General features: G+C 39.8%; 1 protein-coding gene across 8 annotated transcripts; it reads right to left on the minus strand.

Annotated features, from left to right (window-relative positions):
* Nucleotides 1-64,588: 64,588 nt before the first annotated feature.
* On the minus strand, nucleotides 64,589-118,089 carry ST8SIA4 (ST8 alpha-N-acetyl-neuraminide alpha-2,8-sialyltransferase 4). 8 transcript variants are annotated; one of them, XR_008447793.1, is made up of 8 exons: nucleotides 117,560-118,089; nucleotides 113,348-113,479; nucleotides 104,025-104,282; nucleotides 100,995-101,063; nucleotides 99,348-99,641; nucleotides 89,380-89,511; nucleotides 88,736-88,813; nucleotides 70,182-70,314 (listed from the first exon to the last, which is right to left on the minus strand). XR_008447793.1 is itself a non-coding variant. In XM_054054268.1 (7 exons), the coding sequence occupies exons 3-7, from the start codon at nucleotides 113,449-113,451 to the stop codon at nucleotides 70,032-70,034; spliced, it is 1,008 nt and encodes a 335-aa protein (XP_053910243.1). In that variant the 5' UTR covers nucleotides 113,452-113,479; nucleotides 113,983-114,094; nucleotides 117,560-118,086; the 3' UTR covers nucleotides 64,589-70,031. The 8 variants fall into 8 exon arrangements, 5 of the variants coding, with proteins under 5 accessions (XP_053910243.1, XP_053910242.1, XP_053910244.1 ...); XM_054054268.1 differs by lacking the exons at nucleotides 88,736-88,813; nucleotides 89,380-89,511 and adding an exon at nucleotides 113,983-114,094 and having other exon boundaries at nucleotides 64,589-70,314; nucleotides 117,560-118,086; XR_008447792.1 differs by lacking the exon at nucleotides 88,736-88,813 and having other exon boundaries at nucleotides 70,177-70,314.
* Nucleotides 118,090-144,179: the final 26,090 nt, after the last annotated feature.

The following is a 144,179-nucleotide window of genomic DNA, read 5'->3' on the forward strand; positions in this document are numbered from 1 at the left end:
AGGAGGACTAGGGAGAATATTCAGTCCCTATTGGATGCAGAAGGAATAACAGTGACAGGGGATAAGGACAAGGCTGAGATACTTAATGCCTTCTTTTCCTCAGTCTTTAATAGCAAGAAAAGTTGTTCCCTCTGTGTACAAACCCAGGAGTTAGAGGAGCAGAATGAGGCTCCCATGATCCAAGAGGAGGTGGTTAGAGACTTACTTGCCCAGCTAGATATCCACAAGTTTATGGGGCTGGATAGGATCCACCCAAGAGTATTGAAGGAGCTGGCGGATGTCCTTTCAAAACACCTTTCCATCATCTTCCAGTGTTCCTGGCTGACTGGGGAAGTTCCACTAGACTGGAGGCTGACTAATGTTGTGCCCATCTACAAGAAGGGTTGCAGGGAGGATCCAGGGAACTACAGGCCTGTCAGTCCGACCTCAGTGCCAGGGAAAGTCATGGAACAAGTAATCTTGAGTGCTATCATGAAGTACATGCAAGAGAACCAGGTGATCAGGCCAAGTCAACATGGGTTTATGAAAGGCAGATCTTGCCAAACTAACCTGATCGCCTTCAATGACAAAGTGACTCAACTACTGGATGAGGGAAAGGCTGTGGATATAGTCTTCTTGGATTTCAGTAAAGCCTTTGACACAGTTCTCACAGCATTCTGCTTCAGAAACTCTCAGCATCTGGACTGGACAGGCACACACTCTCCTGAGTTGAAAACTGGTTGGATGGCCGGACCCAGAGAGTGGTGGTAAATGGAGTTAACTCCAGCTGGAGGCCAGTTACAGGTGGGGTTCCCCAGGGCTCGGTACAGGGTCCAGCACTGTTCAATGTCTTTATCAATGACCTGGATGAAGGCATTGAGCGCCCCCTTAGCAAGTCTGCAGATGACACTAAACTGGGTGGAAGCGTGGATCTGCTGGAGGGTAGGGAGGCTCTGCAAAGGGATCTTAACAGGCTGGACTGCTGGACCGAGGCCAATGGCATGAGGTTTAACAAGGCCAAATGCCGGGTCCTGCACTTGGGGCACAACAACCCTATGCAGTGCTACAGACTAGGGGAAGAGTGGCTAGAAAGCTGCACGGAAGCGAAGGACATGGGGGTGTTTGGTTGACAGCCGCCTGAACATGAGCCATCAGTGTGCCCATGTGGCCAAGAAGGTCAATGGCATCTTGGCTTGTATCAGAAACGGTGTGACCAGCAGTTACAGGGAAATTATTCTCCTTCTGTACTCGGCACTGGTGAGACCGCACCTTGAATACTGTATTCAGTTCTGGGCCCCTCACCACAAGAAGGATGTTGAGGCTCTGGAGTGCGTCCAGAGAAGAGCAATGAAGCTGGTGAGGGGGCTGGAGAACAAGTCTTACGAGGAGCAGCTGAGAGAGCTGGGGTTGTTTAGCCTGGAGAAGAAGAGGCTGAGGGGAGACCTTATTACTCTCTACAACTACCTGAAAGGAGGTTGTGGAGAGGAGGGAGCTGGCCACTTCTCCCAAGTGACAGAGAACAGGACAAGGGGGAAAGGCCTGAATCTCCACCAGGGGAGATTCAGGCTGGATATCATAAAAAAATTTTTCATGGAAAGAGTCATTGGGCACTGGCAGAGGCTGCCCAGGGAGGTGGTTGAGTCATCTTCCCTGGAGGTGTTTAAGGAACGGGTGGATGAATTGCTTAGGGGAATAGTTTAGGGAGTGTTAGGAATGGTTGGACTCAATGATCCAGTGCGTCCTTTCCAACCTGGTGATTCTATGATTTTATGAAAGAAGGCAGGTTTAGATTAGCTATAATTCATGTCAAAAGGAAGGTTAAAGAAAGCATACCCCAACTGATGAATGAAAATGGTGACCTTTGATCAACAGACAAGAACCCTGAGGTACTTAACTTATTTTTGCCTTAACAACTTATTTTTGCCTTATTCTGAGGTACTAACAACTTCCTGACAACCACTTTCCTCACCCTGCTTGGGTCAATGGACCTAAGTATTTAGGTCAGCTTCTTCTCACAGGAGGAGGGCATGAATTTTCTACCATATGTAATTCCCTGAAAGTTCTTCCCAAAGAGAAGTCTCTCATATCTCAGGCATTTATATGCTTTTGTTTAGTTGTTATTGCCGACTGTGTGACACATCAGCAAGATTGCAAGCTGTCCATATTTTCTCAGTACTGAGAGAATTGTCTCCGGTGTGAATGTGTCATGCCAACACCACTGAAACTTCCAATGTTTAATTTATCTGTGCTATGAACAAGTCAGGATAGATGGAACAGGAAATCTGTTATTACTATTACAGGAAATCTGTTATTATTGCTATTAGAGATAGCTGAAAGTCTATGTACACTTAGTGTTATGTACACTTTCCACAGAATTTAGTGTTTGTATAGAAGGAAATGAATTAAGGTATTGGGCTATGAGCACATTTTCACAATATTCCATTCAACAAATTTCAGAAGAAAAGGGATTCACAGCTGTTGTGTTCAGTAGCTTTTAAATCAGCAACGACTTATAATTACCTAGATACTAGAATTTAACTGAATATATCCTTATGCTCCTAATGGCCCTGAGAGAGTTCTAGTAAGTTTGTACTCTCCAGTCAATTTTAAGGCACAATTCAGTAGTTATTATAGGCTGGAAAAGCATGGCTGTATTTCAAACATATATTTTACGTTTCAAAGTTTTTTGGAGGAGGGGAAAAAAAAATATTTGAAGATAAATATAAAATCATTGGAGAAACTTCTCAAAATATTTCAATATGTGGCTCACTATGGAGGATTTGAAATCAGTACCCATCTCTACATTGCAAAGTATTAATTTGAAAATGTTGGTAGGCAAAAATATAATTTTTTGAAAATAAAATGTTATATGGAAAAATGTTTATCTCAGAAAAAAATCTATTCTATTTTTAGAAATGTTTTTCAACTCTTGCTTTCTTTCCAAGCAAAAAAACCCAGTCACTCATTTTTCAATTCCTGATATAAAGCAAAATTTCCAGTCCCAAGTATGCATTTGTCTTTCCATTTTGTCTTAATTTGATTTAAAATTTTATTTCAAAGAATTAGTCAAATAGTTAAATGTTTCTTTAAATTAGTAAAATGCATATGTGCAGCTGCAAAATTCTCTGTTTCAATTTTATCCTAATTTGAGAAAACAACAATTCTTGTGCTACTGGAAATTTCCATGGAGTAAAAAAGCCATTGTATAACCTAGGCAACACTTTGTTTATTTCCCCCAACCTCAAAAGTCTGTTTCTTATTGAGTTGCTATCGTTCCAGAAATGTAGCTGTAGACTGTTATAAGTAGACTTGAAGGGATTTAGTCAAGAGCTCCAGCTGAAAAATGAATCATTTAACATGAGATACTAAAATAGAGCTGAATAAGCAATCCAAATATGTGCTTGGCAGCAGAGAGAGCTGGAATTTAAATGGGATTTTTTTTCACTTCTTTCTGTCTGCTGCATTTGTCTGTGATGGAAGATGAGATTACCACATCATTACAGCTACACACAGTCAGAGCAGGATGATATGCAGGCAAAAGCCGAGCTTCCTCCTGTGTCTACCCAAGTGCTGGCCGCACAGCAACCTCAGATGTGATCATTGGGTCAGTAATTGAGAGATGGAGGAGGGTACAGGTGCTGGAAAGCCCCTAGAACAGGAAATACAAGGGCTGGCATTTCTTCCTCTGTGTGTGTGTTTATATACAGAAATGGCTTACTTTTTCTTACAGTGATCATTTTGTCCTCTGCAGTTAACCCTATAATTAATTTTGTAGGCAATGCATCACTTTAAAACATAATTTGCATTTCCACATTTAATGACATTTCCTAGCACTTTTTGCAGCTTCTGCTTGCCTTATTTTTTTTTAATCCATTCTCTTTCACTCTCTACCTCCTTCCTTCAAAGGGCACAGCCTTTTTCCATATTATTACAACTCTTCACCTTTCTTGGACAAAGAAAATTCTAGTATTCATGAAAATATTTATTTCTGTGACAGTGTTTATTGCTTCCCAAAGACACCCTGAAAGTTTGTGTGTCATATTATGTCTGGTACACACAAAATAAACGTCAGCAACTGCAGAGAAAACTTCCTGAGGAAATGTTGAGAATGGCTGTGCTATGGCAGATTCGAGGAGGCAGGCAAAAAAGGATGCAATTTAGGGGTTGGGAAGAAACAAGAACTCCTTCCCCTCTACCCCACAAAAAGCCAGATGTATTTATCCAGCTTTCCAAAATTTTTTGTATCATTTGATTTCTCCTATTCACCTTTGTCACCCCCAGATTCTCCTGCTGAGGCTTGCCAGTACTTTTCTCACTCTTAGAATGTCACCTGAAATGAACATTTTTACCAAAGGATGTTTGCTGTATGAAAATTCAACCTGAGTGACATTGCTGAGAAAGGCTGGTTGAGCACTGGCTGCAAGTCTGATTCAGGTCCAACTGCTACTAACTAAACAATCTGAAAATGGCAGATTAGTTTTCTAGTTCATTGTGCTCATTCTTCAGACTGGCAACGTCCTGACAAACTTCCTCCTTTCACTTGTCATTTCAAGAGCTGGAGTGGTAGTACTGAATCTTATTATCTTACATTAATTGTTAGCCAGGTAGCAGAAATAAAGGTGGCAGGACACAAACTATTGGTAAATAGGCCAGAAGAAATGTCAGACTGTCGGAGTGGGAGGCAGATCGTTCTCATTTATTCATACACCTTACACTTCTTATATACTTATCCTAATAATGCACACGCTAACAAAACAAATCCTACTTGGTTATGTTCCACTGTTCACGCGCCTTGTGCTCTCACACAACTGGCCAGACGCTCTTGAGCACGCGAAAGGGGCAGATACAAAGTTCTCATCACGACTCTTCGGGACTTTCCTGCGCTGGATTCCACATTCTTGTATTCTACTCCCTTTTATCTTACCTCAAGGTCAGGCCTAGCTACAGACAGCAAACCCTGGATTGTTCACTGCTATTAAATCATGGCCTCATTCACTGAGCCATTCTTCCACAATTCCCCCTTTTTGTTTTGAACAAGCCAGGGTTCATTTGTTATTCATGATAGCATTTTTCTTAGACAAAACCTTACACAACTGAAAAAAACTATTTCTACAAGTATAACTATCAACAACATTAATCCCATTTTTAATACACTCCTAAGCCAACCAGTCAATCCTAACCAGCTGGATAATCCATCCAAACCAAAAAAAAAAACCTAGGTCAAAATTGTCACAGCCATGACCATGCGCCAATAACAGAAAAAAGAAGAAGAAATTTATTGCTGCTCTGCTCTGTGAAACAGTATGCTGCACGGTAGATATGTTGTCAGCCAGTTCAGACAAAATTTGACTTGTCATTTTGGCTTGTTTCACTACCCAACAAAATAATTGTTCTAAGTTTTTATGCGCTTTTACGACTGCAACTCTTGATAGCAAAAGAAATGCAAAAAATCTTCCCCAAAAATTCCATAATTCAGGTCTCTTTTCCACCTTGTGGGATGAGTTTGATTTGGATGATGATACGGAACGCCCAAACTGGGCTGACCAATGGTACATGGTCCACCCTCGGGTTAGAGGGCATGCCTGCCTGCGCTCAATTACCACAGATCAAAAATATCCTGGTGGTAATCGTCTTGGTAATACAGTGCCAGGAGTGAGTTTTATTTCGTATTGTAATGTTGCACCATTTCCCCTCCCAATCACTGCTGTTCCCCATGGGATTAATTATTATTGGTGCTGCTTGGTCCGCTAATCTCCTTTCCTTCTATACCTCAGACCACGATGCTAAACCTATAAAATAAAATTAAAATAAAACAAAAAAACCCCAATACGTACCATTCAATGAATCCACAAGTTCAAGTTCTTGTGGTTCAGGTCCAATTGGAAGTTTGTCATCCCAATTATCATATTTGTCGAATGCTTCGCTCTCGTTTTCCCATCGAAAGGGTAGGTTACTAGTGATGTTAAACTGTGACTTCAACTCTTGCATTGTTTGATTAAAGTTCAAAAAAAAAATTTTTTTTTTTTTTTTTTAATGGGAACTCCTATAAGACAAGTCACAAATGGTAAGCTTGGGGTCGCCAAACTGGCACAAAACTAGTAATGTTCAAGACTTGTGCAAGAGTAACCCATACATTTTGTCACAGATCAAACAATGCGAGGTGGTAGACTGCAATGACTAGTTTTAAACATACTAAACACAGCCAAAACTTCCTCATTTTCGATACCGTTTCCATTTACAAGAATGCCTACAGTTTTCTTTTACTTTCTTCCAATCTTGATCCTTAATAGTCCATATTACAGGGCCACTGATTATTATCACAGTCACCACAGTTATGCAACACCCAGGGATCACAATTCCCACAATTACAGCTTTCTTCATTCATTCCTGTGCAGGATCTTCTTGTGTAGGCCATTGATCATGCTCTGATGGCATCTCTTGATAGGGTCGAATGCTTTTCGCTGGTATCCACCTAGGACCACCTTCCGTGGAAACACACGTATATCCTCGACCATTAAATATTACAGCAACAGGTCCTTTCCATATTCCTGTTACTGGATCTCTATATAATACTCGAAAGATGGGGATAATTGTCTTTTCATTCAACCTTATACTTTGATGATGTATTATCACCAGTGGCTCTTCTCTATCACTCATTAAACACAAATAGTTTAATGTGAACAAAACCTTATTCAATCTCATTTTCACACCCATGTCAGTGTTTATTTGTCTTTGTAAATAATCTTTCAACACTTGATGAGTTCGCTCCACCAAAGCCTGCCCAGTGGCTTTGTGCGGGATTCCTGTGATACGTTGTACTCCCCACTTGGACAAAAAGACCCTCGTCTTTTGACTAGTATGGGCAGGCCCATTATACGTTTTTATGGTCTCAGGCACCCCCATTACAGCAAAGCAGTTCAACAGGTGTTTACACACATGTTGTGCTTTCTCACCAGGTAATGCGGTTGCCCATACAAATTTCGAAAAGGTATCGATTGTCACGTGAACATACTTTAGTCTTCCAAATTCCCCAATATGAGTGACATCCATTTGCCAGAGCTCTAAGGACTTTAGTCCTTTAGGGTTAACTCCGATCCCTATTCCTGGACCATGATTTCCACATCTTGGACAGGCTTGTACAATACTATGGGCTTCATTCTCTGTTAAGCCACACTGTTGTTTTAATCCTTTGGCATTCTGGTGAAATTGGTCGTGACTCTGTCTTGCTACACAAAATTTATCCTTAGGGGGCATATGCTGAGCTGGACTAACGAAGCTATCTGCTACCTGATTACCCCTTCCTAGTCCCACGTCAAGTTGATGACTTCGCACAGGAATAACACAACAAGGCTCTGTGCGCTGTTGAAGCGTGGAGCGTAATTGCACAAACAATGCTCCTAATCTTGGGTTAGTTATCTGTCTTAAAAGAGCATCCTCTAATCTTGGGATTAGTCCTGCTACATACAATGAGTCTGTTACAACATTAAGAGGGGTGGTTAGCCAATTCAACAGGGCCCAACCAACAGCAGTTAATTCTAAGGTCTGTAAAGAATCTTGGGGCTGTCCCTCCAAAATATGCTTGTGCCATTCAGCACGTTCGTGCCATACACAAACAGCATGATGCAGTCGTTTTCCGCCGTCAGTATATACAGTAAGGCCACCCACAAGTGGTTGCATACTGACTTTCGTTCTCTCCAGCCACTGATTTCGTGACAATATCTGCCACCTTTTTCCCCTTGCGGCTGCTGCGAATGTATTTGTCCTTCAAATCCTAACAGGGCTTCCTGAAGTGGTATTACATTTTGTAACCACCACTCTAGGTCTACAGCATTAACTGGAATGCTAATGTCTGCAGGTTCTTGACCGCTGATCTCAATAATTCGAGATCTGCCTTTTCGTACTAACTCTGCCACAGCTTTGGGTCTGGTTTGAATGCTTGTTTTTGGCTGCACACCCAGGAACACCCATTCCAATACCCAGAATGATTCAGCTTTATCGGTTCTCTTGCTACTGGCAATGGCAGGGTCATTCAGGTCTCTGTCCTTCCCAGATTCCCCTCTTTTGTTTTGCCATTGACAGATGACTGCATATGGGGATTCGCTATTGTTACAAACCAAAAGCGATATCGGTAAATTCAGTATCTTCCAAGATGACCAAGATACTTTGTAAGTGACAACTGATTTTTTGTAAGAGTCCTTTGATCTGCCGTAAGCTCAATTTTGCAGGCTGTGTCGGCATTGTGCAACAACACAGTCAAGGGAGCAATATCAGAGTTGGAAATGTCCACACAACAGTGGACCCATTGAATATTCCCTAACAACGTTTGAACATCTTTAACAGTACGTAAACTGGTCATCAGTTCGATTTTCTGTGGTCGGATTTGGGCATCAGAAATGCGCCAGCCCAAATACTTCCACAGAGCTGACCTTTGTACTTTTTCAGGTGCAATAACAAGTCCTTTATCTCTCAGCATATCCCTCAATGTCTGCATTGCCAGTTCATCAAACGGTTCTTATAAGGGACACTGGAATGCAGAGTGTTCTTCATAAATTGTTACTCCCCTAGAGAGAGATAAGGACTGCCAAGCTGAAACAGAACAAAAAACCCTCACATATCAGGAGTAAGGGTGGGGAGGAATTGGGGGGGGGGGGGGGGGGAACCTCACACACAGCCACAGGGATGCAGGGGGGGAATAGGGTGGGGGGGAAACTCACACACAGCCATAGGGCTGGAGTTTTTTCCATTTTCTTTTCCTATTGTCTACGTTCTTTTTGTATTTTTTTTTTTTTCAGTTTGAAATTGTGTCCTCTACAGCCTTTCACTTCAAAGGTCCCAGGTAAATCTACCTGTTTGCTGGCTTAGTGGACGTTTGAGATTGAAAGGTCTCAGAGTTGCATTTTTAAGATTAATCAAAACAAACAGAGGCTCAAGCTCCTATAACCCAATTTGCAAATCTTACAAACGTTTAAAGCGCTTTAAACACACACACACATACACACACAGAACCACTCTTTTGAGAGCTGGCTTAATATACCTATACAATATTGTTTACGAGCAGTCAATAAGAATAGCACAATGGTATGGATATTTAAACTATACACGGTAGCGAACACATACAACACTTACAATATGCACATATATTATAAAATAAGGTTTGTATCAATTGTTTAACAGGTAACAGTCCTTGGTTGTTACAGCATTTTCGTGGCATCTTCTTCCTCCTCTGATTCCTCGCTAGCCCGACAGCTTCGTCCGCCCCGCACTTTATCAGCGCAGCCGGCTACTGCGCACACTTCCGGTTTCTGTGTCATTGCACTTCCGCCCCGCCCTCTGATGTGTGAACATGGGGCGCCTCCGGCGCACTGGGGCCGTCTATGTTCTCAGACGCATTCCCCCTTTTTACAGCCGGATTTAAGAGCTCGCAGACGCTGGTACAAACTTTCCCAGCTATTCCTTTCATTGGGCAATTCTGGCTCACCCCAAAGAAAGCACTCATACGATTCGTCGTGGTGCCATGAATTTCAGCCGGGGGATTGGGGGAGGCTATGGCGCGCACAGCGGCAGCGGCAACTTTTGACTCCGCCTTCAGCGCTTCTAAAGTATTAACGACAGTTCGCCAAGTTTCCCCACAGCCCCTAAAAGGCTCTTTGCCCTTTTTCGTGATCGTGCAGTCCCCCCGAACAGCTTTAACTTCCTTTTCATCCTTGTCTGTTCCTGATATAGTCTTTCGCCACAACGTTTCTCCATAATCTTGCCACTCCGTAACAAAAAACATCGTGTGCGGATCAGTAAAGTGTCCCCCTTTTCTACCTAAATGTAGAAGTTTTATCAGCAGTTTTGTGGGGAGTTCATGCCCTCTCTTAGAGAGGATTCCCACAAGTAGCGTTGCCACAGCTTCTGTTTCCATAATTATCCGTAAGGGGCGAGGAGCGACCTCACACCAGCTGTCTACCTTGACTATGCACAGGCAGCGTTTCCCTTAGCCGCAGTTTCCCACTCCCCTCCTCTAGCTGCTTACCGCAGTCTAGGAGAAGTCAAAGGTGTCCTGTAACCATCCTCTGCTACCAGATGTTGGAGTGGGAGGCGGACCCGGAGTAACGATGGAGTCTCAATATGAGTATGATCGTTCTCATTTATTCATACACCTTACGCTTCTTATATACTTATCCTAATAATGCACATGCTAACAAAACAAATCCTAATTGGTTATGTCCCACTGTTCACGCGCCTTGTGATGTCACACAACTGGCCAGATGCTCTTGAGCACGCGAAAGGGGCAGATACAAAGTTCTCATCTTTGGGACTTTCCTGCGCTGGATTCCACATTCTTGTATTCTACTCCCTTTTATCTTACCTCAAGGTCAGGCCTAGCTACAGACAGCAAACCCTGGATTGTTCACTGCTATTAAATCATGGCCTCATTCACCGAGCCATTATTCCACATCAGACATCAGTGGACTAATTTCTGCCAGTATTGCAAAACCCTGTAGAATGTAGAAATTATGTAGATTTACTTTCATAATGTCCTGGAATGTTCTCAAATAAAAGCTTGTTTTCTCTCCTGGATGAGCCCAACACACTCATAATGAAAAAAACCCCAATACCAATCCACAAAGCTTTATATCAAAAACAGCAGCTCTGTGTGCTGATATAGTGGATAATGGAATAGGAAGCTAAGAAATATATATAATTTCATAGTTTTAAAATCATTAGGGTTTTACTGAAAAGGAGTAAGCATTCATCAATTTGAAAGGGTGGTTTATTGCCTAAATTGTAAGTATAAACTTTACTACAGCCTTCAGATGATAAAATTTCAATAGCACACATTGCTGCAAAGTTTTGTTTAACTAGCTATTCTGGACTTCAGCTTCTCAATGCTGAGGACAAAACTATGTTATAGACACACTTTGGAATAGATCAGACACCTGAAGACCAGTTCAAACCTTTAGCAGATTGGAGTTATAGAAGGGATGAGCAAACATTCAGTTCACAAAGATGTGATATTATTTCTGTTCACCTGTTTCTTACTACCCAGTAAGTATGACACAGTATAGTGAGTCACTTCATATAAATCAGTTGTGTTTATTTATAATTAAGTACAGGGAGACGAGGCTGGACAAGTGGATGGATGTTATATTGAGCTAGCCCAGACAGAAAGTGGAGTGTTTACCTTACTGCTCTCCAGGAAGAGATAAAGGGACAGTAACAACCAGCTAGGGTTGCGGTGCATATTTTGGAATGGTATCATTTTCAGCTAGGAGATTTAAGCCCAGAAGATGGTATTAGGCAACAGTTTTTATTCTTTTGCATGAAAAAAATATTTACCAGGTCTGTTCTACTTGTCAATTTGCTGTTGAATTTGTACTTGCATGGAACACCAGTAAAAAAGAAACTGAGTCTGCAGCACAGCTTGTAGGCTCACACCCTAAAATCTGTAAAATATGATCAAGCACTTTGAGATGGAGTTCAGAGGTGAAATACTCATATTAATCATTATATATTATCTCAGAGTTACAGTTACTGTCAGTGCACTTTTTAAGTCTAAAGCCCGTAATGAAAATGAAAAGCCAATACAGGAATATTTTGGATGTTTTTCATTGGCCTTTGTTATATTTCTGATTCATGTGCTTAGGCACCTGTACAACCTCACCTTCCAAAGTCTTTTTGCTCTCAGAAATGAGTATTGCTGACTGAATAGGTGAAGTGCAGATTTCAAATATTTTATGCAGTACATTGCATTTACAATTTGATCAGCAGCTCTGTAACTTCCACAGGCAGATAGTTATGATGTCAAAAGTAGTGACAAGGGCTTATTAGCAATGCTTGCATGCAAGTGTAGACTGTAAGACAAATGGACAGATTTTTGTCAGTTGCTGCAATGAGTTTGACAAAGATAAAGCACACATTTTTGCTGAACTACCCTTGTTTCATTAAGCAACTTTTACTGAATTTTTCATGAAGATCAAAATAATGTCTTTAATTTTTTTATTATTTTCCAGTTATTTCTTTTTCCTTGCTGATTTTGGAGACCAGCTGCTCAGATTATAAAACATCCATATCACGTCCTTTCATACTTCCCCAACGTTTAAGCCCTTCTTATATTTGCTTTTCATTGTACTCTACTTCACCTGCCTGGAGCCCTTGGGAACAAACTGTTGCATAAATAATCTTTTTAAGTATTCGATGGCTTACCCCTTTAGGACTTTATTTTATCTCTCTGGCATGAAATAGTAATAAATTGTGTAAATCTGCTTTTATAACACCTTCTATTTATTACACACCTAATGGAGCTGCATGTCTTATTTATGCTACTTCAGTACTCCAGTGCCCTCCCCCGCCTCCCCATTGGCCCGCACGCCGCGGGCGGAAGGGACGTCACACTGAGGCGCGAAATTTGAATGGCGAGCGGAGGAGGCAGTCGCGCAGGGGTGGGCCGCGACAGTGACACCAGGACTCGGGACGTGACGTCATCAAAAGGGAGCTGGTGGTCGGGGGGCGCTTGGGTTCTCCCGGTCGCGGCCAATTGGATCCTTTTGGGTCCCATGCAGGTCTCCCCGGGCCCTCCGCACCGGATCCCGTGGATCCCCCCCCCGCACCCGATCCGACGGGTGGGCAAAGGGGGGTTTGGGGGCTCAGGGGGTTTGGGGGAGGCAAAAGGGGGGTTTGAGTGTTCAAGGCGGTCTAGGGGTTCAAGGGGGTTGGGGGGGGGGCCCTGAGGGAGGCAAAAGGGGGGTTTGGCAGTTCAGGTGGGTTTGGGGGGCCTGGGGGAGGAAAAAGGAGAGTTTTGGGGTTCAGGGGTGGGGGAGGCTGGAGGAGGCAAGGGGTGGTTTGGGGGGTTCAGGTGGGTTTGGGGGGGGCCCTGGTGGAGGCAAAGCGGGGTTTGGGGTTTCAGGGGAATTTGAGGGGGGGTCTGGGAGGTACAAGTAGGGTTTGAGGGTTCAGAGGGGGTCAAGATTTTGTGGTGCAGGATATTGGGGTGCAGGATCCAGGCTTTGGGGGTCCAGGTGGATTTTGGGGCGGGGAATCAGGATTTTGGAGTGTTGGGCTTTGGAGGTCAGATTTAGGGGTCCCCACCTGTCCTTGTGGCTGCTTAGGGCTCCAAGCAGCTGCCGGTACCCTTGGGGGGTCTCAGCGAGCCGGGGAATAAAAGGGGTTGGGGCGGGGCTCAGATGGGGCCCCCAAGCTTTAGGGTCCCCCCAAATGTTGAGGTGCGGGGGAACCCCAATACTGGCCCGAGCAGGAGGGCGTCCCAGTTGGTGTTGGCGAAGGGCAGGATCTCGCACTCCAGGTCGAAGTATTTCTTCTTGCAGCACACGCTGAGGTGGTAGAGGATGGTGCTAGGTCCCCCCTGGGGGGGACCCCAAAAAACAAGGGGGGACCCTGATAATAGAGGAGGATCCAATGGGAAGGAGCTGGCAGAGGGGGGACAAAGAGAAGGGATGCGGTGGTGGAGGGGATTGGGAGGGGGGAAATTAGGGGGGACCTTCCAAATTGGAGGGACCCCAAAAAATAAGGAGGGAACCCCGAAAACTGGGGGGGGATCCCGATAATAGGTGGGATCCAATGGGAAGGAGCTGGAAGAGGGGGGACAAAGAGAAGGGATGGGGGGGTGGAGGGGATTGAGGGGGGGGCTGTGAAGCAAGGGGGAGGGGACAAGCACCTGCTGGGAACGAAAAGCAGGTCATGCTGTTCAGCGCCACGCTCAGCAAGGAAATCCGCCCCGTCTGCCGCAAATTCGTGCAAGACGTAATTACCCCTTCTACCTTCTTACCCTCCGCCCCGCCTGTCCCCCTGCGGAAGAGCTCTCGCGGACCTCTCCTCCGGCCCCATTTCCTTCTCCTCCTCCTCGCTCCGGTGCCGCAGCTCGCCGCCGAAGAGCCCCGCTACACCCATTCGAGCCCGTAAGTGGCGGCGGCGTTCCAAACAGCGGTTAGGGAGCGGTTAAAATTACCTATTTTTATCTTCCACCCCGCTCCAAAAAACCCAGACCTCCCACCATTTAAAACACGTCCCCGGCGGGGTAGGGAGTTCGGGGTGGTTTGTGGGAGGCAAAATTAACTGTAAAATTGATATCTACAATATCAATAACGGGGCTCTGTATTAAAGATGAGAGTTTTCCTGATTCCTTAGGAAGACAATCCTTCAGTTTGTTTTTACAAAACCCTAGGAATCAGTATGTTGTGATATAAATCAGCTAGAGTGATCTAAAGGAATAAGGGTTTCCTGAAAAAGCTGAACAATAAGTTTTTACTTTAATTACATCTCTGTATAAACCAAGCAGCAAGAAAATCACTCAAACTGATGCCAACAGTTGTTCTGCATAAATTTTTCTGTTTGGACTAGCTGACCAGCCTGGGACAGAAGGAAACAGGAGCATCTGTTATTGTATTTATTTGAGTTAATTTTCGTCAGTTCCCGGAACCTTTGGGAACAAACTGTTGCATAAATAATCTTTTTAAGTATTTGATGGCTTATCCCTTTAGGACTTTATTTTTTTTTTCTCTCTGGCATGAAATTATAATGGATTGTGTAAATCTTTTGTAACATCTTCTTTTTATTACACACATCTAATGGAACTGCATGTCTTACTTGCGTTACTTCAGTACATTGGTCCAAGAGCTTTGGCTCTTCACCAGTGTGTTTAGTTGCATTAGAAAGGCTGAAGATGCTTCTGTATGTCAGCACGTATTCAAAACTGGACATGTATTAATAAAAATCATCCTGAGTGTCTCAGCATTCGTTACTGTCTATAGCTGTTTTTAACATTGGAACAAGTCCTTTCATAGAGTGTGTGTCTTTGAAAAGGGCAGTATAGTGAGCAGTTTGAGGTGAGCAGATCTACAGTCCAAAAATCTACATTTGTTGCAACAGCTGGGGGTTGCTTCAGGAGAACCCCCAGCACAGATCAGTTGATAAAGGCAGACGTGCTGGAGCCTGTAGGCCACAGGCCCTGGGATGGAGTGAGATAAGAACTTTAACAAAGATTGCTGGCTTGATCGCGGGTACTTGTTGTTGAATGGCAGGAAATTGTCGTTAAGTGAGGCAGAAGACCCTTTTGTATTAGCCAATACTGAGCTCGCTTTTTGTAATATGTATGAGCCTAAATTAGCTGTAACTGGTATAAATATAAGTTAGCTGCACAATAAAGACGACATTTGCTTGCATCAAGCTGCGTCCCGTCTCTTAATCGCGGCATACATTCACAAAAACTGCATTGAATGAGGAAAGGAACCTCATATAAGTAAATAAGATGGCACATAGAAGTTTGTGTCTTCCAGATAATTAACTGTTCCAGACATAGCCATACCCCTTTTTTCCATTTTTAATAATGTTACCTACACACACATACATGCTCACTATGGCATTAATTCAGTATCTTTCTGTGCGAATACGCAACAGGAATTTAGATTACATGAGCAACATATGTGTTGCAGTGAGCTATAATTTGCATTACATTTGTAATGTTTTGTGTTTTTATTCAAGCAAATAAACTAGCATTTCATTTCATATACAGTAAATCACAAAGTGTATCATCCACAGTATCCTCCTGGCACTATTTCTGTAGTATCATTCAGGAGACTTGTTGCTTCTGTGTTTCAAATTCAATAAAAGTTTTTTCTGCTTATTTGATGATTAATAAAAGTTAAAAAATACCTATAAACTGTGAAATTCACTCTCTACTTCCTGTTCCTGTCAGAACATTTAGTAAGAGGAAGATTCAGCATGACAGAATAAGAAAGATTAGAGGAAAGGAAAGAAGACCCTCCTTAATTTTAGCCTTACAGATAATAGCCATTCTTACCTCCTTTGAAGAATATTTAATCTAGTTTTAATTGTACTAGTATATTTTAAACCTCATCAAAACTTCAATTTTTTTTTTCCGAATATGAACTTCTATTGGGCAAAATTAAAAATGAGAGATTTAACAAAAATCTGAAGCACTGCTGTCTCATCATGATGGAGAATATGCCTTTGAATCCACATTACCAGAAAACACTGTAATGTGTTTTGGAAAAAATTCAGTACTTTCAAAGTTTTGTGCCTGTGCATGGACTTAAAGATTGTTTTCATGCTTGGTAGAATGCTATTCCTAAGTGTTCTTAATTGTGCTTAAATTACACCTTCTTCAGTCATCTTTCATTTTAATAATAATTACAGGAAAGCTGAATTATGTCTGTCATGCGAAAGATCATTCCCAATAAAATGAAACATTATAAATCATGCAGAAATAACGTCTCTATTTTTCTGTAGCTCTCAGTTTGATTACACTGCATTGCAAAGAAAGTGTTATTGTAGGCAAGTTCCTGGTTTTAGCCTGGCTTTCTAAGGAAACAACCTTCATGATCTCATTACCTGCATGAGTGTAAAGTCTCTTCTGCTAGCCTTTCTTAATAATGAAAGATGCTGGCCCATTTCATCAGGATATGACACAGAAAGAGAGTTATTGGAGACATTATCTTACTACAAATTAAAAAATAAAAAAAAAAAACAAGTAGACTCAAGTAGACAAAGGAGACCCTAGAGGAGAGGGAGAACTACAAAGAGCCTATTGAACTGAATGCAGTGTATGCAGGACTGATAAACTGGAAACCAGAAAGTGTTAGTTCCATTGAATATGGAATTGCTTTTTTCTTTTGACCAAAGAAACAGTAGTACATAGTATTGGCAGTATTGCTAATGAGGCTCTAAACCAGACTGAAATAAAATATTTCAGTTGGAAGAGACCTATAATGATCATCAAGTCCAACCGCCTGGCCACTTCAGGGCTGACCAAAAGTTCAAGAATGTGGCACTGACCATCTCTATATGCCTCTTCCAGTGTTTGACTAACCTCTCGTTCAAGAGATATTCCCTAATGTTGTCTGAACCTCCCCTGGCGCAGCTTTGAGCCATTTCCAAACACACTGTCACTGGATCCCAGGAAGAAGAGATCAGCCTCCCCGGCTCCACTTACCATCCTCAGGAAGCTGTAGAGAGCAATGAAGTCACCTCTCAACCTCCTCTTCTTTAAACCAGACAAACCCAAGAGTCCTTAGCTCACTCCTCACAGGACATTCCTTCCAGCCTTTCCACCAGCTTTGTTGTCATCTGACACATTCTGGGATCTTAACACTGCTGCTCAATTTTAGGGCTCAGAATTGCACACAAGACTCAAGGTGAGGCTGCACTTTCACTAAATACAGCAGGAAAATCACATCTTTTTACTGGCTGGCCATGCTGCATTTGATGTACCCCAGGATGCAGTTTGCCCTCTTGGCTACCAGGGCACACTGCTGACTCATACTGAGCCTCCTGTCAGCCAGCACCGCCAGATTCCTTTTTGCAGGGTTGATCTCTAGCCACTTTTCTCCCAATTTATACTTCTGTCCGGCATTATTCCATCTCAGGTACAAAGGCTGGTATTTCTTCTTGTTAAACATTGTGTCACTGATGCTTGCCCAGTCCTCTCAATCTATCTAGGAAGATTCAGGAAGATCAGGTATCCAGATACCTCTGCAAGTCTTCTTGTACTTCAAGAGTCAACTGCACCTCCCAATTTGGTATCACAGTAAACTTACAAATGATGCATTCAACTCCTGATTCCAAAAGACTGACAAAAATATTAAACAGGACTGGTCCTAAAACTGAGACCAGAGGAACACCACTGATTGCTGGCTGCCAGACAGATGCAGGCCCATTTTCTGCAGCCCTCTGAGCCATACTATTCAGCCAATTCATCACCCAGGGCACTATGCACCTGTTCATCTCAGAGGTGGACAACTCATCCAGAAGGATGCTGTGAGGGACAGTATCAAAAGCCTTACTAAAATCCAGAAAAGCTACAACCACCAACTTCCCACCATCCACTAGGCAGGTGGCCTTATCCTAGAAGGATATTAGATAACTAAACAGGACTTTCCCCTTGTGAACCCATATTGACTGTATCTGATAATCGCATTGGCCTTTAAATGCCTTTCAGTAGTATTTAGTGTGTTCTTCCAAAATGAGTTTTCCAGGTACTGAGGCCAGATTGTCTGACAGGTCTGTCATTTCCTGGGTCTTTGCTCATGCCCTTCTTGTAAATCTGAATAATACTGGCTCCAGTCAGCCGTGACCCTCCCAGACTTCCAAGATCCTTAGTAGATGACTGGGAGGCGTCCCTCTGTAACATCTGCTGGCTTCTTCAGTACTCTGGGATGAATGTCTTCAGGTCCTATGAGCTTATGAATATTCAACCAGTGTGACTGATCCCTTAACATTTGAGTGTCCACTAATGGAAAGCCATTGTTCCTGCAGTAGTGGTCCTCCATCTCAGAAGACCAGGCATCCCAAGGTGTATCAGAATTGTTGGCAGGCTGTTGTCCTCTGAGAGAGAGTGCACTGCAGCCAAGCACTCTCCGATCTGCCCATTGTTGGATAGCTCTAGCAAAATAAGCAGAGCTATGCTGGCTGAATCAATTGATGCGCCAGGGATTTCCACGAAGGAAATATGCCAGGACAGAAAGCTGCTGCTTGTTCTTCTGTTCTCCTGGGACCACTTTCAGTGCAAACAGCAAGAGTGGAATAAAAGTATGCTTTGATCTAAAGTCAAGTCATGTTCAAGTCGACTACACTCAGAAAAGCTTGGATGAAAAATTTGAAAGGTGCAGGACCTTCTTCCGCGGAGAAGCAGCTAGGAGTGGAAGCTGCTGCTCAGGAAGTGCTTCTCCTGATCGCCGTTTGAGTGCCCACCAAACTGCTGATAAGCGCTTGGTATGCTGAGAAAAAGTGAGGATGGCTCGAGCATGCTAAACAGAACCCATCTGCAAACCTCGAAAAGTTGAAGGCTTGCTCCCACAGGAAAGGTGCCAGCAGGGAAATCTGCTGCTAGTTGGACTCTAGTCCTGCTACCCCTTTCACTAGTTGGCTGATTGGAGAGCGCTTGGCTGCAATGTGCTCCCTCGGAGAGGACAACAGTCTGCTGAGCTGGCTGAATGAATTTATGTGCCAGAGACTTCCACGAAGGAAACATGCTAGGACAGAAAGCTGCTGATTGTTCTTCCCTTCTTCTTGGAACACTTTCACTGCAAACAGCAAGACCGGAATAAGAGGTTTGATCTAAAGTCGATTTACAGAGCCATCTTAATCAAGGAAGGGTTCTTGGGCCTGATAATTTCTTTTTCTCTGAGTAGCTGATATCTTCTTTTGCTCTGAGTAGCTTCATTCTACTGTAATTCATGCATAATTCATGTAGGAAAGTTAGTAGTCTTTGGTCTTATAACCTTTGGAAGTGAAACCAGTTGGAAATTCCACACAAGGTCTGGGGTCATGCTGAATATTTTGAGATCACTAGTAAATGCAAACAAATGACTTGCGCTAATCCTCTGTTGCCATGACTTTGCTATTGGATGGGAAAGAAGGGAGAACTGCAGGGTACTGGCAAATTCCCAGTGGTCCTGTAAAGGAAAATACAGTATATGTTTATAAAACCTTAGATTTAGCAGCAAGCTTTCATAGAAAGAAGTGAATAGTGAATCAAATATGAAGTGATAGTCTCCTGCTGAACAGATAAAATATTTTTAAAATAAAAAGTTTCTAGCTTTCTTTTTTAAGAGTCCCAGCTCCCTCCTAAAAGAACGCTAGAGCAGACAGAATGAAAGCTACGTCTGGAAATAAAAAGACACTCAGCTTGAAGCAAAGTGTTTTGCAAAGAAAAGATAGGCCACCGAGCCACCAGGTTTTGTCCTGATTTTTAAACACCTGCCAGCAATCAGCTGGTGTCCCATGACAGCTTAACATGCTGCTTTCTGAAGACTTACAGAGATTTGCAACCTCCTTGCATGGTTTCTTTTATTGCACATCCAAGCATCAAAAGAGGACTCACTCCATGTTTTACACTTCTCGTGTTTTCTACCTCTCTGCACAAATAAATCCAACTTCTCGCAAAGGCAGGTGTTCCGTACTTTCCAGTCCTAGCCCAGGAGAGTATAGGATTTGTACATGGACAGTTTAAGAGACATGCCCTCATTCTGCCATGGAGTACTGGCAGCTCCCTCTCAGCACTAGTCTCCTGGCTCTGCTTGCTCCAAAACCTGCTGTGCTTTCCACACTGCCCTGGAACCAGCTGCAGACTACGCCACTCACTGCCTTGGTACCACCAGTGGTTTGAGAGCTATGCTAGTCACAGATGTGATTCTGTGACATATTTCTAACCAGGCAATTCAGACTAGTCAATTAATCTCTAACTTAACATAATTTTATTTGCATATTTACATTTTATTTCTTTTCTTATCCCAATGGAAGTACTAATCACGCAACATATTTCTATAAACGTATCATGTACTACCACAAGACTTTCTGGCTTTAATGTTTTGCTTAAAACTCCCCTACCCTATTCTCTGATTCTTTTTTTAGATACGTGCTATATATATGAACTTTAAATATAATATATATATGAAAGTAAGAATTCAAAGTAGAGGCAAGATGTGCAGAATAGATCTCCATTGTATCACTCAGTTTTGAATGAGTCTTACAATTTTTACCAGATTTGTCTAGATTTCTTTAGCTTTGTTCTTTTTTATTATCCCTAATTATACTTCTTAAAGTACATTTCGTAAGTCTTCTCTTGCCTTTTATGTTTTAGCAGGAATGGTGTCCCAGTGCCTCATTTTTGAGCATTAAGTATCTATGCATTTGTGGCAGACTTAGATAAAACAATGAGAGTTTTAACTGTATCTCAACAGGTACTGTGCATTTCCTGTCACAAAGCAAATGCCAGCTCTGATATCCTTCAGTACAGATATCTTGCACCTGTGTTGTACAAAAAAAGATCTTAATTTAATAGAAAATCTGCGTGCACAGTATTTAGTGTATCCAAGACTGTATCAATAAGTGCACAGCTCTCCCATAAGCCTTCATTACTCAGGCCTCTGTTACATACTCTAAATGCCCTGGATTTATATTATACCAGATACATTACACTACATTTGGTGGACTATGGCACCTGGCCACTTCGTCTAGTACTATTAGTCACAGGTTTACTGATCAAGGATTAAGTTATTGTTCCCTCTGTAGAAGGGAACAAGGTGCAGCATCTGAATGTACAATTGGAAAAAGGCTGTCCTGGAGAAGTTAATGTAACTGTTGCTTTAGACCAGATTTAGCAGCATCATGTGTATCTGTCATAGGCGTGGATAGTATGTTGGCTCATGAAAACACAAGCATTCTTGCCACGATTATGCAGGAAAATGCACCTTTCACTGACAAGATTTGTTCTGATCCTGCCAAAAAAATACAATCAACTGCCTTCTTTAGTAGTGCTCAATAAGTGAAGATATCATGCTTTATCAATTCTACAAAAGCCATTTGTAAGTTAATTGTGTTAGAATGACATATGTCAATACAGAAGGAAAGAAAGTCGGGAAATACAACTGGCTTATGCCAGAAAGAGATGGAATATGTAAAAATGGCAGAGTCAGGATACAGACTACCGAGGCATTACAGAGGAATTTGAAGGAAGAGAAAATAATTTACAGAGAAACATACAGGATCCTTAAGAAAAAGCCTTCTTAGCTCCAATGCCTATCTCCTAACTGTTGATGTATTTTTTTTAATTTACTTTTGTATGCCAAACTCTTTCTGATATGAGGATGTGGAATTGTGCAAAACTTACAGCATGTTACACCCACAAATCTTAAGGAATGGAGTCTTTTGCTTTTTAACAAAATATGTTGGTATATGAGACTGCTAAAACAAGAATATGCATTACTTACAGTGCTCATAATTCAGCAGCATTCATACATATAATCAAGTTAATAATATAGAGACAGGTTACAGCCCTAATAAAAAGCCAAAGAGCACACAGATATCAGATGTAATTTAACAAATTTAAGACGTATCTGCTGGTTAACAGTGGTACACAGCAGAAATGCTAGAGAAATCACATGCCTCTGTAACTACAAGTAGAAATGCTTGGGTGTGGCTGACTATGTAAGGGAATTGCTGATAAATGAGGAAATTCTGGGTTCCTTTCTCAGATGATATAAATCAGAATGCAGCAAACACTGTGAATGTGACCCATGGATTTAAAGAAGATTCTCTTTCATTTTTTCACTTATAATTTAAAAAAAAAATTAAATTTTTTTTAATTGTTTGCAGATGGCACCAAGCTGAGTGGTGTAGTTGCCATACTGGAAGTAGGGATGTGTCATCCAGAGGGACCTGGACAAGCCGGAAAAGTGGGCCTGTGTGAATCTCATGAGGTTCAACAGGGCCAAGAGCAAGGTCCTACACCTGGTTCGAGGCAATCCTTGGTTTCAATACAGGATAGGGGATGATGTGATTGAGCACAGCCCTGCAGAGAAGGACTTGGGGGTGCTGGTTGATGAGAAGCTTGACATGAGGTGGCAATGCAAGTTCATAGCCCAGAAGGATAACTATATCCTCGGCTGCATCAAAAGAAGTGTGGCCAGCAGGTGGAAGGAGGTGATTCTGCCCCTCTATTCCTCTCTTGTGAGACCTCACCTGGAGTATTGTGTCCAGTTCTGGAATCCTTAACAAAAGAAAGATATGGAACTGCTGGAATGGGTCCAGAGAAAGGCTAAAAGGGTGATCAGAGGGCTGGAGAACTTCCCATACTAGGACAGGCTGATGGGGTTGGGGTTGTTCAACCTAGAGAAGAAAAGGCTCTGAGAAGACCTTAAAGTGACCTTCCAATACCTGATAGGACTATGAGCAATGGGTATAAACTGAAAGGGGGAAGATTTAGACTAGACATAAGGAAGAATTTTTTCACTATGAGAGTGGGGAGGCACTGGAACAGATTGCTCAGGGAAGTTGTGTATGCCCCCTCCTGGAAGTGTTCAAGGCTTGGTTGGATGGGGCCTTGGGCAAGCCTGATCTAGTAGGACATGTCCCTGCCCATGGCAGGGTTGTTGGAACTAGATGATTTTTAAGGTCCCTTCCAACCCTAACTATTCTATGATTCTATGATTTTTGCAAACATAAAAATACAGAATGTGCAAAAAAGAAAATACCAATGTAGAAATGCAATAACCTTAATATTGCGTGTATCAAGCATCATATTGTAGTTACACTTTCCATTAAAATATAATCATCTTGACACTTAACCAGCACTGTTTTAACTGAGTACATTTTAAAGTAGATCTATTTAAACCCTGTGAAGAAATTGACTTCCTTTGCTACTGTTAATTATTTTCACTTTTTTATGATTTACAATATATTTTTCCTCAATAATGCCACTGCTTATTATAACCATTTTCTTTGAGTACTTAATGAAATACAACTGATATTATTGAAAAAATAGACTGCTCTGTAAGATCTATAAGACAAATAACATTTTCAAGAGCGTCTTAATATGCATTTTCAAAATGGTTTCAAGAACTCATTACTTCCAAAGACATTAGGTGTATAAACTCCTGCTTTCATTTGGCAGTAGTAATTTCCAGAAATATGTAAAAATCGAAATGTAGAAAGAAAGAGAAAGGCTTTAGGGGTGAAAGCTGCATGTTTTGATGAGAAATTAGAAGCAGACCACACATTCAGAATCACAAAAGATGCTCACCACCTGAACTTAAATTATATGCCTGAATTCTGTCTTGCAGCTTGTACTTATTAGTTCTTGCTCTACAAAAAATATTCCAAGTCTGAAGAACCTCACCTATCTACTTATTTATTTCATATGATTTGGAACCAATGAGTTATGAAAACATTGTGAGGAAGCATCGTACAATGCTTCTTTGTATTTCATACATATTTCAAACAATACACTCTTTCTGCTCCTCTGTGACAAATTAGTCACTTATATCAGTATTCCTGGACTTTTAATTACACATGTGAAGATAGTATGTAATAAATATTTAATCAATTGTTGCGTTGTTCTCATTTGTTTTCAGATAAGCATTCCTTATAAGCTCCCTACTTAGAAGCAGCTAACTCATTAGAGTTAGAAAACTGGTTCTGCTTTAGCTCAAAGCAGAACAGCATTTATGCTGTATTTAGTGCTAAAATTACTTGCTCTGTCAAATATTAATATGAAGTTATCTGAGTACAGAATTCTCCAGAAAAAAAATTTTAATGTTAAATGTTTTAAATCTTAGACATTGCTGTCTCTCCTCACAAACTGCTCCTTCGTTTTTATAACATCAGCCACAAAATTGAATGGAAGTGATATACACTACAATATTTTACAACACCATTTAACACATTACAGACTCTTCTTAGAACTGCTCCTTTACAATCACCTGTATAAAAGTGTTTTCAGGAAGGGGTGCATTAAACGAAGGTGACTGTAAGGCCCTTTACTTTTGTCTACTCAGAGGACTTTCAGATGGCATCCTTCCATGTAGAAAATTAGCAAACTCTTCTGTCCATACATGTTTTTGAAAGCATAGTATGCCTGACATGACAAGTCAATAAAAGCTTGTGGCTTCCATGGCAGTATGAATATTAAACAACAAAAGCTGATTCTGCATTTTAGAACCATTCCTCAATAAGAGGTAGAGGCCTCATCTTCAAGGAGCGTAGTTCTACAGAGAGGGACTGAGCAGTACTTTCTAAGAAAAAGCACTTTCCAGGCACTGTTTTTTTAAAAAGTTTTTACTAGCTACATAGTTCATTGTCTCTAATTCATCTTAGACATTTTAAGCTATGAAAGCAGTACAGATGCTGAAAAAAATTCCTAATAAAGTTGCAGGGAAAAGAGTTTGCATAAGAAGGAATTTCAGTTTACCAAAGTCATGTTTGACAGGTATCATACGTCAAACCTGTGTTGTGGTAGAGGAAAGAGGAGCTGTCTGGTAAGACTAACTCATATAAAACTTGAGAATCACTTATCATGATAAAAAAAACACTTAAAAATAAGCAAACCCTGACGTATGTCAGCCATAATGTCATAGCATTTAAAGCCAGGACAAACATTTAGATGAGAAATCGGCGTAGGAGAGAGAAGCGATCATATTCACATTGTAGTGGTTTCTTCATTCTAAACCCTCTTTTCCATCTCTTTTCTATACTCTATCCAGCTTTTCACCACCTTTTAAAAAAGTTTTATATTGTAATTGATCAGCCTCCTCAATTCATCCCCAGGATTAATTAATTTCTTGGTTTCACTTCCATGCCATGTTGACAGAGCAGCACTCTTATACTCAGTGTGTACTCTATTAAAGTATGATTCAAAACCAATCCATCACTTAGATTTTTATTAAAAAAATACTATATTGGTTTTATAATTTTGATTTTGCAGTTTTTATTCAGTGCGCCAAATCGTCAATTAACTCAGCACACCCAAATATATGTATTTGCAGGATTTTTTGATTAAATTTATTTCAGCAAAGAAAGGAAGTTAGACTTGTTTGGGAAGATCCATTTTCCATATAAGAGAATCATCTGAATTAAATTTGTGTCCTTCAAGCCGTTATGAAATAAGTCTTGGAAGAGCTTTTTCACTATTTGTGTGTATCTCTCTAGCGTATCATTATTTATATCATATTCTTTGGGAGTTTTGGTTTCTTTTGTGTTGTTTTGGAGTTGGTTTTTTTTTTGTTTTGTTTTGTTTTGGTTTTTTTTTTCTTTAAAATCAGCATAATGTTAGTATTCTTTTTTTAGAGGTTTTATACATCTCTTTTAGAACTTTTGGGTGCCCTTTACTCCAGTCCAGTGAGATAAAAAAATTTTTTTGTTCCCTTCACAGCAAAGCACCTTTCACAGTTACTTAACAACATATCATTCTGTGAAATAATCAAATCATCCTCATTCATAAATACTTACTGGAGGAATATCTACTTTTTAGAAAAAGTATTATCAATTTTTCCCTTTCTATTTAATAAATATCCATTTTCTTCTCTTTGAATACTGTAAACTCCTTTCTGAATGCAGTAAACTTTCTGACCATGGAGGTTTAGCTGAAATACTTACATGCCTTAACAACTTCCTTTATTTCAGAACTCATCTATAATAGGTGCCATTTTGTAAGTGAATTATTATAAATAGTACAATATTGCTTTTAAATTTCTAATTCAATTCACAGCTGGCTTATCACCAGTGTTACTTGATTTTATATTGACAGGAGCTGGACTTAACCAACCTCTAGGAGCTTTCAGCCAGTTATCAGGCGTTTCATTTTCCCCTGCTTTGTTTTCTTAAGAATGTAGGAAAGAGAATTACGAATTTGGAATTGAGTCTGTTTTTGAAGAAGACAATAAGATCTGATGGAGTGGTTGGTTACTAAGATGCCAAAATCATTCAAACAGCGGCAGAAAGGCACTCCATGAATTAACATGGGTGATCATCTCTTTTGTGCATGAGCTGAGCTCATAAAGCTGCTCTAAGTGCTCTAACTGAAAGAAAAGGCTGCCATTTGTCATTAGACATGATTCAGTATTTAAAAGCTGATTTAAAGACAAGGGGAAAAATATCTCTTTACTTCAGCTGATAGATTCAGAAAATTAGATTATGGATCCCTCTGCAGAATAGAGATTTTCCAGAATAAACTTGAGTATTGAATAGTGAATATGCAAACAAATGAAACAAAAAAGATTGAAACAAAAAAGATTGAAGCTAGATGGATTAGAAAACAGAACCAGGAGGCACAATCTGACTTGCCTGAAGGAGAGGAGACACAAGAATTAACAGGTACCTCGTTAAATAAATAAATATTTATAGAAAATTTTATGACTGCACTCTTTGTCGTGCAAAGAACAGTGAGCAGAGCACCTAGTGGCCTCCGCAAAGCAATGATAATAAAACTCCTTAATTATAGTAACACGGATAGGCAGTTAGAGCTGGCTATACTGAATAAAAGTCTGATTTATAATTCAGATAAGTATTGCTATTCTTTGATTGCAGTATGAAAATACAAATGAAGAATCCATAGAAATTAAGAGGAAACTTTGGGATTATAAAATTGAGTGCTTGTTTTATCCTGCAGAACTTGAAACTGATGAAGGTGAAACCAGATTGTTTCTTTTGAAGTCTGTAAAAAATTATCGGTCTTGATTTACACAAGAGAGGAATACGCAACAGCACTATAAAACAGAAAAAATTATATCCTGAACATCTTAATGCTTTTTTTGATAGTCCTCACAAAAGGAAAGAGCCCAAAATTCCCATTTTCAGTATTACTTCTCGATTTTATCCAGACAGTTTAAGTGACAATTTAAAAGATAATACTAATGCAAGACAGAATTGTGTCTTGCACTCTCTCACCTGATTTAGTATTTAATATTAAATATTTTTAATATTATTTTTCTTCTTTCTCAAATGCCTCTCCTCTTTTGGAATGCTGTGGTAGGATACATAACTGGCATACGTTTCAGTAAGCTCCTAAACTCCTATGGAGTATGTGCATACATAGATACCCTCACACACATATGTCTGCATATGCACAATTACTATATGTGCATACACACACACACACACACACACACAGACAGAGACACAAAATCTCTTTCATTAACATTGTCTAGCATTAATTTGGGGTGCTGTGGGCAACAAAGTCCCACAGGCTGAGGAACTCACCAGTCAGCATACTCACTGGAAAGCAGGAGATTAAAACACGAGACTACCATATAAAAAAGGAGTTTTTATCCACAACAACTTGTTGGTTCAATTTAAAAAGCACCTAATGATGCAGTTGCCTATGCCCACATAAGCGTGTGAAATAGTGACCCAATACTGGAAGCAGTTTCTGCCATTGAGCCTCAACCTTATAGAGGAACTTCCACTAGAGCTTCTATTAGGCATCTAGAAGGGAAAGAGGATTTCAGCACATCCATCTCTTCAGTGATTCCTCTTAGGAATATTAAGGATTTTGGTGCTCAGTGTGCTGATTTCTCTGAATGCCTTTTGGATTGTCTAAATCTCCACAAATTGCCGTGGGGTATTTGGTCATTTGATCTCAATGTGAATTTTACTTCTAAGAAAGAAATCTAACTTGAAGGCATGACAGCAGAAAACTTCACAATATCTAATCTCCTCATGGCATTTGATCTTATAGCTTCTTAGAGGCGTAGTGTGGGAATTATCAAGCTGTTTTAAGAGTCTCTCATCTTACTCAGCTTATCCTCTTGTATGCTCACAAACTGCCTATTATTCTTCTTGTACAGTATTACCTTTTTCAAGTATATATGTTTCCATTTGCAACTATATTTATCAAAGATATCTATCTAAGGATAGTACAAGTTGAATATAATAGTTTTTCCTTGAAAATAACAATGGAGTAAATGCTTCATAAATGTATTGCTGTTTCTCCTGAGGAATCTCCTGCTAAGAAGTTAATAGAAAGAGTATCTTTAACTGTGGTAACTGTGGCTGTTCCCATATAGATAAAAGAGCTGGAAACATAATGAGGCTAGTTTTTCAGAGAAGTGTCTTGAAGTGATTTACGGGGAGGTCTGTCCTCATATGACACCAGGTACTGCAATTGCATTCCCAAGCTTTACACCTTATCATATGAAGAGCTTCTCCAGGGGTCAGGTAATATAATAGTTATTGATAATCCCTTCTTCTGCCTTCTATATTCACAATAAATCGCTGACAATCTTCCCAATAACCTTAGAAAAATAGAAGAGATCAATTATATGTAAAGTCTTTCAAAAGGACAAGTCCATGCTGGGGTAATGGAGGAGTGGAATTGTTGCATCTCAAGAACTGGTGTAAAATTTGCAAGTACTATTGATAATTGTCTATGTTTTTTTAGTGGTATTTTTTATTTTTTTATGTTTTTTTTTTCCTTTGAGAAGAAAAGTAAGAAAGCAAGTGGATAGTCAAGCAAGTGAAAATGTCTGAGAATAACAATCTCCCTTGCGTCCCTGTCATACGCTGGATTTTGCTAGGATCTCCCTCTCCAAACAGAGAAGAAAATTGAAAGGATTAGAGTGCTGGACAGCCTCTGTAAGGGCATGTAGCAGCTTGATGAGCCAGGAGAAGATAATGAAAAAGATATCACCTTATTCACAAATAATTGCCACTTCTAGATGTATAAATCAGACTAAAATGGCTGTATAGACATAATCTTTGCAGAATGGGCAGAATGATCTGAAAGACTAACACAGCTGGATTCTCCCATTTTGTGGGAATGTAGACCCAAAAGCCTAATGAAAATTTCGGAAAACCCACTCCTCTAGAATACATTTTCCAGACTGGCAAGTGTGATATACTGCAGATAGACTGCAAAATGCAGAACGTGTTAACAAGCATACTCTCAGTTTTAGAAAGAAGAAAAACAAGACAGTGAAGTTTTCGTATGTTGTACAGGTTTAACTCAAAATGAATTTTAGAATTTGTGACTCAGATTACCATGCACACACTGTAACAAATTCCACTCTACATTGTCTGTCCAAATGACACATATTTTTGTGGGGTATAATTCCTATATCTGAAGTCTACAAATCATATTTTCAGTTATATACATTAAATGTTCTTGAGCAATTTTAGAATTTAGCACCATACCAATAAGGCTGAAAGGCTCAACAAACCCTCAGTCTCTAGCAGTATTCCAACAAATCACAAAATCTTGAAGCACAGAATTGTGATAGTAGCATTCGCTGTGGACCACGAAAAGTCCACAGATCACTAATTTCTACTTCCTCTTTAAGCTATTCATTATGCTGACCTTAAAGCTTACGTGATATGCTACAGAGCCAGTTGTTGTTCATGTTGATTCATACTTCACATAGTACCTTCTAATTAGCCAGAGGACTAAAGCTGATGGCTTACTTATTGTACATTTACACACTGAAAAAAATTGATTTTATTGATATAGTTCTCTAAAGTCCTGAAGAAATCAGGGAACTTATGAACTGAGAATGCCTTAAAAAGAGGTCAGGGTCCTGCAATGCAAAGTCTTAATGTTCAAATACTCCTTATATTCATCTGAGAAGACAAAAGTCCTTCTACGCTTAGCAAAATTCTTCATGGTGTGTGTAATCAATGTGTTTTTTTCCAATATTGGCTCAACAAAAATTTGAGCCTTGCACTAGAGAGTTTCTGTCATGTGTGATGCTCTTTAAATGGGAAGGCATGCTCCCAAGAATTTTCAAATGTAAAAATAGTAAATGAGAATGCTAATGGAGAACATGTATTTTGAAGTAGACATCTGTTTCAGGGTTAGATAATGAAAAACTGCTAGTTTCTGGTTATACTGCTGTTACATTGCATGATAGGTCGTGAGTAAATTTGTAGGCCCAGAGCAACGCCACTTGTTGCAAGGACATTGCTCTAGATTTGTCCACTGTCAGTGAGATCAACAGTAAGATTTTAGTGCATTCCCAGAGGTCTTCAAGTGCTTCAAAGGTCTTCAAGCGAGTCCCTGAAATGTCCATAAACAGTTCAGATGGCAGCTTCACTGAGGCGTAAGGTCACATTACTGTGAATTCTGTGGTAAAGGCAATTGGGTATTTCCTGTGTCTCCTTCCATTACTTTCTTAGGAATTCTTTAGGAATTTTGCATAAAGATCAGAAATAATCAGAACTAAAGCAGGACCTAAAATGCATATTATGCTTTCTTTATTTTAGCTTTGCAACAGTGGTAGAAACACAAGAATGTGCTTCTATTTTCTTTGGCATTATTTGCTTCTGTCTACTTTCATCTCCTACATGAAGTCTGTGAGCTGGGCAGGGAGGTTTCAGTAGCACCCATTCAAGTGATTACAATAAAGGCACAATAGCCGCAAGTAATAAAAGTAATTTAATGCTATTTTAGTTCTCCAAATACTATATTTTATTCATGTAGAAGTTGCATGGATAACACTACAAGTAATGCTGTCATCCTGAATATCAAAATACTCTGAGAGGTTAAATTAGAATAGAGCAGGATTAAAGTTGGACTGATTTTTGGGTGCCAAGAGGCTCTCCACAAAGTCCTACTTACTACATTGTCCTCTTTTCTAGTTTTACAATGTGTATGATTTTCATTTTTTTCTAATTCAAAGGATATCTCAATGAAAAACCCATCGTTGAGTTTGGTATTCAGAATTATTTCATGATCTGCTGCAAAAATGAAACTGTTTCAGAAATGGGAAGTACAACATTTAACCAAATATACTGGAGTATATGCCAAGATACATTTTTTGTCCACAAATTTTAGGCCCTTGACTACTGGGGTGACAGTGAAAAACTGTCATGTGTAAACATTATTTCTCCAAGAAGGTCAGAATTAAATATGGAACAGGACCTCCAAAGAGTACTTCTAGTCTTCATTATGTTTTTTTCTAGATGCAAGTAGAATAAATACGACCTAAGACTATTTTAGTCTTCCTTGATTATCACTATCTGATACCACTGCAGTCTGAAAAACATAGCTTTAAATCGTAAGCCAGAGGAGCAACATAAAAAGGAGGTTTGCTTTAAAAGGCCTTTAAAAAGAATGGCAATTATTTGGAATCATTAAATCTTTTTTACTATCTTCCTCTTAGATGAAAGCTTTTAAAACCCACTTCTCTGGAAAAATGAATATATTATTGAAATAACAGCTACAACTACCAGAAATTAATCTTGTATGTTATCTTTTTCTTTTTTTATTTCTTATATTCAAAATGTAGTGGACACATAGCCAACTTTATGCAAGGGTAATAAGGGTTCCAGTAAAGTTCCTTTATACCTGGCATAGTTATGCTCGGCTGACTTAAGAGTGCCATCAAATGTTCCCAGTTTTGTGTTTTTGTTGTTAAGATGCAGCTGCTCAGCACCCCTTGCTGTGAGAAGGCTGAAGTAGTGAGATGGGAATGGAGCAAGCAGCACAACTTTCTTTAGCTGAGTACAGTTACTTTGACACCTGCAGCAACTTCGATGCTGCAGTTCCTTTCCTGGGGCTTTAGACTGTAAGACTTAGCATAGTGGAGTCACAGAGACCCGCAGGCGCCCTTAGAAGGTACCTGGCAGTAACACTAAGACTTTGAGAGTACAGATCTCCCAAGAAGTGAAACGTATCTTCAAGTGCTGTGCAAGGAGAGGGTGATGTGGTTCTCTCTAGCTGTACCTTTAGTGTGGGAATGTTAGGTTACGTGCTTATCTGCTTGCCCACAGAGGACAGAAAAAAGAGCAGGTGTGGAAAACCAGGAACACTCTGCCTTGTCTACTGCAGACCCATTACAGGACTCTTGAGCCCATCAAATGCCCATCTGCAGAAGAGGAAAGAGACAAAACATAAGTGGGAACGCAAGCTAAAGAAGGGCATCCCATTTTGGTCCCTCCCAGATCTGCCCCAGGAGAGCCTGGCTACACTGTTCAGGTATGAAACTCTTCAAGATGAGGCAGCTTCAGAGCGCCTTTCAGATTGAATTGTCACTGCCTAAAAGAAATGGGACACATTATGGCATGAAGAGGAAGAGAATTCTGGATAAGACAACTTAAAGGACGTGTAGGGAAGGAACAACATGCAAGAAAAGTTATGGATTTAGGTAATGTAAGAGGAATCTATATCATTGGCAGACACAGTAAGTGCTGCAGCCTGGCACTATATCGAGGCAAAGGTGCAGTTGTCAGAGCCGGGGAAGCCCAGAAACGTGGGAGGGAGTGAAGGGTGGTAGCTTCTCACTCCTGGAAGCGGCAGCGGCTATGTGGCAGCTGACGCCGGGCGAGGGCGGGGGGCAGGGAGGAGAATCCCAGAAGCAACTGCGGGAGATTTAAATGGTCCCCTGGAAGCGCCACTGACCACAGCGCTGCGAACAGGAGTGTGGTGCAACAGAACATCTTGGAACGGTAGTTTGTGTGGCAGTTCGCATAGGCAGGGTGAGCAGGGAGGGGGCACTGGAGCTTGGCCAGAAGGACCAGAGTATCACGTTGGCCACTTGGCAGAAAATTAGTGCTGCTTCAGGTTCTGTACCAGCTGTGACTGATGCAGCCTCCCAGAGAGAACTCCAAGGAGCTGAATGCTGCCACTCGGATTGCATGCTACAGAGTGTCCCCACCTCCTGCTACCATGTCAGACACTAGTGGGGAATTCACCTGTGGGAGTGGTGCTCAGGTGGAGTAACTCCTCTGACTGGTAACAGAGCTCAGGGAAGAGGTGAGTAGGCTGAGGACCTTCAAAGAGTGCAAGAAGGAGACTGACTACTGGAACATCCTATGCTCCCTGTCTCAGACCCAACAGGTGGGCCGTGTGACAGAGGACTCCCCATTCTCTCTCCATTCAGCCAAGGAAAGAAATTTAGGAAAAGGAGGGAAATGGCAGCTGTTTTATGACTGATGGAGCAGGCATGTCTACCCTGTGCCAGACTCAGGCTCCCAGGTACCCTTGTGCAATAGATATGAAGTTCTGGAAGTGGAAACAAACCTCAACACAGATGGTGCATCCCACAGCCTAGAAATGTTCCCTAGGTTAAGAAACAATAGGCCTTCCATTAAAACAGCCTCTGATAAGAAGAAGAGGTGGGTTATTGTCATAGCAGGCTCCCTTCTAAAGGGGACAGAAGGACCAATCTGCAGACCAGAACCATTACACGGGGAAGTTTGCTACTTTCCTGGGGCCTCAGTTAGAAACATAGAGAGAAAACTCTGGTCAGGCCCATGGATTGTTATCCACTCTTGATCTCTTCTAAATGACTGATTCTGAACCTGGTGTGAGGAGCAAAACTTTGAGTACTTTGATCATGGGTTTACGGGCAAATCGCCAGGTTTGCTATCCAAGGATGGAGTACACCTGTCCCCTAGGAGCAAAAGGACTCATTAATAGAGCTTTAAACTAGGTGTGAAGGGGAAAGGGGGACATAAACAGTCTTGATCAAAAAAAGCCTGGGATTGGCAGTCCAGTTTCTGAGGGATGGTGTGCTCGCAAGGACCCTTGGTCTGCTACCTCACAGCAACTGACAAATAGCACTTCAAATGGTACCACTGAAGGGTTAGATAGTTCAGGGAATAGTTGCTTAGGAGTTAAGACTGTTACCCATAGGAGTGTAGCGGGATCAACAGCAGAACTAAAGTACATCTACACCAACACACACAGCATGGACAATAAATAAGAGGTGCTAGAAGTTGTTGTAAGGCAGGAGGACTACGATACAGTTGCTCTCACAGATATGTGTCAGGATCACTCACATAACTGGAGTGCTGCTATGGAAGGCCAAAGATTCTTCAGGTGAGATAGGTAAGAAAAGAGAGAGGTGGTGGGGTAGCCCTCTATGTTAGAGAGAATTTTGGCAGCCTTGAACTCATTGATGGTTATGTTAGGGTTGAATATCTGTGGGTAAAAAACAGAGGTGCACCTCATAAGGCAGATGTCATAGTTGGAGTCTGCTGTAGACGACCCAGCCAGGATGAGGAGGCCGACAATTTATTCTATAAGCAATTGGGAGAAGTCTCACAATTGCTAGCCCTTGTCCTTGTGGGATACTTCAGCTTACCAGCTGTCTGTTGGAAGTATAATACAGCAGAGAGGAAACAGTCTGGAGTGTGTGGAAGACAGCTTCTTAATACAATCGGTGAGCAAGCCAACTAGGGAAGGTGCCCAGCTGGACCTTCTGTTTGTTAACAGAGAAGTACTTGTGGGAGATGTGACGGTTGGAGGACGCTTATGGCATAACGATCACGAGAAGATAGAATTCTCAGTTCTAGGAGAAGCAAGGGAGGGTGGGCTCAGTAGAATGGCCACCTTGGACTTCCAGACCTCAAAAGTAAAAATTGTTTAGTTTTGAAACCAAAGAATTTGAGCTGAATTCCACTGTTATATAAACTGTAAACAATACGCAAGGCCCAAGATAGATGACTATTAAATCTTCATCTTCTTGTAAACCATTTAGCAAATTAATCTGGAAGTTATTTAAAACCTCAGATACAAACATAAAACACACTTTGTAAATAACTCATTCAGTGAAGATGCGAAGTAATGGAGAAAGGGATCTAAAAATATGTGGTGAAAATAATAGTAAATGGAGAATGACAACAACATGAATGCAGAAGCTGGATCAAGTGTCTTAAAAATGGAACAAATTCCATAATAGTCATTAATCTTTGTTGTAAACTCTAAATAAAGATAGCCATGTATTTTTTGTTTGTTATACTGAAAATTGACAATATATTTCTGTACATGCAACTCTAAATCCCAGTGAATTAAGTAGTTTAACTAAAATGCAACTATAATGTCTATCTCTTAATCTTGAAATCAAACCAATATACCAATACATGAACAACAACCTAGAATAAAGCAACTAATTGAGCTCCTGGAAATTCACAGGTGAACTTAGTATAAGCCCTCTGAAGCAGTAATTTCAGATATCAGAAAGACAGGGCTTGAGATCCACACAAAGCTGCAACAGCACAGTTTTAGTATTCTACTTTTTAAGCAACAGGTACATCTAACTCTTATCCTGCCTAAATATCCTCTTGGTGGATGGAACACCTTGTAACTATCACTTGTCCTTTTTATGATGAACTAGTTGGATGGGTATGCTAAAAACTTATGATGAACAGTGACTATGTTAGTAATTTCTAGAAATACAGCAATGGACACTCTAATATTTTAATAGAATTTCTATCATACTACAAAACTATGGAGAGTAGTTGTAAGCAAACAAAAGTTATAAAGAATAAAGAAAGACTAATTCTTTAGTTTACATGGTGTCTCAGCAGGCATTTAGGAACAAGCATAGATTAGCATAGATGGTAGTCTTTGTCAGATCTAGTATGACATTCAAAGCAGAGCAAAAAATAGACCACATCACTGAAAGACTCCTAGCTAGAGGAGTAAGCAGGGATCAAAAGTTCCCTGCCTCTACAATAAACAGGGATCAAAAGTTGTCCTTTCAGATAAATGGCATTATGCTTCATTAGTATCTCCATCCACGGTTTTCTTTTGGACACTTGTCTCTGGGGTTGGTACAATAAGAAGATTTCTCATTTTTCACTCCCTTTTAGACAGATGGGACAGCAAAGGCTTCCATAATGTGGATGCTGAAGGAATACACATCTATTTGGTATTTATCAATACTTAATTTCATAGCTGAAATGTGAAGGTTTTTCCTTCTTGGGTATTTCCACAGAATTCTTGGAAACAAAATAGATACTCAATTGTTTTGCTCTGATATGGTGAACAGGGTAACAGTTTGGTTTTAAATCGTATAAGGACAGCCCAAAGATCACTTCTTTCTGCTGTTGATTATTTCTTGTTTAATCAGCAAAAATTGTATTTCAAAGATGTTGTGAGCAACACCCAGAAAGGAGATGTCCTGACAGGCACAATATTATGTCATCATCCCTCTCTTCTTCCTGATACTTAAACTGACTATTAACCTTGCTTGTTCTTTGTATGTTCAAGGAAAAAATGACTAATATTTTTTTCCTCTCTCTCTGTATTCTCTTCCTCCACCCTTACATTTCTCATATTTTCACTTACATTTCTATTACCCAAACAAATTTAAAAATAATCTTGACCTTTCCTGGTTACTTTGAAGAAGCAGAAGTAATATGGTACAACACCTTATGGTCCCTGTCTCAGACCTAACAGGCAGGCATGCCTCGTGCAGTAGAGGTGTCACATCCTATCTACATTCAGCTGAGCAGAGAAATTTAGGGCACATGGGGGAATAACAACTGGTTTCTGCCCAGCGCAGCAGGCGTGTCTCCCCTGTGACATCCTCAGCTTCATAGGTTACCTTACACAATAGATATGATGCTCTGCATGTGGAACAGAAACTTAATGCAGATGTTGAGTCTCACAGTCTAGAAACATTCCCAAGGTTAAGACACCCTGACCCCTCCATCAAAATGGCTTCTGTAAAGAAGAAAAGACAGGCTGTTGCCATAGCGATCTCCTTTCCGAAGGGAACAGAAAGTCAGACGTGCAGATCGGACCCGTTTAATAGGGAAGTCTGCTGCCTTCCTGGGGCATCAATTAAAGATGTGGAACAAAAACTTCCAGCTCTGGTCAGGCCCACAGATTATTATCGATTATGGATTTTCCAAGTAGAGAGTAATGAAAATCCAACAAGAAATATGAGGGTGATTAAAAGGGACTTCAGGGCTTCGGGATGTATGGTGAAAGAATTCGGGGCACAGGTCATATTCTTCTCTGTCATCCGTATTACAGGGAATGATGAGGAAAGAAGTAGGAAGAGCCAGGAGATAAATGCTCTGAGCCTGGTGTAAGGACCAAAACTCTGGATTTTTTTGACCATGGGTTAGCCTATACACCACCAGGCCTGCTGTCAAATGATGGGGTACACTTGTCCCCAAGGAACAAAAGGATGCTTACTAAGAAGTTAGCAGGGCTCAACAATAGAGTTTTAAAATAGGTCTGAAGGAGAAGGAGGACAAAGCCAGGCTTCATTAAAAAAAGCCTGGGAATGGCACTCCAGTGCCTGAGGGATGGTGTGCTAGTAAGGCCTTTTGGTCTGTCACCTCAGAGAAAGTGGGGGATAGTACTCAAGTGGTAATAAAGACACAAAGGTTATTGATGGGTTAAAACCAACAGCAAGTAGTCACTTATGAATTAAGACTATTCCCCTCAGGAGAGTGACATGATCCACAGACCAAGTGAAGTGCATTCAAGCATGGGCGACAAACAGGAGGAATCAGAAGTCATTGTATGGCAAGAAAACTTTAATGACATTTTAAAAATGTCATAAAATTGCCATTACAGAAACATGGTGGTATGACTTGTGTAACTGGAGTGACGCCATGCGTGTCTATAAACTCTTGAAGTGGGATAGGCAAGGAAGGAGGAGCAGTGGTGCAGCCCTCTATGTTACAGAGTGTTTTGATTGGCTTGAGCTCAAAGGTGCTAATGGTAGAGTTGAGTGTCTGTGGGTAAAAATCAGTGGAATGCCCAATAAAGGAGATATAGTGATGGGAGCCAGCTATAGACTGCCCATCTAGGAAGAAGACACTGATGAGATATTCCACAAGCAACTGGGAGAAGTTTCATGGCTGCTAGCCTTTGTTCTTGTAGGGGACTTCCTCTTACCAGATATCTGCTGGAAGTATAATACAGCAGAAAGGAAACAGTCTATGAAGTTCGTGGAGTGTGTGGAGACTCCTTCCTGACACAACTGTGAATAAAACAAATAGGGGACGTGGTCTGCTGCACCTTTTGTTACTGAACAGGGAAGGCCTTGGTTGGAGGACACCTGGGGCATAGCGATGACAAAACTGTAGAAATCTAGGTGCTTGGAGAAGCAAGGAGGATGGTCAGCAGAACTGCCACATTGGACTTCCAGGAGGCAGACTTTGAACTGTTTAGAAGGCTGATTAATAAAGTTCCTTGGGAGGCAGTCCTAAAGAGCAAAGGAGCCCAAGACGGCTGGATGCTCTTCAGGAAGGAAATCATGATGGTTCAGGAGCAGGCCAACCCCGTGTGACGAAAGATAATCCAGTGGGGAAGAAAACCAGCTTGGCTGAGCAGAGATCTGGGTGGAACTCAGGGAAAAAAAGAGGAAAGTGTATGAGTTTGGAAGAAGGGGTGGCACTTCAAGAGGACTACAAAGATAAAGTGAGATCCTGCAGACAGAAAATTAGAAGAACAAAAGCTCAACTAAAACTTATTGCCTTCTTTACCTCAGTCTTTAAGAGTAAGGTCAGCTTTTCTCCAGGTACCCAACCTCCTGAGCTAGATGATAGGGAGGGGGAGGAGAACAAAGCTTCCATGATGAAAGAGGAAATGATTAGAGACCTCCTCAGCCAATTAGACCTTCACAAGTCTACAGGGGCCAGATGGCATCCACCCAAGGGTATCAAGGGAGCTGGTGGAGGTGCTCACCAAACCCATCATCTCACAGCAGTCATGGCTGACCTGTGAAATTCCACTTGACTGAAGCAGGGCAAATGTTATGCCCGTTTGCAAGAAGGGCTGGAAGGAGGATCCAGGGAATTACAGACCTGTCAGTCTGACCTTGGTTCCAGGGAAGATGATGGAGCAGATCATCTTGAGTGTTATTATACACCACAACACAGGACAACTGGATGATCAGGCCCAGGCACCACGCGTTTATGGGAGGCACTTTCTCAGCTTGTCCAATGTCCCTAACGCTTTAGCCACTGCAACATTTGGAAAACACAAAGATGCCAGTGTTTGAGTGGTATGGTCCAATATTTCAATGTTGCTGTCACAATCATCCTTAGATGTCATACTAAATTTTTGCTTTTGTGAAATTTGTTTGTTTCCTTTTTGTAACAGTTGCTGCATTGAAGTCATAAACATTGTTATGTGTCCAAAAATGCAAGGTCCTCCTGTAGGTCTGGAGGGTATTCTTGACCAAGCTCTATCACCGCATATTAAAAATATGCCTGGCTGTAACAGTTTTGATTTTTCAGTGACGTCAACAAGAATGGGGTCATCCTTTTCCTTACACCGCCAGCTCCAATCATAGATATGGTTGTTAGGATATACAAAATGAAATCTCAATTTGCCTATCCAAGAGCAACTTCTCTCACGACCATACCAAAATAAACAGGTCCCATTTCTTGCTGAGCCCAACAATCCTAACTCCTGTGGTTCCACATCTTTTTCTTCAAATTTCTCACTAACCATTTCAAATCGGTACCGTTTCATATGTCTAAGCTAGTTCCACTTTCCACATACCCTTTAAAATGCCTAAAATCTGTCAATAACAATGGCAATCCTACTAAACATATTCTAAATGGATCTCCTGGAGTGGCTAAAGACAAACAAAACAATTCCTGGCTCACAAAAGTAAGCCAAACATTCTTTCTTACATCAATGGTCCAAGGACCTCCAAAACTCAATTCAACATTCAACAACAATTCAACATTCAGTATTACTGTCCATATTGTACAAGTCATTTTCATCTCAAATTTGCATCTTTTTCTCTATATGCAGTCACGTGCTCTTGGCCGGGACCCAGCGTGTTCCTTTATTTGTAATGATACGAGCATATCCTTGTCCCCATGTTATTAATTGGAATGGTCCTTCCCATTTTTGCATATCAGGTTACCTCAACGTTACTTTCACATTTTGTTGTGTATCCATCAATGTGGTCATTGATTGGAAATGTTTTATGATTGGTGAAATTACATCATTCCAATTAACGTTAAGAAATTTAACATATATATTGCTTTATTTGTTCTGTTCCAGGGAGGTCCTCCTGTCTCTCCCCCTTTTTGTTTTTTCAATAATGTTTTTAAATCCAAATGCACTCGCTCTGTGATAGCCTGCCTTGTGGGTAAGTAGGGAATTCCTGTTTTATGTTCAATCCCTTATCTTTCAAAAAATTGTTCTGAAGTCGTGGCCACATAGCCAGGGCCATTGTCTGTCTTTGTTTGCTTCAGCATGCCCAGGGCTGCAAAGGCTTGTTGAATGTGTTATTGTACCTGTCGGCTAGATTCACCTGTTAATGCTGTGACCCACATAGCATGTGAAAAAGTATCAATAGATACATGTACATATTGTTGTTTTCCAAACTGTTTAGTGTCACATCAGTTTGCCATACCTGCAAAACCTCGAGGATTGACAGTGGGAACGAGGCCTGTTGCAATTTGTTGACAAACCGGACAGAACTGTATTATTGCTTTTGCATCACCATGATTCAAATTGAATTGTTTGGGTAACATTCTTGCTAACTGATGAAAAAATTCATGGGATAATTTTGCCTGTTGCATGCGATTCAGGACCGGCGCAGCCCGTATGGGATTTGTCAATTTATCTGCTATTGCATTCCCTTCACATATTTCTCCTGGCAAACTGGTGTGACTCTGTATATGTATCACATAATATTTATGTTGCCTTTGATTCAGTATGGTTAACAGACATTTTAAATGTTCAAACAACAACTCATTACTAACATGGCTTAGGTCAGCTCGTTCAATTCTCTGGATGATTCCCATAACATACTGAGAATCAACAACAAGATTCAATTCTTCCTTTTGAAATAACAAAAAGGCAGCTATGACTGCCTGTAATTCGATTATTTGTGGAGCGCCTTGACAGTACTTGACATGAGAATGCCAGTGATTTTTTTCTTTTCAGACTACTACTGCTTTCCCCGTTTTTCCACAGCCATACATAAAAACTGTCCTAGCGTATGTTGGACTAAGTCATGGCATTTGTTCTATTTCAGTCTTTTGTAAAAAAGTTAACAGTTTATGCTCTGGGTGATGTATCTGTACTTGCCCCGATAACCTTGCAAAGCAACTTGGGTGCTCAAACTATTTTGATAGCACTATTGCAAATGTTCTGCGGTCATTGGTATTACAATGATTGCTGGCTCTTTTCCACTTATGTTTACAACCCTTTGTTGGCCCTTTCTGATTAAATCAGCAAACATTTCCACCCTTGTCAAGATGGTCTTTTTTGCTTGATGGCTTAAAAAAACCCATTCTATTAATAGCAATGGATCTTTTTCCTGTACATCCCATTGACTTATAATGCCTATTGGTTGTTGTCGTTGATTACAAATCAGTAAGTTTAAGGGCAGTTGCCTCAAACAACAATGACAGTGTATACTACTTATTCTCTTTTCAATTTCCTGTGAGGCCTTTTTGCCATTTTCAGTCAAACACCTAGGAGCTGCCAAAACAGTATCTCCTTTTAATACGTCAAATAAGGGAGATAATAGGTGGTTATCTCTACCCACAACATTCTGTATCCATCCAATGTTTCCTAATAATTTTTGAACATTGTTCAATGTGTAAATTTCTAATTTCAGTTATATTTCTTGGGGTTCAATTGTATGCTGTAATATTTTCCACCCCAAATATTTCCAAGGAGGCCAAGAGTGCATTTTTTCGGGTGCTATTTCTAAGCCAAAATCCTTTAACTGTCTTACTAATACACTTGTTACCGTTTTTAAGTCCCCTTCTCCTGTTACCAAAATACCATCCATATAGTGATATACTATCAAATCCTGATGTTCCTTTCTAAAACGCTGTAACTCTCTGTCAACATAAAGCTGATGCATTGTTGGTGACTTTTTCATACCCTGAGGCAAAACAACCCAGTGAATTCTCTTCATGGGTTCTTGCTTATTAACACTCTGTACAGAGAAGGCAAACTTTCTTGCATCTTTGGGATGCAATGGTGTAGTGAAAAAACAATCCTTTAAATCAATAATCATTATATTCCAGTTCCTAGGAATCATAGAGGGGGATGGGAGACCAGGCTGCAATGCTCTCATGTCTTCAATAACATAATTTATTTTACATAAATCCTGTAATAGTCTCTCTCACTCTTTTTTTTTGAATAATAAATATGGGTGCATTCCAAGGACTTGTTGTAGGCACTGTATGTCCTTGCTTAAGTTGTTCTTGAACTAAAGTTTGCAAAATAGGAACCTTCTCTTGTGATTGCTGCCACTGATCCACCTAAACAGGTTCTTTTGTTTTCCACCTTAGTTTGAGTAATGGTCGCTCATCAGTCGTCGCTATCCTAAATTTTGACTTGGTTTTGTCGATAAGACACATCCGAGTTGCCCCAAAACACCTCCTCCCAATAGATTCGTTGGGATAGGTGTGACATATGGGAGGATTTTACACATTAATCTCTCATCTGTGACAATCTTCATTAAATGTTTATTTTGCGCCACCTGAGAAATTCAGCCTATCCCCATCAATCCTTCTCTGGGTTCGATCAACTCCCAGCTTTTTGGCTATTTTTTTGCTAGAAAAAACTGCGATGTCTGCTCCAGTGTCTAGCAAAACATGTAATGAAATTTGTTCAGAAAACCCACCAACAGGACTGTAAACTTGGACCAGCAATCTTGGTTTCTCTTTTTGAATTTGTGCAGTGAATAAAACAGCAGCATTTATTCCAGTAGGTCCCAATCCGCCCTCCCCTCTTTTTATTTGCAATGCTCTGGGAACTTGCGCTTTAAAGGGTACTAATTGCACAATACGACTCCCTGCTTATATGGAAACTGGGGGACTCGGTGTCCAAACCATAGCTTTGATGGGCCTCTCGTAATCAGCATCAATTAGTCCTGGCAGCACAGTATACCTTGTATTGTTATCCTTGATTGACCAAGCAACAATGCGCTTAGACTAAACCCTAACCATCCCCGGACATTCAAGGGAACACAATGTACTTTTGAGTCCCATATCATAGCATCCTCTATTGTGGTGACATCCATTCCGGCACTCCCTGTAGTTGTTGCACAGAGGTCAGACAAACAACCCAGTCCTGCTGATATGGATTCCTCGGGGTCATTTGTGTCTGAGTGCGATCTCCACGTCAAGTTTTCCTGCTTTCACTGCACCAAGGGTTTACCATTCTTGTCATACTGCAAACGGCATTGATTAGCGAAGTGCCTCCCCTTATGGCAAAGTGGGCAAATACCAGGAAGCTTAAGTTCTCCTGTATGGTTTGCTGTTTTAGGCCAATTTCTACACTGAAATCTTAAATGACCCAAGCCATTACAAATAAAGCATCGCCTTTGATCACCCCGTATTTTAGGCTTAAGGGTGGTGGTGAAGGCCTCCGCCAAAGCCTCCATGTGGTGTGCTATTGTCCCGACTCTATTACAAGCCTCAATCATTTGCACTAATGTGGCTCCCATAGGTAACAACAACAATGATTTCCTGCAATCTTCATTAGCATTTTCCACTGCAAGTTTTAATATCAAAGCCTGTTTTGCATCTCCATTTTCTACTTGTTTATCTATCACTTCTCACAGGCGGTCTATAAATGTCATGTATGGTTCTGTAACACCTGGTTTAACAGCTGTAAATGATATGTCAGGTTTTCCCGAGTCCAGTATAGTAATGATTGCTCTGTAGGCTAAGTATGCGGTGTCTCGCAACATATCTATGTGCAGGCGAGCTTGGAGATTTGGATCTGTAAGGTCTCCTTCCCCCATCAGGTGTAAAGCTGTTATGCCAAAGCGAGGATTCCCCTGAGGATGATTAAGAATCTCGAGTGCTACTGCATTGCAAAGTTCCTCCCATCTCACTTGCCATAACAGCATAGCCGCTAGTTGTTTACAATCCCATGGAGTTAATATTTGGCCCCAAAATACATTTTCCAACATTGACTGAGTGAATGGGGCATGCAAGCCATTTGTCACCACTGTCTTCTGTACCTCCTTTATCAAATCTCAATTAAAGGGAGTCCATTGTGGTGGTGCATTTTGCTGTACTGTCACCAGGAAAGCAAGATGGGCTGGTGGTTTTTCACCTTCCTCAGCCATTTTCTCATAAACATCTTTCCATCTGTTTTTCACAAGTCCTCTTTGGCCTCCACCATCTGATTTCTCACAGGCCCAGTAGCTGAGTCTCTTCCCCGCTTCTTGCCATTCTCACCGATAACGCTTTGTACCACTCCCGCAACTACCTTTTCGGCTTTTAACGACTTTAATGTCTCTGAAATGAGCCACCAAGTTGTCATTATACACGCAGCAACATCATCTCTGCGGGAAGCATGCTCCCAGATCAATTCTCCTGCCTTAGTCCAAGTACCATTATCAAAGGTACTAGTGGTGTCTGTAGATGCACCTCTAGCTCTTAGCCATTTCAACAACAATCATAAGTTATATTCATCATATTTAACTCCTCTTTTCTCTAATATTCTCTTTTCATCATCTTAATTATAGCTTTCTCTTCTGCTGATATGTGCACACCCATATTCCTGTGAAAAAAAAAAATTCTTCAGCTGCTTACCTGAATTTGTTGCTTCAGTTGATTGCCGGGGCTCAGTTGTCCGCCTAGTCCACCTGGCATGATGATTCCCCTCCTGACACAGTCTCTGCAGAGTCACCTGTGTGATTTTTTTTGCGACCCGTCATGTCGGGGTCACCATTTGAGGGGATCATGGCATGGACTCCTGAACTTGTGTTAACAGAAGACCCTTTATTGCAAAGGCAGGCTGCTTTTATAAAACTCTGCTGAATAAAAAACTTTGGCGTTAGCTGATTGGTTACTAACAACAGTCCACACACTCATACTGCAAAATAACTGGTTAACGTGGAACTGATCACGTGCTGTTCACGCACAACCTCAATTCCTTCTTTGGGTATCAGAGTACTACAAGCGTTCCTTGTTCTTCTGTCTTCGATGCTTTCCACAGGTATTTTAGGGACTTTCTCAGCAATGTTTTTCTGTTGTCTGCTTCTTAAAAGTTCTTCAAGGGCATTCTTCATCTCGGTCAATTCTGTGTGTCCTGCATTTTCAAAAAAAATTCTCCACAGGTATCATTTCAGCAAGAACTTGAGAAATAGTTTGCAGGGTTTGATTTTATACAAAGAAAGCCCCAGTCATTTAAGCCAGCGCCACTACGGTAACACAGCATGTAAAGATCAAAAATATCTTCTTGAGACAAAGTATACTTGCAGCACTGAGTATATGTGAAAATAATAATAGAGGCTATTTTTAGGAGATTTTTCTTTAACTAGTTGTTATAGTGCTTCTATACCACTTTTGATCCAATTAAAAGTTTTATTTCGTTATTTAAAATAAGATTTCACAGTGTAGTACATGTGAATTCTACCTCTGCCGTGAGTGGATCATAAACTGTAGGAATTCTTCATTCTTAGTATTCATTAGTCGGGACAAAACACAAATTTTTATTTAATGAGGAGAGATAGAGTATCTGGACTTACAGCTACTACTCTGATTAAGTCTTTACCCTGAAAGAGATACTTTTTAAAATAGCACTTAGTCTTCTTTTCAAAGTAAGGCCACCTATCCCTTATTCTTACCTTCTAAATTCAGGAAACAGTCTCAAACCCTGTGGGAAAAATACCAAAACATATGGAATTATTTTTGCTTAGATACGCAGAAGAATTCTCAATTAGCCATTTTTTAAAAACAATTTTACAGTTACACCTAATAATTTTATACAATTTTACAGTTATCACTCCTACTCAGAAGCCAAATTTGCAGCACCTTCAGGCATTGTTACATATGCCATTTCAGCACATGCCATTACACAGCACATTTCAAAAGTTTTCTCAAGACCCACAGAATTAAATAAGAATAATTTTTTTAAGCTCACGACAGAAAAACAGTGATCTCACCCTAAGATGAGATGTGTTTTCAACACCAGATGAAATTTCCAAATATAAAGTCTTGCTTTGGATGAAACAACTCCTCCCTCATACTGGTGTTTCCATGTCCAGATAAGCACTGGTCCAGGAAGTGGAAGAAGGAGCAACACTTTCATTTCTCCTATATGCCACTGTGGAAACTCTCCTATCATCTGATATGAAACTGTTGACTTCTCCCTTTCATTATGTCTTTGTCTTATGTTGGAGGAGTTAAACAGGACTCTTGTTAAAAAATGAATTGAGGCAAGTTGTGTCCATAGGAGAGTACATGGAGTCATTGATCTCAGCTTGGGTAAATCATCTGGTTTTTTCAGCTCACAGAGCTCTAGGAAGATACCCAAGCTGAAGGACTGCTCTGTATTGAGTAAAAATGCCAGAGAGAGGTCACCACTCAACTAACAAGAGTCATGTTTGCTAAAATGAGAATAGTTGCCCTAGTAATTATTAACAATGCTGTAGACAATGTACAGCTAATGAATTATCTGTTGGCTAACAGCCAATATCATAAAAGTCTTCCTTTTTCATCTCAGTCTAAACATTAGGGGTTTTTACACCCTTAAGAATGAAACGAAGCGAGTACTTACAGGTCAGAAAAATGGGATTAATTAACTGTGAATACATAACTCCTGAAAGAAAGTAAAAAATTGGCACCAGTTTGTAAGTAACTGAAAATCATGCATGAAATATATGCAATTCAGGTATGTTTTATATGTATATCTTTGTTTAATACATACACATCAAATGTATATATACTTCAAAAATTCAGTGTTATGTATATATGCATATATGTATGTTGACGTATGTATATATTCTAAATCTATGAAACAAAATAGGTATAAATACACATCCTCAATTAGTAAAGAAACCAATTCCATGTCATCTAGGAACTAACAAAATGCAGAACTTTACAGGTCAAATTAAAAAAAATGAATAGTTAAAGGCTCCTTTAAGTAGTAGAGAACCTAAACTGAAACAGACTAACATGAACAGGAAGATAACAGTTTCCCAGCAGGTCAGTCTCCTGAAGTTAAAGAGTATTTCATTACCTTTTTGATTATTCTGTGTGTACTGATATGAAATCCTGTGACTCCCTAGCACACGTGTAGGAGAAAAAGCAGAAAAGCTATTTTTTTCAAGAAAAAATAGGCCATCAAAGCACACAAGCTCCACTTGGTCCCATCATCAAATACTGTAAGAAGGATAGAGAAATAAAACTCCACTTGAGGGGTTTAGACCTTCCAGTTTCACAGAACTTCTGCTTTTTCTTTGGTATATCCATGCTTTAGTAGCTCATCAAGTAAGGTTTTTTCCTATTCCATCCTAACTTTCTTTTGGTAGGTATCTATACATGCCATATTCAAAGATAAGGTCTAAGGCACCCATACAAGAGGACTGTAGAAAAACTTGCTTCCTGTCTAGACAGCCGATTGTTCTTTTCACATTCCGTATTTAAGAATGTTATTTCTAGATTTTGAGGGTCTGTATAATTACAGAAACGGGGTTGCAGTAGTAAATACATGCATGTACAGCTGAAAGCTGAGTTGATAAAGTATAAATAGGAAAGCTTGTCATTGGCAAGCCATTCTCATGTAGTTTTAGTCTATGTATGACTTTATGTTTTTCAAACCAGACTATCATTAAAATATATACATATTTATATATGCAAATATATAGATAAAACTACATAAAGACTCATTTTGATTCAATCATCAGCTTTTTAATCACCTAGAATTCTATTCTGAATACCATTCTAACAACTTCTGCCTGCCTGAAATTTCTCAGTCACCTAACTTACTGCAGTTGAAGTGACCTTAATTTAGTTTCTACCCTGAAATACATATACTGTTTTAAAATAGCACTTAATCTGTTTTTACAAAGTAAGGCCACCTGTCCTTTACTCTTACCCCCTAGATTTAGGAAAAGATCTCAAGCTCTCTGGGAAAAATATTAAAAACAATGGAATTACTTTTTTTAAATATGCAGAGAAATTCTCATTTAGCTAATTTTTTTTAGACAATTTTACAGTTAGTAATCAGACACAGAAAACAGAAGTATCCTTGGAGTGGAAAGTAAATACTACCATTTTTAAGTTTTCGTTTCTACTGTCTGCTTTTGAACATATTTGCTGCCTATCTGTGTGTGAATAAAATGCAACAGCTTATGAACAAATAAGGAATATATGTAATTTGTTAAGGGTTCTGAAATCTTGTTTGATTCTTTTTAATACAAGTGGACTCAAGGTGATGATGACCTTACTCTGGTTTGCTGCAGACACGTTAGAACGCTGTGGAGACTTCAAAGACTGTCTGTAGAAAGGTTTTTAGCACTGTGACTGTGCTGTTCATCTCAAGACAGGCCCTTTCTTTCCCCCTCCATCTGTTTCAGCTTATGTACATACAAAATTCATTGTAAGTCTGAAGGAAAAGGAAGAGCAGGCGTAGATTTTTAAAGTATCTGGAACCGTATATTTCCAGTCTCTAGGCAACCATAGATGGAGTCTGTGATTAGACAGGGATCACTTATGGCATTTTCTTAGGAGCATGACATAATTCCTGTGTTGCTGGTTACATGCATAAAGTATCAACAGCATCCCAGGTAAACACAATCCTAGATTATATCAGTGCAATATGGATCAATGTGCACTAGCTATTGTACAATGTACACCAGTTTGAGGCACCTAGGCATACTTGGTACCTGCTTTATTCTTGATAACATTGAGTGAGCTGAATGAGCTAGATGACATAAATAATCTGTGCTGCAAAGAGGGTGTTCTCAAGCCAGCTCTTAAGGACCCTTTTTGACTTCTGCTATAGATGTCCTGATAGCAACTTGGCTAATGCTTTAACTAATGGTCACTTTCCATTCCTACTGCCTGCCAGTGAGAAACAGGATCCCTCTTCTTTCCAAGCAGCTTGTTCCCTTTAATCATACTTCAGCTTGCTCCTTAGATAGCAATATTCATTACAGGTCCCCAGCAGAAGTTAAATGATCCTGACTCAAATCTGTGAAAGCCAGCTGAAGTCAGATCATCAGCATAAGCAAACATCAAGATTAGCTGGTATTCCCACAAAGCAACCTCTGATGAATGAACAGCTGAGAAAGCAGTATATTTAGTTGTATGGCTAAACTAGTCGTAAGTAAAGTAGAACAATGAAATTTTTCTGTTTGAGACACAACTGGAGATTGAATATATCATCATCCTCTAGAAAAGACTGTTCAAGACTTATATTTTTATGCTACTTTTATTTCTCTATTGTGGTAGCCAGTGAGTCAAATTGGGCTGAAGAATGATTTATTCTTTTTTTATATGTTCTTTAGTAAAGAAAGAAAAATATAGAAACCTGAACACTTCCATTTTACCTTCTAAACTATAACTCATTGACAGGAACATTTCTCTGAAGAAAAACCAAATATGAAAAGTAAAACAGAGTAAGAGAGAGAGAGAAAGGAAGAAAAGCAACAAAGAGAAAGAAAGGAAAGAAGGAGTAAGGCAAAAGAAGCACAAGAATTTTATATTACCAATTAGAAAATAAAGAAATAAATATATAGTCACATATGGTCCTGGCATGACATCACCTACATATTTAACTAAACAAGAGTCAATAATAGTTTCTGCAGAAAGGGTCATCATTTAAACAGAGAGCTTGTAGGGAAAAAAATTATTTTCTATGTCTTTTGACAGAATATAGTTTTTCAGTTCATGTTGTTCTCTGGATGGGAATAATAACGAGACTAAAATCTATCATTTTTAGGAGAATCTGAAGTTTTGTTTTGTTTCTCACAGCTTGTGCTATCATTTAAATATAGTCATGTTTGCAGTTATCCCACAGAGATTTATTTATTCTAACAAAAAGGCCAGCTAAAACCAAATTGTTTACTTTGTAAATGTAATTTACTTTAAACTAAGGTGTAAAAAGCTTTATTAGGTGAATTTTCTATTTCACTACTTTTGCAGAAACTATTTAAAATATCTTCTGTTTGATTGATCTAAAGACAAGAAATGTGTTATTTTTAAAATAAAAAAGACTTTTACGTGTATTTTAAGTAAGTACTAGGATTTTGTTCTTAAATCTCATGTATATATACATTTAAACTCTTATCAAATAAGATTTAATCAATGTCACGGACTCAGGGACATAGCAAGGGGTTGCAAAAGTAGCTTTTCTATACCCTTAATTGACTAAACTTCAAGAACCAGAAATAAAATCCTCAGATGTCAAGGACTGAAATTAGGTGCTATTCATATAGCTCTGTTTCAGCTGAGCCACAAAGCAGCATACTTGTCTGCAAATAGAAACTTATCATAGGCAAGTAGAAGAACAGTGGAATAGAAAACCAGAAACTTGTGTCATATGTTTAAAAATTACAATGCATTCCTTTTCAATATCCCATGGTTTTTTGTTTTCTTGTTTTATCATGGTGAATTCTGCATTTACTATGCTTATGATTTCCCTAACAAAACCTATGCATCAGGTTTTTGAGAGGGTCGATTTAAAAAAAAGAATTTGGAACTGTGGGGAGAAAAGCATTCAGAGAAAATCTATTTCCAAGTTAGGGAAAGAGACAGAAGGAAGTGGGACCAGGGGTAGGGAGAGAGGCAGAGCATGAGGGAGATTTTGCTCTACTGGATTTCATCTTCATTTTATAAAACTCCCTCAAAACCAAAATTTTCCCCCTTTTTTTTGCCATCAGTGCCAGCCAGCTGTAATCACAACACTTATACCACCTGCAAGGGAACTGGTCTGCCCTGTTAGAGGCTAGTAGATTTAGAACAGGGTACTGCAGAGCTGTGATATCACGTTACTTTAAAAGAAAATGCATTTCTACCAGTAAAGCAGGTCAGTGAGTTTAAATGCAACAGACACAGAGCTTAATCTCTCTGCCATATCTTCTGCGGTGAAATGGTCAGTAGCTATTTAGGTTCTGCTCCTTTAGGCACTATGATGTGCTAAGCACCACAGTAATATTTCTTTAAAATAAATGTAACTGGGGGTCATTCACTACTAGGTTGGGAGAAGAAAAATCAGCAGTTTTATTATAATTTAAATTGGAGTACAGAGGAAAGTAACAAGCAAGCAAGTAAAATTAAAAAAAAAATCCCATCAACCTCCCAGCCCACCCTGCATTTGTCAACCCCCAAAGATTAAATCTCTTGTAGCCACTGATTGAAGACAGAGTTTTAGTAGGGTGACATCAGCTGCAGCACTATGGCTGCTGTCTTTGAAAGACACTGATTTGATTAATCAGAGCTGTTGTTCTGGGATGTTAACTACAGACTCCAACCATAAGAAATTCATTCCTGATGGTGTCTTCCAGCCCATAATGTGGAGTAATGAGAACGGAGGCCTGAAAAATGTGATCAGCATGGAATTATAAGTCCTACCAGTATAACTGGACCTGAATGTGAACAACAGATATGTGAAGGATTTATTGAGAGCTTCCTGGTGAGCTGTCACTATCTTTGAGCAACTGACCCTAAGTTAAATGCCTATTTGGTAATTTTAATTTTTGTGATTTGTTTATTCTTTTCTCAAGAATTTTTCTGATCTCATCTCACAATATTTAGTAGTCTGCAAGCAAAAAGCATGTATAATACCCTGAAAATAATAAAGGGATTGTGTTTTTCTTTGACCCATTCCCATGTCAGAGCATGGTTAATAAAGAACAAAGATGGGACAATATTGACTATTACCTTCCCCCATATTTGAAAGCTGGTGCACAGGATATTCTGGGAAGAAGCTTCTCAAATACACCTATGCTAGTGCTCACTGTGGCAATCCATCACAGTAGCCTCTGAAATGGTGAGATTGCAAAAGAAAAGTTGCTCAGACAGTAAGGATCAATTTGCTGGTTGTAGCCTATCAGTTCAGCACTGATATAGCTTCCACTTCTCCCTGTTACTGGAGGGGCAAGGAAAAGAGTGTGGTGGTACAACAGGGGCTTTGACCGCATCCTATCACTTGGATCTTGCATGATGCTTGCCAGAACAGCTGAAAGCACAAAATGCATCCCACAGGGTTGCACATAACCCTTCCATTTTTTTAGCCAAATTTCCTGTCAGGAGGAATGTAAATTTTTGAAAAATATTGCTAAGTATTATTTTCACTCAATTGAACAAGTCATGATGATCCTCATTAGAAAATATGGTTATTATAAAACTACCTGAATGCGCATGGTGTATAAACCAATTACACACCCATTTGCCAAGCACCGTGTTAGCCTGAGCATAGTTAGTGCGGGCAAAGTTTGGTCTTCAGGTACTTTCAGAAGATACTATCCCTCTCAGGTTATCAGCACTAGGCCCTGTCCCTATAAGTGCATTCATGTCCAAAGTAAATTGCACTGTGAATGCAATCACAAGGAATCAAGAATTTTGCCAGAATTTGACTAGGTCTCTCTGCATGCAGCTCCCTCTGCAAAAAGTTTAGTTATAGCTGTTATGTTTGGCTGATGTCTGTGGTCTACAGCTAATTTTTTCTAACTATTCTTTTTTTTTTTGTATAGCAACTTTTTCTAAATTGATAACAACTAGAAGCCATGGTATGTAGCATAAGATACTATTCTGAGATATAATATAGAGAAGCAGGTGTCTGGTAAAACAGCAGAAACTTTACAAAGTGGAGCACAAGATGTGGCATACAACAGTGGGTTGAGACAAGTCACAGACTTGGCTCTGGAGACTCCACAGCAATAAACAGAGGTCAGTTAAAAAATTCAGGCTTGTAACTGGAAGTAAAATCTGATTTTAAGAAACAAAGAAATAGTGTCTGTTGCACACAAAGGCATTTGAAGTATGTACATAGTAAATAGAGTGCAACAAGGAGTTGCAGACTAAAGAAGAAGAAGTAAAATATAGAAATATTCTAGCAAACATAAAAATGACCCCCAGTGGATCCTAGAGTGAGAAAGAAATTGCTAACATGAACATCACATTCGTCCTGGAAAAAAACACTGATGCTGACAACTCCCCATAATTTACCATAAACCACAAAAATGATCACACTGACATTAGGACCAACAGGAGCAAATGAAGGATGAGCATAGCGCCAAAAAGAAAAAAACAGAACTGCTGTATTGCAGTTAAAATTCCTTAGTTACTCTTCCCCCTCTGTATTCTGTATTATTATTCTTTTTCTGTAATTGTTAGATCTAGATTAATAATGAATTACAATGTACATATTTTGGTGATACTAACAAAGAATTCTTGGGTTTATATGTAAAGGGTGTTTTGTCTTTGCCAATAAACAGGATTTTTAAAGTAACTTATGCATTGACCTGACATTGTGCCATCATATTTCTCAGCTGGATGAAAATTCAGGCAATTCAGGTAGCTGTAAAAGAGGCCTTGGGAGGCCTGAAGTGTAAGAATAATGAAATGGGAACTACACAGGAAAATGAATTACTGTGGGAAGCTGCAACTATTGCCAAAACTTTTTTTTTTTCATAAAATTTCGTGTTTCCATACATACTATATTACTCTTTTTTCATAATGCCTATCAAGAAACATTTGAGTTAATGCTAAAAGGGACCTTCTTAGACCTGGCAAATCAAAACGGCGTCTAACATGTATTCTAATTGTGAGCACTGACATGGGTTTTCTTTCTCCTCACATGCATGATCTGATCACAAAATTACTTACAGCACTGAAATAGGCAACTACTGTTCCTGTGGAAGAAAACCATAGATAAGCAGAATGGAGAGCTGGTGAAACAGAACAATGTAATCCAGTGCTTTTTGTGCAGCATTGGTAACAGGCCTGGGTGGTAAATTGGACATTTAGCATCTTTATGTGGACTGAAATATGATGATCATTGCTTGGAAATGCTCTTTTGTTTTGAAGTATGTTCAGATCCCTGGCCTACTGATTCAGTTCCTTTTATCTTCCTTCCCAACCCCTAACACTTAGAGACAAAATACCATTGCCATCAGGCAAAAGATTTTTGTCACTGAACCTATCAATGTCAGTATTTCACAAGATCTATTTTTAAAAAGTACCTAGAGAAGGAAGACTGATTTTCGGTCTGTTTTTCTGTCAAACTGCTACAGACATCCAAACTGTCCTCAAGTTCATCTAACTCCTTTCCACCTCAAAGCTTTTGGCAATACTGTGGTGACATAAAACAGCTTCAGCATCATCTCTTGTACTTCAAGTCTGTGTATAAAGCTTTGCGCCATAGGCAGTGGACTGTTTCACAGAGACTGCAAGACTACAAGTTCTTCTGGTTACCAGTTTTCTGAATTATTTCTACAGTGAGGTAAAAAATGCTTCATTATTTAAAAATCATATTCCAAAAAAGACTACATAAAAGAGAGAAGCTGCCACTGTCTTCCTTAAGCCTTCAGTCAACTTTACAGAAGTAGAGACAATGGCGCTTGAATTTAAAAGAATTTTTCTTTCTTAAATTTCAGTTTTGCTTATACTCTTGTCCAGAAGCATGGTGAAATGAACTAAAATTACTAGTGCTGAACAAGGTAATTTTCTCCTACCAATAAGCATACTTCTCTTGACTCAACACAAGACAAAAACCAGCTCGGAGTAGATAAAGTCGCTAATAGGCACTTTCCACACAGTTCCATAATCCTAAAGCATACCTTTATTTCCTTTAGAGTTGTCCTACTTGGTGAGCTGGCTGCTAGCTGCCTCAGCTACTTACATCTACCCTCCCTGCAGGAACACCTTCTCTTCTCAGGGGAACTGTCAGTCAATCCTGACTGAACTGCTACTCTTGAACACAGTCTGCAGGTGCTCCCGCAAAGATCCTGCCTGAGCTGGCAAGGGTGGGTGCTGCACTGAAGGCTTACTTGGTTCTTTTGCAAAAAAGAATCTTCCAAAGTTCATTCTAACAGCGTAGCTCCTTCTTTCCTGGACTAAAGTTACATATGGCATCCCTTAACCAGCCCACATGTTTGTACAGTGCTCCAGCCAGAAACTTCTTACCTCCCTAAATTAAGGAAGATTTGGGATAATTTCTGTAAAACAAAAAGTAGAAAAAAGTGAAAGCAAAAGCCTTGTTGCAGGCCTTTGGTTGTTCTTTTCTCTCTGCTAGATGCAAGACAGTACTTCCACCAGAGAGGTCTTGCCCTTCACAGGTATCACATTTATCCATTCTTAATGTATGTCAGAATACCCTCCAACCTCCATGTTAAAATGGTATCACTTCTTTCCTGCTGGAATTTGTCTGGCTTCAGTTCTGGCCACTGATTCCTTTCAAAAGCATTTTTGCATCTTTAGCTCCTGGCACTTTTCCCATGTATCTGTATACGCAAGATGTTATCTCCTCTAAATTATTTCTGCATCCATGGGATTTTCATACCAGCAAAAGAAAACACTAATGCTCTTTTGCTGTTTAGCACACACAGCATTTGGAAATAATTTACCTATCAGAAATAATTTACCTATCAGATGCCTCTAACTCCTAATTTCTGTCTTGCTGCACAAAATCTTTTAAGGTCAGAGGAGACCCTCTGACCTGATAGCATTCAGTAGTAACACAGAAGTGCTCGCTTTTTAATTCACTCATTAGTTTTAATCCTAGCTGTTGTTAAGCTGAAAAGGTTTGATTTGTTGGCTTGTTCGGGTTTTTTTTCCAAAAAAGAAAGAAATGGCTGAAATATGACAACATATGTAATATGTGAATAGAAGTACTGTTGTGCTTTGTCAGTGCTAGCTACTGCACGGAAAAAAACCCCATATTTCTTGCTCTTTCATTTCAATATATCTCTGTTACACTATGAGATATATATTATAGTGTTATGTTGAAGGACCAGTAAGTAAACTGAAGGTAAAACCTGAAATATTCATATAGCTTCTGCATTGCTGAACATAATTTAAACAGCTTAAGATTCAAACAGCCTGATTATCTTAAATAATGTGAATGGCTTTATTGTGCTCCTACTCTGAAATACACTCACCCAGATGGTATTTACTAGAAGCACTTTAAAAAGCTACTCCTCTCTCACTCTCTTTGGCTCATGCAGCACAGCTGCCCCAGCTGCTGGAAGAGGACATTTGCACAGCTGATGTCATTCCCACTTATGTCAGCTACAGGTTTGCTGTACCGTTATTGATTATTGAAGAGGAGCGAGGCAAAGAGGTGCGGGGCACGTTATTACAAAGGGGCAGTTTGAGCGGCAGTTCGAGCGGTCAGGGCGAGCAGGAAGGGCTCAGGGAGAGGCTGGTGGCTGATCGTGGTGGCTAACAGGCAGAAGATTAAAACTGCTCCGGGTGCTGCAGCCAGCAGGATGGATACTGCCACCCAGACAGAGCCTCAGCGGGTCAATGCAGCCACGCAGACGCTGGGCTGTAGGCAGTGCCCCCCTCCCACAGCAGCCTGTGCCTCTGGTACCGGCTACACTTGTGGGAGCTGTGCACGAGTCACAGAACTACTTCACATGGTGGCAGAGCTGAGGGAGGAGGTGAACAGGTTAAGGACTATCAGGGAATGTGAGAGGGACATAGATCTTTGGAGCAGTGCCCTCGCACAAACCCAGCAGGCTGCTGGAGCCAATGCAGCGGAGCAGCTCGATCCTATAATCTGTGAGGCAGGGGGAACAAGAGATGGGGGATGGCAGCAAGTTCCTGTCCGGTGCAGGAAACCTGCTCCCCACACCCGGACAACTAACCCCCAGATAGCCCTCAGAAATAAATATGGAACGCTGCAGGTGGAACCTATCCCCCAGGAAGAAGCAGAGGAAGAAGGAGATGGTCCCCACAGCCTGGAAACATTCCCTAGGCTCCAGCATCCTCGGAGGGCCCTAAAAACATCCTCTGTCAAGAAAAAGAGGAGAGTGATCGTCTTAGGGGATTCCCTTCTTAAAGGAATGGAGGGTCCCATCTGCAGACCGGACCCGCTCCACAGGGAGGTCTGCTGCTTGCCGGGGGCATCAGTGAGGGATATCAATAGAAAACTCCCTTCCTTGGTGAAGGAAATGGATTACTATCCCCTGTTAGTATTTCAAATAGGTAATGATGACTTACAGCGCAGAAAGCTGAAAGCCATCAAAAGAGACTTCAGGGCTTTAGGGAAGATGATGGAGGGCTCTGGAGCACAAGTGGTGTTTAGCTCTATCCCAATACTAAGGAATATGGAACAGGAGGTCAGGAACATACAGATGATTAATGCCTGGCTCCGAGCCTGGTGTGAGGAGAGAGGCTTTGGCTTCTTTGATCATGGGGTGACCCACCCACCCCCAGGTTTTCTTACTAGGGATGGGTCATACTTGTCTCCAAGGGGGACTAAAGTTATCTCTAAAAATCTAGTTAGGCTCTTAAATAGAGCTTTAAACTAGATGTGAAGCGGGAAGGGGAGGAGACCAGGCTAGTTGGGAATGAGCCTGGAAGTGGAAAACCGGCGGCTGAGAAATGGTGTGCTGGAGAGGACCACCAGTACACCACAACAGGGCAAGTGAGGGCGAGTACAAGTGGGGACAGTAAGGATGAAACTGGGTCTGTGGAATTAGTTATTCCAAGGACCAGTCAATCGAGAATAAACTCTCTTTCCTTTACGAGGGCTGAAGGTTCATCAGCCCAGCTGAAGTGCATTTACACCAATGCACGCAGCATGGGCAATAAGAAGGATGAGCTGGAAGCTGTTGTAGGGCAAGGTGACTATGATGTCATTGCCATCACAGAAACATGGTGGGATGACTCACATAACTGGACTACAGCTATGTTGGGATATAAACTCTTCAGGCAGGACAGGAAGGGTAGGAAAGGAGGCGGGGTAGCCCTCTATGTTAAAGAGTGCTTTGATACTCTTGAACTGGATTACGGTGAGGATGGGATCGAGTGCCTATGGGTTAAAATCAGAGGAGCCCACAAGAAGGGGGACTTTGTGATAGGAGTCTGTTACAGACCACCCAGCCAAGAAGAAGCAGCTGATGAGCTCTTCTATAAACAGCTGGGGACAGTCTCTAAATCTCTGCCTCTTGTCCTTGTGGGAGACTTTAACTTTCCGGATGTCTGCTGGGAGTACAATACAGCAGAAAGGAAACAGTCTAGGAGGTTCCTGGAGTGCATGGAAGACAACTTCCTTGCACAACTGGTGCAAGGAATAGCGAACCAACAAGGAAGGGTGCCTTCCTAGACCTGCTGTTTGTGAATAGAGAAGGTCTTGTTGGGGATTTGACGGTTGGAGGACGCCTGGGATTAAGCGATCATGAGATGATAGGGTTTTCAGTTCTAGGTGGGATTAAGAAGGGGGTTAGCAAAACAGTCACATTAAACTTCCAGAGGGCAGACTTTGGCCTGTTCAGAAGGTTGATTAGCAAAGTCCCGTGGGAAACAGTCCTTCAGGGCAAGGGAGCCCATGAGGGTTGGGCGCTCTTGAAAAATGAAATCCTAGCAGCTCAAGAGCAGGCCATCCCTGTGTTCCGGAAAAGGAGCCGGCGGGGGGAAAAGCCAGCTTGGTGGAGCAGGGAGATCTCAAGATACGTCAATAATAAGAAGAAGCTCTATGTGCTTTGGAGGAAAGGACAGGCATCTTGGGTGGACTACAGGGACGAAGTGAGATCGTGCAGGGAAAAAATCAGGAGGGCCAAGGCCCAACTAGAATTAAAACTCGCTAAGTCTGTGAAAAACAACAAAAAGTCTTTCTACAAGTACATTAACAGGAAAAGGAGGACGAGGGAGAATATCCAGTCTCTATTGGATGCAGAAGGAATAACAGTGACAGGGGATAAGGACAAGGCTGAGGTACTTAATGCCTTCTTCGCCTCAGTCTTTAATAGCAAAGAAAGTTGTTCCTTCTGTTTACAAATCCAAGAGTTAGAGGGGCAGATTGAGGCTCCCATGATCCAAGAGGAGGCGGTTAGAGACTTGCTTGCCCAGCTAGACGCCCACAAGTCTATGGGGCCGGATGGGATCCACCCAAGAGTATTGAAGGAGCTGGCGGATGTCCTTTCCAAACCCCTATCCATCATCTTCCAGAGGTCCTGGCTGACTGGGGAAGTTCCACTAGACTGGAGGCTGGCTGATGTTGTGCCCATATACAAGAAGGGTTGCAGAGAGGATCCAGGGAACTACAGGCCTGTCAGTCTCACCTCAGTGCCAGGGAAAGTCATGGAACAGGTAATCTTGAGTGCTATCATGAAGCACATGCAAGAGAACCGGGTGATCAGGCCCAGTCAACATGGGTTTACAAAAGGCAGATCTTGCCAAACTAACCTGATCACCTTCTATGACAAAATCACTCGACTGCTGGATGGGGGAGAGGCTGTGGATGTAGTCTTCTTGGACTTCAGTAAAGCCTTTGACACAGTTTCTCACAGCATTCTGCTGCAGAAACTGTCAGCCTCTGGCCTGGACAGGCGCACACTCTCCTGGGTTGAAAACTGGTTGGATGGCCGGGCCCAGAGAGTGGTGGTCAATGGAGTTAACTCCAGCTGGAGGCCAGTCACAAGTGGAGTTCCTCAGGGCTCAGTACTGGGTCCAGCTCTGTTCAATGTCTTTATCAATGACCTGGATGAAGGCATTGAGTGCACTCTCAGCAAGTTTGCAGATACACTAAGCTGGGAGGAAGTGTGGATCTGCTGGAGGGTAGGGAGGCTCTGCAAAGGGATCTGAACAGGCTGGACCGCTGGGCCGAGACCAATGGGATGAGGTTTAACAAGGCCAAATGCCGGTCCTGCACTTGGGGCACAACGACCCTATGCAGCGCTACAGACTAGGGGAAGAATGGCTGGAGAGCTGCACAGAAGAGAAGGACCTGGGGGTGCTGGTTGACAGCCGACTGAACATGAGCCAGCAGTGTGCCCAGGTGGCCAAGAAGGTCAATGGCATCTTGGCTTGTATCAGAAATGGGGTCACCAGCAGGTCCAGGGAGGTTATTCTCCCTCTGTACTCAGCACTGGTTAGACCGCACCTTGAATACTGTGTTCAGTTCTGGACCCCTCACCACAAGAAGGATGTTGAGGCTCTGGAGTGCGTCCAGAGAAGAGCAACAAAGCTGGTGAGGGGGCTGGAGAACAAGTCTTACGAGGAGCGGCTGAGAGAGCTGGGGTTGTTTAGCCTGGAGAAGAGGAGGCTGAGGGGAGACCTTATTACTCTCTACAACTACCTGAAAGGAGGTTGTGGAGAGGAGGGAGCTGGCCTCTTCTCCCAAGTGACAGGGGGCAGGACAAGAGGGAATGGCCTGAAGCTCCGTCAGGGGAGGTTCAGGTTGGATATCAGAAAAAAATTCTTCACAGTAAGAGTCATTGGATACTGGAACAGGCTGCCCAGGGAGGTGGTCGAGTCGCCTTCCCTGGAGGTGTTTAAGAAATGGGTGGATGAAGTGCTTAGGGACATGGTTTAGGGAGTGTTAGGAATGGTTGGACTCGATGATCCAATGGGTCCTTTCCAACCTTGTGATTCTGTGATTCTGTGATTAGCTTCATTGCTTCAAATGCTTTTAACTGATTTGGATGGTCAGCAATATTTCTATATTTAATAAGTTAAGTATATAATTGCATGTTGTACCTATCAAGTTCTGTAAAATATTTACTATATTTTCAAGGCAACTCATGATAAACTGGCTTGAATTAGAACCTGTATGCTTCTCTTCAACAAATAAGAAGAACAGTACTACTGTAAAACAGAGATTTTTTTCAGAGCCACAGTCTTGCCATGCTGTATTCTACCTGGGACTACTGTCATCTCCTGTGAAGTCTGGAGACTGACATAAAATGAAAACTGAGTCATTTTCCATAGATCTACCATTTCTTTCACACTGCCAACATGTCTAATTTTCCTTTCCATCATTTTGATCTGTAAGTCAGAAACGATGTCAGGAGGTTCAAATTGGATATTAGGAAATATTTCTTCACTGACAGTGTTATCTGGTATGGGAACAGGCTGCCCAGGGAAGTGGTTAAGTCACCATCCCTGGCAGCATCTAAAAGTTATGTGAATGTGGCACTTAGAGTCACAGTTTATTGATTGACTTGGCAGTGTTAGGTTTATGGTTGGACTTGGTGATCTTAAGGGTCTTTTCCAATCTAACTGATTCTATGATGCTATTAATCTAATGGTGCATTGCTCACAGTTACTAACTTCTTGCCCCAAGGCTACACAGTTTTCATGTTGCTGTGCTCTTCTGCCTAGCAAGATGGAGCTGATTACCTGGACATATGACCTGGTGAGGATGGAGTGGTTTCCCTGTGACGGAAGTTTGGCTGCACACGTTTTATCCCCCAGTTTATAAGGCTTGTGCTAATTTGCCTCTTAATGTTGGTGGGTGTATATATAGGATGTAGACCTTACATGTTCTGCTACAGTTATCAAAGAAGCAGGCAAATAAGAACATTCCGAGGAAGAAAACACCTTCATTAAAAGAGTAGTGTTTTCTTAGCAAAGAAAACCTCACAACGACGTCAGAGCACTATCCTCAACCCTTCCATTCTAAATTTTAATTAACTAGGAGTATTGCCAAAGCAGATTAGATCCTCTGCTTAGTGACCAAGACCCCATTAAATGTGTACTATATAAAACCAGAATGATGTTTGTCTTAACTCAGCTACTTTTTTTCTGTCTTTCTATTGATTTTCATTATGGCAACAGCTGAACAGAGACTGAAATTTATTGACAGTTTGCTGTATACTAGTTAAAAAAATGCCAAGTAGTTGCTAAAAAATATATGTTGTACAAACTATTTCTATGCCAAATAATTACGAACGCCTATTTTACTGCTACATCCTACTTAAATGAACCCTCAAATAAACAGGATACGGAGATCAAAAATCTTTCTGACTTTTAGGGAACTACTAGTTTTTAAACCACAAAGTTCTCTTTTCTCATAACTACTTTCAACGGCAAATTGGTGAAAATCCAAATCATCATCTTTTTTTAGCATAAACATTTTCCTGCAAGCTGCCTTCCAGATTGACTGGGCTAACTCTCATACAATTCTTGAAGAGCAAGTTACTTTTCTTATCAAGAATTTAATGTCATCTTTCCAAACTTCATCATATGCTCCAGATAAGAAGCTACTAAAAAGAAGGGAAAAGAATATGGACTGGGTTTCTACTCACCTGCCTTTGTTTCACTACTGAAACCTTCAGTGAGGGGTTTTTAAACACTAGCAGTTGTAGTCAAAACTGGAAATTAGGCTTTACTTTTACTGAAAAAAATAAATATTTTCATGTATTTTTCTAGCCTATTTACAGTCACATATCTCTGTACTCACCTACAACTCACTTCAGCCTTGTTTGCTCTAAGACTAATGTAATGCCATTGTTTCTATGTCAGTTCATCCTAATAATTTAGCCAATGAGTCCAGCACAGGCCCACACAGAAGATTAGGGGATTGAAGAATCTTTTGTATGAGGAAAGGCTGAAAGAACCGGGGCTATTCAGCCAGCAGAAGGTTCTGGGAAGTGTCATAAATATGCATAAATATTTAATGGATAGGAACGAAGAGGGAGCCATATTCTTCTCAGGAGTGCACACTGACAGGACAAGAAACAAGGAGCACAACTTGGAAATTCCACATGAAGACAAGAGAATCCTTTTTTTCATTGGAGGGTGGTCAAATCAAAGATCAAGCTACCTAGAGAGGTTGTGAAGTGTCTATTATTGGGGGCTTTCAAAACCCAGCTGGACAGGGTTCTGGACAAACTGTTCTAGTTGACCCAGCCTGAGCAGCAGGTTTTGGACTGGATAATCTCAAGAAGGGCTTTCCAAGCTAAGCAATTCTGTGAGTCTGTACTAATCTATTGATCAAATTCAGCCACATTTGCTGTCTTACACATTCTGAATTCACAAACTTTTTGGAAATCAGAAAGTTACAAGGAGAGGGAGGACGAACAATACTTTTTCTGCTGCAGGAAAGACAAATAACACATGGTGCTCCCTCAGCAGCAGAAGCTGACAACTCCCTAAATTAGATATGTGTTGATTAGCGTGGACATATTAGCACTTTCATAGCTGTAAACTGGCATTATAGGCACCTTTACTTGCCTGTGTTTTGAGTGTCTTCTGCCTTTGCAAATAGGTTCTCTGTTCCATGCCACAATAGTGGATGTTGTAGGGATGTGGGATTAGTGGAGAGGGACAGGCTTAGTGAGAGGACTTTGGAAGACACTAGAAAGGGGGAAGGTGGAAAAGCACTAGTGCATCTGGCATGGGAGGAGCTGGAGTTACTTCGGGACATAACTTTGTGTTTACACATTGTACCATGATGACTTTTTTGATGAACAGAGTTAGAGCTATTATAGTTCTGAATACTGTTAGTGTATCACACAGCACTATTCCATGCACTGTAGGAGCAAAGCCAAGAGTGTTACTATGACGTCCTGCTCAGGCTACTCCATCCTTCTCCTAAAATAAGTAATTCATCTACATGGGCAGCACAGCTAGCTCATCAAGAAGGGTTTTTTTTTTGTTATGCTACTGTTTTAAAAAACATGTGCACCATTAAACACATGGCTTGTGTCATCTGTCCTGATACCATCCAGGGAAATATCTAGTTGCAGCCCTTCTGGATTATCAAAACAACTTCGTGAACATGATTTCCCTGTGTTAGGATTTCAGAAACTGACTGATGACTCAATAACTTGAGGCAAGAAGCCTAACTATGAAAAGCATACATCCCCTTAAAGCATTTCTTAGAGATATACATTAACAATAAGTACGATGGTGACTATTTGGAAGAGTTCCTTCTATGTGGAGAGCATGTTTTCGGACAGTTTTCGGACAGGGCCTTGGCTGAGTCTCTATACCCATTCTGATTCTGGAACTAATTACTTTCCCAGCTTTACATTGGTCTTGGACTTAATTCCCGGGTAGCATCCCAGTGTGTTAATATGCTTTCTTTCAGCAGGGGAATTTCCAGAAATGCCTTTGAGTATCTGTTAGAAAGGGATCATTTAAATACTTCAGTATTCTCACAATTCTCCTCTATAAACTATCTGCACATTGAGATAACAGTAACACTCAGAGCTGTTCAAATACAGTAAACAGAAGAAAAAAAAATCCATTACTAATAATGATCTGCAAAATGGTCTAGTTCTGAGGAGAAATACAGCAGACCCATTTGAGTTACTCTGCAAGAGCGGGAAGGATCCCTTTATGAAACACAAAAATCTGAATTCATCCACAGATGTCAAAAATGTTGTCACTTAGGCAAAATAAACTATTTTGATATTTTGTTTTCTCTGGAGCAAATAAAGAGCTGAGAGACTGAAAAATTTTTACATTATGTTTGGAAATGTCCACTTGTTGTTTAGGCATTTGGAGCACTTGAATCACATCAAATGTTTTTTAAGTTGTTTAATAAGATAATGGTGGAACATCTCCTTGATTTATATTTGCGTTTTGAGGGGAACATCAAAGACAAAAAGAAGATAAGAATGCATAAACTGAATAAAGTTGAGGCTCACAAGGCCACTGTTTAAGGCTGCAGAAGAAAGCATGATTGAATATTGCCAGCATAAGCAAGTCTTCATTACAGCACAGAAAAATTTCATGAACAGCTACTGATTATGAATGGTATGCTTATATTTTTGCTGTTTAAACTAATCTAATTAACATTAATGACCGATAAGCAGGATTTAGCAAAATATGGCCTTTTGTGCCTGGGCCATGAAAAAGGACAGAGCTCAGCAAAATATTGACTATCATAGCATTTTCAAAACCACACAAGCTCCAACAATATGTGAAGACCAAATCTGCAATTATATAATAAAAATATAAAATTAAGTATGGAATATTGGGATTTTTTTCTAGTTTCTATTGCGAGGGTAGGGTCGTTCGCAGTATGGCTGGTAAAGTTTTAGAGATCTGTTATTGATTGAAACATGATAACTGTTTAGTTTAATAATAGGCTTTAAAGCATAAAGTATGGGGTTTCTCTATTATTACATATGGTTTCTAGAAGCTATTTTTTAATTTTCTTTTAAATTCTGAAATGCATATGAAGATTAAGTCTGGCTCTCACTGGGTAAGACATGGTCTCATGTGAACCATTTCAAACATTTCATAATAGATTTTATTAATGGGGCATTATGAAGGGTACCCCAGGTTCCTTGCCTAGGCTGAGAGACGTGGCTGCTGCTTTCCCATTTACAGGCTCAACCAGAAGTAAAGCTGAGCATATGTTCCTCTGACACACACAAAGGACAAAACCTGTCCAGTCACACACACTGCCACAGAGGAGGCACAGCCTCCAACAACACTGCTGTAGAGGACTTGAAAAAACACAAAGGCAAACAGCCCAGACCCCTCACGTTTGTGGTCTGGCAGAGACAGAGGTCACTAGTGCAGCGTGCACAGGAGACTCTCCAGGTTCACAAGCATGTACACATTTATTGATCCTCAAAGAACAATCAAGGCCCCTCTTCACGTCCAGTCCCCCTTGACTGCCCCACAGGTCCTCAATTCACTGGCTGAAGTTTGCTGGTGATTACCCATGCACTCCAGTTTTGAGGAGGATACAGATGATTGCCTTCCAGCAGCCAGCACCAAGCACACGGGCTGTGGTCTAGAGTCCTGCTCCATCCACCAGTGCTGGGACCCTCAAGCACTTCACCCACACTAGTGACTCACAGCAGCTGGCTTTGGGAACACACACCATTTCCACAACACAGCTGGAGATTTAAGACTCTGACTTGCTCTATCTGCTGGCACTGAATGACAGAATCATTTAGGTTGGAAAAGATCTTTAGGATCATTGAGTCCAACCACAAACTTAACACTGCCAAGTCTACCATTAAACCATGTCCCTAAATGCAATGTTTACAGGTCTTTTAAATACATCCAGAGAGGGTGACTCAATGACATCTCTGGCAGCCTGTTCCAATGCCTGACACCCTTTTCAGTGAAGACATTTTTTCTAATATCTAGTTTAAATTTCCCCTGGTGCAACTTGAGGCTGGTTCTCCCCATCCTACCGCTTTTTACTTGGGAAAGGAGACCAACACCCAACTGGCTACAACTGAGATGACCCCCGCCCCCACTCACTACAACAACTAAAACCACAGACCAGGGTCACCCACACCCATGGTCTGACTCCAGCAGCTGGCATCTACTCCTTTCACCGCGTCCCTAACTACTCACACACATGGGACAGAGAGTAATATTATGCAGAGACGTAGTTAAGGAAAGATTTAATTGGGAGTTAGGACAGATTGTAGCAATCGGGCTTAGTGCTAAGCCAGACATCTGTACTGAGTGACCACGATTTACATGTGACTAGCCTCTTGTCTGTCCGTTCCCTTTTTCTTACTACCCTGCACACTGCCTTGTAAGTTTACAGTTCCACTGACTCCCTCCAACACCCGGAACCTTCAGAACTGTATCCTTATCAGTCACAAAGTCCCATTTGCCTGCAGTTTCTTCATAGCTCTTCAGTTAGCGTGACTCACACGGCTGGCTGCTTGTCTTTGTGTCCTTTATGATTTGCCTGTCTTTCAGTCTCCATTTACTTTATTGTTTCCCTCTTCTCGTTAGTATCCCATTCGACAAGGACCTCAATCAGATAATCTTACTGGAATAAACCTTCCCACACCCCACATATCCTCACCTGCTAGTGTGAGTGATGAGTTTAGTTCTCACTGCTGCCTCCCTTATCATTTGTCGGTCAGGTTTGTGTCTTTCTGTGTTCCTGTTTATAGCTTCCTCCTTTTCCTAATACCCCCTTTTGTGTTGAGAAAGTACCTGACCAGACAACTTCAAGGAGCAGACTCTCTCCTTCCACATATCCTTACAATTAGCACATAACTGAAAAATATTATCAACAACTGTGTTACAAAAGAATATGGAACAGAATATAGCAGAATGAAAAAAATTTTTATCTTACAGTTATACAAATAAAAAACAATCCCCATAGCTGTACTTGAAATAATGATTTCAAACATAATAATCCTGACACAATACTGTCAATACTTTAAACCACAAAAATTGTATTACATACATTCAGTAGCAATAGTACTGTGTGGGAATGAAGCTCTCAGTAAATGATTTTCCTTTATTTTATCTACATTTAGAACAATTGTGCTTTACCCTACACAAAGTAACAGTGCTCTTAAAAATAAATATGTGCAATTTCAGAGTTATATCCTGAAATATACTAATCTAGATCCCCATCTAAATCCTGGACATGTCTCTCCCAGGAAAGTCACTGGAATGAGTGCTCAGCACTTTGCTAGATTAAACACTAAAAACAGATACTGAACCCACTTTTGTTTCTCTTCAAACTGCAGTCTATTAGAGAAAAGTGCTGACTTCAAGCACATGTCACTTAACAAAAGAATGGTAAAGTCTTTATTACACATCAGATTGTGTAAACCAGCCAAGGTTTGAAAGGTTCAGTAGATCTTATTTCTGGAGACTGGCTCAGAGCTATGGGCGAGTGAACTGTCCCAAAGCTGAAAACTTAACAATCAAACACATTAATCTATTATTTTTATGAAAAACTAAAGACAGCGGTAACACGGAAACATTAACAATAAACACTTTACAATAAATCTATCTAAATTAAATCAAGCTGTTTGATGTAAAGCTGCCATAAAATTTTAAAAAACACACACTGCTGTTTTGATGTAGCTTCCAGTTCTTAGCAGCATACATTTAGGAACCATAACTTGCAACTGCTATGACTGATGTGAAGATAGATTTGAGGAACGTTCAACTGACAGGCATTCCTCACCAGGACATCATTACAATATCTGGCATTCTTCTTTTTATCCTATCTACTTTGCATTAGTTGTGGACAGTGCTGGATGGTAAAAGTGGTAATCATAATTAAGCCTGTTTATCTGATCTGTGCTGTAGGCAGCACAGGAAGTGTGAATGAACATCAAAAATCATCCAAGGCAGCTATGAAGACTTGAGCTCTTGACTCCTGCTCAGTGAAGCATCATAAGGTGGTATCTACTCCACTTGTAAAACCCTTATACAGCAGCTAAGCCTTTGGGATTATGCCCTGAATCACTTACAGGGATGAATAGTCACACAGTGGAAGTAACCTGTTTTATTCATTCAAGTCCTGTCGTGCCTCAACAAAAATGCACAAAGAGCCCCAGGGCAATACAGAGCCAGAAAGTATAAGGGAAAGGTATGAAAAGGGTGTCTGCAATTCATCGACTGCTACAGCTTCCCAACAGTGAGAGGCCTAACAACTAAGGCCATGTCACCTAAAAAGTAAAGCTCTGGGCATGTCCCACCTCAGGTCATCATCAAGTAACCAAGTTGGTCACAAACCACCTCAAACCAGACAATTTGCAGCACAACAAATTACACAGCAGGGAGTGCCAAAAGCTTTGGGCTCCACATGGACACAGACTTTTTTGCAAGAGCAATATAAAAATGAATCCTAGTGCTTGTGAAAACCAGCACGGACAAAGACTACAACTGTTACTTGCCTCAGAGGATGATTTGAAAACCACCGCTCACTACATTGCACCTCATCTCAAGACATAGCTAAGGCAGGAGACAGCTAAAGTGATGAGTCCTGAGCTTTTGGAATGGAGACATCTGGTTGCAAGTTTCAGGAGAGGGTGCTATGAGATGGATGAAGGGGGAGGGTGGTAGACAACCATGATTACATACCTCATGGTGCCAGAGGTGTGCAGTATTGCGTTGTAAAGCCTGCATGAGAGGAGGTTAAGGCCCCGTATTGAGAAGATGTGGGCAAACTGTTGTCTTGCAAGTAGACACTACTGTAATTTCTTGTGCAAAACCAAGTTGGTGAAACCTTGTCCTGTATTACCCTGTTAGATTCAGTGATAGGATAAAAATTTAGACTCCGTGATTTTCAAAAAAGAGAACAAGAAATTACTGGACAGTAGGACAGGTTGGTTGAAAAAAGTAAAAGAAATCTTGGTTTTGCTGATAAACAAGACTGCTGCTCAGAAAAATCACTACCAGATAATGCAGGTCTGTGTTACTTCAATTACACATCAGAACATCAAACTGATAAAAAAAGAAGTATATTAGAGATCCATCGCCTAACACCATTAGAAATTTAAGTATTAAAAGAACTGTTTGATTGACAGTTCTTTTATTTTCCATTTAATTGGCTAGGTCTTTTTTTTTTTCTTTAGAAGTGTTTCAAAGTCACCTGAGTTCCTTTAGACTTTGTGTTTTATTTTCAATTAGGAACAAAAAATGAATATATATATTTGAAAGTATGAAATAATTACTGTTCAAGATTTTTTTGAAGAATGAAATTCTATATGCTAAGTCAGTAAAGAAGTTTTGCTTTGAGATGCTTAATTCAAAAACTTAAACAACGCAAAGAATATATTTTCTTCAGCAACAAATAAACATCATACTAAATCTACACCATTTCTTCAAGGCAAGGAAAAAATGTGCGTAGGAGTAATTTTTGGTACCAAAAATAAGGGCACCTTCTTGTACACCTTCAAAGCTGAGCACAATAGAAAACCTTCTCTTTAAAAATGAAAATGATCTCTGAGTGGTTCCACATAATGGGTATTAACAGTGGTAGCTAGAAAAACAAGAGACATTAAGGGCTGTGTGACAGCAGGATACAGCACAACAGCAACTGATAAAATACGTGATGCTTTCCTCCACCCTCCCACTCTTATGATTTTTTTCCTAAGACAATTCCATAAGATAAATAATTATTCATAACATCCTCAAAATCATTTAACGGCTCCAATACTCAAAAGCAACAAACCCCAACAAACAGCAATAAGAAAAACAGAAACAAAAGCTGACATTATAATACAAGATCAGAAACTGTCCTCTAAATGAAGGCATTTACTGATTTGTTTGATCTTCACTTTCTCTACTTGATTCCATCTTGACACGTCCTGCCAAAGCTTGGTTTATTTGCTCAAGAAAATAATCCATTCACTGTGGATTTCTTCTGTGGGCTGTCTGACCACAGTGGCAAGTCTGCAGTAAGTAGGCTGTATTTTTCTTCTTTAATTCTGATGAATATGTTACTGAATCCTGTAAACACTACTGAGTATACATTCAAGCTTTGCTCCTAGTGGAAGTGGCACTTACTTGAACCCTTGCAGTCAAGCAAGCTAAGTTGTACAGCACTTAACAGATGTAACAGCTGGTTATGTATTTCCAAAAAAGAATCCTTTTTCCCATGGCTTAGTGGATATTGAAACATATCCTCACTGGGATCCCACTGCCATTCCACAACATCTTATGATGAAGTGTGTATTCTGTACTTTGTATTATACTTTACATGCGCTTTATTGCTGTAAGCATTTCCCTGTTGTTAATTTAAGTGCTCCTCTGCTATGTAACACATACAATGTTTTAAACTCTAATGGCATCCTATGAGGACCAGCATTAGAAAAGTACCGATACTTCAGATCATCATAATAATGATACTTGACTGGCTTTCCATGTAAATCCTTTGGAAATGGCCAATATCCATAGAGGTGAATCTCATCACAAAATCTGGTGGCAAGCGTATACATGAGGAGACCAGTGCTGGGTCGTTTAATGTGGACCTTGTTTGTCAGCCAATACCTGCAAAGAAAGAAAAAGTATATTATGAAAATACTCATACAGCTTCATGTGACTAGATCTTGTAAATTTACTTTATCTATTATGTATTCAATTTGCATGACAAAAAGCAGAAGTTTCCTTCTTCTCTCTCAACTGACATCATTAATGAAACACTGCTTTAGTACACTTTTATTCTGCCTAGAAGTGAGATCTTATTTAACACAGTGCTGAAGACAAATTAGCCAACTAAGGTTCTTACTTCAGGCTGTAACCCTAACAGGAAGTCACAATCATACAAATGCTAGAAAATTGCAGTTAACCTCCTTAGTCAGACCAGGGAACGGTTGCTTTCCACAAATCTTGACCTCTTGCAGTTTCTAGTTCACCTCATCAAGTCAGCCCTACACCAAATACTGGATTGACCTAGTGATTATTTCACAGATTGCTTTTTGCAATAGAAGGGAAATGGAAATAATAAACATAGCACATTAAGAACGTAACTTGTGGAAGTAAACAGAACTGAAACTTTAAGAACGTAACTTTTGGAAGTAAACAGAAGTGAAACTTTAATTACTTTGCTTGTCAGTAAGTATGTAAAGCTTCCTGTTCACTAATGGTAGTCTCCAGAAAAACAAAACATTACACAAATAATTTTAAAAAGGTTTTGGTTTGTTCTGTGCAGCACCTAGATCCAGCTGAAGCCATGGTTCCTGAGCCAGTAACAACATGTCTGGTTGATGGTTTAAAAGCTCAGAGTTCTCAAAGAGGCAAATGGTGGGTAGGTGCAGGAGGAACATGGGAACTGAAATGCATTCCATCATATAGCTTGTATTGCTACCTTCAAAATCTGCCATCAACATTGTTTTACATCCCCAACCTTTAAAAATAAAACTTCATTAAATGATGCCAGAGTATTCCTGGTAAAGTGCTTCTCCCAAGTCTGATTCAATGTAAAGTGTTTGCTAGTACTTTACAGAAATAAGTGTATCTAGAAACTTCAACCTGGTTGTTCTGCTGGCTTAGATAAACAGCAGTCACACACAGAGTTACGCTGGTCAAACTGTGGGAATAAATGTTGGCAAGCAAGAGATGTAAGCAAGTTGCTACACAGCAAAACAACACAAACCTGAATCACTGCATTGCATCTATAACCTTTATTAGTTGTTGACTGCAAACCATAACCTAAACAGGGCATCAAGGGACATAAGCCTCACCAGACCAGAATTAGCCTTCTGCTAAACAGGGTTACAATAGATTAGGAATGCTTGAATACAAACAGCTTGCTTTAAAGGTATTTAGTGGTGTAGCACCCACTACTATAAGACAAGATAGCAAAAATACGTCTTCAATCAAAGTTCAAAGTCTTAAAAGCATCAGATGCTGTGCAGCATTAAAAATAACCATCCCATTGAAACTGTCGTATTCAGTTTCAGCCTCTGCCAGAACCACAGAGCATAAAGACTGATGTCTGTGAATCACAGATATAATATGCACGTGAAAGTTAACTTATTTTTTGCATTGTACTCCATTTTTTGAAAAAAATTTTTTGTACTCTTTTTTGAAAGCTGAAGGACTGCAAGGAGAAAGCAGTTCTAGGCTGATGTTTGATTTCCCAAAGCCAACAGAGAGAATGACTCAGAATTCTGTTTGGCTGTAAAAAACAGGATTGTAAAAAGAATATTTAAGAAGCAAATGCAATGGGGAATGGTTACATGTACAAATGATAAATGTAGTGGTTTTTTTCATTGTTTCCATAAACCTCAGTTTTCAGACAAGTTTCTGAGATAAAATGCTAAGTAGTTTTCTGCCCAAGAAGCTGCAAAATTTTAAAACAAAACAAAACACATGGAAGACTCCAACTCTAGATGATTATATATGGAAATGTTTGCTTATGGAAAAGTTATAGAAGAAACAAATCAGTGCTCACAGTACAGATGCAGCAAAAAAGGATTAAAAGTGAAAGCTAATTATTTAATCTTTGTAGAACTGTGTCTTCAAAAGTCAGTACCCACACTAATCACATGCAGTCAGTCATCTACATGAGTGTCTCTAGTCAAACATCAATCAAACCCAATGCATCTGATGCTACACGGCAAAACTGCTATCATCCTAGTGAATTTCAACCTTCCAGGAAAGGGATGATTATGGCAGCCAATGAAATTAATAGTAAACAGGTGGATCTAAATATTTGAAAAAGGCACTTCTTACTTAAGAGTTTTTGTACAGAAATAAGTATGTAATGAAGGAATAAGACATAATGAAGAGTCACAATATTTAAATATGAAAGCAAATCTTTTCTTCTGCTTGTCATATTTGGATACCATGCAAAAGGGAAGTTTAACTGTTTTATTTCTCTTAAAAAATGAAAAACCTATCAAAATGCTATACTCAAAATATGCTATTTGTTTTACTTCCTATCAAAATTTTGCAACTTGAGATCAACTCAATTTTGAATTAAAAAACCCCACAAGCAATTCAATGAATGTAACATTTAGAGGCATTCAGTGCTTCAGGCTGGAGCTTCCTGAGGATCACTGATTTCTGCAAACATCTGACACCTAACATCTGCCTGAATTGATAAAATTGGTTGTGTGGTGTAGGTAGTGTTTGTCACTTTAAGTCCTGAAATCTATGTTCTTAGTCACTCAAGTAGCTATTCCAATATGAAACTTAAAAGGCTGATTTTTAGAGATTGACTGATGCTTTAACAATGCATTAACATGCATTATGCATGCTAAATGCTTTAACAAATGAGCTTTTTTTGGACCTGCTTTCAGTTTCTGGAGTTTGGTTATAACTTTAGGTTTAAGCCTAACGATGCCCTTCTTACCTATTTATGTGGGATGCACTCATTTTCTGTATGACTAAGATTACAATGAGAGGGAGGCAACTTACCACAGATCCAAAAAAGAATCCTTTGTTTCTCTCAACTGATCTCTAAATTTTCAACCAAACCCAATTCCTGATTTTCAGGCTGGAAAAAGAAATAAGTTTAACTGACAAAGGAACAAGTGCCATGTTAAAAAATGGAGTCTGCTATGTAAGCGTCACTATTAAGCCTGTAAGTGGAAGGCTGCAGCCACAGACTGTACCACTGCAGTGCTCCAGTCGCTCTCTTGATAGCTGTGATAAAACAACTCCTTTGTGGGGCCACACTGTAAATCTGACTACTGCATTTACTGAAATGTACAGCAGTCTCCAGAAAAACACACGTTTGTAATCTGAGATATTTTCCTGCCAATTATTGCCATACCAGGAGCTGCAAGAAGGCTTTCCACGCCAAGTAAAGAACCAGAAACCAGAGAGCTACTCTTTGCTTGGAACCTCCATCAGAATCAATAGGATTACATTCAGAAGAAAGAATTTAAGATTTTTCTTTACCTTTGAACTTCTAAAAATACATTTGAATATATATTTTTTAATATTTTATTGTGTCTTTCATGCCTCACAAGCATTTTTTCTTAACCGTGGCTGACCTCAAAATATTTATCTCAGCCTTGCATGAAAGAAATAAATTTTCTTTCTGAAAATCTGAAAATTTCTGAAAAAATATGATTTTTAATTTTTTTTTTAAATCTGAAAATTTCTGAAAATCTGAATAAAGTGAAACCTAATGAAGAATAGTGTCAGCAGAATGTAATAAAACATCCCTTCTTTGATCAGGTGTAACCTAGCAAAATGATTGCCCCAAATCACTGGCATAACTCTCTACAAGAGTTGTAACCAATTCTTTGCCACTGGGCTCTGAAACATTTACAATGCAGTACAAGTTACAAATCTGCTGTGCTCTACAATACACCTTTAAGACCTGCATCAGCTGTACACTGATATGATTCGTAAGACTCTGGAAAAATGAATGGAAAAAATGAAGGAAAGGAGTATGAATGGAAAAACTTCTGCAGATGAAAAGACCCAAAAGTCTGCCCTAATGAACATGTCAATTTTTTACATTCATAATCACTATTAAAAGATTGCTTTGACACTTACATTTGCCTTAGTGTTTACAAACACTCAATATTTTGGCCTTAAAAAATACTGAACCTGTTTCTGCCAGATCAAAATGTTACCTACAATTTAACCTACAGTCAAATCCACTAGACTTTCACCTACATCTAGCAAGATACCTTTACATTTATAAAAATAGAAAATACTACTATTAGCATGATTGCTGAAGAAATGTTAATTGAATAGCATGTTACTACCAGATAATGACTTCTCGCAGGTATTGATAAAAATCAAATTCAATTAAGCATATAAAAATACAACTACCTATTTTAAAAATTGTTAACTTTAAAATGATCTTCTATATCTTCTGTATTCAACAACTGATGCCATACATCATTACACTAAATGGATACTAGGGAATTTAAATGATAATTGTTCAGTCTGCTGCTGTGGAATAGATGACTTCTGAATAGATAAAAACATGAAATGTGCTTTCCCAAGGTGTACTCAAAATTGTGTGTTTATCTCAGACAAGGAAAACTTGATATGACAGGCTATACTCAACAGATTATTTAGAATATTTAACATATTTATTTGCCATATCTTCAAATTCTATAGGATTTCAAAGTATAAATGAGATCAATGACAATTTGGATGTGCATATTTCAATGGACTTTTAGCTCCTTTCTCTGGAGATGACTGAATCTGTGCAAATATATATATGTTGTAACCTTGAATAACTCCAAAATAATATGTATCATGCTCTGTTCATTGAGTGGCAAGCTGATCTCCAATTAAACCCACTCAGACACTTGTCTGCCACTGAAATTCTGTTCCTTCTACAGCCATTATATCAAGAAAAGATTTTTTAAATGAGCTTTCTGAGAAATTTTATATTGTATTTGTTTTTCAAGAGCATCTGTGTCAGTGGCTAAAGGACATATATTGTCTCAACTACACTCTCCCAAAAATACTACAGAACAAGACAATACAGAGAGAAAAGCAACACAGATTATCAGAAGAATAAATTCTCTGTGAGAATTGACTAAACAGTAGCTTGAAAAAGAAACAATTAAGCAAGCATATGGCAGAAAGCTAATAAAAAAAAGTAAATAGGGATTTAATTACTACTTTACCACAAGCACTGTGACATAAAAACTATGGACCTGATGGGAGTTATTCCATGGTAGGTCTGAAACGAACAGATGCAAGTACTTTTTCATAGAACATGCCATTGAACAGTGGAATTCATTGCAGCATGATGTTTTGGACCACAAGATACAAATTGTTAAAGTTCACAGACACAGCAGTGCAGTTGAAGCTCCTCCTCAAAGGTTTGCTAAGCTGCTAAGTCTTTACTGGCTATGACAAAATTAATAAGATAAGAATATACTAAAGATCGCTTTTACCTGTCTGAAAATAAAATGGTTTGGCTTCCTTGGTGTAGGAGACTATTCTGCTTTGCACCACTGTTCTAACATGATCTACACCCAAACGAGCTTTAATGAACTTTTTGAAAATCACCTCAATAAGAAAAGAATCTGCCAAGGCTAAAGAAGTATCAAAATTACAGCATAACACTGCCCTTGTATTGCCAGTGAATTGAGAAACGCTTGCTAAAATTAAGACCAGTTAAGCCTATGAATTCTTTTCTCACACATAAAGCCTTAAGATTGGGAATGTGTCTCAATTTCTGTCTCACTTCTGCAGTATTTCCAAGCTATGAGGGTATTTTTAGTTGAACCCACACTAGTGAACTACTTCAGTTTTCATCTAGAAAATGAAATTACTGAGCTAGGTTTAGTAGGAAATCACAAGATGAATAAACTTCTTTAACCATTTGATAAAGCGTTCATCCAAAGAAAAAGACTCATGCTTCAACTCTCGATGAATAAATGGCGGCAGCTTTTTCTGTCAAACCATCATTTGTTTCAAAATTTAGTTCTAACACCCCTGCCACAGGAATGGACACCTGCCACTAGATCAGGTTGCTCAAAGCCTTATCCAGCCTGGCCCTGAACCATTCCACAGATGGGGCATCCACAACTCTCTGAGCAACGTGTTCAAGTGCCTTATCACCCTCACAGTGAAAAATTTCTTCCTAATTTCTAATCTACATCTACCCTCTTTCATCTTAAAACCATTACCCGTTGTCCTATTGCTCCACTCTCTGACAAAGAGCCTCTTCCCAGTTTTCCTACAGGTCCCCTTTCGGAACTGGAAGGCTGCTATAAGGTCTCCTTGAAGCCTTCTTGTCTGTAGGCTAAACAAGCCCAACTCTCTCAGCCTGTCCTCACATGGAAGATGCTCCAACCCTCTGATCATCTTTGTGGCCCTCCTCCGTACGTGCTTTAAGAGATTCATGTCCTTTCTGTGCTAAGGACTCTAGAACTGAACGCAGTGTTCTTGGTGAGGCCTCACAAGAGTAGAGAAGAGGGGAAAAATCACCTCCCTAGAAATTTCTTCTGATGCACTTCTTTGCAAGGCTGTGAAATGGTCAAGCTGTCCATACCTCTGCACTGGCACCCTGCTCGATGCTGTTATGACCCAGGGATTGCAGAACATGAAAAAGAATTAAACTGAATAACTAAAATTCTAAATTTTAGGAAATCCAAGCTGTTTCTCTAAACACTTATGTTTGTATACAAAACTGTTTGTACAAAATGCATTTCAGCAATCAGAGCATTGTCTTCACATAGCCATGAAACTTCGATAAATGTTCTTTTGTTTTCATTATTATAAGGTACACTGCATCTGTGAAATTGGTTGATGCCTCTGTACCCAGACGCATATACAGCCATTCAAAACCCACCACAGTAAATACAGCAGTGACACTTTACCAAAAAGGAAAAACGTTCTAAAAGATGCTCTAAACTTCCTAAGTATCAAGATTTCTATTAGAAACACCCTCCTTGTTTAAGAAGTTCAGCCTGTTTGTTTTGTTAAAGCAGCAGATAGTAAACCCCTGTAGAAGAAACCTTAAGCAATAGGAGTTGCAAATCTTACAAAACAGAAATAAAATTAAACCAGAATTTAAGCAATAAATACATATTAATTACTATTCAAGACAATGAGTCAGTTAATTCTGCAATTAACCACAGAAACAGCTGCAATACTTATCTATATATATTTTTAAAAGCAAATGAAATTATCTTGAAAAAGACTGCACGTGGGAAAGAAAACAATGATTTAGAAGCTAGTTCACTTCAGATTTCACTGATAAGAATAGTTGCTGTCAGTGTAAATAGTAATAGCAAACCAACCTCAACAATTCCATAAAGAATCAGACTGTAAAGTAATTAATTCAGTAACTTATATTGCATTCAGGCTAAGTGAAAGCAACTGGAGTTCAGAGATACTAGCCCAGACCTATATATATTTTCTTTCACTATTGTAATATAGTAACATAGAAATAAGAAGAAATGTCTCCAAGTGCTTCTGTCAAAAGAGAATTGATGCTTCCAAAATGCTAAACAAGTCGAAGTATGAAAGTTATATTTTTTCCCAAGACAGACAAGATGAGGTTGAAAATGTCTTGCTTTCATTTAATCAGCAATACACTAATGATTAAACTGGCAACATAATTTACCTGGCGATTCATAGAGGTACTACCATTATTTTGACACAAGCCGAGTACAGGTACTCTGAAAGCCAGAAACAAAATGATTTACTCATTTACTGCATCTCTTTTGGATGTCATTAAGCCGTTCTGAAAATACCTGCTGATTTCTTTTAAGGGACAGCATCAGTTAAGGTTCACCTCTGCAACCCTTCATACAAGCAATTCTCAAGTGGCTAAACTGACTTGCGCACTGATATAACTGTGTCCAAAAATCACTTTTTTAAAGGTAAGGGACATGAGATTGCCAAGGAAATCACATGAAAAAACAGATTCACTTTGAATTTCACTGTTATTCGCATAACAATTCGCCTGTTAAATGTTTTGAACTGACTACAGTCTGAAAATGCTACAGCAATTAGTTTGCTACATGAGATTTCTTGATTAAAATAGTTTGAACTCTTATGTTATTATTCCTTGATATACAGAGAACGTCTATCAATTCAAATAGTAACAGATGGATAAATATTTCAGTGTCAAACAAAAAAAAAGCTGTCAGTTTAAGCAGTAAATTACAGAATATTGTCCTGTACCACAATTCTGATGAGCACACTTCAGTGAACATTTTGTACCAAATCACATGGTCTCAGCATTCCTCATACCAGAATCCATTTTTTAAAATCTACCATAACAATGGAAGTGTAGAGCTATGCTTGCTTTTAATTTCAGGACCGGGGAAGTGTTCCGTCTTTACCATACGTTCTGTTTACCACTACAACATAACAAATTTTACAAAGAAAGGTAGAAAATTGGCTTTTAGCATTATCATTCCCTAGCAATGTTCCACAGTTGTAACACCACTGAAAAGCACAGTGGGCTGGGCAAAAGAGTCCTTAAAATGTTCCTAAAGAAAGTTACTTAGATTTTCGCTTCTCCTGGAATCAGGGATGAGGGCTACATTAGCAAGTAGTGGGGACCATTAAGAGTTGCTCTGTAGGGCAAGACAGATGGTACTGAGTACAGGATACCCACACCATATCCAAAACATTACAGTTTTTTTTTCACTGCAGACTGTGAAGAAGGACCTGGGAGTTCTGATAGACAACAAATTAATGACAAGCCAGCAATGTGCCTTCATGGCCAAGAAGCCCAAAGGTATCCTGGGGTGTATCAAAACCACTACAGCAAGCAGGCTGAGGGCAGTTATGCACCCCTCTACTCTCTCTTAGTGAGACCACATCTGGAGTAATGTCCAGCTCTCGGCTCCCCAGTTCAAGAAAGACCAGAGAGAGTCCAGCGGAGGGCCACAAAGATGATCAGGGGACTGGAGCATCTCTTTTATGAGGACACGCTGAGTGAGCTCAATCTGTTTAGCCTGGACAAGAGAAGACTGAGAGTGGACCTCGTCAACGCTTTAAATATCTAAAGGGAAAGAATCAAGATGATGAGGCCAGACTCTTCAATGGTGCCCAGTGGGTACAAACTGGAACACAAGAAATCCCACCTGCACACAAGGAAAACTTTTTTTACTGTGAGGGTGATGGAACACTGGAAAAGGTTGCCCAGAGAGGTTGTAGACTCTCCTTCTCTGGGAATTTTCAAGACCTTACTGGACACGTTCCTGTGCCCCCTGCTTTAGCAGGGGAGCTGGAATAGACAGTCTCCAGAAGTACTTTCTCCCAACAATTCTGTGATTCTGCGACTGAATTAGGGTATACTTAGCGATCCACAGGAATGTCCCAATTTATTTTCATTTACACATCCTGTTCTTTAACATCATTTCAAGACATAAAGACCAGTGAAATGGAGGGATCAAGACATTTCCTTAAAAATGCTTTCTGGCACAAACGGGAAGCATTAATGTAGAGACATACAATGACAACTATTGACTTAAAAAGGTAACAGAAACTGTCTCTAAGGTATTTCCTGAATACTGCAATTAGCATGCTTGAGCAATTCTTCAAGGCACCTCACTACAAGTGGCCTACTGTACTTGAAAGAGCAATGGAACTTTTTTTTTACTACTGAAAGTGCAGCCCCTTGATTCTCATCAGAGACTACCTATCTTTCATGATATCATCACGAGAAAAAGTGCAAACTCCTGTCTGCTAGCACAGACTTAGTTTAGCAATCATCCTGAAAGAATGACTACAAATTTGATGTTAGCACAATAGCTATGCCTGACTTGCCACTGTCATGCTTTGGTTGTCATTAAGAAGAATAAAGTAACTAACTAATGGAGAAAAAGAAGAAAAAGGAGCATTATTGTACATGTTTGTGCTTGTATGTGAATGGTAATTTTTACGCAGTCTATCATCTAGGAAACAGATACTTTTGGTTTTTTTCAGGACAATGAAAACCCAAATCAAAGCAATGGAACAAGGACATAGACATTTTAAATTTATTGTGATAAAGGTTATCTTAAGTGGAGAATCTGATTGGAAATAAAAGACCTATAGAGAAGCTTGCAGGATGAAACCATTAATAATGCAGTGCTATTAAGTGGCTGGGCTTGATCGCCAACCTACTTACTGTCAGAAGAACCATCTTGTCCACATTTTCACTCTTCACAATAACCATCTTTTCACAGTGTTCCTGGGTAGGCAGGAATGCATGCACATCCTCTAATGTTGACATACTACTTTTAAGACCTACTTAACAAGGTTTTTTGTGCATCTGAGAACCTGTATTAGAATTCCTCAGGTCCTAAGCTTTGGTCCATCTAACACTCCCTTCACAGCTTCCAGAAGCAAAGGTCAATTTTGTTATTTATTTTTGCAGAACAGCTTTTTTTTTTTCTCTGCTTATCATTGGTCTTCCAGATGGTTCACTGTCATCTGCGATTACCCACACAATATTTTTTCAGCAGTGAAAGAAGATGCATCTTCACTTACTTTATTTTCATGCTTTTCTCACAATACAAACCACATTCATGACAATTTTTTAAAATAGGTTTGCTGAACAAACCTTTTGCTGGTAATTATGGGGCAAATTCAGGCTGTGCTTAACTGCTCAAATTCTCACAGAAAGGTGCTTTCACGGCTCCTTTTCTCCTCCTCCTTTATCAAATTGTCCAAGCTTCTGGGAAGTCCCTTCAATTACTTCTCTTTTCACTATGAAAAGAAATGACTTTGACTTGCTGTCTCAGACTGCATCATCAGAGCTCTATGTCCACTTGCTACTTCTGCAACAAGTCATAATCTCTGTACCTGCTCACCACCAGTCAGCACTGTCTTTCCCCAACTCCCAAAAGGCCCCAGAAACACTGGTATGAGTAGTTAGAAATATTCTCTGTTATACATCACAATAGAGGAGACAAACGGACAGTAGAAGGTACTTACTTACATTGCTTCTGAAAACTGCAAATATCGATAAGTATATTTTTAGAAGTAATTTAAGCCCTTAAGAATCTACTTACACCAAAAAGAGCGCTGAACCTGACAGTAAACACATTTAGTCCTCTGTTGCACATCAACTTAAAATACTTTAGAGTTGTAGTATTCATGAGATGACACTCATTCTAGCAGAGCAGAAAAATGCTGAAACTCACTGCTCCCTCAACTCGCACACAATACCATTTTCAAGAGTGAAACAGATCCTCACTGTATATGAAATCAGTCATAAATTATTTAGAGATCACAGGTGCACTAGTTGTGCACACAGGTACATAGCAATGGTGCACTAAAAGAGAGTTAAGATTACACGTTACAGAATAAAAAAGCTAATGGGTAAAATTCTGGAGAAAAGGTTTTCCTCTCTGGCAAATGACCTTCTTCCTCAGGTCTTGTGGAAAAAGCTATCTGTCTCAGCAAGGTGTCCACGTCTACCTTGTATCTGTGACAATGTTATTGCCTGCAATACAGACAATGGGGCAAAATACAGATTTCTATGAACTAGCAAATCATGGAACCATTTGGATTGGGAGGGACATTTCAAGATTATCTAGCCCAACTCCCTCTGCTGTGGGCAGGGACAACTTCCACTCTACCAGGCTGCTCAAAGATCCAACCAACATGACCTTGAACACTTTCAAGGATGGGGCACCTACAAACTTCTTTAGGCAACTTGTTCCAGTGCCTCACCACCCTCACAATAAAAAACTTCTTGCTTCTGTCTAGTGTAAACTTACCCTCTTTTAGTTCAAAACTACTGCCCCATGTCCTTTCATTACAAGCCTTGTTAAAAAGGCTCCCTCTCCATGTTTTTTTTAAGTTCCCTTTATATATTGAAAGGCCACTGCAAGTTCTCCCAAGAGCCTTTTCTTCTCAAGGCTGAACAACCCCAAACCTTAGCCTTTCTTCACAGCACAGGTGTTCCAGCCCTCTGACCATCTTTGTGGCCCTGCTTTGGACCCGTTCATGTCTTTCTTCTACTGGGGACTCCCAAGATGGATGCAGAACTCCAGGTGGGGTCTCAATAGAGCAGAACAGAGGGGGAAAATCACCTCCATCAACATGCTGGTCATGCTTCTTTTTATGCAGCCAAGTACACAGCTGGCTTTCTGGGCTGCAAGTGCATATTGCCAGCTCACATATAAAGATACCAAGGTAAGTTAATGTCTCCTTTGGGTTAATAGATTCTGACTTGCTAAAAACAAAGCTGTTGGCTTTTTTGTTGTTGTTGTTTTTGTTTTTTTTTTTTACATTTGTGGCCATAAACTAGAACCCACCAGGGACAAATAAGAAAACATTTTTTTTATTTTACTCCTCCCATACACATCATGCATGAACGAACTACATTCACGCTTACAAGAGAAAAGTGATAAGTCAATGTCTTAGTCCAAGTTCAAATCCATCTATTTTTGATTAATACAGACAGAACTTGCACCAAGCAATTTATTTTTTATTATACATCGTATAAAAGCTGCTGGCATTTATGGGCTCTTTTCCTTCCCCCCCCTTACACTTGAAAAAGTTGACTATTTTTTTCATATAGTGTACTCTTGCCCCATGGAATGGTTTAAACACATGAAAATATTAAAGGCTAAGATAAAACCTTAGAAAATGACGGAGAACGCTTGAACAGAGTGACCCTTAGGTGTAAAAATGGTGATCAAAACCATGTATATGAATTTATGAGGACTTGAAATGGAAGATGGGAGATGTGTTTAGATAATTCACACAGTCAAATCTAAGCTACTACAAATGTCTGAATCAAGGTACAGTAGCAATGATGAGAAAATAGCACAGAAGAAAAATAATTTGATTAAATAGGAGAAGCACAGAACTGACACGATGAACAACAAACCCAAGTAACTATTTGCCATAATGTGACAGTCCTCCTTTTTCCTTTGATTCTTTCTGCATGAATTCACTTCAGAGAAACTATTTTCCTACATGTGTGCATATATATATATATATATACACACACACACACCGAGTACAAACTGACTGATGGATATTCCCATTCAAAACTTTTCCGTGACTTATCAATGTATTAATTTAGCCAGATTTTTCTTTCTCCTCCTCAACATTATTTCTGTTCCAAACACAAATGTTATAAAAGCCAAGTTAGATCAAAAGGTGCAATCTCAGTTATATGGAAGTTCATAAGTGTATTCTGAGATGTTTTGCTAGGGCTCAGGTTTTATGTGAATAACCTAACAGAGATCTTTCCTCATGACACCTTCTCATTAATTCTATACCTCCTGCTACACAAGTATCTCAGAGTTTCCCACAACACAATTGGAAAGAAATACACGGTTAGAACTTAATAAACAATTAGTCTGTATATGATCTAGAAGACAGTTGAACTCCATCTTTTCTATGCTTTGCAAGTTTGTGTGAAAGTCCGAGCTTTCACTACCTGTCTGCCTTTTATGACCAAGGGGGAAGGTGCAAAAGCTTTTATGAGTGAGAGTTTGTTGATTGAAAGGAAGCTTCTATCATACAGTCTTGTAGTTCCACATAATAGCTTGTGATAACAGGAACAGCCTTCTGTCAGCCATGACTGAAGAAAGCAATACATTTAGAGAGTTTGAGTCAACACCAATGCTCATGACCAGTGAATACACTAATCATAAAGTGAGAGTGGCTCTGTGTTGCTTTATCTACACACGTTCAGAGCAGTGACTTTAAATAGTGCTGAGTCGTGTAGTTTTCCTTTGTATTAAACATGCATTAGGGAATATGTAAACACCTTTTAACTCATTGTAACTGGTTAACCAAATCAGAACGCTACACGCATTTTCAGAGACTCAACATTAGCACATCACTACATCTCCATTCCCGAATTAACAGTTCAACACAAGCAAATAATGCTTACAGAAGCTAAGCACACTGACAGTGCAAACGAGAAACTTTGGTAGGAAGTGTAATGCTGTTTTTCCATTCTGGAAAGAACACTGGGCCAAACAACATAAGTTATGAAAATATGGAACTATAGCAATTTCAAGTAAACAAGGCTAGAAATGCAAGGGCACTTAGAGCCTAAGCTTATATTTTGACTCACAGCCATGCTGTGTCTCTGAAGCAGATCTTACTCCTCCATGGAAGGAAAAGTTCTGCTTTGAGCAGTATCCACTGCTGGAAAACCTTCCTTTTCTCCCTACTCATCTTCTGGGGCTCCCTTACCATTCAGGTGAGCACAAGGGACAGCACTGCTGGGGTTCCTGCTTCTGGCATGTTTATTAGATTTAGGGGCAGATGCAGCCCAACAATGATGGTGAACTAGCTTCCTAGGCAGAACTTTGGTCTGTGGCGTCAGCAGGGTTGATACCAGAGGTTAGCTTCCTGCTGAAGGGCAAAGACTCAAGCCTACACCAAGACACCTCTTATTCCTGAAGCTAAAACTGGTAAATCAGAATCCAGGAGTGCATCCAAGTCCACCTGGCTCACAGGGGTCATTCTAACAGGCAGAGATTGGACAGAGTTCTACCAGACGTATTCCTTGCCTGAAAAAGCCTTTATTAATATGTCTCAGAATAGCTATTCAAGCCTCAGAAAGGTTACTGAAGCAGTTCCTTGGTAGATGGATACCACAACCAAGAAATGAATTTGACCCACGTTCCACACAATAATGATGAACCCTTTCTAAGTGCAAAATACTTTTCATATTGCATGACTTTAAAATATCTACTAGAAAATGGCAACTACACAGATCATATTCCCGCTATGAAAGAAGTCAAGTAATTTTGAATTTAGTTTCAATTTAAGTAATACATACTCATGTCATTGTAATAATATATATGAGATAACCATATGTTCATGTCAATCTTGAACTCACATGCTTTCTCACACTTTGCCCTTGAGTCCTGACTTGTTCTGGGGATTAGTGAGGGTATGAAAAAATATTGATTAAAAATTACCACATGCAAAACTATCTCCAATGTCAATCATGGGCAAATAGAGTATGGTATGTAACAACAGAGGAGTGTGACTGATTGGACGAGACTTTTCAACCCCACAGCCAATACTTCTCTGGAAAAGATGTGTCAAATTAAAAATGGAAAAATTTTTTTTAACAAAAATGACAATTTCAGCTAGAGAGAAGAAGAATGATGTAGGCTTACTGTAAAGATATAACAATAGTAAGGTGCGGCAGACTGACTGGTGGATATTGAAAAGTGCTTTGAAACACACAGGTAACTTAAATTTATAAAATAGACATTTCAAAGCCCTAGGAAATTCTTAATATTTTATGAGCCTTACTATAACTTACAACTGATAAGCATTTTTCTTACGAAAATCGCCACAGAATGTTACTGGAGTGGAGTAATTTATGTCAATCACTTGCACTAATTCTAACTTTCACCATTAGATCCAGTCATTCCTACTGATGTTAATATCTGTTCTTAAGCTAATGCCAACGAAATACATTTCTGCAACAGAAAAAAATCCTAAGTATTTTTTTTTCAAAACAATGCAAATGTGTCATGTTCAGAAAATAATAAAATCCCCAAATATATGAGGAACAGTAATAAAATGCAATGTGCCCACTATGTATATTAGGAACATAATAATAGAAAGACCTACTTGAATTGTTGAAGTCTGTCTTTGCCACTTCAGAAAAGCCTAGACTAATCTATCTGTTCCCCTGCACATCTATTCCACCTTTTATCAACCGTTAAATCTACCCCAAAAAGATGAAAAGACACAACTATGACACATTCTGCTCCCTGCATATTATATTTTGTGTCCCTGTAATAGGAGGACATTTATGAAGATGACTCCAAAATGATGACTATGGCCTGTACCACGCAGCATTTAATCTATGGCACCACTATCAAAACTTATGTTGAAAAATGTAGCCTGGTGAACTTAGTATGTTCAGGATGCTTTTTGATCATTATATTGATAAACAGGTTAAAACTGCTTTCAGCTTCTGCTCAACTCCTCTAGAGGGCTGAGGTCAATAATGTCTAACGTCAGCTTGGATAGACACAGTAAGAAGTGTTCAATGTTATTTTACTTGTTAAGACTAGATTAATTTATAATCCTCACCTCTTTTGATTTAATCAGTACATCTGATGTCTCCCTTTTAGTGATTATTACATAAAATATTCATTACAGGCCCTTAAATTTGATCAATGCAATGAACCAGAGCAGATTAAATAGATACAAAAGCTACTGATTTTACCACAATAAATCCCACAGCTGTCATTGAATTAACCAACCCGAAAAGCCAGGGTTCAGGCAAATAAAAGTAAACTACTTCAGTAATATAAGGAAGCATAAATTACTCCTTAGGATCAAGATTTCACAAAACCATTAAACAATTAAAAATCATTCCTTGAATCATGTACAAGCATGTTGAAGAATGTTATTGAAAAGAAACAATTTGCTGCATCACACCTTCATGTAGAACTCAAAAGTGAGAGACTGTCTTACAAAGTCCATTAACTATGAAAAGCACACTCAAACAATGAGTCCACACACTACCAAGCCAAAGGACCTGTGCCTTTAAAGAACGCCTGTTGCTCACTTTTTTGCATCTTCTTAAGTTCTGGCTTCACTGCAAACAATGTCAACCAAAATGCCAGTTAGCAGCATCAAGATGTGACTGGACCGCTGCCAAGCCAACCGACCAAGTGGTTTCACAGGGATATGCAACAGGCCAAGAAAAACCTGTTTTCAGTCACTGCTATACTGGGTCAGAAACAAATAAATGATAACTACGCGAAAGGCTGCAGATCCCACTACTCATTAAGCAGCAGCAAATTCCCACCAGAAATTCCAGTGGTTTTCAAGTAAGGAGATTAATGGATGTCTTTCCTTAAGAAAGATTTCCTGCCTTTAGCTTGTCTTCCTTCAAGATTTGCTGATATGACAACCTTCTGCATCAACTTATCTTTTCTACTATGTATTTCAGAAAGGAGCAGAGAGGAATATGACAAAAGCCTTTGCCAAAATTGGCTGGTATTTGCCAAAAAACCTGAGATGTGTCCTCTCCATTGTATAATTTTATTTTCTTTCTGTGTTTTTCATGCACTTTAATGTATCAATAGAGGCATCTAGTACGTATGAGTCTACTATCATTACTGCTGTTATAAATCAAATAGGAAAAAAGGAATTATGACTATGCTGAAACAAATCAGCTAACAGTTCACTAACTGTAAGATTCCAATTAAAAAAAAAAGGAAAAGAAAAGAAAGGCTAAGTAAATATATTTAAAATGTTTTTTAAAGGAAAAGGAAATGCTTGTCATTTTCTTGTTACAGCTTTTAAGCAAAAACTGAACTATTTTACTGTTACTTACAATTATGCTAAAAGTCATGGTACATTGTCAGTTGCTTTACAAAGATACCATAAGTCATGTAATTAAACAGTAATTAGAAGTTGTTTTACAACACTTTGACACATTTCCCAGATATTGTGTCCTGAACCTGTTTTGCATATTACAAAAAAGTTTATAGAAATTGTAAGCAAGAAGACAGATTTTGCCTTCCTGAAACACTTTGTTTCAGATGATGATCAGTATATCAAAATAGCAACAATGGCTTAACAACCTCATGAGTTAAAACTAGGAGATCTCAGGCAAATTTTGCACTATATAACAGCCTTTCTGCACTGTCCTTGTCAGTAAGGAGCCTGGTGCTCTCTAAATAGATTCAGTAGCAAAAGGCCAGATGTTCACTACTTGCAACACTAGAACGCTGAGATTTCTAAATCCATCAGCCAAATCTTCCTCTGTCCATATCCTCTCAAATTTGTCCTCCCTCCCTAGAATTCATTCAGTTCATCTTCTAATTGACTCCACAGCTGGCCTGCACTGTCACTATGGATATGCTCCTACTGAAACATCCCTGGGAACTGTGAGAAAACCACAAACTACAGTGAATCAACTCCTCTAGGAAAACCCACAACAAAATCCTTGCAGGCTGCAGAAATTCCAGTTGCCTTCAGTGGTCTGTAGGTCAAGCCCTGTGTTTTATTTCTAGTGCCAGCTTACAACAATCTCCTATAGTCACACTGCACCATCTTCTTGTCACAGTCTCCACAGCATGGCTCATAGCTATGCTTGTGAGGTTTCGTGCAACCATGCAGCTTCCCACCTGGTGCAGGCACGTGTACTTAGCACTGTTTAGAGAGGAGAACATAGAGCAGCACTGAGGGAGGAGTTTCCTGCTTGACTTTGTCTTTTATCAACCCACAGAGTTTCTCTTTAGTGATTTTTAAATGACTGCTAGCTGTGCAAAGCAAGATAAAAATAAACTAAGATCATTTTTTGAAAGCTTTTTGTTGTTAAGAGCTATGTTCTATAGTCTACCCTCTCTCTTCTACATCACCTTATATACTCTGTCCCTTACAGATCAAAGGTGAGAAAAACCTTGTTTAGAAAGTTCATGACAAACAATAACATTTGAAAAGAAAAGCCAACAGATGGATTTTACATTGTAGAAGCAGCCTGGAACAAACATGAGGATACTGCTCGCTTATTCCTTCTGTATGTTATATTTCATCAAGCTAAAGATTTTGATATAAGCATAAGTTGTGCCACCTGTGGGTTTCATTATGACTCTGATCACTCACTACTTCCTCTTTGCCATCACTTCCGGTGAGTGTGCCCACATATATACTGAAATAGGAAAAAAAAAATAAAAAACCTCATGAGCTTCTGAAACGTTCTGAAATCAACAGCTGCACTTCTTTTTGGGAGGGTCTAAATGCAGATCCTTTTACAGGTCATCTTTGCAAGTTTTAAGAGAAAATGATTACTCTTTCTAGTTGGAAATTCCCTTGTATCCCACTGCTAGCAAATAAAATACAGTAATTTAGAGTGAAAGTTTTAGCAATAACTTTCTCTAAGTTGACTTTATTTGACTATCTCACTAAATGGATGCTTCAGAAAATGCAAACAATGACTCTTGTTTCTACTAAACACAGAATGGAAAATACAAATAAGCTGCCTCCACAGTGCTCATAAACCTTATCAACTATTATTTCAATCCAGAAATACTGTTAAACAAGGTAGAAAAAAAAAAGCAATGATTTTTTTACATTTCTAAAGTAGTGGCTATTTTTTTCATTTTTCTTGTGGCCCATTAATTTACTTTTTGAAGACTAAATGACACATCTCAAAGAAGGATCCCAATACAGAAAACTTATCATATAAACTCATGTGAATCTACACAAAACACTTACCTTCTGTACACATACAGACATGTCGTATCTACACATGAGCAGGACACCTGAGAACAGGATTCACAAGAACAACCTCTCCTGAAATATATGCATAAGACAGGATGCACAGAGGGGCCGAGACTTCAGTCTAGCCTAGGAGGGAAATGAGCACTGATAAGAGATTTAAATCTCATTCCATCTGCAGCACAGACACCTAGCACTAACTCAACTATAGCACACCTGCACCAAAGAAGCAGAATCGAGACCTGTTGCCTGACGAAACAGTTATTTTCTTTCAGAACATGTTCAAATATCACCTTCATCAGAGCACTGACCTAAGCACCTTGCCTCACTGCCTCCCAAGTAACCAAAATACAGCAACGTTCATTGTTTTTCTGACTTTCCAACTCAGCCTCTTAATTCTTTATGCAAAAAGGCTAGTAGGCGTGCCTTAGTCTCCAGAAGGCCCATACTTGGCTGGTGTAGCAAATACACAAACTCCTTCCCATACGTGGTAAGTTGACACTGACCAGCAGCCAAGCACAGATACTCTTTCTCCCTGCTCCCTCCTTGGTGGGATGGGGGAGAGAATAGGAAGAGCAAAAGCAAGAAAATCATAGATAAAGACATCTTACTAGGTGAATGAAAGACAGGGCTAAAAAAACCAACTGCTCACTACCATCCACAAGCAGGCTGAGGCCCACCTCATTTCTCAGCAATGGCCACCTTAGAAGACAATCTCCCCCTTCTTCTGCTACAGCAGTTTTATTGCTTGTCGAGACTGATGCTATACAGCATGGTATTTCCCTTTGGTCAGTTCGGGTCAGCTGTCGTGTCTGTGTCCCTTTCCTAGATTGTTGCCTACCACAAGCTTACTCATACGTGAGGTGACAGTGAGAAACAGAGGTGGCTTTGAAACTGAGCACGCACTATTCAGTGTCAGCCAAAACACTGACATACTACCAACACCATTTTGCCCACAAATCCAAAACACAGCACCAGAACCTACCACGAATAAAGTTAATTCCATCCTACCAGACCCAGTACACCTCAGGAAGAACAATAAACAGGATCTTTTCTCCTTCACAATGGATAAGTATTCTACGCTTTGGACTGCTTGCGTAAAAGCACAAGTTCTTCACAAGCTGTGTTCCAGAGGAAGGTAGCTATTAGCCCTGGTGTTTAGTAACTTCAGACACACAATGCCTAAAAGCTACTCGGTGCTTCCTATTGAAGAACTTGACTTTCTCCATATATGAACAAGAACCCAGGGACTTCAAACAAACTCATTAAAGCACTGTTGAAGAAACTCATACACACTAAGAAGGGAGGCTACAGAAGATACTATGACAAACTGTTCCTTCCTATACTCAGACCACAGAAGATGGATTGTTCCAGTGTATTATTTCATGGATGGACTGCACTGTCTATTCATTTTTTCAAACAAGCTAATAACTTGGAGTAAAACGTGACAGGACCTGGCGGCATCATCTTTCATCTACCATGGTTTGTTCATGCAGAAAGAAATGATATTCTGTTCTTCATCTAGCTCTGCCAACACTAATGTGGCAGCAGGAAACAATACAAAAAAATTACAAAACGAACAACCAAAAGCACGTGTATCCATTCCTATTTTCTCTCTTCCGTTTTGGGCTTTTTTTTTTTTGTCTCCTTAATTCCCAACCCTGCTCCAAAAACATGTACCAAAGACCAAAAGTGGGAAAAAGAGCTTAATCTTTTAAATTTTCTTTTTTTCTAACTATTCCATTTGTTTTTTTCCAGATGAAAGGATTGATTTGGAAAAAAAATTGATAAATAAATTTAGAAAACGCAGAATTTGTCATATGATAATATGGTATTGTAACAACTCTCCACTTATACTGAAAAGCTCAGGTGCAGACGCATTTTTAGCCAGATGGTAGCCGGCAAAAGTTAGAAAGGGGCACAGCCAGTACAGCTGACCTGAAATGACCAGAAGGAAATGCCATACCATATAAAGCTATAGCTTTGATAGCTTATTCCCATGTTACCTCATTAATTAACCAAGCATTTGAAGAAATCTGTTACTGGAAACATGAAACCTCAGAAAAGTAAGTTTTACAAGTCTTGAGCTTACACGTTGCTGATAATCAGGAACAAAGTAGTTGCCACACCAAAAGGGACAAAAAAAAACAAATCAAAAAACAACTTTAAATCTCACAGAACTTTATTACTGAAAGGTAAATAAAAATAAGGAGGATTGTTCTCTCTTTACAGTCATGATCACACTTTTCATGGCCTACTTTGCAGAATGGATGAGGCAATGAAAAAGATAAAACGCAGACAGTTCAGTGCACATTTGTTTTCTCCCTTGTGACCTCCTTTAACTGTGTTTGCTCTCCTTCAAAAAGCTCTCCTCTCTCTCTAAAAGTGACATAACTCTTGACAGATCTTGCTAAATCTTCCTGAAACACATTAAAATAGAAGATCTTGTGCAAAGGAAATAAACGCGTATCCTGAGAAACTTCAAACCAGATGAGAAGGCATCCTCATGGGGTGCACAGGCCCTACAGCCCTGGTAGTTAGCTGGTGGGCTGAAAGATCAACCCCAGCGTGTTTCTATTTCAGGAATAGAAACATCACTTCCTGCTCTATTACGACAGGCTGCTGGGATCTGAAGAACAACTTCACACAACAGAGCAAGTTCTGAAAATCCAAACTTGGTTGCATCCCATTTGTTTGTGTAACTTATCAAACAAAGCCAGCTCTACGCAAGGGTACGAGGATAATGTAATATATAACTCCTATTTTAACATCTATATATGAAGAACAGGATTGTACTCCACTGACGAGTAGGGGAATGTGTGAATTTTTTTCCTAATATTTTGAATATTTGTATGACATGATGAGAAAGACATGGTAATTTTATATTAAGTACAGCACTGTATTTTTAGCCCAGTGGCATTTTTTAATATTTTTTTTCCTGCGGTGATTATTTCCTTATCCATGTCCTCCAAAATATCTTAAGAAATATATTTCAGCAAAAAAAGAAAAAAGTCTCTTAGCAGTAGGGAAAGAAACAGAAATGTCTACAATACACACTGCCCCCTGCAATTGTTTCTCTACTAGCACAGAGCTGCTGGAAAACTTGATTCCTGCATGTTTGAGTTTCTCAAAAGTATTTTTTCTGTAATGCCCACAGCAAAGGACACTGGAGCCTTGATGAAGTTGCATAGAAGGTCACTATATTCAAACAGCAACTGCTTTCTTCTACTAATAAAAGGAAAAAAAAAAAGACTGCAGTGAAAGTGACCATAAAGAGGCACATCATACTCTCTACACAAGCAAAACAGATTTCAATGGAAATTCTGCCGTGTTTAATGCAGGATCAACTCTAGTACCACTCTTACACAGGCAGCAGCAAGGAGGAAATAACTTAAGCACAGGCGAATCCTACAGGATGTCCACACAACTGTTTTATAACCAAAGATGGGAAAGAATCTTAGGTGAAGCAATTTCAGCAATACTGCTGCTAAGCAACTAATATTTCATCAGATACTTCCAACAGGGAAAAAGGCAAGAAAACATTCTTACACATGAAGAGTGTCAAAGAGTCAAAGAAAGTCAAAATGTCAAAGAGTGCTTTGATACTCTTGAACTGGATTACGGTGAGGATGGGATCGAGTGCCTATGGGTTAAAATCAGAGGAGCCCACAAGAAAGGGGACTTTGTGATAGGAGTCTGTTACAGACCACCCAGCCAAGAAGAAGCTGCTGATGAACTCTTCTATAAACAGCTGGGGACAGTCTCTAAATCTCTGCCTCTTGTCCTTGTGGGAGACTTTAACTTTCCGATGTCTGCTGGGAGTACAATACAGCAGAAAGGAAACAGTCTAGGAGGTTCCTGGAGTGCATGGAAGACAACTTCCTTGCACAACTGGTTAGCGAACCAACAAGGGAGGGTGCCTTCCTAGACCTGCTGTTTGTGAATAGAGAAGGTCTTGTTGGGGATTTGACGGTTGGAGGACGCCTGGGATTAAGTGATCATGAGATGATAGGGTTTTCAGATCTAGGTGGGATTAAGAAGGGGGTTAGCAAAACAGTCTCATTGAACTTCCAGAGGGCAGACTTTGGCCTGTTCAGAAGGTTGATTAGCAAAGTCCCGTGGGAAACAGTCCTTCAGGGCAAGGGAGCCCATGAGGGTTGGGCGCTCTTGAAAAATGAAATCCTAGCAGCTCAAGAGCAGGCCATCCCTGTGTTCCGGAAAAGGAGCCGGCGGGGGGAAAAGCCAGCTTGGTGGAGCAGGGAGATCTCAAGATGCGTCAATAAGAAGAAGAAGCTCTATGTGCTCTGGAGGAAAGGACAGGCATCTTGGGTGGACTACAGGGACGAAGTGAGATTGTGCAGGGAAAAAATCAGGAGGGCCAAGGCCCAACTAGAATTAATCACAGAATCACAGAATCACAAGGTTGGAAAGGACCCATTGGATCATCGAGTCCAACCGTTCCTAACACTCCCTAAACCATGTCCCTAAGTACTTCATCCACCCGTTCCTTAAACACCTCCAGGGAAGGCGACTCGACCACCTCCCTGGGCAGCCTGTAAAACTCGCTAAGTCTGTGAAAGACAACAAAAAGTCTTTCTACAAGTACATTAACAGGAAAAGGAGGACGAGGGAGAATATCCAGTCTCTATTGGATGCAGAAGGAATAACAGTGACAGGGGATAAGGACAAGGCTGAGGTACTTAATGCCTTCTTCGCCTCAGTCTTTAATAGCAAAGAAAGTTGTTCCTTCTGTTTACAAATCCAAGAGTTAGAGGGGCAGATTGAGGCTCCCATGATCCAAGAGGAGGCGGTTAGAGACTTGCTTGCCCAGCTAGACGCCCACAAGTCTATGGGGCCGGATGGGATCCACCCAAGAGTATTGAAGGAACTGGCGGATGTCCTTTCCAAACCCCTATCCATCATCTTCCAGAGGTCCTGGCTGACTGGGGAAGTTCCACTAGACTGGAGGCTGGCTGATGTTGTGCCCATATACAAGAAGGGTTGCAGAGAGGATCCGGGGAACTATAGGCCTGTCAGTCTCACCTCAGTGCCAGGGAAAGTCATGGAACAGGTAATCTTGAGTGCTATCATGAAGCACATGCAAGAGAACCGGGTGATCAGGCCCAGTCAACATGGGTTTACAAAAGGCAGATCTTGCCAAACTAACCTGATCACCTTCTATGACAAAATCACTCAACTACTGGATGGGGGAAAGGCTGTGGATGTAGTCTTCTTGGACTTCAGTAAAGCCTTTGACACAGTTTCTCACAGCATTCTGCTGCAGAAACTGTCAGCCTCTGGCCTGGACAGGCGCACACTCTCCTGGGTTGAAAACTGGTTGGATGGCCGGGCCCAGAGAGTGGTGGTCAATGGAGTTAACTCCAGCTGGAGGCCAGTCACAAGTGGAGTTCCTCAGGGCTCAGTACTGGGTCCAGCTCTGTTCAATGTCTTTATCAATGACCTGGATGAAGGCATTGAGTGCACTCTCAGCAAGTTTGCAGATACACTAAGCTGGGAGGAAGTGTGGATCTGCTGGAGGGTAGGGAGGCTCTGCAAAGGGATCTGAACAGGCTGGACTGCTGGGCCGAGACCAATGGGATGAGGTTTAACAAGGCCAAATGCCGGGTCCTGCACTTGGGGCACAACAACCCCATGCACCGCTACAGACTGGGGGAAGAATGGCTGGAGAGCTGCACAGAAGAGAAGGACCTGGGGGTGCTGGTTGACAGCCGACTGAACATGAGCCAGCAGTGTGCCCAGGTGGCCAAGAAGGCCAACGGCATCTTGGCTTGTATCAGAAATGGGGTCACCAGCAGGTCCAGGGAGGTTATTCTCCCTCTGTACTCAGCACTGGTGAGACCGCACCTTGAATACTGTGTTCAGTTCTGGACCCCTCACCACAAGAAGGATGTTGAGGCTCTGGAGCGTGTCCAGAGAAGAGCAACAAAGCTGGTGAGGGGGCTGGAGAACAAGTCTTACGAGGAGCTGCTGAGAGAGCTGGGGTTGTTTAGCCTGGAGAAGAGGAGGCTGAGGGGAGACCTTATTACTCTCTACAACTACCTGAAAGGAGGTTGTGGAGAGGAGGGAGTTGGCCTCTTCTCCCAAGTGACAGGGGACAGGACTAGAGGGAATGGCCTGAAGCTCCGTCAGGGGAGGTTCAGGTTGGATATCAGAAAAAAATTCTTCACAGTAAGAGTCATTGGGTACTGGAACAGGCTGCCCAGGGAGGTGGTCGAGTCGCCTTCCCTGGAGGTGTTTAAGGAACGGGTGGATGAAGTGCTTAGGGACATGGTTTAGGGAGTGTTAGGAATGGTTGGACTCGATGATCCAATGGGTCCTTTCCAACCTTGTGATTCTGTGATTCTGTGAGTGTGAGAACTCAATATTGTGAAGCTGGGAGAGGAAACACAAGAAAAAACTTCTCAGAAAACTACTGTATTGTAAGACTGCATTGCTTGTTGGACAGTAGTGGAGGGTTGGTGCTGTGCCACTTCAGCAGATGTCTTCAGCTATTCACCGGCAGGAGAAGAACAGCTGTGCAAGGCTCTAAGAGGAGTTTGGGGATATTACATATATTAATCATACATTATCATAGAATGGTTTGGGTCAGAAGGGACCTTAAAGATCATCTAGTTTTAACACCCCTGCCATGGGAATGGACACCTGCTACTACATCAAGTTGCTCAAAGCTCCATCCAACCTGAACTCTGAACACTTCAAGGGACAAGGCATCCACTAATTGTCTGGGCAACCTGTTCAAATCCCTCACCATCCTCATAAAAAATAATTTCTTCCTAACTTCTAATCTAAATTCTACCCTCTTTCACCTTAAAACAATTACCCCTCATCCTGTCACTGCAATCCCTGATAAAAAGCCCCTTCCCTGTAGGCCCTCTTTAAGTACTGAGAGACTGTTATAAGGTTTCTCTGGAGCCTTCTCTTCTCTAGGTTAAACAAACTCAAGTCTTTCAATGTGCCCTTATATGGAAGGTGGCCCTCTTTGTCGTCTTCCTCTAGACTCAACTCTTAACAGACCCAGGCCCTTCCTGTGCTGAGGACTCCAAAACTGCACGTAGACCTAAGGTGAGGTCTCTCGAGAATGGAGTAGAGGGGAAGAATCACCTCCCTTAATACAGGACAGTGACTGCAAATGCTACATTCCCCCTACGTACGCTTTTGTAGCCTCTAATGAAAGTCACTCAGCTACATTTGAGAACAAAGATGTAACTACTTGAGAAAACTAACAGCCAACAAAGGCTGTAAATTCAAGTAATTTCCTTGTGTAAAGTAAGACAGTCTACAAAAAAAAAATGTTTTTGCAGTTCAGCTTTCCTTATCATGCTTTCACCAACAAATCAAACTGCATCTCCCTCTTACGGCTTAAGAGGCCAAAAGATGTCACATAAACCCTTCATTCTCACAGTCTTTCACATTAGATGCTCTGCAAAGGTTTTGCTGTGTTTTTCAGCATGCAGGTCTTGTGGGTAGATTTTCTGTTTTCGCTTCTCGTAAGACTAACAACAACAGACATTATGTTTATTTTACTCTTTCTGTTTCACAGCACCAAGGCCTCCACCAGGTCACCACAACATGGTCACAATGACAAACTTTAAAGTGGAGAGCATGCAAAAGAATCAAATATAGAAACATACATCATATATATCAAAACAAATGCACAACAATACATCAAATTCATAAAACTGAGTTTGTCATAGGAGTTCCTTTTAGCTACTCTTTCTCCAGAGGCTCATAAATTGTTGGTTTTCATTGAATTTGAAATAAACATCAGCACAGTAAATGGAATACAACATAATGAAGATTTTCCTTACAACTAAGTCCAGAAGCTGCATACATTGATTTAAATGGCAGAAAACTTATCTATTCACTAGTTTCGAGTTGAACTTAGCAATTGTAATGTGCTTAAACTTTCCTAAGCCTTAGTGATTAAATAATCAGCTTATGCAGCTTTAAATTTCACTTTATTCTTCCAGTTACTTTATATAATTTTAGAAAATAATATTTTATAGCTCAGGCGCATTTTAATTTAAGCAAATTTTTTACTTACTGATGTCTCACACTACCATGGTATTTCATAAACGTAATAGATCTTAAGAAGTAATTCAATCCGTAAAGAGACAACACTCCCTCCCTAGATTGAATTTTGCTGTAATACAAGCTGCATCATTATACACTGATGTTTTAACACTGCCTTCTATGAAATCTAAAGAATACCTTTTCCAAATGTGTTACTCTTAACTGCATCATTTCCAATCCAGAATCACGACATAGCCACCTCATGCACCTCACTTTGTAAAGAGTTACACCAAAGAGAAATTTGACTTCTTGTATTGTTCTTACACAAATTATAAAAAAGAACAATAAAGAATATATCATGATATTCGGTTACTTCCCACAAGAACAGTAACAGGAAAGTGAGGTTATTAAACAATAAGGTTTGAAGTGGAGGACTTAAGATTTGAAGCCCAGACTCAACAACCTGACAAATTCGTGCAGTCATACCAGCTTACACTTTAAGGTATAATATGAGATACAGTACAGTTTAAATTTTCAACACTAATTGATTTGGCAGAGCTTTTGTTTCCCTTCCTTCAAAGACACAATGTAAGTGCTAATTCTTTTAAGACAAAGCACCTAAAAGATCTTCAAGCTGACAACTGCACATTCTGAATTACCCTTCACATTTGATAACTTCACCGAGATTTTGCAGATGGAAATGAGAACAATTGTTTTTAAATTGGAAGTCAGTTATTTACCCACACACACAAACCCCACTAGACCTATTCATGTGTTATAGGCATTCTAATTACTTAAAAACTCAACACAATCAAGGCCTGTAAATAGCTGAAGAGTAACTGTATAATACAAGAAGTATTCAGACAACTAAGCAATTTGATAAAAAAATTCAAGGATTTCCAAAGGATTCCCAAATTCCAAAGGGAATTCCAAACAGTTTATTTTTTTTCAGTACCAGAAGCATACTTATGTGAAGAACACACCAGTCAATTTATTCCAGACATGTCAGAAGGAGAGAAGAATATTCAAAAGTCCTAATACACTGAAGAGTAATATATTACTAAGCTTTATTCTCCGACACTCTTAGCAGACTGGGGAAACAGTTCAAACATTCCTTCTGATATTATCTCTGCTGCTGCAACAGCAACAATTTTTTAGGCAGATACTTACTAAGTAACTGGTGTAAAAGCCAATACTAATACTCTAAGGCATCTCCCAGCACTCCACAGACCATACAATTCATGGAACTCAAGATTAATATTATCATACTGTCATAACTCACTGTACAAACAGACACTGCACTACTGTCACCTTTTAATGTTCATCATGCATAGCCCTATATACTTTGACTTCTAGTGACAAAGAAATTGGAGTCTCTGTACAAAGCATGGATGAAGGTTTTTAAACAACTGTTTACATTAATGGTTTCAGTGATCTGAACAATGTTTTTAAATTGCCCAAGCACTTAGATTCAAACTGATAAAGACTGCAAATCCAAGATATTTTAGGAAGGAGCTCATTATTTTCAGACCTCCTAGACTTCATTATTTGCAAGGTTGTTATCCTACCCCCTATGTTATTTAAATTGTACTTTTAATCTCCATAGTCTTGCCCAAAATAAGGTATTTAATTGTCCTATGATTTGATGACTCACAGGTATCTTTTGAATACAGTCTTTTTTTTCATTCCTTTATCGCTATAATGATCACAAATTTTTTGTACATAAAAGTGAAAAACTACTGTGCCAAAGCCTTTCAGTTGTTTGCAGGCTGAATGAGTGGGTGACATTTATAACCGAACTATTTTATCATAAACACACTCTATTACAATATAACAGATCATGGTCCTTTAACATTTTACTCGAACTTCTGCCTGCCAGAAATTCTAGCTTCACTGTGCCATGGACAAACCAGCCTCTTCCAGACACTTACCCTCTGACAGCATGAATAAGCCTCAGTGATGGATAGGCAGTTCGCACTTTCAATTTATTCTTAAGGATTAATGCATTAACCCACTCCACATGCTTCTCTCCGCCTTTGACCATGAAAGCAGGGATCCAAAGGACACTGTCGTTCAGCATGGATAGTCTATGCACAAATTTTTCTCTGTCACTCTCATTCCGAAAGCTTCCAAATGCTCTTTGTACAACTGATGGGTTCATAGTAATAAAATCAGATTTAGTTCCCACATCGACAGCAAATTCCACCACAGGAGCTAGATTGCACCTGAACAGGAAGAAATTAATGGAAAAATAAAAATGAAACATTAACTCAGAAAAAAGCGTGCATGAAGGGAAACCTGAAAGTGAACATTCAAGCCCATTTCAATTTAATGTGAGAAAAAAAGTACTGGTGTTAACACATAGCATTTTACCCAACTTGGATACTCATTAGACAATGGTCTTCACAACATTAAATGTACACAATGCTGCAAGAAAAAAAAAAGTTCATCGTGCATTTGAAAACCATGACACCATACTTGAAGATGCATCAACAGCTACAGTAGCAGTTATGAATAAAAGTATGCTTTTCTAACATCTATAAGCTTTCACTAGTGTTCATTTGTCATCAGGCTACCAGCAGCACATACTCTTAAAGGAAGCCACGCCAAACAATTAAGGTATAATTTATATATGTTAGTAATTGCAATTTTTTTACAATACAGTATTTAAATGTGATTTACAAATATACTTAACCCTGTGCTAAATGTGTTTTTGCTATTTTGTTTTTTTGGTATTATGACTGCAGACGATCAGATATTTTGAGAGCTAGCATCTTCACTTCATTTAGAAATGGAATTTAGGGGAAAAATTATTAATCTTTCCACTTTTCTTTTATGTCTCATTTCAAACCTTGTTTAATTTTGTAGCAGTTTTGTGTTTTCCTAGTCTTGGAAAAAAGTTCTCACCAGGCCTTTGCTCAGCATAGGTTTTTATAAATACATATATATGTAACCACACTGAGGCACCATTCTCCTTGGGCAGCACCCCTCACTGGATATGAGAGTGACCTGGCTGTGACATGTGTCAGGTGACAAAATGCAATTCAGAAATTAATTGTGATTTCAGTAATCACTATGATCCAGCTGAAACAAATCACCTCCACAACAATGAATAAGCCCATAGCTAATAAGTCCCAAATAAGTATCTTGACATCACACAACAAAATTAAAATTACTTCAAATTAACTGCAGGGATCTGAATTAGCAGTGAAGCGGCTCAGCTACAGCATAATTATGGATTCTATTCATGCACAGGAACCACAGCTGCCTTTTAAGATGAGCCATGTGAAAATATATCTAATACACATTTTATAAAACAAGTCCACAAGAATCCTGAATTTATGACTGATTTCACTTTAGTTAGAAGACGCTTTTTTTGTAACATCACCTACTATTAAAATTCATTACTTCTTGTTGCCCAAACTAGAACCTATACAGATAATCATTAAATCCCTTCTTTCTAGCACTTTCCTTAACACCAGTGACTGAAATGCAAGTTATCCTCAATTGACACAGCACAGTGAAGATACAGAAAAAGTCTAAGTGGTAAGAAACAGTGGCAAGACACATTTATTTACCTCTTTATTGTGAGTCCTTGCTGCAAAATTACCCACAAATTAGTCTTACTGTTCTTTGTAATACCATTCCTTTGACATGAAAAAAAAAGAAAAGAATTTCTATCACTGGAAGTCTGTTACACAGAAAAAAAAGCCCCAACCTACTACAGCAGTGAAATATTGAGAATGATATTTTAATCTAAGAAAACCAGAGAAACAGAACTTAGTACTGTTTCCTGAACACCTTTATCTTTGCCTTTTTATGCGAAAGTACCTTACCCATTACTGCCTATAAAGGACATAATCTATAGGGAAATTATCAAAATGCCACAGAAAAGTTACTATTCGGATACAGGAAACTTTAGAATAGTTCTGCAATATCATGAGACAGAAATAGTGAAAAAAAACCTATTATCCTTGCAATAAATTCAGGTAAAATTATAATTTCCATTGTTTTGGAGAAGCACTTTTAGGTCATGAGTTTGCAATGTAGAAAAAAAGCAGCAGTTGTAATTCAAAAATTACAAATAGCAAAAAAGGCAATGTTTAGACTAAGATAGTTCTGAACTTTGTCATACCCCTTCATCAAAACCCTTGGTCAATGAACAAGTGGATTAGTGAAGGCATCCTGCATTTGAAACTGTTCAGAAAAATATTAAATTAAAAGCTCTGTATTATCAGCAATGGGAGTAAGCAACTTTAATTTTCCTGAGATAAAAAGAAAAAACTTTTCTACAGGAAGAGTCAGGCTAACCCTATGTCCTCTACATTTGGAGGATCACAGGACACCTATTTACCTACGAAACCACGTTGGAATCTTCGATCATCCGCATACAGATTTACAGAAGTCACTTCTTACTGCCATTCCCTTAGTCTCCTAAACTTAAGTACATAAGTCTTCTCCCATGTCACCTAACTAAGAATTAACTTCCTTCTAAAAAAAAAAAAAAAAAAAAAATTAAAAAAAGGAAGTTGCACCTAAGTTGGAATTATAAATGCTTACGGACCATACACAGTACTGTAGGGCACCAATACAGGTAGCACTGTGCTTATGTACTGAATGTACAAAAGATTCAGCTTCGTAAGAAGACATGTCTGTTTCAGCTCTCAGACCATGACAGGGTGCTAAGAGCAAAGGTCACACAAAGACTTCTCCAGCATATAAAGAAGTTCTGAGATGAAGCCAAAAAGGAAAATGTGGCCACAAGAAGCCAGGTCTTCTCCAAGGTTCACCTGACATGGAGGCCACTGAAGTCTAACTTGACTGGAAATGCAGAATAGCTACCCTGGAACTCCCTCTTTCTCAGGCATCCAAACAACACCTGAAGACCACAGCTTTTTGCCTTTTTTCTATTTTCATTTAATGTTTCAACATAGTATAACAATTTGTAGGAAGACACAGAGGGCAAAACTAGAGCCATCACACTTGAAAGCTGAAAAAGGCCTAATGAGGTAGTCATGATGTATTCAAGTGTTATTTTGAAGGGAACAATCATGTTTTAAAATAAGTCCGGAAAATTAGCAACTTTGCTTTAAACAGACTCGCCGTCTCTGAGCATCCAGCTCTACTGGCAAGGTATATTAAATAAATATTTGAACATAAAAGCAGATACAAGTTTTAAAAAAAGCTGCACAGGGTTAGCACATTAATATCCTAAATATTTTTATTCTGACAAATTTATGATTTTTTCCTATCAGCTGAAAGAACAACACAGAGACAGAAGCTACAACCACTCGCTGCTTATGTATTAAGATTAGCAGAGAAATCTGTACTGTTCCAAAATGTGCAACCACATGGTACAGTTAGAAGGTCCGTCCTTTTCCTAAACAGATATGCTCTCTTCTCCTCATATCACAACTGCTCACCCACAAACCCAAGGCATCAAGAAGGAAGTCTCCTTTGCATCGGATACAACAACCAATCTATTAAAGGACTACAAGCTTCTTGCTTGTCAACTTCACTAACCACAAGAATTGCCACATTAAAAAAATAAAAGTCAAAGGAAACCTGTAAAATAAGAGCTGCATTTGCCCAGTGAAATTTTATCACCAATGATGGCAAAAATGTTCACCTTGATACCTAGATTTTACAGAGTTTACACCAAAACACTCCACTGGGAGAAAGAAAAGCTGTAACATATAAATCAGGCACTCCAATCTGAAGGAGGAAATAATTAATATCCTCACATGGCTGTACTTCATCAGAGAAGTCCTAAGCTAGTCCAACAGCTCCATTTAACAGGCCTGTTCTCTATATAGTCCAATTGAAATGAAACGGACTTTTTCAGAAGTAATGCCACCATGAAAAACTACAAGGTTACTTACTCAGTTTAGTTGTTTTTTACCCAAACTCCAAAACTTTACTTCGCCTGCACTTTTGAGAAGTTTCTATCATGAATTCAGAATTCCATTAATTAAAGAAAAATTGCAGGAATCTGAAATTTACTACTTGGCAATGTTTTGTATTGTTATTTTACATTTACCCAAAGCACAGTTGTATTTTTCAGGAAGTCCTATGTAACCACTGCATTTCAAAAGGCATCACTTACTATAATAGGTTCATCTTTGCTGTAAGACGCGACAGTTAACACAGCCCTGGAATGAGAATTTCAGCATGGAGACAATGCTACAATAAGATGTATTGCATTTAAATCTCACAGGGAGTGAGCACCATGTACCTGATCTGAGTTAGAGAAACAGCTGAACACAGTACCATGCAAAACAAACAGCCCCTGCAACAACACTGTGACATTTATACATTCTACATGTAATCTGGTTGATTATATCATACTTCCCTTCTGAGTTATATTACAGAAACAGAGATTTTGGAATGCTTCAGACCCTTTCTGGGTATTCTGCCACAATGCAGCATGCTTTAGCTCGCTGCTACAAAAGTGGCAGAGATGCAAGGATCCACAGTCACTTAACAGGGCGTTAAAACATAAGCAGTGAAAGGAAAAAAACAATCTATATGTCAGATTAAAACATTTCTCCCAGCTTTTGTCCAAGAAACACAGCAGGCTGTACCTTTATCAGCAGATCATAACTCACCTTATTACAAAGTCATGGCTATCAATCTCTTTCCCACATCCACTGTCCAGGAGGATGCCAGAATTCCCAACAACTGCACAGGTTTTAAATCGGCGATTCTTCATTGGGGAAACCTCAGGGAGAAGACTGTGCAAGTCCCGGGAAATGTTGAGGGTGCGACGTCTGTCCAGCACATAATGGATTACATCTCCTGGCTTGAAGCTGCTTTTGACCACTGAGACATCTCTTTCAGCATCCAAGAACTGAAGTACGCTCTTTCTGGGTTGACAGAAAAATGCACAGATAAAATCCAACACTCACTGCTTACATGGAGTTTATCTAATAGCAATACAGAATGTACAGTGCATACAACATAAAGCAGAAGGTAGATAGTGTCAGACTGACTAAGATCATTTCCCATACTCTAGCATATCAAGAGCAAAGCTGTTAGTTCACATCTTGGATACAACAACAACCAATCTTGGTTATAATACGTAAATACTACAGCAACAAAGCTCAATGACTTCCTACAGACAAAGACACTGAAGGCCAAGGGAAGATGACGTAGGAAATACTAAGGCATAATATTGATTTTTGAGTATTTTACAAAACTTTGGAATAAGCACATATTTGAAAAAGAACCAGAGCAGTTTATTTTCATAGAAACATAGTTAAGTATATATGCTATTTATGATTTAGGAAATAAATGCTTCACTACAATCCCACCTCTCACAAACCAGCTTGGTTCAGGAATGGCCATGCTTTCTTACAGATTCTTATCTTGCCATAGGAAAAATATATTCAGTTTAGCATAAAGTTGCTCCTAATTAACCTCCTCCTAATTCGGATAGTCAGAGCTATTCTAATTAACTTCACGTAAGAACACCCATAGTCTTTTGAATCAATTTAAACAGAATCTTAGCTTAAAAACATACTGCAAATTAAGCTACTGCAGCGCAGGGTGTAGTCAAGTCATTAGCTGAAGTCATAGAATACTTTTGAACTCTATCATGATTTTAAATCAGGTTAGTCCAATCCTTTATCTTGCTTCCCTGCAATTAATACCTGATCAAGATACAAGGGTTTAATAAGCTACCATGGGTCACACAAACCATGGTAATTAAACAGTTCTACACTCCTAGTCCACAGCAAGTTAACAGGTCAAGTACGTCTTAGTCAGCTGAAGAAGTCAGTCACGGTAATCTTATCTACTTATAGGGGTGAGGGCAGGGGTCTAAAAACTGGCACACTTTCAATACCCAAGATCAAAAATATGCTCCTAATGACTGTACCTATGTAATGACAGATACCTGCTCTGGCAGTGTTGAGCAGTTTTCAGTACACATTTATCCTTGGTATAAAACACTGGGTAGGACTCCAGGTAAGAGCTGCAGGAGCCACTGGTAGCTCAGGACTGCAAATGAGGAAAGTCTTACAAGCCTGTGTCCACCGCAGCTCTGGAAAGCATGTACATTTGTGAACAGGCATAAAGATAACATCTGAACTTAAGCACATACTTAAGTACAATACACTTACAGAAGAGATGGGGAGTGCTGAGCTGGAGCAATGTTCACTACATGTAAATTTGAATAAAATTTTTCCTTCTGCAACTCTCACAAGACAAGGGGGAAAAAAAACTTTAAGTATTAGTATTCCACTGTTGTCAGCAGGCAAAATGGAATTTCAAACAAAATGCACATTTTGTTGAGTAAGAGAATGCTACTTTTAGGTAACAAATTTTAGAGCAGAACTTCCCTTATAGCAGATCAGACCAGGGAAAGATAACTAGATAGGCCACTCCAGCAGCTGCAGCACGCACTCAGAGAAAAAAAACATAAATAATCCACCACAAGTGTGAAGGGATGCGCACCAGAGAGCTCGTGTCAATGCCTTAAAAGGAAGAGTATGTCTGAAACTTGTACCCAGTGACAAAATACACACCTTGGAAATGCCTTTAAAAGCCACACAGGAAGGGAAACATGATAAAAATATTTTTTCAAGTGTTTCCTCTGATTGCCTACTTAGGATCGAAGGAGGGAAGGAGGAAAGAAGGGAAGGAATCTTGGGCCGTCTGCTGCAGCTGTCATGTATAAATGATGCAGCATCACGGCAAAACCAGTTTGTGCTGAGGCATATGAGGGCCTCAGAATAACAGAGCAGGACAGACAATGCTAAAATCCCGAGAGTCTAAAGCTTTTGGTAAGGCCACACAAAGTATTTCTGTAAAAGGAAGAAGACTCGACTTCACTTCGGCTTGTGAACTGAATGGATTTAAAATCTTAACAAGTTTGACAAGCTTCATCTTGTAGGTACCTTGCAACAGATATATAAATTGCTACAGAGCCAGAAGCAGCAAGAAAGAAAAAAATGCCCCATCTAGCAGTATAAATATTGACTAAAATTCTTCATTACCTAAGAACAGAGCCACCTGAGCTGTGGCTGTAAAGGACAAGACAAATGCATCAAAAGTTATCACCAACCACTCTATCCAGAAACTCACTTCATATGAACTCTGACATAAGAAGGGGTGACTGCAAAAAGCAGAAGAAATTATGTGAAATTTACAGAAACCTAGGGCTCTGACTAAGAAAAGTCATATGATTACCAGAAGATTCACTTTAGTAATTTAAAGCACCTACCACCGACACCCAAATGAATGAGCCTAACACTGTTTCTATTGGCAAACAAGCAGCAATGTTTGCGCACGAACAGAGTATGTTGTGTATCATTCTAAAACATAAGAGGAAGGCAGTGAAGTTACGCAGAAAGTGCCAGAAAGATAAAAGTACCTTGGCTACCATTACTAATTTGGTTACTTAAGGTCAAAGACTATTTATTTATCTATGTGCTCACATACGCTCACAGAAGTCCTCTTCACGGGTTTCAGGTGGACCTGAATTAGACTTAGATAATCAATCACTTACCTAAGAAATCTGAAATTTCTAAAATGTCTAACGAATTTATTTTTCAACAAAATTTTCAGATGTGCCAAATTCACTGAATCTTCATATCTTCTCATATATTTAAAAACAATTTCTTACCTGAAGTTGTCAGTAGGATATTTAATTAAATGTATGCGCAGGTATACCGTACACCCAAGAGTCTTTGTATAAGAGACAGATAATAACGCCAACATCAAAACATTTTAATTATCTGACTGCATTCAGATATCTTTTAATACTGAAAGAAATATAATTAACACAGACATACATGCTATTATTTTAAGTTCCTCTGTGTACTGACTAATCTACCATAGGGAGAGTAGTACTTCCCATTTTCATGTCAGTGCTAGAAGGAAAAAAAAATTCGTAAGGGATATGACAAAAACTTAATGTATATACATGAGTGTCTGTCCTGATGATGGCTAATAAAAACTTACTTAAACCTCTGTTCTGTCCCACAAAGAACACTGGAAGTAGCACAACAAAATTATTGTGATAAATCTGACTTGATGAAATAATTTGAAATAACTGCTAATCCACATCCAGCTGCATAGAATGTTCAAAAGTAAGCTCAATTAGAGGAAGGAAAAAACAGCTTGATTTTTAGTAAACAATGAAGCAAAGGTGTTCTGACACGTTATGTGTAAAGAAACTACTTTAATTAAGGTGGTCTTCCAAGTATTGTTCTGTATCTGGGGTGTGGATTGAGTCCTTTGCAGGCAGATGAGGCAGATGTGGGATGGATGTTATCTGCAGCTAAGCAGCTGTCTGCCAAACATTTACATGGCTCGCAGGAACACAGTGTCACAATCTATGGTTGATCCAGGGTTTTTCTTTGATAAACTGAATCAAACATTCAAAATATTTAAATACCTACTACAACTCCTGGTTATCTGATAAAATACAGGCAATAGTCAGCATTGTCTTCGAACAGCAGATGATATTAATATGTATTGCTCTGAGGTAACATGGTGACATTCTTTTACTTATGTGCATTCTTCTGGTTTTATTTTGTTCTGTAGTGTTTGCAGTACACAGCTCTTATATAATGATATACTCTCCCTCATCTGCCTCAGAACTGTGTGGATTAAGGGAAGAAAATAAGAATCACTTAAACATTTGACTTTTCAGATCAAAAACAAATTTTTAGACATTGTCAAGAAAACTGAAACATGACCTCTGACACTTTTCCTAGGAAAATCAGTCTTTCTGAGCAAGGCAGTGCCAGAAATCCTTACTGCTGAGGCATCTGCACTTGTCTGGAGCCCAGCCATAAGGTGAAGCCCCCAGAGCGCATCCTCAGTACTCAAGAAACTGGGCTAGCTCACCAGCAATCACATCCCAGAAACTGAGATGCCCTAAGTGATTACCTAGCCCACAGTCTAGTCCACTGAAGATGTGTCTTCATGTACATCAGCCCCAGCCCATGTTTAATACATTCCTAACAATGTGCCATGGTAGGGACTCAGCAAACTTTTCTAAATACTGTCTTGATCAAACAATTTCTAAATACTGTCTTGATCATTTTTACAGTAACTAAGCAGTCTGTTTAAGTGCTGACTTTAGACACAGTCTTCAAGTTTTAGACTTTTTTGGACTCAGTTGGTGGTTTCCCCCCCTTTTTTTGGTAAAACAAAGAAAACATACCAAATAATTTTGATATATAACTAGTAAATATCCAGTGCCCCTCTTCCCGCAAGAGAATTCCACCTCACTGTAGTTACTGCATATTCTCATTTACTTTCTTCTATTTGATATTGAAAATTCTTTCAGCTTTGGATTTGCTAAAAACAATCTAACTGCAACTAACTATGGAAACGTTCTTGCCATTCCCCAGCCCATGGAGGAGGACACAAACCTAAGTGCTGTATGATAAGGAAGTTTCTGTCTAGTTCTGTCTCTGTTCTAGCCCTTCTCATGCCTCTCAGGACAGCCACTCTCCTTTCACCGGAAATGTTACTTCAGTAGCTGAAGCACATATCGATTGGGCACAAATCTTCAGCAGGCATGTAAAAGGAAACTACTGCTTACCATATGAAGGCCAGCTATATATCAGGTTTTCATGAATTTAAGCAAGTTAAGATTCAAAAGAAAGGAGTCAAAGGGGTCAATCATCCTAACTGACAACAAACACTGACTTTTCAGTTGAGGCAAAGGTCTAAGGAGGCAAAATCCCTTCAGGTTTATTATGACTAAACCACACCAGAAAGCCTCAGTTTGCATGTTTAGAGGCACAAGAGATCTTAAGAAAGCAATTGGCCCCAAAATGTTGCTTCATAAGTTTCAGAGCAATTGTACTGCACCATTACCAGTTCAGTATTTACTGCTTGTACTTCAGGGACTTATCACACTTGTTTCATGTTAACTTGAAAGATAAAACAATGATAATAATCTGAACCTTTCTAAAGAGGAAGCTGTACATTTTTTTTCATGACACTGTTAACCTCTTACAAGTTCTCACACTTTTCTGACAGGGAATTTCCACTCATCAAGTTCTCTGTTACATTGCAAAGAGATAAATACATCCTCAACGTTTTGCCTACCTGCAATTCAAAACATTCATCTGTTCCTTCCAACATAAACACCTACATTTAATCAATTATAAATGGCAAAGGGAAGTCATACATTGACATCAGATTGTGGTTCACTTCACAGGTCATAAATGTGTTGGCATCAGTTCTGCGTGGAAGGCCTCTGCAGACAGGTCTGTACAATCTCAGCCACATCTCTCCCTTCTGAAAGTATGGTTTCAATATAATTTAAGTTTCCCTATTTTCATAACTGGGAAACCTTCACAGTGCTACAGTGAGCAGAAAGGACTTAAGATGCAAAACTCTGCAGAAGGTAGATTTTCTCTGTTCTTCATGACTGAAATCACTTAGAAAGAAGGGTAGCCAAGCAAACAATCTTCTTCCCTTAGGTACTGGAATTATCAAATGATCTTCAAAGAAGTTGTCACCAACCAGAAGATAATGAATTAAAAAAATCACTCTTCCGCTAGAGCAATCATGATTGGCAAGGCAGTTTCCACTTCAATCACAGGAAGTCCAACTCTTTCTCTTAATGCCTACTTAACATCTTCAAAGGGCTGCTGCTCTCCCAGAAGAGCTGCTACACTCCCTAGCTTGCTTCTTCCAGCTGCAAAATCCCAGAGAGCACCTCATAACACCAGAAACCCAGTGGAAGCTTTTCCTCCTCCCCTGAGGTCCACTTATGGACTCCTATCTGAGCCTGGCCATGCCGAGAATTCAAAGGATCCTAGAGGCTGATAGACTGGTCACTAACCTGAGCAAAAATCGTACAACCAGATATGATGCCCACAGTCAACAAAGCAAATAGCAAAGCATAATATTCCAGCTGTCAGCCACCTAAGTCCAGACATACTATCGATCAACAGTCCTCACACAAACCCAAACTCACTATCAAGTTTATTTTCTACATTTTAAAATTGCTAGTGCAAGTGTCAAGCTGACGTAAGACACAAAAGTAGCTGCCATTTGTGGGTGATTCTAAGTTTTATGAAATGTCTTTATCCTGTATACAAGTGGTTTCACAAATTGTTTCTCCACTGCTAAGGACTGCTAATGTTTTATACACAATCCAATGGGCACTAGCTTTTCTTTTGTTTCTCTTACTGCTATTTGGTACGGTCAATATCACACCACAAGACCACCACTATTCAAAACAGCAGTTGCAGTAACTGAGAATGAAACATCTTCATGGCCAACACAGTACATGAAATGTACTTTGGAGGGCTGAACGCTTAGTTTGACCATGAGAATACTATAGGAGATTGCTAGATGCACTTCAAGTGCATCTGATCAGTCTGATCAGTGCATCATCTGATCAGTCCTTAAGTGTAAGAATATTTACAGCTAAGGTTCTTCTTACTGCTGTGACAAAGAAGAAAGGTGTATAGCAAACTGCCTGTAGACGTCAAAGAACGTATGTCGTCTAGTCAGCATCTGAGCGGAACACAAATCACAAAATGGTTTCTTCAAGGAACTTTCCTCCCTTACCACTGAGCACCATAAACTACACACGTTAGCAAACAAGATTTCTGAGAAGAATGAAATTGGCTGGTAGCACTGACTTTCTCATACAGCCTATCTAAAATTTTGTCTGTAAGTCAAACTAATCTAAAATCTTTTACTGGTTCAGTGGAAACACCGGCTCTCTGCCCCAATGTCCACGATGGTAGCTATTTCATGTCAAAACCAGACTAGCAATGTGGACAGCTAAATAACCTCAGTTTTGTGCTTTCTATTGTACAGTAAATCATTACGCTGATAAATTGGAACCGTTACAGCTTAAACTAGTGTACAAGATACATGTTTATCTTTACTATACTACAGAGGGGAAAAAAAAAATCCTTCACTGTACAGCTTTTAAAAACCACCACATAATCACATCATGATTCCTAAAGAGCACACTAGTAAATTATAATATGAGACAGCATTCCCTTCCTGGTCAACAGTAAGGAAAAAACAGATTTTGAAACTCATTATTTCATTAGATAAAGATCATAAATGTGTAGTAACAGGCTTAAAAAAAATTAAGGCATTCTTCACTGTTTCACCTCTTGCTTTTGAAACAGGTGAAAAATGAGCATAACCCAAGCTTTATTTTCTCTCTTAATGCTAATTAAGAAGTTACAGTAATATTTTACTTGTTTGTTGTTTGGCTTCGAGTAACAAGTTGCATTGGTCATAAACAGTTCTGAAATCAACACTTATTTTTTCAACAAAAAGACTGAACAGAATTATCTGTCTCTACTAACAGTCACTCAACGGCTTCCACAACAGTTTACTTCACAAGTAAAATAGTGTGTTATTTTCTCCTAATTGTCAAAACTGCAGCCTATGATTTGAAATTTCTTCTGAGGTTACTCAGTAGTTCTCCAATATAAATCATCGGTTATATGCATATAAATTCTAAACACTGCCACCAATATAGAATTATCTGCTTATGTTTTCTAGACTTCCTTGGAGTGGAACTTAGCCTTTACAGAACAATCACACACTGGTCAAATAGGCTGCATCTGAATAGATGATCAAGGAAGAAACTCCATTCCTGAGATACACCTCAGATGCACTTTAGGGTGACCACCAGGTCTTCACTAGTAGGCTAGGTGCCTGAGGAGCAGGTCCACAGGTGCCCTTTAGTCTAGACAGTCAAGGGAGTGGGGACACCAGAGTGCTCTACAAAGTACATGCCAGGCAGCTGTGACACAGCAATAGGTACCAGAGCATTAATTTGCTGCCTACCCAAATCCTGCTACTCTTCGCATACCTGACCCTGTCCCTCAGCTTCCACAATAGGGTTGCACTATTTCCATCACAGCACAAGACTTCCAGTCCCTTACTTACAGCTTCATACATTTCTGAACCACCCATACCCTCTGCATATTCTATAATTAGGGACATGAAAAAAAAAAAATCCTCTAAGTCCCTTATTCAGAGAAGTCACGCTTTCATGGAAATATGCTTGTAAAAGGGTCTTATAAGCTGTCCTTTAAAGAAAAAAATGTAGAAAAGGAAATAACATAGATACCACATTTTCATCAGTTCCAATTCCTATTCAACATCTTAATATTCTGCAAATAAGTCTACTCTACTATGTGCTTGCTGCTAAAAGTAGTTATTTTCTATTTTTCACAGAATGCAACACTGCTAGCCCTCCACGCAGCCAATCCATGCTCCATACATGCTCAGTGGCCACCTTAAGACAGGGAAGGTATGATGACAATGCAATGCAATACGAGGCTTCTGCTTTCTTTTCTCTCAGGCCCCAAGGTGAGTAGACCCACCGTAGCTACTAAGACACATCAGAATTATCTTATTAGCACTTTAACTCTGCTACTATGTTTTCCACCTCATTGTGAGCCTAAGGCTCTTTTTGGCCAGCTCTGAGCTCAGAAAAGAGAACTGCATAAGATATGTGTACTGCCAACACCTGACCTAGTGACTTAGAGCTCTCTTAGACAGGGCTGGATTCACAGCACCCATCATCCTAGCTAGACTGCTATACCTAAGTTGTCTGCCTAAGCTCCCTTCAAGGGAGAAGAATTGGTATGCTCAGCCTACTTCGTTCTGTCCCCTTTCAGACACTTAGGATGAGAGGGAATCATGTCCTAAAACCGCCACTGTTTCATGGAGAGCCCTAGACAATCACCTCAAATATGGACATGCATACTGTAGACACTGCCTATACAGGTCTGACTGATACAGCAAGGATAACTTGACTTTGGAGTCTAATGTAATTTAGTTGCATCCATCACTGCACACAAAGGATGTACAGTTATAAAACAAGCACTTGCAATCATAAATTACATGACTGTTTTCCAGACCAGTAGAATTATAGGCAATATGAAATGAACTGCTTTTTGTTTAAGACACTCACCTTATTTCCAGTACCAAAGAAGAATTGATTTTCCAACCTTCTACAGCATGGTGGAAGACTGAGGAGCCACCCTTTCGAGTTAGCTTATCAGAGCTGTTGATCATTGATCTACTCAAACTCAGTTCACCATCTCTGCAATGCAACACAGAAAAGAGAATTACACCAAGGCTAATTCTAGATTCAAGTGTTTTGTGTCACAAGCACCAGTGATTATTTCCTTCTATTCACAACAAAAAAGAAGCAATTATCTTCCTTTCAGACTTACTCTGCTTGTCAAAGCAATTAAACTGTACCTGTGAGAAATCTGTGGGACACTTATATCTAATACTTCAATACGCAATTTAAAAGCTTAAAAACAGTTGTAGTTATAATGAAATAAACATGAAAGAAAACAGAAAAAAAGACAATTAACTCCAAATTGTGAACCTGGATAACATTTCAGTGTATTTGTGAGGCAGATTCTGCACGTCTATGTTTCAAATTGCCAGTCATAAAGTAAGAATTAAGTGTTAACCGTCAGGACTTCCCCCAGCAACTGCTCTATTCTGCAATAATGGCCTAATGGACTTTCTTTTCTTCTATTGATACTGAAAAAATTTCATGCATGGAATTCTGGAGTTTAACAGCATACAAACCACAAAATTTTCCAAGACTTCCTGAAACTTTTGTATGCACACGTTCAAACAACCCCAGTTGTGTTATCCTCTTCATCAATCTTATCATATTCATAAATTTTGGTAAGGTAACCTTAAAAAAATAAAAAAATGTAGTAAGCTGTGGGTCATGACCACTGAACATCTGATAAGGTACCATAATATTACCAGTTGCAATATATTAGCCAATAAGGTCACATAAATGTGACAGAGTAGCTAAACACTGCAAATAAACTTAAGGTATTAGGTCTAATATCTGTTCTTATCTCCATATGTTTCCATCATCTTCCACACTGCTTCCATTTAGGTGCCAGAGTGACATTCATCTGAGTTCAAGCATAGCTGTTAATCATAAATATATCATAGCTGTTAATCATATCAAAACTGTTGGATGTAACATTCTGCTATGTAGAAAGTTTTGTATTTCAGCAGCATATAAAACAGTAATATACAGAAATCACTTTGTGTTCTGAAATACTGCCAATAACAATAAATTCATTCAGCTTGCAAACAGAACTTTTGACCACCAGCCATTCAACCAGCAAAATGGAAAATATGTGAGCCTGTAAACTTTCTAGGAAATTGCTGACTCTTGTTTTCCTGTGGCTGTAAGTTATTAAAGCGATTGGATTCCATCCCATAGTAGGAGCTACAGCAACATCACTGCAGTATATATATAACGTTATTTAGTAAATTATATAGCAGACTAAACTCAAACTAACCTGCAATGAGACATCAAGTAAGCTGAATTAACAAAACTAGTAACATGCAGTCATTTGCAAAAAGGGTTCTGATTGCAGAAGTCTATCTAAACTAATAAATCAGTATTATACACTTCATCAAAAACACTGATGACTACCAGTGCTCTTCCTCCCTCATTCCCTTTATGCCAACATGCGGCAGCACTAACATTACACTAACCTATAGGTAAGAGTGCCACCTACTGAAAACCCTACAACTTCAAGCATTCGTGTAGGTACAAGGTCTGTATGCAAATTATCCAAATCGCAGTAACTTGAGGTCATGGGAGGATGATGCAGAAGACCTAAAATTCAATAACCAGAACATAATTAATACTTTTTACTATTTTAAAATGTTTTATTCCCTAAAACTTTTCCAGAATGGTTGTAAACATATTTATTACGTGTTTTTCTGCGTACATCCAGGTAAAGCACTCACTCTAAAAGTACTTCAGAAATGTTTCCAGTTTGTGCTGGGTTAAACATCATCTAACAGACACTTTAACAGTGACACAGCTGACAAAGCCTCGCAAAATATACTGTCAATATCAAAATCATTGTAGCATTTGAAATCTGGTTATTGTCCATAAATAATTTATATCTGCAGTGAGCTATACAGATCGTACAGTAAAATGATGTTAAATTAGGTTCTTATAATCTAAAAAAAGGTCCCAGACCCTTTGTATTAAACTTCTGCTGTGAGCACAAAGGTGCCCATTTATATGCTCCCTCTCCTTTTATTGGTATTGCTTTATTTAATTTTCACTTAAAATAATATTACATAAACTAACATACAAAAACCTAAATTTACTCCAGAAAATTCTTCATTGTGTAAACAATATGAAATAAATTTCAGCTACTGTGTAGCTCCTAGAATCACTTTGAATCCTCTCTGATGTAAATTAAGCAGCTGATGTAGTCTGACAGCAACTTCTGGCTGACAGTGTCAACCTTCACTCTGAATATCTTTGCTTTGGTGACTAGACCAATATAATAAGCCTACCTCTTACCCTGAAGACAGTTCATTAAATATGAATGTTTTCTACTGAAATTCCATATCAGTAGAAGATAAAACTGTTTAAGAAACATTGCATTCCACTTAGTATGTGAGTTTCATTAACTGCTAACACTAACATGTAAAGGGATGTTAGCTTCTAGTTAAAGAAGAGCATGCTTTTGCAATTGTTATCCTAGCAAACCTTAGTATGGGAACACAGCTGCTTTAAGGTTTATCATATACATTGGAATCGCACAGTCCATTTTGGAATGCCTGGGATTTACCTGCAGTGTCACTAATAAGCATAAATCAGGCCACCTCACACACTCACAGTTCTGCAACACTGGCATATCTAGAAGTAAAACATGCCACGGAAAGCTGACTTTGCTTTCCCAATTGGCCAGCCAAAAAAACCCAAATGTTAGGAGCTCTTCCTTCAAGAAAAAGGCAACATTAATAGCAGCAGATACTAGAAGTACACTTAGGGGTTTTTTTTTCTGCTTCGTACAGTAATGGATGGGATGATGGGCTATGAAAAGAAACTAATTCCAATACCCTTAGCCAAACTAAGTAGCGTCACCTGCCAGAAGTACATCACAGCTGTATCTGAAAGTATTGAGCACATAATATTTATAACTAAATAAACTTATTTTGTTTCATGTCATAATTAAACTTTAGTTCATTTTAGTACCTTTCAAATCAGGTCGAACATGTACAATAAGCTGGAGGGGACTTTTCCTACAAGTATATATGGATTTTACCTAGTAATTAATTTCTTAACCATTTTAGCAGCTACCTCTATTCTGACAGGATGGAGTACGTATAAAGAAACGTGAGGATCTTTAATCTTCCCACACACATTCATTTTAATACGTATTTTTGCACACCTACAAACCCAAAATTTTAAACTTTTGTACATATCTTAAGTATGCAGATACCACTAAATCATGGCAGAAACTGGGCTGAACAAGAGGAAAGTTACCAGCAAATTGTGAAAACATTTAATAACAAGGGAAGTAAACATCACATCATCAACCACCGACCACGCAGGAGAGGCCTTCCCTGGCCCCGGAAGGTGCGGAGGCCACTGCCGCCCAGCTCCCCGCTCCCCGCTCCAGCCTTTTCGGGCAAGGGTCGGGGAAGAGGGATGCACGTTCTACGTTTAACTTTGGGCACGGCGGAAGCTAAGGCAGAAAATAAGTACTTTCTAATTGCACCAGCTTCCTCCAAGCCTGTACAGGCACTTACAACCCCCTTATGCCTCCCCCTCAAACGTCCCTCGTGCTCTTAGAGCAAGCACTCCCAAGGACCGGCGAACTTAAGCACAGCTCCCTTGCAAACTAAAGAACTGAGGCAGGGGCCGCGCATCCCGGCACGCTCGCCTCCGGAGTTCCCCAAGTTGGAAACGAGGCACAACGCACTCCGGCGGTCGCCTCCACCACCTCCAGCCGTCGTGGCCCTCGGCGAACAGCTGTGCCACATGAACTCCCCCGGCGCTCCCTATTGCTGGGACCGGGGGCAGCAGCACCAGCCTCGACCCCAGCCCCGGGCACCACACCCCCCCCCCCCCCGCCTGTCCCCCTCGCGCCCCGCCAACGAGCTCCCACACCGAAACCCACCCGTAGCCCGTCCCGCTGCAGCCCCGCGCACGCCCCCGCTTCCCCACGCCGACAGCGACAGAGCCGAGCTGCGAGGGCACCGCAGAGGAGGGGGTCACGGCCCGGGCGGCGCAGAGTAACCCCGAGTGGGGCCGCGGGAAGGACGGCGGGCAGCAACGCTGCCGCCACTCCCTCCGGGAGCCCTCCTGGCACTCAGCAATTACCCGGCAAGCGGTGCCTCCTGGCGCTCCTCGGTCCTCGCTATTTCTTTCGTCTTATAAAAGATGAGGAGGAGACTTATCGTGCACACAGTCCACCTCTTCCTGACGGAACGCATGTCTTCTGCGAAACGCCGTCCCCCTCCCCCTTTTCCTTTGTTTGTCGTGGTGTGCAGAAAACAACTGCACACGCCGCACAAACTGCCAAAAACGCAGTTGTGTGGGTTTTTATAATAATTAAAAGAAATAAATAAATAGTATCAATCGGGTGCAGACGCTGGGGGTTCCCTGACGTTTAGTTCGTCTTTTTTTCCCCCCGCCCTCTCCTGGCGAGGAGTGGGCTGCCAGGCTGCGGCTCGACGACTCCCTGGCGCCACCGCTGCGCACCCGCCCAGCCGCGCTCCTCCCGTCACAGCTCCGGGTCCAGGACCCGGTCCCACTCCGCCACAACCCCGCTGCGGTTAAGCCGCCGACGGCGGCCCCGAAGAAGCGCCAGCGCCTCTCTTCCCCGCGGCGGAGCGGCGGCGGGCGGGGCGCTGCCAATGGGCGCCGCGCGGGGACGGGGGCGGGGGGCGCTGCGGGCCGGGGGCGGGGCCAGCGTTTAGTAGTCGTTCTGCACTTGGGCGCCGAGGAAGAGGGTGCTGCGAAGTGCATTGTATCTTATTGCATGTTTGGTTTCGGAAAGTTTGAGCCAAAGACTACCGTCAGAGTGCCACTAAAAAGAATCCTTCCTTTACTGAGAAGGATAAGCGGGATTTTTTAATATATTTTTTTCCTTTCTTCTCCCGATGGGCGATTGGAGCTTGAAAAGGGCAGTGGAGGTTTTTCCTAGCCTTGCAGCACCGCCTGGGCAGCTGCCCCGGCCCCGGGGCCGGCGAGAAGACGCGGGCGGTGCTTAGGCGAGGAAGGAGAAGCGGCAGGGGTCGTGCGCGCCCGCCGAGCCCGAGCCCGGGCCCCGCTCCGCTAAAAGTCGGAGCTTCTTGTTCTAGGACGATTTCTCTAAAATGCGCAAGACAAACAAACAAACAAACAAACAAAAACCCAAACCAAAACATTAAAATGCATAGTGCAACAAGGAAAGGAAATAATGAGCTATGTCCGCTTTCCCCAGTATTATTTTGCCTTGTTCCAAATGATCAGGCTGTCCTGAGCTGTCCTTGCTATGGATGACTACAATCTGCCCGTAGCCCTTTTGCAGTTATGGAGCAGACTTCGACAGCACTTGCATGGGGATTCAGGAGAGATTTGTGACAAATCTAGTGTGGCTTCTCTTAACTTACGTTAAGAGCAGGAGCTTATGCAATGACAGAACCTTTGCTGGGGTTGTTTGGTGATCATCTGTTTGGTGATCAATAGCAAGATGCAAGCGATTTGGAGATAAGCACAGATCTTTCTTTCTCTCACCTTTCCCATTTCCTGTGAGGGAAATGTTCCCTCACAGGCATTTAAAATGATGGAAGATTAGAGAAATCCTTGAGTATATCAGGGCTGCTAATAGTTGGTATATTCTAAAAATCAATTTTCTTTACTAGGAAAGGTTTAATTAGCCCTCAGTGGAATGGAGTGGAAATTTTACAACTTCTGTCCACATAAGCCAGATGAAGCTGTTTTTTCTGTTTTCTTCTCTGCTGTTGATCTGCTAACCTAGTCTCAGAAAGTGACCTCTCATTAACATCAACTGCAAAAGGAGAAAAACCTGTTCCACCTGTGAGCACAAACTGAAAATGTCACTAGGTATGATTCATGTCAGACAGTCTCTTGTAGTAAAAATGCTGATTCAATGCAAAACCCTACTTAAAATCATTGTAAGAACTGCATTACTAGTTCAGCTTAAGATTCCACCAGTTTTGTCAGCTCTGTTTAACATCTTTAAAACTCTTTTTTCATACATTACATTGATTTTGTATATTAGATTATTTTCATAGTTAGATGGGCTTATCAGCAACAGACACTGAAAATGTGTACAGGGAACCTGAAATTCACCCACCTTCAGTGGTGGTTTTACTCAGTTCCACTCGTAACTATTAACAGCAACTTATGAGTTAACCACAGCAGCTCTTGGTTGTATGCCAGGCTATGTGTATGTTTGGAAAGTAGTGTGCCTTCATCTTTCTATTCCCAACCTTCTGCTCCACTTATTCCCATTGTAGTGTACAACCCAGCTCCGCTGCTGCTTCATATGGACTAATCCTCACCCAGCATAAGGGATCCCTTCTTGCATCCAAGATCCCTTCTTGCATGGTGGTGGGTGTTAAAATGCGCCTTGCCCGGCATTGCACTTTTCTCTCTATGCTGTCTGCGTTCAACCAGCCTAACTGAAACCGACCTTCGCCGCCTGGAGAGGTGAAAAAAGCTGACTCCAAGTTGTCCAGGTATCCACAGCAGCCTCATCCAGGCAAGTGGAAACTTTGGGGTTGTTTTATGTCTCTCTGGGTTTAAGTACCATCAGCAGTACCAGCACCCTTGAGGAACCTTCTAATATTACAGTTCTAAACAATCAATACTCCAAATCTTTTATTCAAGCATTAAAATGTAAAACTGGCAGTTTACATTTGAGTAAAATATGGAGAAGAGCACTTCTTCAAAAGCACACATGGACAATCTGTGGCCATTTTCTTCATAATTCATTACATGCCTGTCATTCTACTACCACAAAACCACACTGCTGGGTGAAAAGAGAACCGTGGGATCCTGAAAGGTAACCCAACACATCCTCTGTCTCGAGACAGGTCTTGTTATATTGTTCGTGTACCTGACCCACACAATCTAACCTGTTTTTCAAAACTCCTGCTGTTGTCTGCATTGATCTGATCCTGCAGTGATTTGCTGCCTTTACTTTCTGTGCATGCTATTCTAAGCTCTGAATTTAGCTGTGTAGCAGCGTCCCAGGTCACGGTAGTTGCTTAAAAGTTGATTCAGAGCAAGTTCCCAGCTTGTTTGGTGCTCTCCCAAATCAGTCCTGATCCCTGTTTCAAAATTAGCCTTACGGCTGTGATTAGGGTGAGGAAGACCCCTCTCATAGCTCTTTTAACAAGGCCTCTCTCCTAATATGCTCCTGTTCTCTAGCGCTTTAAGGTACTCAAGTAACAGGCAGATGCATATGGAGATGCACATAGTATACAGATATTTAGCATATACGTAACATAATTGAGCCAGGTGGTATATTTAATTTCCAATGATGAAGTTTATTATAATGAGTTTACTGTATGGGCAATTTAAACATTCGTGTCTAGTACTTCAGTTGCTTTAATTACCTTTCTTTAATGTTTCAGCAGCAGCACTTCATAACTCTTACAAGCTATCCAAATTATGCCTTGAAATAATTTCTTTTTTCTCACACAGTCTAATAATTTTAAATAAGGAGTAGTGTTTGTATCGAATAGTATGGTTTATTTAATATGAATGAAAGGAATAGTTCAACTCCGTGAATCCAGAAACATGCTCAGTAAATCCTATTTCATGGCAGCTGGTGATGACAGTAGAATTTCTTTCATGAGGATTGCTGAAAGAGCAAAATTGTGAAAGATACAAATAATCATGTAGTTAAACATTTCAGTTTTCAGAGTGATAATTAGTTCCTATGGCAAAGAGTTCTTGAAAGGCTGCATTTCATGATGAAGAAAATAGCTAGAAACTTGCAACGTTTACATTTATTAAAATGTATTAGCATATAAAGTTTTTTTTTTAATTAAGAGTATTTCAGGTTGTGGGGGGATGCCCAGAAATATCTTCTGTCTTAATTCTGTCATGGTTATCACTGAGAATAAGGAAACAATAGAAGAAATTGCCTGGGGAAGCTGTAGCATTTCCATCACTTTGAGTCAAGTGGAACAATGGATAAGGTAACTTTTTTGGGTCCCTTCTAACTATTTTTTTTAATACGTAATTTTAATGTAAATCTGCTTACTTTACAGTAAGTAGAGCTTTCTGATTCTTATTTAGTAACTTTTTACAGAATACTTAATATTACGGAAAGTTCAGGTGTTTGTACATGCTTCTGTTTCAGGAATGTAGCTGATGCTTCATTCTTCAATTTGCTTAACACTTTTAACTCTGATATAGTTCTATGCAATGTGTTTAATAGTATTGACTATTTAAATTTTGTTGTGAAAAAGAAACATCAGTTAAAGCAATGAATGATTATTTGAAAAAATTTTAATTACTGCTGATACTTAGATCTGTTATCATGTAGACATCAGTATCTGTTATGGGTTAGCTAAATTTCAGCAGCTAAAAAACGTGCAGTTGAGCTCCCAAAATCCTTTTCTCCCTCACCCCTCGATGAAAAGGTAGAGGGAAATGAGAGGAAAAAGACTTATGGGCTGGAAACTAGAACTGCAGCTTTAATGAAATAATAATAATGAAAATAATTAGAAAATAATAAAATATATAAAAATATATGAGATCGTGTTCCCATCGCACCCCTTGATGACAATACATAACCACAAATACTGCAGAGCAGATATGAGGGAATGGGTCCACAGCTAGGAGGGAGCTGGACTCAGGAACTGGATTCAGGACCACACAAATCTGGGACCAGGAGCAACCAGGCAGACAAGGTCCTCACTGGATATTTGCCATTGCAGAAGTTAATGAGACCCTTGTGATCTCTCAATTTTATACTGAGTATGACGTATTTGGGATGGACTACTCTGTTAGTCAGTTTAAGGTCACCTGCTCTATTTGCCTCTCCTCACAGGTGCAGCCCCCTTCCACCACCTTGGGGATGGCCTTGGTTAAGTATAAGCATTGGCCTTTTTGCTAACTAATGCCCTGTGTTATTACTTACAGCAAGGAATGCTGTCTTGAAAACATGCAGTTAGTTTTAGAGAAATGAAGTTACTTACAGCAACTGAGTTAGTGACAAAACTGACTCTGATTTAACTCAAACTACAACAATATCCTTCAAAATGTTCATTGATGGTCTCAAGCAAAGACAACAAACATCCCCATTGTTTGCTTAATGGTAGTGTTCACAGAACACCAATGCTTTGCAGAAGTACGCTTACAGCTGTATTTGGAATCTTCTATGCTTTTATATGTCATCATCCATACATACTTTTGTTAAAATGTCTTATGTACATGCTGTTGTCCTGTAGTGTAGTCCTGTATTATATTTTTAGTATTGCTGTTGTTGCAAACAGCAGCATTTCAAACGCAGCAGCAGCTTTATAATTGTGAGATGTGTTCACCTGATTCATGTCAGTGTGGAGCAATGCTGGAACCACAGGGTGACATGTAATTTTTAGCCCTTCTGTTTGTCCTTGTACAACTGTAAACTTGGGGAAAGCAGGATGGCATGTATATGGTTCCTATTTTGGGGAAAAAGGGGTCTGCTATGTTTTTCTGTTAAACCTGTTTGTGTTGCAAAAAATTACTGTAACTGCACATGGGTAGTAAAGGGCTTGATTGTTATATAGAAGATCTCTCGATCACCCGAGAAGCTTCTAGAAGAACTACTATGCCTGCGCAATCCAGTGGAGAACTTGTAGGGGAAACACGCCGTTATGAATATGTAACTAAAGCTAAGTTATAAAAGAAGTTGCCTTGTTTTGTAGGGTGTGCGTCTTGGTTGAGCATAGACTCCCAGCGTACCCAGCGCTGTTTGCTTGCCTTTACTTAATAAATTATGGACTTTGATTGGAATCCTGCTTTGGTCTAAATTATTTATCACAATTGGGGGCTCGTCCGGGATGGTCTTGGTTCCTGATTTCTGACTTGATCTAGGAGGGGCGCCCCCCCATTTGGTGGCTCCTGATTGGGTCGTGTCGGGACTAATGCCATCCTGAACCTGAGTAGGGCAAGCAAAGAATTTGGGTTTTTTGAGCTCCCTTGCCGGCTGCAGCAGTTTATTTTGCCCGTAATTCTGCACGCGAAGATCCAGACGAGGATGATGGAGTCGTAAGTTTTTAAGCGCATACCGTTCGGTTGGGTGGGATTCGGTTGCCTGTGTGTGTAAGAGTGTGATTGAAATGGAACCTGGTTCGAAGTGATTGTGGAGGTCTTCTAACAACGGTTCCAATCTCCCACGAGGGACTTGGCCGGTGAAGGACCAAAGCGATTCCTATAGGATTCGTGGGTGGGTGATAGGTCCTAAACCCCGTGCAAGACACTCTTACAGGTAACCAAGGGCTGTAGGAATTGCCACAATAAAATTCCTAGATGGGTCAGACAAAATCGAAGACCCAGGACCAGAAGAAAGGGAGCAAATTACCAGATATACCACCAGAAAGTCCATTAGGAATAATGATTAGGAATTGGAATAAAAGGGGCCCCAGAAAAGGAAAAGTAAATTAATATTGATTCAATATTTTATGATTGAGTGGCCAAAGGAACCTTTAAAACCACATGTTTTTTGGCCTATTTTTGGATCTTTTGAAGACTGGATTTGTCAGGCTTTAAATATATATGTTAATTCAAAAGAACCTTTTAGTCAGGAGGAAAGTGATTATGTAGGATTATGGATTAGGACTTCACGTCCCTTTCCAGCCTCACCTTACATTAAAAACAGATGAAAAGTTTGAGGAAGAAGAGGGAAATAAGAATGAAAAAGAAAGGGAAAAAGGATAAATGGGAGCCACTGGATAACTTACCACCGCCATATTTTAACAATCCACCTCCGGCGGCGGCTCCCCCTCCAGTGGCTGTAGTATCTCCACCAGAGTCACCGCTACCCCTGCCTCCACCACCAACAGCACCAGAATTAGATCAACCTCCAGCTTTATGTAGAAGAAGTAGGACTGCAGCAACTGAGGGAGCTTCTCTATATCCCTTACGAGAGGTACCCCTTGGAGGTAATCAGGGAGGCATCGGGTTTGTGGCAGTCCCATTAAATACCACAGATGTAAGGAATTTCAGGAAAGAAATGGGGACCCTACTGGATGATCCCCTAGGAGTAGCTGAAAAATTAGACCAATTCTTAGGTCCCAATACTTATTATATCTGGGAAGAAATACAATCCATTTTAGGGATTTTATTTACTGTCGAGGAACGGGGAATGATTAGACAAGCTGGAATGAGAATTTGGGAAAGACAGAATCAGGTGGGACCCCCAGGAGATCAGAAATGGCCCAGTGTGGATCCTCACTGGGATCACCAACAACCCCTAGGAAGGCAAAATATGAGGGATTTGAGAACATTAATTATACAGGGAATAAGGGAAGCGGTTCCCCGAGGACAAAACATTAATAAAGCATTTAGTGAACAACAAGGAAAAGATGAATCACCAACAGAATGGTTGGAGAGGTTAAGGAAAAGCCTAAAAATGTATTCGGGAATTGATCCAAATACAGTAGCGGGGACCACACTCCTTAGAACCCAATTTGTAGCCAAATTCTGGGGAGATATAAGAAGGAAATTAGAAAAACTTGAAGATTGGCAAGAAAGAGGATTAGAGGAGTTACTCAGAGAGGCCCAGAAGGTCTATGTTAGGAGGGATGAAGAAAAACAAAAAGTGAAAGCAAAAATTTTTGTAGCAGCTGTGAGAGGAAGTCAGAAAATTAAGACTTCGGTTGGAGAGAAAAGGGAAAAAAGAATAGCACAGGCACCCAGGGGACAGTCTCAGAGAGAGAGATTCACAATTCCCATCTGTTACTACTGTAATAAGAGGGGACATGTTCAGAGGAACTGTTGTAAGCGAGAACAAGATGAGAAAATGTTCAAAGAAGAATAGGGGTGTCAGGGGCTATATCTTTTGGGGACTCCAACATCAACAGAGCCCTTGATAAAATTATTAATAGGTCCCCATAAGGAGGAGGTTTTATTTTTAGTGGATACAGGAGCTGAAAAATCAACCATTCAAATACTTCCAAAAGGAATAGAGATAGAGAGGAGTTGTATGTCAGTAGTTGGGGCAAAAGGAGAACCCTTTAAAGTACCCATCTTAAAGGATGTAGAAGTAGAAACAAAAGAGAAGATTTGTTTCAATTATTTACTTTTGCTTCCTGAAGCGGAATACAATTTATTAGGAAGGGACTTAATTTTGAAGTTAAACTTGAGCATCCAGAGTCAGGGGAACAAATTGCAGATTAAATTGTATACTTTAACACAGGAAGATGAAGAAGCCATTAACCCCTTGGTCTGGTATAAAGAAGGGGAAGCCATAAGTGTTCAGATAATAGATCCACATTGCCCGATTAGAATTAAGCAGTACCCTATACCTATGGAGGGTCGAAAAGGATTAAAACCTGTGGTTGACAGACTTTTGGAAAAAGGAACTTTGGAACCATGTATGTCACCTCATAATACACCCATACTGCCTGTAAAGAAACCGGATGGGTCATACAGAATGGTACAGGATTTAAGGGCTGTAAATCAGCAGACGATTACTAAATTCCCTGTAGTGACAAATCCTTACACTTTATTGAGTCATATTTCTCCCAGGCATACTTGGTATAGTGTAATAGATTTGAAGGATGCTTTTTGGGCCTGTCCTTTAGATGAGGGATCCAGAGATTATTTTGCTTTCGAGTGGGAGGACTCTGAAACAGGACGAAAACAGCAATTAAGATGGCCAGTATTGCCACAGGGGTTTACAGAGTCACCAAATCTATTTGGGCAGGCTTTAGAGAAAATTTTACAGGATTTTACATTACCTCAGAGGGTAAAATTATTGCAATACATAGATGATTTATTAATAGCAGGAGAAACTGAGGGGGAGACTCGAGGAGCTACCATTAAACTCTTAAACTTTGTAGGGGAAAAGGGATTGAAGGTGTCCTAATCAAAGCTACAGTTTGTAGAACAGGAGGTAAAATACTTAGGACATTGGCTGAGTAAGGGAAGGAAGAAGTTAGATCCTGACAGGGTATCTGGAATTTTGTCCTTAAGACCTCCAAAAACTAAAAAGGAAGTTCGGCAAATATTGGGATTATTAGGATATTGTAGGCCATAGCTTGAAAATTATAGTGAAAAGGTAAAATTCCTTTATGAAAAGCTAACAATAACCAACTCAAGTGGTTCATAGAAGATGATCGGAAATTCGAGGAAATAAAAAAGACATTAATACGGGCCCCTGTATTGAGCCTCCCAGACCTAGAAAAACCTTTTTATCTTTTTGTGAACACTTCAAACCAGACAGCATATGGAGTTCTTACTCAAGATTGGGCAGGAATAAAAAAAACGGTGGGGTATTGTTCTAAGTTACTTGATCCAGTCAGTAGAGGATGGCCTGCTTGTCTCCAAGCTTTGGTTGCTACAGCATTATTAATAGAGGAAGCTCGGAAAATTACCTTCAGTGCTCCTTTAAAGGTGTATACCCCACACAATGTTAGAAATGTGTTACAACAGAAGGCAGAAAAATGGACAGCCGGATCTTAAAATATGAAGCAATACTAATAGACTCCCCTGATTTAGAACTAAGGGCGACTTCTGCTCAGAGTCCAGCACGGTTTTTGTTTGGAGAACCATCGGAGGAGGTACAACATAATTGCTTAGAGGTAATTGAAACTCAGACTAAGGTGAGGCTAGACTTAAGAGATACTGAATTGGAAAAGGGAGAAGTGTTGTTTGTAGATGGCTCCTCTCGAGTGGTGGAAGGGAGGAGAAAATCAGGATATGCCATAGTTAATAAGGATCTAGAGCTTGTAGAATCAGGACCTTTAAGTCCCTCATGGTCAGCTCAAGGTTGTGAGCTGTATGCCCTTTGGAGGGCTCTGGAATTATTAAAAGGAAAAAACGGGACTATCTTTACAGACTCTAAATATGCTTACGGAGTGATCCACACTTTTGGAAAGATTTGGGAAGAAAGAGGCTTAATTAATACTCAAGGGAAAAATCTAATACATCAGGAATTAATAGTGAAAATTTTAAAGGCGGTAAGAGAACCAAAGGAGATAGCAGCGGTACATGTGAGAGGACGTCAAAAGGGACTAGATTACCGAATCAGAGGAAATAACCTAGCAGATAAAGAGGCCCAGGAAGCAGCCCTGAGGACTCAAGTCGCTAAAATTAATGTAGTACAAACGCAGGAAGACATAAGTGAAGAAAGGCAGCAGGAGACAGGGAAGAGGTTTACTCCTGAGGAGCAGGCAAAATTGGAAAGGATAGGAGCTAAGCTAGAACAGGGAAAATGGACACTACCTGATGGATGAGAAATGTTGCCAAAAGCCTATGCCAGGCGAATATTAGAGCAATTACATACACAAACACATTGGGGTACAAAAGCGTTAAGTGATCATTTCCTTATACAGTTTGGCTGTATTGGGATTTTTGAAATAGCAAAGCAAATTACACAAGGATGTTTAACTTGTCAAAAGATAAACAAGAAGGTGTTTTGACAAGCTGCCATAGGAGGAAGGAAAATCACTTATAGACCTTTCGAAAGAGTACAAGTTGATTTCACTGAATTGCCCAAGGTGGGGAGGGTAAAATACCTATTGGTAATAGTGGATCATTTAACACAATGGGTAGAAGCCTACCCTGTAGCGCGGGCTATGGCCTAGATGGTGGTAAAAATTTTATTAGAGCACTTAATACCTAGATACGGGATAATCCAGTACATTGATTCTGATCAAGGCACACACTTTACTTCTAAAATAATAAAATTATTATGTCAATCATTAGGTATTCAGTGGGAATATCACACTCCATGGCACCCCCAAAGTTCGGGGAAAGTAGAAAGAATGAACCAAACAATAAAACAGCAATTGGCTAAATTAGTGATTGAGACACAGATGCCCTGGACAAGATGGCACTATTATAGTGCCAATGGCACTATATACCATTGGCACTATTAAACCTAAGAACTAAGCCACACAGTGAAACTGGATTATCGCTATATAAAATGTTATATGGCATGCCCTATTCCCAAGGAATGCCTCTGGGGAACATTGTAGTTGAAGATCATAGCATTCAAAAATATATAGTAACTCTTGGAAAAAGATTAAAAGAGTTGAGAGAGATTGGGATGATGGCTCAAACACCACCATTGGGATTTGCAATTCATCAGTTAAAACCGGGAGATAAGGTTCTGATAAAAACATGGAAGGAGGAAATCTTATCTCCTCTCTGGGATGGACCTTTTCTTGTCTTATTAACTACAGAAACGGCTGTGAGATCTGCTGAAAAAGGATGAAGCCATGTGTCGCAAATGAAAGGTCCCGTAAAGGAGTGGAGAGTCACCTCTGAACCTGGAGAAACTAAGCTAACCATCAGAAGAACTTAGAGAGGCTTTTATCAAAGAGCATAAGCTAAGTTGCTGTGGGAATTTCATTGTAATTACTCCTGTAGAATTAATGGACAGGAATATTTCTGGAGTAATATGTAGTGAATGGGAGGAGGGCTGGTGATTTAAGGGCAAAGTGAACTAATGCAAGAAATGGTTTAAGTTTTTGTATATTCGCTGTGGGGACCAACACGCTCCTATGTAACCTGCTGTAGGTTAGGTTTTATTGTTGTCAGCTTAACCCAAGAGTGTTTCTTGATTAAAGATTACCCCTTGAAAGGTTAAGGAAGAGGGCAAGACTGGAGGGGTGCTGTTGGTGCGGCTCAAAAAGGGTCTGTCAAGGGCTGCAACCCTTTTGGGCTGTGACCGCCGATCACTATGGCCTTGACCGGACCTCTTCTAGTCCTACTTGGGGTAAGCTCCTGGACTCGGGTTATGGCAAACAACTGTAGTCAATGTGTAATAACTACTAGGAGGGGATGAGTAAGCTCTCAGACCTTGGTTTAACATACTATTTATGATTGTAAGGACCAAAAAATGGGAAGTTGTATTCATAACCTAACCAAATATGCTCTGTGTAGACAAGGGAACAGAACTGTATGTTACGATCCAAAAGAACTCCCCTATCAGTATTGGATAGAAATAAGGACAAATTCTGAAGGAGGTAGATAGATTGGAACAAGTAAAGTTATAGACAATTTAAATACCCCAGTGTCGGTGACTTTTGACGCATGTGACGCTATTGATGACGATCCGTATTCTAATTGCGGAAACATGGGTTGGAGAAAATATTATAGCCAAAGTGAGAAGTATATATGCCCCAGGCCTACGTTGTCACCACCCTCCAATTGTTATATCAGTGATATAGATGAGATTGCCAGGAGCTATTACTATTGTGGAGGCACTGGATGGAGTTGCGCCTGTTGGATTACATCTCCTAAATGGGGATGGCCTCGACAATGCAGGGGTACCGAATTAAAAGCAGAAATAAAAAAGGGATTGGCCCTCTCCAACTGCACAGCTCATTCTTGTAACCCTGTTAATCTGACTATTTGGAATCCAGAACAATGGAAACAGCAAGATGTAAGAATTGAACTATTGATTTATGGACCTGGAGAAGATCCAGGAGCTGTCTTACAGATAATAATTAGAGAAAAATCTAGAGAATCAATACAACACTGGTTATTGTTTAATTCATTTTATCATGAAATAGAGACAGGAGTAAAATATGAAATTCCCACAGTTGCTAAGAATTTATTTGTAAATCTGGCTGAAAACATTGCTAAGTCATTGAATGTCACTAATTGTTATCTTTGTGGTGGGACAAATCAAGGTGAACGATGGCCATGGGAGGCTATGGAAAGTAACATTAGTGATCCTCGAGTATGGAAAACAATGGGAAAAGGTAATAGGAAACAACAATGGATACTCCAAACAAGTATAATTGGCAGGAGTTGTTGGCAAAATTTAAAAGAAGATGGAAAACAAGTAGGTAATCTGGAGTGTGAAGGAGGTTACCTATGGAATGAAACTCAGAATCAATGGGATGAGTGGGGAAACCCACTGAAAATGAGTGGGCAATTTAAAAATTGGACCAATGGGAAAAACATACCAAAGGACTGGCCAACTTCCGAAGGACATTATTGGATTTGTGGTAAACTAGCCTATGCATATTTGCCAAAAAATTGTGTGGGATCCTGTGTATTAGGAACTATAAGGCCAAGTTTTTTTCTGTTACCTATAAATCGGGGAGAGCGATTGGGGGTCCAAGTATATACTGAAGCTGATGAGTTAAGAAGGTGGCGCCATAAACGAAGCCTACAAATAGGAAATTGGAAAGATAATGAATGGCCTCCTGAGAATCCAGCTACATGGGCAGAAGATGGGGCTATAGGACACCAATATATATGTTAAATAGAATAATTAGATTACAAGCTGTAGTAGAAATAGTTGTAAATAAAACTGGAGATGCACTTAGACTAATTGCAAAACAAAACACCAAGATGAGGACTGCTTTGTATCAAAATCGCTTAGCTTTAGATTATTTGTTAGCACAAGAAGGGGGTGTTTGTGGAAAATTTAACCTTAGTAATTGTTGTTTAGAAATTAATGATGAAGGAGAAGCTGTACATGAACTAATAAGAGAAATGAAGAAAATTGCACATGTCCCAGTTCAGACTTGGAATGGAATCAATCTAGGAGGATTATGGGAAAGCTTTATAAGTGATAACTGGCTTACTAAAATCGGAATAATAGTATTGGGGATATGTGAAGGTCTGTTAATAATTCCATGTTTAATACCTTGTTTTGCTAGACTAATACGCTCGGTTATACAAGGAATGCAGATAACTGCTATACCCATTGATACAGAATCAGGGAAAGAGGGAACTCATTCCCTGATGATATTAAAGGCAAAAGAAGATCCAGAGTTGACACCAATTAGACAAATATTGGCTCAATTAGAGGCAAAGACACGAATCAATACTATAAAATAGAAAATGGGGGATTGTGAGATGTGTTCACCTGATTCGTGTCAGTGTGGAGCAATGCTGGAACCACAGGGTGACATGTAATTTTTAGCCCTTCTGTTTGTCCTTGTACAACTGTAAACTTGGGGAAAGCAGGATGGCATGTATATGGTTCCTATTTTGGGGAAAAAGGGGTCTGCTATGTTTTTCTGTTAAACCTGTTTGTGTTGCACAAAATTACTGTAACTGCACATGGGTAGTAAAGGGCTTGATCGTTATATAGAAGATCTCTTGATCACCCGAGAAGCTTCTAGAAGAACTACTATGCCTGTGCAATCCAGGGGTGGAGAACTTGTAGGGGAAACACACCCATTATGAATATGTAACTAAAGCTAAGTTATAAAAGAAGTTGCCTTGTTTTGTAGGGTGTGCGTCTTGGTTGAGCATAGACTCCCGGCGTACCCAGCGCTGTTTGCTTGCCTTTACTTAATAAATTATGGACTTTGATTGGAATCCTGCTTTGGTCTAAATTATTTATCACATAATGCAACAGCTTTTCTTTAGGCAGCAGAATTAAAGATAGTGCAGTGAACTGGGTTTTTGTATAGTTATTCCATTCTATAGGACTCAAAGTTTGGGTTGGTGATTGTCACAGCCCACTTTAAAGTGACCAAAACAGCCTGTAACAGCACTGAGAGCCCCAATGTTTCCTAGGGTCAAATCCAAAATCAAACCAAAACTGCCCACTAGTGCCCGCTGCAGCTGCATGTGTTGCAAAGACAAAAGGAGGAAAGAAGGGAAGGAGAAAATTTAGGAAAGGATAAAAGAGTTACAAGACACAAATAGTTGCAAGAGATGAGAGATAGTCACTGCCTTAGGAGCTTCACATTTAGCAGCACACATTTCTTTGTCCTGTGGGTCCAGAAGATGGTGGGTGTCCACACACAAATATGAGACAAGACAGAGAGGGACAAGCAGACAAACAGAGAGACGGAGTTGCAGAGAGAGAAAATAGATGGAGAAAACAGACAGAGACAAGACAAACAGAGATGAAATTACAGAGAGTTGCAGGCCTTTGCAGGGGGGCCCCTCACTTAGTCAGGTGGGGGGGACAGGTAACAGGCTCAGGCATGTCCCTTCTCCCTAGACAAGTCCAGACATGCCCTCCAATATTCTGGCCTTGCCACTGAGGCTGGGGTCTGTACACCTGCTTTGGGCCATTAACTCATGCCAGGCCAGGTCCACACAGTGATGCTTAAATTTCTCTTCGGAGGTCGGAATCCGTGTTAAGAATCAACTCCCCTTTCATTTTTGTGACTAGCATATAATGATGACTTGGCATTTGCTATATTGCTCTTAAAGTGTTTCCAGTAGAGCTCCCAAGACAGGAAGTGAGAATAGAGTCGGGCAGATCACGCTCTTGCACACTCATTCAACCTGGAATCACAGCAAGGTGAATCTGCCCAGCACAGACTCGTGCACAATATACAGTACCTAGGTATTTATTCAGAAGCAATATTTAATGGGTCTGCCTGAAATTTTAAGTACTGGTTTCTGCTAGGGGGAGTCAGTAGGCAGATACGAGATAGGGAAGAACATAATTAAGTGTAGTTAAGAGATGCAGCTTTAAATTACTTTATCCTGTGTGGGAAGGGCCCATGGAGCCATATATCCTTCCCTCCCAAAAAGTCTGTCAGTCGCATCATTAGATGACTCTTCTAGTGAAAATTCTGATCACCAGGTGCCGCCTGAAAGTTCTACCTTTCGACAGGACTTTGATAATCTTTTAGCAAAATTAGAAGAGATCCAGGTCTGCCAGGAAAAAGCAGGTTGCCCTCCGGAGCTGCCTCCACCAGATTACTCCGGCTCACATCCACGCTGTGAACCAACTGCCCTGGCTCTGTCAGCCATGCAATCCCCAGGGTTCGAAGCTGTTGGAGCAGTTGGGGGGGCAAGCTGTCGGGGCCAGGGGCACGATGGCAAGGGGTAATAAGGGATGTGGTTTTAGAAGGGGTAACAGTGGAAGCTTTTCCTGGTTTGCTCAGTACACAGATGGGTAGAAGTGAGTGGGATCTGTTTGATTGGAAATTGTTGAAAGAAGTAAAAGCTGCTTGTATACAATACGCCCCACCTCTTTCCTATGTAAGATCTCCACTGAATACCACTAATCCACTGCTCTGTCCTCCACTACTAAGTGAGATTTCTGAGGATGAAAGTAATTTAGATGGGCACAAGTCCTTCTCAAGGAGGGAGGCGCAAATGTGGGGACAGGTTGAACTGTTGCAAATTTTTCCCATGATTTATCACGAGATGCAGATCTTCGCTGGGAATCAGTTAGTTATGAAGCGATAAAAGAAATTCAAAAAGCTGTAAAAAGAGAGTGCTTTGCCACGAAAATGCTGTAACAACCAAAGGCTATTACCTGTTAAACAATTGATACAAACCTTATTCTATAACACATGTGCATATTTTAAGTGTTGTATGTGTTAGCTACTGTGTATAGTTTAAATATTCATACCATCGTTCTATTCTTATTGACTGATCGTAAACAACATTGTATGGGTATATTAAGCCAGCTCTCAAAAGAGTGGTTCTCTGTGTGTGTGTATGCGTTTAAAGCGCTTTAAACATTTGTAAGATTTGCAAATTGGGTTTTGGTTATAGGAGTTTGAGCTTCTGTTTGTTTTGATTAATCTTAAAAATGCAACTCTGAGACCTTTCAATCTCAAACGTCCACTAAGCCGGCAAACAGGTAGATTTACCTGGGACCTTTGAAGTGAAAGGCTGCAGAGGACAAAATTTTAAAATACCCAAAAAAAAAGGAAATGGAAAAAAGAAGAAACAGAAAGTAGAAAAATAGAAAAAAGAACATAGAAAATAGAAAAAAAAATGGAAAAAAACCCAAACCCAGCCGTGTGGCTGTGTGAGTCCTCCCCCCCTCTCCCCCCTCCCCTTTTCTCCTGATTTTTTTTGAATGTGAAGGTTTTTTCTTCTTTCCTTATCTGTCTAGGGGAGTAACAATTTATGAAGAACACTCTGCATTCCAGTGTCCCTTCTTAGATCAGCAACCGCTGGGTCCTAGTGCAGACAACCATAAAGGGGATTTTAGCCAGACACTAATGAGAGAATGATTTAAGAGTCCAAAGGGGGGATCCTCTGAGATTAAAAACCTGCACAGGAATAGAAAAGTTAATGCATATGCAGCCCTGAGAATTCCCATACAGGTAAAAACAGACAAAAGAAGACAGGAATTTGACAACACCTGGACCATTACCATAAATGTTGAAAAGGTTGTCACTTTACAAATCAATGCCGTTCCAAATACGATATTGGGGATAAACCGTTAACATTAGAGAACCAAGGAAACCAGCAACCCAGCGCGCAGCAGAGACGTGTGTCAAGAGTAAATGCTCCCGCTTGGATCTTCTCCACAGTGTCCTCAATCACAATAAAGGGTTAATATAGTCACAAGGTATCACTCCAAGCTTTTGATCCTATTGGTAATGTTTAAGTGCTTGGTTAGTGGGTCATTCGAATATTACTTTGCAATGTCTTTTTGTTTAACCTGGCTTACCATCTCCAGTAATGATACCCAAGGATTGGGATTTGTTTATCGTAGATCTAAAAGATTGTTTCTTTACAATTCCGTTACACCCAGAGGATGCAGAAAAGTTCGCTTTTCCCATCAAACAAGGGCCTGCAAAACGATTTCAATGTGTGGTGTTACCACAAGGGATGTAAAATTCTCCAACCATATGTCAAAATTTTGTTGCTTGGGCATTGCAACCATTTAGACAAAAATATCCTTTTTTATTGGTGTATCATTACATGGATGATATACTTGTAGCTGGAGAAAATTTAAAGGCAAATCAAGTATTGACAGATTTAAAGGACATGTTAGATTGTAAGGGACTGAAAATAGCTCCAGAAAAAGTTCAACAACAATCCCCATGGAATTATTTAGGATGGCAGATAACTGGTAACATGGTAAGATCCCAGAAGGTAACAATACATACTAATATAAGAACGTTGACTGATGTCCAAAAGCTAAGGGAGACATTCAATGGGTCTGACCCTTGACAGGAATTACAAATGATGATCTCCATTCATTAATGGAGTTATTAGGGACCACCACCTCAGTGGACGACAGACGACAGTTAACTAATAACCAAAAGGAAGCATCAGACAAAATAGTAGAAAAGATTTTACAGTCTGATGTAACTCGCTATATTATGGACAAACCACTGGAGTTAATTTTGATTAATTCTGGCCAAAATCAAAAGTATCCTTTAGGCCTTTTGGGACAAACTGATAAAAAATTTCAAATTATAGAATGGATATTTTTACCATATCAGCTGAAAAATACAATAACAACAAGGCTGGAACTTTTTGGTCAATTAATACTGAAGGGTAGAAAGAGGTGTTTAGAGTTATCTGGGGTCGAGCCTTCATGTATTTATTTGCCAATTAACAAAGGATATTTGGATTGGCTCTCAGAGCACTCACAAGACATAGCAATTGCATTAGCAGACTATGAAGGAGACATTACCAATTCATTTCCATCTGGTAAAATCTTGCCATTAATACAAAATAAAAATTTTGAACAAGTGCCAATGCATTCAGAAAAAACAGTAAAAGGAATAGCATTTTTTACTGATGCAGGAAAGAAATCTGGCAGGTCTGCCATCACATGGCAGACACAAGGAAAATAGAATCATAAATTATTAGCCAAAGAATTGAGTGGCTCATTACAGATGATGGAACTACGTGCAGCAGTATGGGTATTACAAACTCATACTTCACAGCCTATAAATGTGGTTTCTGATTCATTGTATGTTGTAGGAACAATTTGTCGATTGGAGCATGCCATGATACGGGAAGTTCAAAACAAGGTACTATATGCTTTATTGATACAATTGTTATACCTGTTGGAACAGCATGAGCATGAGTACTTTATCACTCATATACGTAGTCAGCAACCTGATTTTGGCTTGGCAACAGGAAATAATCGCGCTGATCGCCTTGTTGCTGCAGTTTGGAATGATCCTAGAAGCAATCTTTTTGCACAAGCCAAAGCCTCACATGAGTTTTTTCACCAAAGTGCTAAGGTGCTCAAACGCCAGTTTAACATTCCCCTTTTGGATGTGCAAGGTATAGTCAATTCTTGTCCAGATTGCCAAAAACAAGATATGGGTTAAGGGTTTGGAGTGAACCCGAGAGGGCTTCAGGCCTTACAATTATGGCAAATGGATGTGACCCATATTCAGGAGTTTGGTTGATTGAAATATGTACATGTTTCTGTAGGTATGTTTTCTATGGCTTTATGGGCCACAGCACAGACCGGGGAATCTGCCAAACGTGTGATTAAACGCATGTATGCTACTATAATGGCATTAGGAGTACCTCAGGCAATAAAAACAGATAATGGACCAGCTTATGTTTCTCACAAATTTAAACATTTTTGTACTTAGTGGGGCATCTGTCATTACACGGGCATCCCACATCCACCAACACGTCAATCAATTGTAGAATGCTCTCATGCCACCTTAAAGTCACTTTTGCAAAAACAAAAGGGGGGGGAGAAGTGTTACCTCCTAGTGAAAAAATTGCAAAAGCAACTTATGTGTTGAACTTTTTACGTTTAACTGGAAATAGAACTAGCCCTCCTATTATAATCCATCACCAATCACTAGAGTCAGGACTGAATAACCAGGACCAGCAAGGTATCAAAGTACTATACAAAGACTGAGACTCAGGCGAATGGAAAGGACCTGTTGAGCTAAAAATGACAGGAAGAGGCTATGCTTGTGTCTTAACAGATACTGGACCTCGCTGGGTGCTGCAAAAGTGGATCAAGCCCTGGAAGGAACGGAAGTCTGCGGAGCAGGAGAATCCCACGACAGAGGAGTTATCCGAGAAGTGCACCAATGACTCATAATTTGTGATGTATGTATTTAGCTGTGACCCATGGGTAAAGGTTCTTTGTGGAGACTGTCAATTGCGGTATTATCAAAGAGCTCTGTTAACATGTAGATGGTGTGAACTGTGTCTACGAAATAGGTTAGAAGTTACAAGCCAGGCCATTAGGCTTGCAGTTGTGACAGGTCACGAGCCTGATTTCACATATCGATTGTTTGCACAACAGGCCGTGTGGCAAGAAAAAATATATAGAGTAAGTGACATCATTCAAGTATCAAGAATGGTATGCAGTAGAATTGTACTAATTCCTCGTATTTGGACAGTTTTTAGTCAAGATTGGGATCAAATGGTTAGGAAGTGTGAGAAACGTTTTCCTGGAAAGGGAAAAAACATGAAGAGATGATAGGCGATAGTTGTATGATTGTATTTTGTTTTAGGAACCTTTAAGGGCTCTTTCAACGTGAGAATTTTGCAGGTTTTATTTACGCTTTTTCTTAATCTCTTTGTGCATAGTGTAGGTGACTATATTTCAGTTTCTCAGAGACCAAATGTATGGGTTACCCTGGCAAATGTCACTAACAGTAGTTCACTATGTTTATCAATGGCAACACCCAACAATCCTTTTCAGACATGTCTTGTAGGTGTCCCACTGCACGTAGAAAGTATGCCAAAGACAGTGGACTCATTATATACTTGTACTAACAAAATGCAAGGATGTATGGGTATGTGGAATGTATGGGCAGATTATTTACCCAAGATGCATCTAGAACCTCAAGAATTGGATATTTTAGGATCAGTCAAAGCTGATGCATGTGTATTCTTTGATTGTACAGGGAAAAATCCTTCCAATGCAGTTATCATGAATGCTACCCATCTGTCTTTAGAAATCAAATAATGTGGTGCAACTATACCACAAAAGAACCCTTAGCTAAATCCCATAGAAGGCCACTATGGTTACCACCAGGAGTGTTTTTTATTAGTGGAGATTGAGCATGTCCAGGTATACCTTCTAACACTTGGTGAGGACCTTCTACCCTAGGCAGATTGACATTGTTAACACTCAATAATTCGATGATTTTAAACATTATAAAACAACATTGCTCAAAGCAGAATATACATGCATACACCAAAGAATGCAAGGATGACCTGAACTTTTGGGGTTTGGATAAGATTGTAATCATGAGTTTACTGGCACTAGGAGTAGCCGCTGGCAGAGCTTTGGGTCAACTCAACAAATTAGGGTGTTGGTTAGCAAAACAGAATAATGCTACATTTATGATATTACAGAATCTTTTGTTAGATTTAGATTCTGTTCGTCACACGACTTTGCAAAATAGAGCAGCCATAGACTTTTTGTTGTTAGCACAAGGACATGGATGTGAAGACTTCGAAGGCTTGTGTTGTATGAATTTGTCTGATCATTCCAAATCTGTATTTAAACAATTACAAGAGTTAAAGGCCCTAACAGTAAAATTAAAACAGCAGCATTGGCTCTGGGAATTGGTTTGCATCATGGGGAATGCCTGATTGGGTAAGAGAATTGTTAAAGCAAGGCTTAATCATTTTAATAGTGATTGTAGTAGTTTTAGCTGTTGTACCATGCATTTTATCTTGTATAAGGAAAATGACCGACACAACTATCAAAAAGGCTTTCAACGGTGTTTGGGTTGCTCAAAAGGAAGAAGGGGGAATTGAAGGGTGGCTAAAATCAAGGGGCCATCCTGTGAGCAATCCTAGCACTGAGTTTCAGAGTTTAGAAACAAAGCCTTAGTGTAAGGCTTCAAGGTTAAGGTGCTCTCAGAGTAATTTTGCTGTGCCTTGAGAATGAGGGAGCTGTCTGAAGATAATTAGAACTAGGCATGGGAACAAAGATGCGTGATCTAACAATGTAACTTTGTGATTAGAACGTTTTGTAAATATCTTGATTCCATGGAAACATGTAACTTGGGAAATGTAACCAATCACCATCTGTCACTACGATGTGTCGTACAAATCATCAATTAACACAATTACTAATAAGAGCTTAGTTAGGTATAAAACCAGATCGAAAGATTGAATAAATGACTTCACTCTGATCATTTTGGTCACTGTGTGTTGTTGCTTCTTCTGTCGCACAGCCACAACTTTAAATTTCTCATTTCTTGATATCAAACATATTTTGGTATCTTTATCAAAAGGTTTATCTCAGTTACACGCTTGGGGAAAGTTAATATCAAATCTCCGAAGATATTTTTGAAGTCACTGCTAACTTCTTCTCTTTCTCAAAATCTATACAAGAATTACAGAAATTCAGTTCAGTCATTAGGCTAAGTCTTTTATGAATGAATAATGTATAAAATTAGCAGGTATGTACAACATAAACCTATAAGTTTACACACCTCTTACATTATCACCATTCTGTTCTCTTTTACCATACACTGTTAAGGCAAAGAACGACAGCAATCTAGAAGCAAAGAAACGGGACCTACTAACACTCTCAGTAGTTCATATCACCAGTTAGTCCCTCTCATCACCCTGTGCCCCTTTTGTAAGGCACAATGAACATCCTTTTCCCTACATTTGCACAATAGCCAGTACATCTGTCTCTGTATCAGCACTGTAAATAACACAGTAAACAAGTTTTCTGTGTTTAGAGTTACAAAACTCAGTCTCACGAAGAGATAATCCTTACTACTACTTCTTTGTCATGTATTTTCCACTTAATACTCACTGATATGTAATTCAGCGACAATTCGAAAGGGTAGAAAATCAGGGTTCTTTCTGCAGACAACCTGCCTTGGATCCATGCAAGGCCAATACTCCATCTGTTGTTATAGAAACCAGTTTCGTTATTATGACTTCCTGCCTCTCTGTCTCTTTCTCTCATCTAGCTAGCTGTTCTAACTACAATCATCACTATGGTGTCAAAAGGCTTGAAAAAGTTAAAAAAAAAAACAAACCCAAAATCCTAGATCAAATCAATCAGATCAGATCTAGCTGATATACAGATGATATTTTGACTGTTTCAATGTTCCTTTTCTATGCGTATCTTCTTCATTGTGCCACTCATATATTGATTCCAGTCCTCTTTTTAGTTATTGAAAGAAAACTGTTGCAGGCAGGTGGGGCTGACATGTAGTCTGGAAGGCAGTAAGATTTGTGGCCATTTTAATCTCTCGTGGACAGATATCACTGACAATGGAATCTATTAAAATGGGTCATAGTCTCCTGAACAAAGGGGTAAAACCTTCATTGCTTGGGACTTGCGAAAGCAGGTTGAACAACACACACAAGAAAATGTGTGGGAAATAAAAGCTACACTGGCAGAATGATAGACTAGATGAACTAAGGGTTGTCAGCTATTTCTAACTTCTGTGATTCCACAGAATCACAGAATCATACAATGGTTTGGGTTGGAAAGTACCCCTCTGACATGAGCAGGGACATCTTCCACTGGATCAGGTTGCTCAAAGCCTCAGCCAGCCTGGCCTTCAACACCTCCAAGGACAGGGCATTCGCAACTTCTCTGGGCAACGTGTTCCAGTGACTCATCTCACAGTAAAAAATTTCTTCCTAATATCTAATCTAAATCTCCCCTCTTTCAGCTTAAAACCATTACCCCTCATCCTATCCCTGCACTCTCAGATAAAGAGCCCCTTCCCGTTTTTCCTATGGGCCTAATCTAAGTACTGGAATGCTGAATTTCCGATGAATACAGGAAGTTGAAGTTTGCAGTGGGGAAAGAACAGGGGAAGGGAGTGGGAGTGGAAGGGAAAGACAATCTATCAAAAAAACCCCTCTGATTATAGGAAGAATATATCTTTCCAATTTCCCTACACAATTGATTCACATCCTGTCACCGAAACTTTCACGAGTCTAAACAGTGCATATTGAGTTAGAGAAGAGATCCCTGTTGTCAAGACACTAAGCCAGACAAGTATAACAGAACTCTGCCAATTATTTCTTAGTCTGCAACTTACCAAAAATAGTTGGGTAAAAACTGAGGAGACTAACATACCCAAAACCTGAAAAGAAATTGCCCTTGGTATTTCATCTTGGCTAGTTCTATGTGGCATAACCTGTTACTTTTAGAGTTTCTCAGAAGTACAGCCTAATGTCACAAGTGAATTCTATTTCAATGGCTAAAATATAACAAGTCTGTTCACCCAGCAAATACTAGTGCACTCCAGGGAGGACACTTGTGAAGTAATGTTAAAAAAGTGAGCAAAATTTGCACAAAATTGTTTTCAACAAAGACATATATTTCTCTTTTATTTGTTCTTAGAATATAGATCTTTAGTTCAACTGGATTTCTTAGTGAACATCAATTGGATTTCTCCCTTTATAGCTCAACAAAGCAGGAAATGGCCAATGCCCTCAACTATGAATACATCAATTAGTTTGCTACTAATATTTTCTCTTTTTTCTTTTAAATATTTTTTTTTAATTTTTCTCTTAAATATTTTTTCTTTTAAAGTTAGATGTCTCAGATTTGGTATGGTGCATTATAAAACTATTTATTTGATGTCTTCTATGGGCAAATTTCTAAAATTTCCAGTAATATTGCAATTAAGCACAGAGCAGAGAAAATCATGCATTTTTCAGTTCTTTCTATAGTGCACTTCATACCCAACATGTAAAGAATACTTAAAGAATTTTAGCAGGTGTGCATAGAAGTTCAGTTACACGAGTTAAATCTGTCATTTCTCATGATCTGCCATGATTTTCAGTAAAAAATATAGCTCAACTTCACAAAATAAACACCAATTCACTGTCTATTTTCCCCTCTAAATCATATACAAATAACTGACCAAAACAATAGGTGAGGTTTCTGCCTGCCTCTAGTACCCATTTTTTAGTTTTTCTGCTCCAGTTTTTCCTCATTTCAGAGCTTTCACTGTTAACACTTTTTTTTAAGTTCTGAGGAAACGTATCAAAAGCATTTTTGAAAACTCAAGTAACTCACTGCAATTACATCAGTTTTAAAAAATTATTTTATTAACTTTTTCAAAGACCAGCAAAAGAGACAGGAACAATTGCCCTTCTACTAGTTTTCTCTCCTGTGTGTATGTAATTTTAACACTCTTCATTTTCGTGCTATGTTTTTTTTATTAACACTAGTCATTTTGCAAAACTAATTTGTAGGATAAAAAAATATTTACCGCAATTGGCCTCTTATTTCCAGAAGATTAGTTTGGTTTGCCTGAATAATATCACTTCGGCTCACCTGTAACCTTTTTTGTAAATTTGTAGGTTACAAAACTTAAACAGTGTGACCTGTCACAGAACATTATCTCACTGATAAAGTTGTTCATCTTTTGACCAAGGCTTTATAGAATCATTGTCAAGCAATGTGTAGAATGCATTCAACATTAAATATTAAACCCCTGGATTTTGTCAGGTAATTGTGGAACATAGTGATGTTGTTTCTACATACAAAGGGAATTAATCGCAGTGTTGCTTGTGTCTTGGACACTGGTCAGCTAAGGAAACTACCGTGAGACTAAACTGAAGTGGCCCTAAAGTGGTCAGATGTTCATGTCTAAGATCAGGTTATTGCCTAAGAATCTTACACTAAACATCTGCCTGCTCCCATCTAGAAATCTTTGTTCAGCAGTGTTGAAAGAATTCAGAGATTTGTCTAGGTTTCCTGCAGCCAAGGTACAACAATACCAGTAGCTATGGTCAGACTGCATAATGTTTGAAAGATACACTTCTCATACACGTGACAAAAGTAGCCTGATGACAGATCAACGCTAGCTCTTGCCTTGCTTTTCCCTATGAATAAAACAGCATATCACAGGATGGCAGGCAGACAGAATGTGTACAGGACAGATCAAAGATATCTGACTGCCATTGGCATAAGGCAGATCACCAGAAGTTTGTTTTCCTAGCTGACTTAACCAAGTCATTCTAACTAGTCTTGAATGTGGAAGTAAGTGTTGCTCATTACATCAGTAATATCACGGCCTTCAAATAACCTGTAATAATCTACTCAAAGAGCCACAAGGCAGGAAAAAGTACAAAAGTTTTTAAAACATTCTTGAAGATTTTATAATAGTAGCAGTCAGTGATGCAACTACACTAGCGAGCAAATTACTGCGCTCTCTTACTAACATAACAAACCATGTATTTTGAGGTCTCACATGGCCATTAGAAAATATAGTTAGGCCAGTATGTTCGAGATGAACCAAACTTAAGCACAAATTAAAGTGCCAAAGAATAGGATTTTCAGTATCTTAATTAACATTTTTCAGGATTTATAGCAAACAAATAATTCTGTCTGCTGAAACTCTAGACTAGAACAGTATTTTATATCAATTCTGGTGTTCCACTATAAAGTAATGCTGTTTTCCCTCACATGACTCTGCACTTCTTTCTAGAGTAACACATCACCAAAATAAACTCAGTCTCAGTCACTCGTGTTGCTCCACCATCTGCCTGAAAAAAGCAATTAAACTTTCCTTCTCCCTTATTCCTATATTTTTAATTTTAAATTTATATTTACTAACATCTTGTCTTTACCTTTTTTCCTTTCATGAAGGCATCCTTACGGTGTGAAGCATGATTCAGACTAAACAAATGCCAACTACAGTAGAATAAGATCTAATTTGAATAATGCTATGTGGTCTTTCAATATTAATGCCATTCAGTTAAACCTCTCAGTCCAAAGAATAATTTCTGCTCGCCATTAGCTGAGTGGGAAAATATATACATGCTGTATATATTATGAATATATCTACCTGATACTTCCAACATCCTTTTCAAGCAACAACAGATAATGATATCATAAAAGAGAAGCACACGGAGAGAGATTGCTCCTAGAGACATGATTTAGCAGCCACAATCTCTTATCGCCAAGATGAGTTGCATAAGGTTATTAATAAGATGGGTCTGATGAAATCTGATGTGAGATATAGTGGAAAAAAAATCTGAAATAAGATACAACAAGTTCTATTATATCCACACAAATTGTTCAGAAAGGACATAAATTAAGAAGAATGAAATTAATGAGAGTGAACAATTCCTCTGTAGGAACTCTGAAAGAGTCCAAAATTCAAGAGAAGTATTAGTGTGTAAAGCACAGTGAAGGACT

Source organism: Cuculus canorus, chromosome Z, assembly GCF_017976375.1.
Source record: "Cuculus canorus isolate bCucCan1 chromosome Z, bCucCan1.pri, whole genome shotgun sequence".
Taxonomy (NCBI): Eukaryota; Metazoa; Chordata; class Aves; order Cuculiformes; family Cuculidae; genus Cuculus; species Cuculus canorus.

Excerpts from the sequence above, each read along its gene's own strand:
- ST8SIA4 (XM_054054267.1), bottom strand. The coding sequence starts at position 117,672 with ATGCGTTCCGTCAGGAAGAGGTGGACTGTGTGCACGATAAGTCTCCTC. Across the intron at positions 113,480-117,559 it reads CAGGAGGCACCGCTTGCCGG|AGATGGTGAACTGAGTTTGA; the intron begins GTAATTGCTGAG and ends GTTGCATTGCAG. Across the intron at positions 70,315-99,347 it reads CTTATTCATGCTGTCAGAGG|GTATTGGCTGACAAACAAGG; the intron begins GTAAGTGTCTGG and ends CTTTCTTTGCAG.